This window comes from Silurus aristotelis (assembly GCF_946808225.1).
Source record: "Silurus aristotelis genome assembly, chromosome: 28".
In the NCBI taxonomy this organism is placed as follows: Eukaryota; Metazoa; Chordata; class Actinopteri; order Siluriformes; family Siluridae; genus Silurus; species Silurus aristotelis.
This window is the reverse complement of record NC_139601.1, coordinates 11093596-11215491: the sequence shown is the minus strand read 5'-3', so window position 1 is coordinate 11215491 and position 121896 is coordinate 11093596. Positions and strand designations below refer to the sequence as shown.

The 121896-nt window shown below is 40.0% G+C and overlaps 7 protein-coding genes and 1 long non-coding RNA gene across 12 annotated transcripts in view; 1 reads left to right on the top strand and 7 right to left on the bottom strand.

The window, feature by feature from the left end:
* Window positions 1–5729: 5729 nt before the first annotated feature.
* On the bottom strand, window positions 5730–72374 carry LOC310722276 (uncharacterized protein; the record flags this gene model as incomplete). Its single annotated transcript, XM_083534626.1, has 4 exons — window positions 5730–5776; window positions 5847–5952; window positions 70667–71292; window positions 72089–72374. The coding sequence occupies 4 exons, from the start codon at window positions 72372–72374 to the stop codon at window positions 5730–5732; spliced, it is 1065 nt and encodes a 354-aa protein (XP_083390752.1).
* LOC310722011 (SAP domain-containing ribonucleoprotein-like) lies at window positions 11109–65886 on the bottom strand. Of its 4 annotated transcripts, XM_083534305.1 has the most exons (9): window positions 65762–65806; window positions 55250–55327; window positions 33502–33601; window positions 32848–32891; window positions 31349–31461; window positions 30529–30580; window positions 24823–24891; window positions 22130–22216; window positions 11109–11250 (listed from the first exon to the last, which is right to left on the bottom strand). In XM_083534305.1, the coding sequence occupies exons 1-9, from the start codon at window positions 65789–65791 to the stop codon at window positions 11209–11211; spliced, it is 615 nt and encodes a 204-aa protein (XP_083390431.1). In that variant the 5' UTR covers window positions 65792–65806; the 3' UTR covers window positions 11109–11208. The 4 variants fall into 4 exon arrangements, with proteins under 4 accessions (XP_083390431.1, XP_083390432.1, XP_083390433.1 ...); XM_083534306.1 differs by lacking the exons at window positions 55250–55327; window positions 65762–65806 and adding an exon at window positions 35246–35330; XM_083534307.1 differs by lacking the exons at window positions 55250–55327; window positions 65762–65806 and adding an exon at window positions 35176–35281.
* On the top strand, window positions 14887–15672 carry LOC310722039. Its single transcript, XR_014532268.1, has 2 exons — window positions 14887–15461; window positions 15632–15672. It is a non-coding gene; the product is annotated as an uncharacterized lncRNA (long non-coding RNA).
* Window positions 50653–54622, bottom strand: LOC310721995 (uncharacterized protein). Its single transcript, XM_083534281.1, has 3 exons — window positions 54583–54622; window positions 54393–54493; window positions 50653–51514 (listed from the first exon to the last, which is right to left on the bottom strand). Exons 2-3 carry the CDS (start codon window positions 54465–54467, stop codon window positions 50759–50761), a joined length of 831 nt encoding a protein of 276 aa, XP_083390407.1. The 5' UTR covers window positions 54468–54493; window positions 54583–54622; the 3' UTR covers window positions 50653–50758.
* Window positions 72375–72819: 445 nt separating the features above from the next.
* On the bottom strand, window positions 72820–83195 carry LOC310721949 (little elongation complex subunit 1-like). Of its 2 annotated transcripts, XM_083534215.1 has the most exons (15): window positions 83095–83195; window positions 82536–82588; window positions 77609–77646; window positions 77389–77471; window positions 77230–77266; window positions 75954–76030; window positions 75801–75837; window positions 75660–75710; window positions 74858–75144; window positions 74374–74542; window positions 74065–74225; window positions 73677–73867; window positions 73355–73455; window positions 73162–73260; window positions 72820–73041 (listed from the first exon to the last, which is right to left on the bottom strand). In XM_083534215.1, exons 2-15 carry the CDS (start codon window positions 82541–82543, stop codon window positions 72863–72865), a joined length of 1518 nt encoding a protein of 505 aa, XP_083390341.1. In that variant the 5' UTR covers window positions 82544–82588; window positions 83095–83195; the 3' UTR covers window positions 72820–72862. The 2 variants fall into 2 exon arrangements, with proteins under 2 accessions (XP_083390341.1, XP_083390340.1); XM_083534214.1 differs by lacking the exons at window positions 82536–82588; window positions 83095–83195 and having other exon boundaries at window positions 77609–77720.
* Window positions 83196–97874: 14679 nt separating this feature from the next.
* Window positions 97875–107106, bottom strand: sarnp (SAP domain containing ribonucleoprotein). Its single transcript, XM_083534304.1, has 11 exons — window positions 107001–107106; window positions 105134–105233; window positions 104548–104591; window positions 104258–104310; window positions 103496–103547; window positions 103017–103090; window positions 102785–102819; window positions 102672–102697; window positions 100227–100295; window positions 99133–99219; window positions 97875–98161 (listed from the first exon to the last, which is right to left on the bottom strand). Exons 1-11 carry the CDS (start codon window positions 107031–107033, stop codon window positions 98120–98122), a joined length of 615 nt encoding a protein of 204 aa, XP_083390430.1. The 5' UTR covers window positions 107034–107106; the 3' UTR covers window positions 97875–98119.
* A 1672-nt stretch (window positions 107107–108778) lies between these two features.
* Window positions 108779–116449, bottom strand: cdk2 (cyclin dependent kinase 2). Its single transcript, XM_083534275.1, has 7 exons — window positions 115978–116449; window positions 114278–114355; window positions 113008–113128; window positions 112211–112381; window positions 111982–112083; window positions 111457–111660; window positions 108779–109337 (listed from the first exon to the last, which is right to left on the bottom strand). Exons 1-7 carry the CDS (start codon window positions 116100–116102, stop codon window positions 109233–109235), a joined length of 906 nt encoding a protein of 301 aa, XP_083390401.1. The 5' UTR covers window positions 116103–116449; the 3' UTR covers window positions 108779–109232.
* Window positions 116450–121327: 4878 nt separating this feature from the next.
* Window positions 121328–121896, bottom strand: part of pmela (premelanosome protein a) — an 8532-nt gene continuing 7963 nt past the window's right edge. The window contains exon 12 of the mRNA XM_083534127.1: window positions 121328–121896. This exon is cut by the window's right edge and continues 267 nt beyond it. The gene's annotated coding sequence lies outside the window, so the exon portion shown is untranslated.

Here is a 121896-nt window from a genome sequence, read left to right as displayed (position 1 = left end):
CGCAATTCTAAATACCTCCAATTTAGTTTTCCTCAATTTTCTCTCCAGATTACGTGTTGTTCTCTTGAGGGCATGCGTATGACTATTATACCAAGGTGCAGGTGCTTGTTCTCTAACCTTTTTTAACCGGATGGGGGCAACGGTGTCTAATGTGCTAGTGAGGATAAGGTTTATGTTGTTAGTTATTTTATCAAGATTATTATCAGTTATGGGTTTAGTGAGAAATTGAGATAAATCAGGCAGGTTATTTATGAATCTGTCCTTAGTGGTTGGAACAATAGTCCTACCAAGTCGATAACGTGGTGCAACATGGCTAATCTGCTCTACCGGTAGTGTGTACAGTATAAGGTAATGGTCTGTGATGTCATCACTCTGAGGTAAAATATCGATATCAGTGACGTCTGCTCCGTGGGATATTATTAAGTCTAGTGTGTGGTTAAAACGTTATGTTGGTCTGGTGACGTTTTGTTTAACCCCAAAAGAGTTTAATAAGTCAACAAATGATAATCCTAGAGCATCGTTTACATCCTCTACATGAATATTAAAATCTCCTACAAGCAGTACTTTATCAAAATTGATCAAGAGATCGGATAGAAAACAAGCAAACTCGAAGAAAATCAGCGTAGGGCCCTGGGGGTCTGTACACGGTTACCAGAGCGAGTTTTCTATGCATGTCTGAAAGTACAACTTAAAGAACGAGCACTTCAAATGATTTAAAGCTGAATCCTAATCTCTGACTAACATTAAGAGAGGCACTATAAATGGATAAATGGTTGCTACACCCCCCCCACGACCAGTCTGACGGGGCTCATGCTTATAAACATAACCTTACGGTGTCGACTCGTTTAGACCCATATAATCACCTGGTTTAATCCAGGTCTCAGTGAGACAGAGTGCATCGAGATTATTATCTGTGATCATCTCATTTACAATCAGTGCTTTGGGTGCAAGTGATCGAATGTTTAAAAGACCAAACTTTAGAACTTTTTGGTGTTTGCTTATCTGGCATTTTTCAGTTTTAACTGCAATAAGATTATTTCTGGATCTTGTGTATTTAATTCTTGGTTTTACTACATGAGGAATAGATACGGTTTCTATAAACTGGGCTGTGTGTGAACTTGTAACTATTTGGTCTGTAGTATGCGTGTTCTTATAGTTGAAGATTTCCTGATGTCTTACCAGTCAGATGGTGTGAAGTATCCTAGAGATGTTATCTGATAGCACTGCTGCTCCAACTCTGCTGGGGTGCAGGCCATCAGGGCGGAAGAACCTAGGACGCTCCCAGGAACAGTTCCAGTTATTAACAAAGAGAAGTTTATGTTCTCGAAACCATGACTTAAACCATTAATTTAGAGCTAAAAGTCTACTAAACTTCTCAGCCCCTCGCTGGTAAGTGGGAAGAGGCCCTGACATTATGATCCTCGTTGTGGGTGATGTGCTGCGTACTGTCTCTACAAGGATCATGAAGTCCCAGGTTCCATGTTGCACCTTTGCCGGAGTTATAGGTGCGCTGGGTCTGGGCAGAGAAACGCGCGGAGTTGAGGTGCTGGGAGCGTTAGGTTCAACCCGGGAATTTACCTGGGACGAGTGCGTGTCCGACCGGGATGTTTCCAGCGCCGCTTTCCGCTCTCGCAGCCGGGCATGCTTTACATGCAGCTCGCGAATCTGTTTCTCCAAAGCCTCCATCTCCAACGCCACCGTTTGCAAATCGAACGAGTCCTCACCTGTGCTCAAAGTCAGACACACAGCCGGCATAGTGCTCATAATCACGAACAGAGTTAATATACACAAATATGATAAAGTGAGAGACAATGAATATTGTGGTAGTCGAGTTTAACTGACTACAGGCACAAGTCAGAAAGACAAAAACAATTTAGGATTATTAAAAGAGAAAAACACAAACAAACAAATACAAACACGGAACTCGCGGCAAACAAGTCAAACACAGGAAGCTACGTCACTGGAAGTAGTGACTGGAGAGTGTCCCCTTCAAAAATTGCTCATGAGCAAATTTTGAAGGGGGACACAAATAATACAGTCAAATTGTACTTATAATGATATGTCCCCACAGTAAAAAACTTTGCTTTTATTATTGTAGCATGGAGACTGCGTCATTATGGTTATTTTAAGTTTAAGTTTTTCTTAGGTTCAATGACAAAGCAAAACAAGGAATTATAAAAGGTTTAAAATTGTATTTAAAATTATTTAAGACACTGAAGAACAGAATAGAAATTTCATTTCATCTTCTCCCACTTATCCGTAATTCGTGTCGCGGGGGCAGCAGTCTAAGCAAATTCCCCAGACACTTCTCTGTGTCCAGGGATCGGGCTGTCAAGGCCCCTGCCTTCGACTGCTGCCCAATCCTCTCAGCACCGGTCCCTTACGGTCCCTCCTGCAGGTGGTGAGCCCAAGGGAAGGTGGCCCCACGTCGCTCCGACGTCACGGTCCTTGGTTTATTTTTCTCGTAAGGGTCCCCTGGAGCATAGAGGGTTAAGAGCCTTGCTCAAGGGCCCAAGAGTGGCAGCTTGGCGATACCGGGGCTTAAACCCCCGACCTTCCGATCGGTAACCCAGTGCCTTAACCGCTGGAGCCACCACTCCCCCCAGAATATATTAACGTGCTTGAAATTTCTTTATGTACATGATGTGCATTAAATGAGAATGTACATGCACGTAATTTTGGAGGTTTTTTTACAAAACAGCGTTGCCGCGATTTGATTGATTGGTCATGCGGAGCGAGATAACCTGTAATGCGGATAAGGAGGCGGAAGCCGTAGTGAACGCAAACAAAGTTTATTGAGAATACTCAGGAGATAATCCACCAATACTTGTAGCGAAGCAGTAATATCCAGTATCCAGTGGTGCGCTTCGGGAGCGCGGTCCATGAAGTTCTGTGAAAGCAGAGACAGTTCATGTAGAGAATCCACAGATCCGCGCTATGGAAAGCTCAGCGCTGGGCAGCAACGGATAAACGTGGTGCAGACAGCGTGAACATGGAAAACAGCAGGATCGGGGTAATCCGGGGTGCCGTTGAGAGAATGCGGAGTCAGAGAAGAAGGGTACGTAGAGGGATACGTATACATGATTACACAGACCGACATGAATCAACACATACGCTCATGCACAAACAATAACGGACCGCGAGTGTGTGGAGGTGAGGGGCTTAAATAGGAGAAGGGATGAGTGAGTGAATGAGAGTCAGGTGTGTGTGATCAGCATGACTGCGAGGAGCGCATGGGAGAAGAACCAGGGTGCTTCGAGGAATGCCGCCGCCGAAGAGGGCGTGGCAGGGGAATTCCTGACATAACTGACATAAAGTGGCAAATTTGCCCTCCCTTGTGCTCAAGATATTACGGTTCGGCGACGTAATCGACATAACCGATTAGAAAAATGCTAAGACAAAGCGAGAATTTGGCGGTTCCTCTTCAAAAACGTCAAGATAAGTGGGTTCGACTGTAATTTAAGATTAATGAAATAAATTAGGATTTATTAAACTTTACAAAAAAAAAGTTGGATATTTATAAAATGCTTTTAAACTTTTAAAAGCCCTTGTAATCTACAGAACAGATATCATGTTACAGTCTAAGGGAGGATAGAATTAATAATAAAGTGTCGAAAGAAGTGAGGCCTGACTTGAGTGTGACCAAACTATGGAAAGATGAGGCCTCCACCTGAGGACAGACAGATTTCTGGTTCTCAGATGGTTTCTTGCATTTGATCTAATTGACTTCAGCATTTCAAGACTGTGGTGTTATAGATCCATTAACTTTTTTGTTCCTGCTTCTTTTAAACTATTTCAACACAACACCAGAAAAGGCTTAAGTTGTGGTTAAAATAAAACGACATTAATGAATATGTACTAATACACCTTGAACCAGTCCGTCGTTCCTACTGCACACTTTACTGCTGTCACACTGTTCTCATGTCCTGCACCACCCTCACATACTTCATTGACACACCTGACCTCCTCAAACAATACCACAACTCCTCTCTCCACCCTGTCATACACTTTCTGTAAATCCACAAACACACAATGCAACTCCTTCTGACCTTCTCTATACTTCTCATCAACATTCTCAAAGCAAATAATGCGTCTGTGGTGCTCTTCCTGGCATGAAACCATACTGTTGCTCACAGATGGTCACCTCTTTTCTCAGCTTGGCTTCCACTACTCTTTTCCATAACTTCAAGGTGTAACTGATCAACTCTTCATCGCTGCTCTCACTTCCTCCTTACTAATCCTATCCACTTCCTGCTTCACCATCTACACACAATCTAACCTTCTTGGTCTTATTTTCCTCATTCATCAGCTGCTCAATTGTTAGTGTTAGGATGGTTCTCACACTGGTTCACACACATTCCTTTGTTTGTTCAGTGTCTATAGAATATTTACGATATTAGTATGTAAGGTATACAGGAAGTCTTTATCTGGGCTCACACATCTCCGGCTAGTATGTCTTCTTATCCAAATAGGATATATATATTTGTCTGTTGCCTGCAATAAACCGAAGAAGAACATAAGCCATTCAGTGCGCTGTGTGATTTTTCCCTGATATTAGAAAGGCACCACGAGCTTCGTAGATCGCACGGAAAACCTCTCCAAGAATTAAGTTTTATTCGGGCATAATAAACATCTAACAGTTTTGATGTCAGAAGTTGTCAGGAAACCCCCTGCCACGCCCCCTTTGGCGGCTGTCAAACATCAGCATTCCCCGAAGCACCTCGCTCCTTCTCTCTGCGCTGCTCGCAATCGGGCTTCATGGAAAACACCTGAGGCTCATTTCACTAGCTCATCCCCAGCTCCTATATAAACTCCACATTTACCCACACTCGCGGTCCGTTATTGCACGTTCATGCCCGTTCACGTGTGTTCCTGTGTGTTCATGTTGGTGTGTGTTTGCGTATGCTTATCCCCGCTACGTACCGCTCGACTCGGTCTCTCTCTTTTTTCGCGTGGACCGCGCCTCTTTCCAGGCACGCCTTGGATCACTTTCCCGACTTGAGTTCCGACTCGGACATAGTCTACCGCATCTCTTTCCAGACGCACCTGGGATTATACCTTCCTTTTTCCCGAACTCCGTTATCTGGATTAGGCTCCGCCTTGGTTGTGTTTGTGTTCGAATAAAACTTTATTTGCTGCTACTTCGGCTTCCGCCTCCGTATCTGCATGACAGAAAAAAACTGACCCCTGAATAGGAATACAAGGACTGAAAAAGGTTCATCCAGCTTCGGTTTTGATGTCAGAAGTTGTCAGGAAACCCCCTGCCACGCCCCCTTTGGCGGCTGTCAAACATCAGCATTCCCCGAAGCACCTCGCTCCTTCTCTCTGCGCTGCTCGCAATCGGGCTTCATGGAAAACACCTGAGGCTCATTTCACTAGCTCATCCCCAGCTCCTATATAAACTCCACATTTACCCACACTCCCGGTCCGTTATTGCACGTTCATGCCCGTTCACGTGTGTTCCTGTGTGTTCATGTTGGTGTGTGTTTGCGTATGCTTATCCCCGCTACGTACCGCTCGACTCGGTCTCTCTCTTTTTTCGCGTGGACCGCGCCTCTTTCCAGGCACGCCTTGGATCACTTTCCCGACTTGAGTTCCGACTCGGACATAGTCTACCGCATCTCTTTCCAGACGCACCTGGGATTATACCTTCCTTTTTCCCGAACTCCGTTATCTGGATTAGGCTCCGCCTTGGTTGTGTTTGTGTTCGAATAAAACTTTATTTGCTACTATTTGCTTACTACTTTATCTGCTACTTCGGCCTCCGCCTCCGTATCTGCATGACAGAAAAAACGGACCCCTGAATAGGAATACAAGGACTGAAAAAGGTTCATCCAGCTTCTCACCAGGGAACTCGGGATACTCACGGCGGATATCCATCTCCTCTCGCCCGCCTCCGAGAGCGCCGTTTTGCATCAGAGTCTCCTGGAGCTCTCCGCCCTGCTTCAGGCCCTTCAGGAAAGCTCCGCTCCGCTTCAGGGTTTTTAAGGGATCTTCACCATGCTCCAGGCCATCCAGGATGGCTCCGCTCCGCCCCAGGAACTCCTGCAGATCTCCACCCTGCTCCAGGTCCTCCAGGGGAGAAATAAGTATTTGAACACCCTGCTATTCTGCAAGTTCTCCCACTTAGAAATCATGGAGGGGTCTGAAATTGTCATCGTAGGTGCATGTCCACTGTGAGAGACATAAATCCAGAAATCACAATGTATGATTTTTAAACTATTTATTTGTATGATACAGCTGCAAATAAGTATTTGAACACCTGAGAAAGACAATGTAAATATTTGGTACAGAAGCCTTTGTTTGCAATTACAGAGGTCAAACGTTTCCTGTAGATTTTCACCAGGTTTGCACACACTGCAGGAGGGATTTTGGCCCACTCCTCCACACAGATCTTCTCTAGATCAGTCAAACCTCTAGATCAGGTTTCTGGCCTGTCGCTGAGAAACACGGAGTTTGAGCTCCCTCCAAAGATTCTCTATTGGGTTTAGGTCTGGAGACTGGCTAGGCCACGCCAGAACCTTGATATGCTTCTTAAAGAGCCACTCCTTGGTTATTCTGGCTATGTGCTTCGGGTCATTGTCATGTTGGAAGACACAGCCTCGACCCATCTTCAATGCTCTAACTGAGGGAAGGAGGTTGTTCCCAAAATCTCGCAATAGATGGCCCCGGTCATCCTCTCCTTAATACAGTGCAGTCGCCCTGTCCCATGTGCAGAAAAACACCCCCAAAGCATGAGGCTACCACCCCCATGCTTCACAGTAGGGATGGTGTTCTTTGGATGGTACTCATCATTCTTCTTCCTCCAAACACGTTTAGTGGAATTATGACCCAAAAGTTCTATTTTGGTCTCATCTGACCACATGACTTTCTCCCATGACTCCTCTGGATCATCCAAATGGTCATTGGCAAACTTTAGACGTGCCTGGACATGTGCTGGTTTAAGCAGGGGAACCTTCCATGCCATGCATGATTTCAAACGATGACGTCTTGGTGTATTACCAACAGTAACCTTGGAAACGGTGGTCCCAGCTCTTTTCAGGTCATTGACCAGCTCCTCCCGTGTAGTTCTGGGCTGATTTCTCACCTTCCTTAGGATCATTGAGACCCCACGAGGTGAGATCCTGCATGGAGCCCCAGTCCCAGGGAGATTGACAGTCATGTTTAGCTTCTTCCATTTTCTAATGATTGCTCCAACAGTGGACCTTTTTTCACCAAGCTGCTTGGCAATTTTCCCGTAGCCCTTTCCAGCCTTGTGGAGGTGTACAATTTTGTCTCTAGTGTCTTTGGACAGCTCTTTGGTCTTGGCCATGTTAGTAGTTGGATTCTTACTGATTGTATGGGTTGGACAGGTGTCTTTATGCAGCTAACGACCTCAAACAGGTGCATCTAATTTAGGATAATAAATGTAGTGGAGGTGGACATTTTAAGGTTCTTCAAAGTACCTTTTGCTTGGATTACTGCTTTGCACACTCTTGGCATTCTCTTGATGAGCTTCAAGAGGTAGTCACCTGAAATGGTCTTTCAACAGTCTTGAAGGAGTTCCCAGAGATGCTTAGCACTTGTTGGCCCTTTTGCCTTCACTCTGCGGTCCAGCTCACCCCAAACCATCTTGAATGGGTTCAGGTCCGGTGACTGTGGAGGCCAGTTCATCTGGCGCAGCACCCCATCACTCTCCTTCTTGGTCAAATAGCCCTTACACAGCCTGGAGGTGTGTTTGGGGTCATTGTCCTGTTGAAAAATAAATGATGGTCCAACTAAACGCAAACAGGATGGAATAGCATGCCGCTGCAAGATGCTGTGGTAGCCATGCTGGTTCAGTATGCCTTCAATTTTGAATAAATCCCCAACTGTGTCACCAGCAAAGCACCCCCACACCATCAAACTTGGCTTCACGGTGGGAACCAGGCATGTAGAGTCCATCCGTTCACCTTTTCTGCGTCGCACAAAGACACGGTGGTTGGAACCAGAGATCTCAAATTTGGACTCGTCAGACCAAAGCACAGATTTCAAAGCACAGAAGTCTCTTCTGCTGTCTATGATGATCACAAATTGTTCTGTATTGTTGAAAGATTTATGACCAAACTCTTGATGTTACCCATATGAGGATGGGTTCCCCTTTGAGTCTGGTTCCTCTCAAGGTTTCTTCCTCATATCATCTAAGGGAGTTTTTAAGGCTTGCTCATCAGGGACAAACGCACACCATTCACCTTCACTGTTGTTTTCTGTAAAGCTGCTTTGAGACAATGTCTGTTGTGAAAAGCGCTATACAAATAAACTTGACTTGACTTGACTTGACTTGCTTGTTGCCTTTCTTTAGCAGTGGTTTCCTAGCAGATATTCTACCATGAAGGCCTGATCCACACAGTCTCCTCTTAACAGTTGTTGTAGAGATGTGTCTGCTGCTAGAACTCTGTGTGCCATTGACCTGGTCTCTAATCTGAGCTGCTGTTAACCTGCGATTTCTGAGGCTGGTGACTCGGATGAACTTATCCTCCGCAGCAGAGGTGACTCTTGGTCTTCCTTTCCTGGGGCGGTCCGCATGTGAGCCAGTTTCTTTGTAGCGCTTGATGGTTTTTGTGACTGCACTTGGGGACACTTTCAAAGTTTTCCCAATTTTTCGGACTGACTGACATTTCTTAAAGTAATGATGGCCACTCGTTTTTCTGTACTTAGCTGCTTTTTTCTTGCCATAATACAAATTCTAACAGTCTATTCAGTAGGACTAGCAGCTGTGTATCCACCTGACTTCTGCACAACACAACTGATGGTCCCAACCCCATTAATAAGGCAAGAAATCACACTTATTAAACCTGACAGGGCACACCTGTGAAGTGAAAAGCATTTCAGGCGACTACCTCTTGAAGCTCATCAAGAGAATGCCAAGTGTGCAAAGCAGTAATCAAAGCAAAAGGTGGCTACTTTGAAGAACCTAGAATATAACATATTTTCAGTTGTTTCACACTTTTTTGTTATATATAATTCCACGTGTTAATTCAAAGTTTTGATGCCTTCAGTGTAAATCTACAATTTTCATAGTCATGAAAAGAAAGAAAACTCTTTGAATGAGAAGGTGTGTCCAAACTTTTGGTCTGTACTGTATATATATATATATATATACTTCCAGTGGGCTCACCACCTGCAGGAGGGACCGTAAGGGACCGGTGCTGAGAGGATTTTGCAGCAGTCGAAGGCGGGGGCCTTGACAGCCCAATCCCTGGACACGGAGAAGTGTCTGGGGAATCTGCTTAGACTGCTGCCCCCGCGAATTATGGATAAGTGGGAGAAGATGATGATGATGATGAGATATATATATATATATATATATATATATATATATATATATATATATATATATATATTGGTAGAATGTCTGCAAGGAAACCACTGTTAAAGAAAGGCAACAAGCAGAAGAGACTTGTTTGGGCTAAAGAACACAAGGAATGGACATTAGACCAGTAGAAATCTGTGCTTTGGTCTGACGAGTCCAAATTTGAGATCTTTGGTTCCAACCAGCGTGTCTTTGTGCGACGCAGAAAAGGTGAACGGATGGACTCTACATGCCTGGTTCCCACCGTGGAGGATGGAGGAGGAGGTGTGATGGTGTGGGGGTGCTTTGCTGGTGACACTGTTGGGGATTTATTCAAAATTGAAGGCATACTGAACCAGCATGGCTACCACAGCATCTTGCAGCGGCATGCTATTCCATCCTGTTTGCGATTAGTTGGACCATCATTTATTTTTCAACAGGACAATGACCCCAAACACACCTCCAGGCTGTGTAAGGGCTATTTAACCAAGAAGGAGAGTGATGGGGTGCTGCGCCAGACGACCTGGCCTCCACAGTCACCGGACCTGAACCCAATCAAGATGGTTTGGGGTGAGCTGGACCGCAGAGTGAAGGCAAAAGGGCCAAGTGGTAAGCATCTCTGGGAACTCCTTCAAGACTGTTGGAAGACCATTTCAGGTGACTACCTCTTGAAGCTCATCAAGAGAATGCCAAGAGTGTGCAAAGCAGTAATCAAAGCAAAAGGTGGCTACTTTGAAGAACCTAGAATATGACATATTTTCAGTTGTTTAACACTTTTTTGTTATGTATATAATTCCACGTGTTAATTCATAGTTTTGATGCCTTCAGTGTGACTCTACAATTTCCTCTACAAGTCATGAAAATAAAGAAAACTCTTTGAATGAGAAGGTGTGTCCAAACTTTTGGTCTGTACTATCTATCTATCTATCTATCTATCTATCTATCTATCTATCTATCTATCTATATATATAAAAATTTATTATACTGTATTTTTCAGAAGAAAGTCATTGTTCACTTTCTTCCTACTTCCTTTCAGTAGTTTATCTTTTGGCAACGTTGTGCATTTAAAAATCACCATCGGTGAATCATTCTCCCGATGCCGTGCAGCTCAGAACACAGGTGAAGTGCGTTTTTTCATGCCTGGTTGTTTTCAGCATGACGAATGATTCGCATTTCCTGTAGACAGTCCGAGTGAGCGGCAGGTCAAATGTCAGAGGAACCTCATCCATATTTAGTGGGAGCATGTCTGATTTAATATAAAGAGTTTTAATTGGTTTCATGAAGCTTGTGAAACCGGGAAAAACCCAGGAAAAATCCATAAATTAGCCGCTTCGTTGTTTAAACCACGGGGTTCAAAGTGTTGGAAAATAGTAACGGCTTATAGTCCGGAAAATACGGTACATAGTCTTTTTGAGTGTTTATTTTAAATCAATCTGTTAGAGCAGGGGTTACCAAACTTTTTAAATCTAAGAGCCACTTCTTGGGTACCGATTAATGTGAAGGGCTACCAGTTTAATACACAATTCTGAAATAACATTTGAGCAATTTACCTTTAATTATGTTATTATTAATACTTAATAATATTCATCTATGTGAAGACACTGATCATATTAATGATTTCTCACAATAACTATCAACAATGATTTAACAATGTAGGAAGCAGATAGATGCAGCTCACTGGTAAGCGGCGCTATGGTGAGCTATTATAGAAAAGGCCCGCAGGCACCATGTTGGTGACCCGTGTTAGAGATTACAAATGCTAATTGCCCTGCAGATTAAAAACAAACTGAGCTGTGCAGAAATTTGGCAGGTGTTTATTGTATGAACTTGCAACACATTGAGTAACAAAAAAAAATAAAATATACAAAATACAAAAAGTAAAAAAAAGAAATTGTCAGTCACACATTTCCAAACCGCTCTACTCGCTTTCGCTTCTTTGCCTACGAACAAAAGGGCAACAAACCATATTTAAGCATTAAAGTAAAATTTAAGTATATAATTTAAGTATAAATTCTAGCTTCTTGTTCGAATGTAAAATAAAAAATAATAACAAAACCTCAGGCATGGTTATCTCTGAATAATAAGCTCCAACCGAGGCGGCACTGGTCACAGATCCAAATCTCTCCTTCCTCTTCTTCAGCTTTTCTTTTTCTAAAACCTGCACAAAGAACAGAAGACTTAATCAAATAAATGTGTTTGCCACTAATATGTATTTTTTTCAAAGTATTAGGCTCTTCCATTTTGTAAAAGAATGGCGCAATAACTGCGTTTATACTGCTGCTAGAATTAAAGACCTTAAATATGTGCTCAAGTGTATTAAAAAATATATATTTCTTGTATATGAATATACGATTCGTCACAATATAAAGCTCTCAAATCATGCAGATACAGGTGTCATGCATTAATAAAACAGCAGTAGAGGCTATTAATCTAAAATCAACCTTTAAAGCATCTGACAAGCCAAACAACTAATGTATCAAGTAACAAGTGGCACCATTAAAAAGCTCTTTAAAAAACATAGCATCAAAACCTCTATAAAACAAGCACCAGCCTGTTAACCTGGAAAAACAAAGATAGTGTGGAGCCCAAGAGTCATAATGTGCAATCTGAAAGTAGTAGGTTGTTTTATCATGACTACTTGTTCATGTTAACAAAAAGGAAAGTATTATATTTTATATATTATATCTGGTCTGATGTTTGTCTGCCTATAACTGTCTACTGAGAGGTGGTGTCAAAGTGATGATTGTGGACATAAATAAAAAAAATGTAAAATAAAAAAAAGCAGGGAATTAGTGCCACCTAGTGTTCAGTGACATGTGTTAAACATGTCAAGGTTGGCTGCCCTAACTTAGCCATCAGGTGTTAATAACAATTCCCTGAAAGGTGTTTCATCCAGAATTAAATTTTAAATATTTACTGTTTCATAACTTCATATGTCATAACATTTCACCAATAAACTATGGCCTACCTTCTTGTACACAGGGGGGACGCTCATACCAAATCGCTCCGCTCTTTTCCTAATTTTCTCGATGTAGACCTGAGGACCACAGAGGATGTAAATCATTACTTGTTAAGTAATCAATACGTTCTGCGCAAGTCCTAAGAGGCCATGCATTATAATATTTATCTTTCTTGTGATCTTGACAAACATTGTTTCCTCATGATCAGTACTTACAGGTTTTCGTGTATGCGGCATAAGAGCATTTTCTAGAGGCAGCATGATAATAACCAGAACCATGCTTTAGCGGGGGCGTGGAAAACAACTTATGTCATGTAAAGATCATAAGAACATTTCGTGTTGTGATCACACAAAACAAGAAAGAAAAAAAATATTATAATGCAATGACTCTTAGGACTTTTGTAAGATTCAGACTGTGTTGAAGTCAGTTAGGAGTACCTCAACCTCTAAACTTAGGGGTTATTAATATTTATAAATATTTATTTTTCAATGCTCAAGTTTAATTGTCCATGTTTATCAGGGATCCAATTTATACAAATTATTTTAGTAATGAATATGCTTTATATATATATATACACACACACACACACACACACACATACAGTATATACAGTGAGGAAAATAAGTATTTGAACACCCTGCTATTTAGCAAGTTCTTCCACTTAGAAATCATGGAGGGGTCTGAAATTGTCATCGTAGGTGCATGTCCACTGTGAGAGACATAATCTATAAAAAAAAAATCCAGAAATCACAATGTATGATTTTTTAACTATTTATTTGTATGATACAGCTGCAAATATCTATTTGAACACCTGAGAAAGTCAATGTTAATATTTGGTACAGTAGCCTTTGTTTGCAATTACAGAGGTCAAACGTTTCCTGTAGTTTTTCACCAGGTTTGCACACACTGCAGGAGGGATTTGGGCCCACTCCTCCACACAGATCTTCTCTAGATCAGTCAGGTTTCTGGCCTGTCGCTGAGAAACACGGAGTTTGAGCTCCCTCCAAAGATTCTCTATTGGGTTTAGGTCTGGAGACTGGCTAGGCCCCGCCAGAACCTTGATATGCTTCCAAGCCACTCCTTGGTTATCCTGGCTGTGTGCTTCGCGCCATTGTTATGTTGGAAGACCCAGCCTCGACCCATCTTCAATGCTCTAAATGAGGGAAGGAGGTTGTTCCCCAAAATCTCGCAATACATGGCCCCGCTCATCCTCTCCTTAATACAGTGCAGTTGCCCTGTCCCATGTGCAGAAAAATTCCCCCAAAGCATGATGCTACCACCCCCATGCTTCACAGTAGGGATGGTGTTCTTGGGATGGTACTCATCATTCTTCTTCCTCCAAACACGTCTAGTGGAATTATGACCCAAAAGTTCCATTTTGGTCTCATCTGACCACATGACTTTCTCCCATGACTCCTCTGGATCATCCAAATGGTCATTGGCAAACTTAAGACGTGCCTGGACATGTGCTGGTTTAAGCAGGGGAACCTTCCGTGCCATGCATGATTTCAAACCATGACGTCTTAGTGTATTACCAACAGTAACCTTGGAAACGGTGGTCCCAGCTCTTTTCAGGTCATTGACCAGCTCCTCCCGTGTAGTTCTGGGCTGATTTCTCACCTTCCTTAGGATCATTGAGACCCCACGAGGTCTTGCATGGACCCCCAGTCCGAGGGAGATTGACAGTCATGTTTAGCTTCTTCCATTTTCTAATGATTGCTCCAACAGTGGACCTTTTTTCACCAAGCTGCTTGGCAATTTCCCCGTAGCCCTTTCCAGCCTTGTGGAGGTGTACAATTTTGTCTCTAGTGTCTTTGGACAGCTCTTTGGTCTTGGCCATGTTAGTAGTTGGATTCTTACTGATTGTATGGGGTGGACAGGTGTCTTTATGCAGCTAACGACCTCAAACAGGTGCATCTAATTTAGTCAAGTCAAGTCAAGTCAAGTTTATTTGTATAGCGCTTTTCACAACAGACATTGTCTCAAAGCAGCTTTACAGAAAACAACAGTGAAGGTGAATGGTGTGCGTTTGTCCCTGATGAGCAGCCGTGGCGACAGTGGCAAGGAAAAACTCCCTTAGATGATATGAGGAAGAAACCTTGAGAGGAACCAGACTCAAAGGGGAACCCATCCTCATATGGGTGACATCAAAAGTTTGGTCATAAATCTTTCAACAATACAGAACAATTTGTGATCATCATAGATCCAGCATCAGCTTCTCCATGCCAGGGCCTTTAAACACTCGGCATCTACTTCTCCATGATCATCCATAGGTCCATAATCTTCACGACTTTAGGATAATAAATGTAGTGGAGGTGGATATTTTAAAGGCAGACTAACAGGTCTTTGAGGGTCAGAATTGTAGCTGATAGACAGGTGTTCAAATACTTATTTGCAGCTGTATCATACAAATAAATAGTTTAAAAATCATATATTGTGATTTCTGGATTTTTTTTTTTAGATTATGTCTTTCACAGTGGACATGCACCTACGATGACAATTTCAGACCCCTCCATGATTTCTAAGTGGGAGAACTTGCAAAATAGCAGGGTGTTCAAATAATTATTTTCCTCACTGTATGTGTATATATATATATATATATATATATATATATATACACACACAGTATTGTTCAAAATAATAGCAGTACAATGTGACTAACCAGAATAATCCAGGTTTTTAGTATATTTTTTTATTGCTACGTGGCAAACAAGTTACCAGTAGGTGCAGTAGATTCTCAGAAAACAAACAAGACCCAGCATTCATGATATGCACGCTCGTAAGGCTGTGCAATTGGGCAATTAGTTGAAAGGGGTGTGTTCAAAAAAATTGCAGTGTGGCATTCAATCACTGAGGTCATCAATTTTGTGAAAAAACAGGTGTGAATCAGGTGGCCCCTATTTAAGGATGAAGCCAGCACTTGTTGAACATGCATTTGAAAGCCTGAGGATAATGGGTCGTTCAAGACGTTGTTCAGAAGAACAGCGTACTTTAATTAAAAAGTTGATTGGAGAGGGGAAAACCTATAAAGAGGTGCAAAAAATTATAGGCTGTTATGATATAGCTAAAATGATCTCCAATGCCTTAAAATGGAGAGCAAAACCAGAGAGACGTGGAAGAAAATGGAAGACAACCATCGAAATGGATCGAAGAATAACCAGAATGGCAAAGGCTCAGCCAATGATCAGCTCGTGGATGATCAAAGACAGTCTGGAGTTACCTGTAAGTACTGAGACAGTTAGAAGACGTCTGTGTGAAGCTAATCTATTTTCAAGAATCCCCCGCAAAGTCCCTCTGTTAAAAAAAAAAAATGTGCAAAAGAGGTTACAATTTGCCAAAGAACACATCAACTGGCCTAAAGAGAAATGGAGGAACATTTTGTGGACTGATGAGAGTAAAATTGTTCTTTTTGGGTCCAAGGGCCACAGACAGTTTGTGAGACGACCCACAAACTCTGAATTTAAGACACAGTACACAGTGAAGACAGTGAAGCATGGTGGTGCAAGCATCATGATATGGGCATGTTTCTCCTACTATGGTGTTGGGCCTATTTATCGCATACCAGGGATCATGGATTAGTTTGCATATGTCAAAATACTTGGAGGTCATGTTGCCTTATGCTGAAGAGGACATGCCCTTGAAATGGTTGTTGCAGACAATGACCCCAAAAACACTAGTAAACGAGCAAAGTCTTGGTTCCAAACCAACAAAATTAATGTTATGGAGTGGCCAGCCCAATCCCCGGACCTTAATCCAATCAAGAACTTGTGGGGTGATATCAAAAATGATGTTTCTGAAGCAAAACCAAGAAATGTAAATGAATTGTGGAATGTTGTTAAAGAATCATGGAGTGGAATAACAGCTGGGAGGTGCCACAAGTTGGTTGACTCCATGCCACACAGATGTGAAGCAGTTTTAAAAAACTGTGGTCATACAACTAAATATTAGTTTAGTGATTCACAGGATTGCTAAATCCTTGAAACAAAAATGTTTGTACAAAATAGTTTTGAGTTTGTACAGTCAACGGCATACACTGCTATTTTTTTTGAACACACCCCTTTCAACTAATTGCCCAATTGCACAGCCTTAAGAGCGTGCATATCATGAATGCTGGGTCTTGTTTGTTTTCTGAGAATCTACTGCACTAACTGGTAACTTGTTTGCCACGTAGCAATAAAAAATATACTAAAAACCTGGATTATTCTGGTTAGTCACATTGTACTGCTATTATTTTGAACAATACTGTATAAAGCATATTAATTTCTAAAATAATGTATAAATTGGATCCCTGATATATATACACACACTCACCTGCCACTTTATTAGGTACATCTTACTTGTACCAGGTTGGAGCCCCTTTTGCCTTCAGAACTGCCTTAATCCTTTGTGGGATAGATTCAATAAGGTAGTGGAAACATTCCTCAGAGATTTTGGTCCATATTGACATGATAGCATCACGCAGGTGCGATTTGTCGACTGCACATCCATGATGCAAATTTCCCACCACATCCCAAAGGTGCTCTATTGGATTGAGATCTGGTGACTGTCGAGGCCATTTGAGTACAGTGAATTCATTGTCATGTTCAAGAAACCAGTCTGAAATGATTTGCGCTTTATGACATGGCGTGTTATCCTGCTGGAAGTAGCCATCAGAAGATGGGTACACTGTGGACATAAAGGGATGGACATGGTCAGCAACAATACTCAGGTAGGCTGTGGCATTGACACGATGCTCAATTGGTACTAATGGGCCCAAAGTGTGCCAAGAAAATATCCCCCACACCTTTACACCACCACCACCACCAGCCTGAACCGTTGAAAGCATGGATCCATCCTGCCTTGTATCATGTTGTTGACGCCAAATTCTGACCCTAACATCCGAATGTCGCAGCAGAAATCGAGACTGATCAGACCAGGCAACATTTTTCCAATCTTCTATTGTCCAATATTGGTGAGCCTGTCCGAATTGTAGCCTCAGTTTCCTGTTCTTAGCCGTCATGAGTGGCACCCGGTGTGGTCTTCTGCTGATGTAGCCCATCCTTCTTAAGGTTCGACGTGTTGTGCGTTCAGAGATGCTCTTCTGCATACCTCAGTTGCAACGGGTGGTTATTTGAGTTACTGTTGCCTTTCTATCAGCTCAAACCAGTGTGGCCATTCTCCTCTGACCTTTGGCATCAACAATGCATTTGCGCCCACAGAACTGCCGCTCACTGGATATTTTCTCTTTTTCGGACCATTCTCTGTAAACCCTAGAGATAGTTGTGCGTAAAAATCCCAGTAGATCAGCAGTTTCTAAAATACTCAGACCAGCCCGTCTGGCACCAACAACTATGCCATGTTCAAAGTCACTTAAATCACCTTTCTTCCCCATTCTGACGCTCGGTTTGAACTGCAGCAGATCGTCTTGACCATGTCTACATGCCTAAATGCATTGAGTTGCTGCCATGTGATTGGCTGATTAGAAATTTGCGTTAACAAGCAGCTGGACAGGTGTACATAATAAAGTGGCCGGTGAGTGTACATATATATTAAAAAAACTCTTTCGGCTTCTCCCGTTAGGGGTTCGCCACAGCAGATTCTCCGCATGTTTGATTTGGCACATGTTTTTACGCTGGATGCCCTTCCTAACGCAACCCTCCCCAATTTATCCGGGCTTGGGACCAGCACTGAAAGTGGCTGGGGTTGGTTCCCTGACCGGGGTTTGAACCCGGGCCACAGTGGTGAGAGCGCAGCATCCTAACCACTAGACCACCAGGGAACCTTCATATACACTGGCGATCAAAATTAGAGAACAATTTATAAACAATTGAACAATTCTGAAATAATGTCATCTTCACTGCTCAACAGTTGAAGGAGTTTTTGTCCTGTCTATACCATGCTACCAGAACACCTTTTCCACAAATTAACTAAGGCATTTCCAAAAAAAACATTTTGCAGAAAACACTGATCAAAATTAGAGAACAACAATGACTGTAGCATGAAAAAAGATTACAACAAAATTTTCTGAAGGTTACAACAGTCAGCAATTAGTAGGAAGTGTACAGGCCTCTGCTCTGAATGACTTCAGCACATCTGCGGCCACAGGACAGCACTGCTCTGGTGTGATTTTGGTCCACTCTTCATCCAGTCTCCTTCACAGTTCGGTGACTGTAGTGGGTTTCTTGGCCATAAATTTGTTGCCAAGGATTTTCCAGAGGTTCTCTATTGGGTTGAGATCAGGACTCTGGGCTGGTTATGTCATTATTTCAATGTTTTCAGTTTCAAGGAACTGCTTTACCTATTTTGCTGTGTGACATGGAGTGTTGTCCTGCATGAACACTGCGGGCTGATTGGGTGATAAACACAGGGAAGGAACCAAATGTTGTTGAAGAAGGTTCTGATAAACATTTGCATTCACTCTGCCATGTAGCTGTATAAGAGGCCCAACTCCTGCTACAGGAAACATGCCCCAAACCATGACACTTCCTCCTCCACTATTCACTGATTTCTTTACACACTTTGGGTTCAGTCTTTCTCCAGTTTGTCACCGAACATAATGTTTCCCATCAGACCCAAATAAATTAAACTTGCTTTCATCACTGAAGTGAACTTTGGACCAGTTCTCCTCCGTCCACACAACATGCTCCTCAGCAAAGCTTAGTCTAGCCTTTTGATTCTTTCTGCTAATGAGAGGTTTGGTCACTGCAAAGTGGGCTTTCAGTCCAAATGCTTTTAAACGTCGAAACACTGTATAACGAGACAGATCCTTTCCCTGTTCAGCGTTGAACTGGTGAGCACTTCCAGCTGCAGTGTGGAAACGATTGCCCATTGAGATCCTCCGCAGTATTCTGTCCTCTCTTGTATTTGTCTTCCGTGGAGGACCATCCAGGCGGACTTGAATGAGTTTGTGATGTAAAGATTCAATATTCTTGAAATCACAGATTTGGAACGACCAACTTGTCTTGCTATGGCTGATAGGGTCATCCCTTTGGCCTTCATCTGGACAACCTGCTGCCGGAGGCTTTGTCATTTTAGAACGGCCCACCATCTTGCAGAGTCAGTGAAACTGAAAGGTAGGCTGCCAGTAAAATAGGGGTTGACAGATAATCAAGGAAATTAGCACCAGGTACCAGATTAACACCAATAACTGGGAGGTATCTGAAAGTGTTCTGAAAGTGTGTTTTCTGTAAAATAATGATTTTTTTTTGGAAATGCCTTAGTTATTTTGTGGAAAAAGTGTTCTGGTAGCAAGGTATAGACCGGACAAAAATTCCCTCAACTGTTGAGCAGTGAAGATGACATTATTTCAGAATTGTTCAATTGTTTATAAATTGTTCTCTAATTTTGATCGCCAGTGTATATATATATATATAAACACACACCGTAATTTCCGGACTATAAAGCGGACTTATATAAGCCGCACCCACTGAATTTGACAAAGATTTTTATTTTTAACATTAATAAGCCGCACCTGTCTACACTGAAACTAATTAACTTTACACAGGCTTTAACGAAAGACACTAAATGCAATATGTTGCGCTTCTATTAGGAGCATAGCTGTATTTTGGGAATAGCCTGCCACTGCATTTTACCGGTATTACTGTGTGTGTGGAGACCAAGGATTATGTCCTTATTATTTTCTGATGCTCATTTCTAAGTTTCTTTGACTAACCCATAACGCTGTTGCCAAGAAAAATAAAAAAGCACGAGTTTTGGAAACCTGTCTGTGCTTATGTAATTTCTGTTGCAACTGGGGTTAGTGAGCTCTCCCTTGACCCAGACTCAACGCATTACAACGGCTTGTATCTAAACAGTAGCCTACCAAGTAAGTCATTGTTCACTGTCTTCCTTCTTCCTTTCACAACTACAACTACAGTGGTACCTTGAACCTACGAGTGCATTAATGTACGAGATAAGCAAAGAAGAAAAAGTAAAAATTTTAAAGTTTAGGGATACGTAGTGTAGAGGAATGATAGTAAAAAAACGAGTTTTCCCTCCGCCTCCACTTATCGCCTATACCCTCCCCTCCACACACACACACACACCCCACCGGCATTTTCGTTAACTTAAGTCTCCAAAATCTCCAAGGATAATACACTGAATAAAACCTTATTATATCTTTACATACTCTTTCTATTATGGTTTTATACAAGATTTGTTATTTAGAAATGTATTTTAATAACATGAAACATAACGGGGTGTTATTTTGAGGGTTGGAACGGATTAATGCCATTTTAAGTATTTTCAATATGGAAAACTGATTTAATGTGCGAGCAAATTGAGATACAAGCTCATCCACGGAACAATTTAAACTCGTAGGTCAAGGTACCACTGTATTTCTCTGGGGAGTTTATCTTTTGTCATCGTCGTGCGCCACCGTTGAAAGTTTTTCTCCTGATGCCGTGCAGCTCAGAACACAGGTGAGGTGCGTTTTTTCGTTTCCGTTCGGAAATTTCATTGGTCTAATTTTGTGTCGCTCAGTTTTTTGGCTTAAAGTTTGTGAAACCAGGAAAAATCCGGGAAAAAATCCATATATTAGCCGCTTGTTGTTTAAGCCGCAGGGATAAACATATATGTATAAAATATATATAATTTTTAAAATTTATTAATTTATTTATTTTCCTTTATTATTATTAATCTTTTACCCCCATAAAAATAAAGCGATGTTTGATGTTGTTATTAGCCTCCACCTGAAGCTAAAGAAATACACCTGTTTTATTTAATTTGTAGTACAGCCTAAAGGTGCTAAACTGAAAAATAATCTTGAAATTTTCTTATGGTGAAGTTTATGACCTTAAAATGCTTTTTGCACCAAATCTTTGCTGCTTTACTTTAGGTGACCACAGAAAATACACTGAGCCAAATAACCATAAGGTGTTTGTACTACCTGGTGAGCACAGTGAGGTTTCACCATAAATTTTGCATCAAGCAAGTCACATAGTGATGCACGATGCATTATCTGCTAAATACTGTTTAACATCAATACATCCTTAATATAATCATTTAGAATGACAGAAAGTCTGCCAGTTGTCTGGGATTAATAAAAGCAGAGTTGAAGGCAACTATTGTTTTCTATTTCAGCCCTTTAAACCACCAGGGCAGTGTGTAACCCCTAGATAATGTGTTCACATCACTAGGAAGAAAGATGTTATGCTTATATAATATTGAGTATAATGTTCATAATACATAATATGGAGTGCAATCCAAACCCAGTTGCTAGCTTCGAATGGCACACCTCAAAGTAAAGTCTGTGGTATAGAGTGGCATGGTGGGGGGGGGGGGGTCTGTCCAGATCTGTATATATTGAGTCCAACCCACACTGGGTGTGTGTGTGGGGGCTGGGAAATGGGCATACCTGGCTACCATCTGTTATAAATAACTTAGTGGGGCACGCACTGGGCACAGAAAGAAATGCTGACAGCTACAAGGGCACACGACTGATTCACAAAGTGGGGTTTATATGAACTTGGGCAGAAATCCTAGATTCATTCACACAAGAACCTACCATAGTTAAATGCAGAGCATGAATACTCAGAAGAGAAACTTGAGACTAATTGAGAACGTCTATGACTGAAGTATGACTGCAGTAATTATCGCCACTACAGCGTCATGCCTCCCTTGTTGGACGATCATGCATGATGTGTGCATATGCACACGGTGGTATCCAGGTGTTTAATGCTGCAGCTAATCATTCAGAAACGTGGAATTGAACAAATTCCAGACTAAAGTTTATTTTGTTAATTCTTCTATTTTCTTGATGTTTAAAGGGGGAGGGGCTAAGCTAATTAAAGTAAAGTAAAAGTATATAATTCAAATATAAATTCTAGCTTCGTGTTCCAATGTAAAAAAGAAATTATTATAAAACCTCAGGCATGGTTACCTCTAAATAATAAGCTCCAACCGAGGCGGCACTGGTCACAGTTCCAAATCTCTCCTTCCTCTTCTTCAGCTTTTCTTCTTCTGAAAACTGCACAAAGAACAGAAGACTCCATCAAGTAAATGTGTTTGCCACTAATATGTATTTTTTTCAAAGTTTCAGGCTCTTCCGTTTTGTAAAAGAATGCCGGAATAACTGCATTTATACTGCTGCTAGAAATAGAGACCTTAAATATGTGCTCAAGTGTATTCAAAAATATATATTTCTTGTATATAAATATTCTATTGATCACAATATAAAGCTCTCAAATCATGCAGATACAGGTGTCAGGACCCACAATGGGCACCCCTCCACCTCTCCCTCTCTCACACACACACACACACACACACACACACACACACACACACACACACACACACACACACACACACACACACACACACACACACACACACACACACACACACACACACACACACACACACACACACACACGATGCATTTTGATTCATGGGAGAGCCTGGCTCTGTCACGAGAAAATTACCTTATCAAAATGCCAAAGTTTTCACATTTCGACAAATCGCACACCCGTAGGCCCTCTGCCTCAGATCTCAATTCCCATCTTCACAATACAAAGGTACTTATCTTTATCTAGTAAAATCTAACACTGACACGGAGCTTCACTTTAAGAATTAAATATCAAGTTAACCATATGACTTGTAATGACATCATTAGAATTTTCAAAGGTAACAAGTGCTAGCAAGCTAAAATAAGCACTCTGACAGTATTTGACTTATGTATGGCACACATTAAACCACAATAAAAGCTAGATCTTTTGTGAGGTTTTTGTCAGTCAGCTTCATACACTAATGTCTTGTCAACTTATGATAGTATTTTGCTTTTCAGCTGTCAGAGAACAAAGGAATCACATCTAGATGCAGATTAATGCATTAATAAAACAGCAGTAGAGGCTATTAATGTAAATCAAACTTTAAAGCATCTGACAAGCCAAACAACTAATGTATCGAGTAACAAGTGGCACCATTAAAAAGTTCTTTATAAACATAGCATCAAAACTTTTATAAAACCAGCACCAGCCTGTTAACCTGGAAAAACAAAGACAGTGTGGAGCCCAAGATCATAATGTGCAATCTGAAAGTAGTAGGTTGCTTTATCATGACTACTTGTTCATGTTCACAAAAAGGGAGGTACAGTGGTAATATACAGTATTATTTATGTACCTGTATTAATACTGCTACATAAATAAAACTGTATATAATTGTTAAGCAGCATAATGAGCGGAGGCAAAGCCGGAGCACAGTTCGCTTTGGTTTAACGAAAACACGGAGAGTTTAACACAAAAACACACACACACACACACACACACACACACACACACACACACACACACACACACACACACACACACACGGCAGTCCATAGAATCCCGACAAATGAAAGAGAGATATCCGTGGTACGCCCTGAAGGTCGACGGAAGAACGCACGGTAGTAAAAAGTTAATCCGGGCCGTGGAGAGCGCATGGAGTCCGGAAAGGAAGAATATGTGTGACACCACAGACAAACATGCACCAAACACCTTCACATACCAACAATAACCAACAAAGAGTGTGGCTAAATGAGGGGTTTATATAGGAGCTGGGGATGAGTGAATAATGAGCCCCAGGTGTGCATTGTTGAAGCCGGGGGCTTCAGGGAAAGCGGAGGTTTTGACAGCTGCCGAAGGAGACAAGGCAGGTGGATTTCTGATAATAATACAGTAAAAAGTATAAATTAAAAACATTAGAAAAGTAAAAAAAATAAAATGCTCCACGTGGGTTGGGATACAAAAAGGTCGATAAGCAGGCATTTGGTCGTTCAGCGGGTGCAAATTTCGGTCGTAAAACTGTTCGCTAAGAGAAAAGTTTGATGTCTGAGCAGCTCGATAAGCGGGGTACCACTGTATTAGGGTCTGCTTGCTCATGAGCAATTAAGAAAAGAGCAAACAACATTATTTGGCAGCAATCAAGCATAAACATCAGATCCACAGAGAAGAAGAGAGCTAATAGATCTTGCTGTAAAACAAGTACCCAAATATAGGCCACACCCACTTAATTTTACAATTAATTTCTACAATTAAATATACATTCTAGCTGAAATTTGTTCAGATAGAAGCCTGTGTAAAGTTCATTAGTTTTAGTGTAGAGACCTGCGGCTTGTATCTAAACAGTAGCCTAAGTCATTGTTCACCGTCTTCCTCCTTCCTTTCAAAACAATTTCTCTTTAGAGAAATCCATAAATTAGCTGCTTCATTGTTTAAGCCGCAGGGTTGAAAGTGTGGGAAAAAAGTAGGGCTTATAGCTTGGAAAATGCGATACCTATGTTCTGTCTAAATGGACAGAGTGGCTGGGGTTTTTTTTCCACAAACAAACGTGTTACATGCACTTTTTCTCTGGTCTGATGTTTGTCTGCCTATGACTGCCTACTGAGAGGTGGTGTCAAAGTGATGATTGTGGACATGAATTAAAAAATGTTTAAATAAAAAAAGCAAGGAATTAGTGCCACCTAGTGTTTAGTGACGTGTTAAACATTACTAGGTTGGCTGCCCTAACTTAGCCATCAGGTCTTAATAACAATTCCCTAAAAGGTGTTTCATAACTTCATATGTCATAATGTTCCACCAATAAACTATAACCTACCTTCTTGTACACAGAGGAGACGCTCATACCAAATCGCTCCGCTCTTTTCCTCATTTTCTCGATGTAGACCTGAGGACCTCAGAGGATGTAAATCATTACTTGGAAAGTAATCAGTACGTTCTGCGCAAGTCCTAAAAGGCCATGCATTATAATATATTTCTCTTTCTTGTGATCTCGACAAACATTGTTTCCTCCTGATCAGTACTTACAGGTTTTTGTGTATGCGGCATAAGAGCATGTTCTAGAGGCAGCATGATGGATAATAACCAGAACCATGCTTCAGCGGGTGCGTGGAAAACAACTTATGTCATGTAAAGATCATAAGAACATTTCGTGTTGTGATCACGACAAAACAAGAAAGAAAAAAAATATTATAATACAATAACTCTTAGGACTTTCGTACGATTCAGACTGTGTTGAAGTCAGTTAGGAGTACCTCAACCTCTAAACTTGGGGGTTATTAATATTTATAATATTTAATAATAATATTTATTTTAAATTGTCAATGTTTATCAGGGATCCAATTTATACATTATTTCAGAAATGAATATGCTTATATATATATATATATTATTTTTATTTTTTTTTATTATTTACCTTTTTTCCCCCATAACAATAAAGCGAAGTCTGATGCTGTTATTAGACTCCACCTGGCTGAAGCTAAAGAAATACACCCGTTTTATTTCATTTCTAGTACAGCCTAAAGGTGCTAAAACAGAAAAATAATCTTGAAAAATGTTTTTTTGAATTCTCTTTTATGGTTTATATTTCAGAGTAAAGTACTATAAATTCAAAATTCTTTTCGCACTAAATCTTTGCTGCTTTACTTTAGGTGACCACAGAAAATAGGTTTTCTATTTCAGCCCTTTAAACCACCAGGGCAGTGTGTAACTCCTAGATAATGTGTTCACATCACTAGGAAGAAAGATGTTATGCTTATATAATAAGAATAATGTTTATAATACACAATATGGAGTGCAATCCAAACCCAGGTGCAAGCTTTGAACGGCACACCTCAAAGTAAAGTCTGTGTCAGGGTGCGAGCGCAACAGAAGGCGGAAGCCGGAGTACAGCTCGTTCGGGTTTTAATGACCAGTACGAGAGAGAGAGAGATACACACAAGCACACACACACACACACACACGCGCGAACACGCGCGCACACACACGCACACAGCAGTCCTTCGGTTGAGAGAGAGTCTGAGGTGCGCTTTGGGAAAAGCGTAGCTGACCTGAGATGCACGGGGAGAAGCGCAGCCGGTACGGGATTCTGGAGTCCGAATGGAACGAATGAGAGGAATCCTGTGTGACAACCGGAACGCGAAGTCCAACACATATAATAACGAACGGGGAGTGAATGTGAGTGAGGGGTTTATGTAGGAGCGGGGTGGAGTGATGATAAGCTTCAGGTGTGCATCTTTAAACCTGGAGCTTCAGAGAGAGCGGAGGCATGAGTGACAACGAGCTCCAGGTGTGCGTGGTTATGCCTGGAGCTCCAGGGAAAGCGGAGGCATAGAGGCACCAAAGGGGGCGTGGCAGGTGGATCCCTGACATTACCCCCCCCCCAGGGGGGGGCACCTGACGCCCCTAACCCACAGACGTTCGGAGGGCCAGGGCACTCGGAGGAGGATCCTGGTGTCCGTCCAGGGTCGAAAGGGACCTGGTCAGAACCGCCGCAGAACCGGAGAAGGCCGGGAAGGACCTGAGGCGGGTCGTGTCCAGGGGAGCTCGGGAGCAAGACGTCGCCTGCAAGGGAGCGAGACGTCGCCTTCAGGGTGGCCAAGAGCGAGACGTCGCCGACGAAGGCGCTCGGGGGTGAAACATCGCCATCGGAGGAGCTCAGAGGCGTGACGTCGTCATTGGAGGAGCTCAGAGGCGTGACGTCGTCATCGGAGGAGCTCAGAGGCGTGACGTCGCCCTCGGAGGAGCACAGAGGCGAGACGTCGCCGACGGAGAAGCTCGGGGGCGAGACGTCGCCAAAGAAGGAGCTCTAGGGCGAGACGTCACCAAAGGAGGAGCTCTGGGGCGAGACGTCGCCAACAGGGAAGCTCAGGAGAGAGACGTCGCCATCGGAGGAGCTGTGGGTTGCCATGCCACCGTCACAGGCGGACGGAGGTAATATGGCCTCCTTCTTGCGGCCGGGCGGCGGGACGACATTCCTGTTGCGGCCGGGCGGCGGCACGACGTCCCTTTCGCGGCCGGGCGGTGGCATGGATCCTTCTTGTGGCCAGGCGGCGGCACAACGTCCCTTTCGCGGCCTTGGGGCTGCGCTGAGTGCTCTGGGGAGCTCCAGGGCGGAACGGAGCTGTCCTGGAGATCCGGAAGCAGAACTGAGCTCGCCTGGAGACCTTGGAGCGAAGAGGAGCTCTCGGGGACGCTGTGGAGCGGAGAGGAGCTCTCGGGGACGCTGTGGAGCGGAGAGGAGCTCTCGGGGACGCTGTGGAGCGGAGAGGAGCTCTCGGGGACGCTGTGGAGCGGAGAGGAGCTCTCGGGGACGCTGTGGAGCGGAGAGGAGCTCTCGGGGACATGCTGGAGCGGAGAGGAGCTCTCGGGGACATGCTGGAGCTGAGAGGAGCTCTCCGGGACATGCTGGAGCTGAGAGGAGCTCTCCGGGACATGCTGGAGCTGAGAGGAGCTCTCCGGGACATGCTGGAGCTGAGAGGAGCTCTCCGGGACATGCTGGAGCTGAGAGGAGCTCTCCGGGACATGCTGGAGCTGAGAGGAGCTCTCCGGGACATGCTGGAGCTAAGAGGAGCTCTCCGGGACATGCTGGAGCTGAGAGGAGCTCTCCGGGACATGCTGGAGCTGAGAGGAGCTCTCCGGGACATGCTGGAGCTGAGAGGAGCTCTCCGGGACATGCTGGAGCTGAGAGGAGCTCTCGGAGACTCTGTGGAGCGGAGAGGAGCTCTCCGGGACATGCTGGAGCTGAGAGGAGCTCTGAGACGCTCTGTGACAGAGAGGTTTCTGTGGAGACCTGGAGCGGAAAGGAGCTCTCCTGGAGGTCCTGGAACGGAGAGGAGCTCGCCTGGAGGTCCTGGAGCGGAAACAGAGCTCTCTTCAGGACTCTGGAGCGGAAACAGAGCTCTCTTCAGGACTCTGGAGCGGAAACAGAGCTCTCGTCAGGACTCTGGAGCGGAAACAGAGCTCTCGTCAGGACTCTGGAGCGGAAACGGAGCTCTCGTCAGGACTCTGGAGCGGAAACGGAGCTCTCGTCAGGACTCTGGAGCGGAAACGGAGCTCTCGTCAGGACTCTGGAGCGGAAACGGAGCTCTCGTCAGGACTCTGGAGCGGAAACGGAGCTCTCGTCAGGACTCTGGAGCGGAAACGGAGCTCTCGTCAGGACTCTGGAGCGGAAACGGAGCTCTCGTCAGGACTCTGGAGCGGAAACGGAGCTCTCGTCAGGACTCTGGAGCGGAAACGGAGCTCTCGTCAGGACTCTGGAGCGGAAACGGAGCTCTCGTCAGGACTCTGGAGCGGAAACGGAGCTCTCGTCAGGACTCTGGAGCGGAAACGGAGCTCTCGTCAGGACTCTGGAGCGGAAACGGAGCTCTCGTCAGGACTCTGGAGCGGAAACGGAGCTCTCGTCAGGACTCTGGAGCGGAAACGGAGCTCTCGTCAGGACTCTGGAGCGGGATCGGAGCTCTCGTCAGGACTCTGGAGCGGGATCGGAGCTCTCGTCAGGACTCTGGAGCGGGATCGGAGCTCTCGTCAGGACTCTGGAGCGGGATCGGAGCTCTCGTCAGGACTCTGGAGCGGGATCGGAGCTCTCGTCAGGACTCTGGAGCGGGATCGGAGCTCTCGTCAGGACTCTGGAGCGGGATCGGAGCTCTCGTCAGGACTCTGGAGCGGGATCGGAGCTCTCGTCAGGACTCTGGAGCGGGATCGGAGCTCTCGTCAGGACTCTGGAGCGGGATCGGAGCTCTCGTCAGGACTCTGGAGCGGGATCGGAGCTCTCGTCAGGACTCTGGAGCGGGATCGGAGCTCTCGTCAGGACTCTGGAGCGGGATCGGAGCTCTCGTCAGGACTCTGGAGCGGGATCGGAGCTCTCGTCAGGACTCTGGAGCGGGATCGGAGCTCTCGTCAGGACTCTGGAGCGGGATCGGAGCTCTCGTCAGGACTCTGGAGCGGGATCGGAGCTCTCGTCAGGACTCTGGAGCGGGATCGGAGCTCTCGTCAGGACTCTGGAGCGGGATCGGAGCTCTCGTCAGGACTCTGGAGCGGGATCGGAGCTCTCGTCAGGACTCTGGAGCGGGATCGGAGCTCTCGTCAGGACTCTGGAGCGGATCGGAGCTCTCGTCAGGACTCTGGAGCGGATCGGAGCTCTCGTCAGGACTCTGGAGCGGATCGGAGCTCTCGTCAGGACTCTGGAGCGGATCGGAGCTCTCTTCAGGACTCTGGAGCGGAACGGAGCTCTCTTCAGGACTCTGGAGCGGAACGAAGCTCTCTTCAGGACTCTGGAGTGGAAAAATGTCCTCCTGGAAACCCTGGGGCGGAGTCTGCTCAGAATCGAGAGGGTTGCAACGCAGATACGCCAGATTCATCCCGAACATCCCCGTGAGAAGCTCAATGAAATGAGTACACGAGCAGAAATCCCCTCCGAATGCGCTCCACAGCTTACTGGCGAGAGAAGGGCATGGCGCGGCCGTGCTTGCACGTTCCCGAGCCGGCGAGGATGAATCGGCTGCGTGCTTCCGGGTGTTTCCAGAGGCGGAGCTTGGCCGTCGCTTCATCGTGGCACAGCGAATCCTCCATCACGCCCGGGATCACGCCGGGACCACGGCAGCAACCCGATCATTTCTTCTTTTTTCTTTTTTTTTTATCCTTTTTAGGAGGTTTGTTATTCTGTCAGGGTGCGAGCGCAACAGAAGGCGGAAGCCGGAGTACAGCTCGCTCGGATTTTAATGACCAGTACGAGAAAGAGAGAGATACACACAAGCACACACACACACACGCGAACACGCGCGCACACACACGCACACGGCAGTCCTTCGGTTGAGAGAAAGTCCGAGGTGCGCTTTGGGAAAAGCGTAGCTGACCCAAGATGCACGGGAGAAAGAAGCGCATCCGGTACGGGATTCTGGAGTCCGAATGGAACGAATGAAAGGAATCCTGTGTGACAACCGGAACGCAAAGTCCAACACATATAATAACGAACCGGGGAGTGAATGTGAGTGAGGGGTTTATGTAGGAGCGGGGTGGAGTGATGATAAGCTTCAGGTGTGCATCGTTAAACCTGGAGCTTCAGAGAGAGCGGAGGCATGAGTGACAACGAGCTCCAGGTGTGCGTGGTTATGCCTGGAGCTCCAGGGAGAGCGGAGGCATAGAGGCACCAAAGGGGGCGTGGCAGGTGGATCCCTGACAGTCTGTGGTATAAATATCCTTTAAACAAAGTGGGAATTTCTCATCATTGAATATAAAAGAATTAAGTTTTTTGACACAAGCTTAACACTTGAAGAAGTTTGATGAATAATTCAAGTATAGATTGATTATTTTTAGGCTTCTAGGGATATATGAATCTTTTCTTTATGCTACAATATAAATGTATACTTTTTGTAAATTAGCAAACTTACTAAAAATAACGAGTGCCTTGCCTGTAATGCTTAAGAAGGCTATTACAAATGAAGCTCTATTTTAAAAGCTTGGTAAAACAAATCCACTGGTTCAGTGTATTAAACTGCTCGCACTTAGTGATGTAAGAAAAAAATACCTCAGAAGCCGATTCCGAAAGGTTGATTTTTATAACTTTCTTCGTTGCCTCCCTGAACAAAGTAATAAACAGAAAGATTAGTACATTTAACATTAAACTACTCTTTTAGGCTTAAGAAGCTTAAAAATAAACATAATATCTAAAAGTCACTGATGCCATCTTTTGTTTATTGTTTAGTTCAGGGAACCTCAATCTTATCTACAAATGGCCAGTGTGGTTGCACATTTTCTTTCCAGAAAAACAGGGAGTTGCTGAATTTATTCTTCAAATGGCTTTGAGATGAGTCTTCTGTTTGGTTGGAATGTTGAACCCCAGATACACTGGCCATTTTTTTACGCACACAACTGTACACCCTTATTCTAGCATAGCTCAAAGGAGGCTACGCAATTTGGCTAGACAATATATTATAGTTACTAGGTTAGTTTGCTCACTGATTGTCACAGTGCCATAATAAAAATCATTACACACACTAAAGATACTGAAATGGGGTTCTATTAAAAATCATTAAGGAAAATGAAGAAAATTTTTTTTTACAGCTTTAAGAAATAATGAATAAATATCTCGTGTTTTAAGGTTGAATATTCAAAAATTACTTGTCACTTACATGCATTTAAAAAAATATTAAATGTATTATTATGCACATGTAATAAGTGCACAATACATGAAAATGAACCGTGCTTGTAACACTTCACGAAAATGCAGATACAGCACCACATGCTGGATAAAACTAAACTGTACAAACTTGGCATAAATTCGGAAAGAACTATAACGGGAATCGCAAAGGACGTGTTCTTGGTCTTGTTCAGGAAAATATACATACGTGTCAGGTGCAGGTAAATCTTTTGGAGCTTCTGCCTCAGGTGCAGGTGACTCTTCTGGAGCTTTTGCCTCCGGTGCCTCTTCTGGAGCTTTTGTCTCAGGTGCTGCTGCCTCCTAAACAAAATTGATTTGCCTTTAACAAAGCTTTACTCAAGGACTGTGCGTAATTTAACTGAATGCTGAAGTTAAAACTACTAAATCTCCTAATGGATTTTTTTTATGTTATAAACATTTCAGGATATGCTTTATGTGCTCCCTATATAAGTACAGTAATCCTATAGAAAAACTGTATTTTTGCATCATAAATACAAAGGTTTTGGTTAACCTGCTTAGATAACTTCAGTTTTAAAATGCTCACCCAGACAGTTTGTCAGGCTGATGACGCGGAAGCGAAAATAACTCAATCATGGTCTTTATTGAAACAGTTCAACCAAAAACACACATGTCGAGGAGAGAAACAAACAAAGATATCCGCTCGAAACGAGTAATCCAAAACGAAAGTAGAATCCGGAAACGAAAGTACAACTCCCAACGGCAAAGTGTAATCCACACAGAACGGAGTTCGGAGACAGAACCAGCGGGGAATGCTGGTGGTCGAGCAGCCACGGGAATCACCAGCATGACATTCAAGAACCGACAGCCTGTGACTCGAGAACGTGAGTTTATATTTTCTATTCCTTAACGAGTCACAACTGTCGGAGGCAGTGTGACTGCTACCGAGGGGGCGTGGCAGGGGGGATCCCTGACAGCCACCGAGGGGGCGTGGCAGGGGAAACCCTGACAGTCACTGAGGGGGCGTGGCAGGGGAAACCCTGACATGACCCCCTCCAGGGGCGACGTCCCCAGTGGAGACCAGAGGCCGAGCGACGTCCCCAAGCGGAGATCAGGAACATAATGGCACTTTCGGCGGGGCGTTGGGCCGTAGGGCGCTTATAAAGACCCTGGGGCGAAGCCGCACTCTCATTAAAACGCTAGAGCGGACCCGCACACTCATCAAAGCTCTGGAAAGGAGCCGCGTGCTCTGAATAACCTTGGGTCGGAGACGCGCACCTGGGGAACAGAGCTGTGCACTTGGGAATATCTTGGAACAGAGTCGCGTGCTCTGAAGAACCTTGGAACGGAGAAAAACCTTGGAACAGAGCTGCGCATCTTGGAGAATCCTGGAACTGAGCCGCGCACTCATGGAAGCTCTGGGATGGAGCTGCGCACCGGGGAGTGTCTGGGGACAGAGACACACGCACTGAAGAACTCATGACTGGAGCACCTTCATCCTTGAGTGGACTGTATTGGAGATCCGCCGCATTCATCCCAAACATCCCCATTAGAAGCCCGATGAAGTCGGTAAATCGCCCTTTTTGGCACTTCACAACATGCTGGCCGTTGAGAGAGCGTCACCAGACAGGAGGGAAATACAAAAGGCAATCTTGGCTCGTTCGGAGGGGAAACCCTGACATTGTTTGACTAAGATTTTTACATTTGCATTATTATTATATGACTTACCTCAGTAAACTCTTCTAAGACGTCTTCCTTATTGACAACAACATCTGAAAATGTAACATTTAATAGTTATATACTAAAAATGCTTTAAAAAATGCTTTAAAAAATGAAAATGAACCCACACGAGTGAATTTGAGGACAAAGATTTTTGCTTATTTGAATAATTTAAAACTTTTAAAGTTAAATAAAATGTATTTAAACTAAATCTTTGTGCTTGTATAGCCAACACTATCTTCATTCCTCTCACATGACAGAAAAAATCTAAAGAATCTTAGTGTTCGGTAATTTTAGTTTTACTTTGTTTTCATCAATATGCACAGAAATACAGCGTAATGTACCAAGCAAAACACTTTCAAACACATTTTATATACATTTTGCTGACAAGGCCACAGCTACAACATATAATATCAACTTTATTATCACCTTGTGTTTAGACACGCTATATGAAGTAGCCTTTTATTCTTATATAAGCATTATAAAATTCATTCACAGTTAATAAAATGACTTTCATTCAGCCAGTTGGTGTTTGAACTGGAGTGATAAAACTAAAAAGGCACAGGAGTTACTCCGCAACCAAACACAAACATCTCACAAAACCTCCCCGAATGTGAATTAAGATATCAAATAAGAGAAGCGGTTCCACACACACATACATACCATGTTCATCAATGTACGCCTGCAGCCGGGCAATTAGATCTCCTTTGTTTCCCTTAACTTCCAGTCCCCGGATAGCACACTCCTGCTTAAGCTCAGCTAACTACAAACATCACCACAAACACAAGAAAATATGTATTTCATCAAGCACAAATTTATGCAAAGCATCAGACAAATACTACATGTGCTCCCTACAGATATTCATTTGTTGTAATGATTAGTTTCATACAGAATTGCTGCATTCTGTATTTGCTGCAGGTTTAAAAACTCAGTAATGACACTGTAGCAAAAAAAAAAAAAAAAAGATATTTAAACAGGACCAAAACTATAAAAAACCCCACAAAAAATCAACAAGCATTAGATTTTTTATTTATTTATTTTGCAGCCTGTTAGGGTTTGGTATGAAAACAAACTTTTCTCAAATCTGAATAAACAATCAAATTCTTAATCTTTTTGTTCATTTGCCAGGAAAAATCCTACAAGAAGAAGCTCCTCCTCATTTTCTCTTTGTTCGCTTTCAGGGAGCGGAAGCGTTTCCCTGAACGCAACAAAGAAAAGAGTCCATTGTTGGGATGGCTGAGGTCCTTCACAATCTTCCTGGCTCTGGTCCTGCACCGCGTGCTGTGGATGTCCTGCAGGTCAGGGAGCGCAATGTGGATGGTATGTTCAGCTGAACGCACCATCCTCTGGAGGGCTCGCCTGTCCTGCATGGTGCTGTTTCCAAACCAGGAAGTGATGCTACCCGTCAGGACGCTCTCAATGGTGCAGGTGTAGAAAGTCTTAAGCACCTGAGAGGGTAGTTTAAAGTCCCTTAAGCGTCTAAGATGGTACAGACGCTGCCGGGCCTTCTGTTATTCTTGTACATATACAGCCATTTGACGTGACCTTTTGTAAGCACAGTTACAAACATTAACGCACCTTGTGCTACATACAAATAGATTTTCAGATTTGTGAAATTTTGAACACAGTTCAAAAAAATATGGACACAGTAATGTGCTGGTTTCACTACTGAGCAGAGAATCATGTAAAGATCAGGGTTAAAAAAAAATTGGTTTTACATAAGAAATATGGGATATATATTTTACATATTGGAAATCAGTCTGCTTACGTATAATGAAATACAAGCAAAGGGTCGCCATGATATAGTGCTTTTGGAGCAGATAGTGTTCAGTGCTTTGCACAGGGGGCAACAGTGGCAGCTTGGCGATGCTGGAGCTTGTACCCCTGACCTTATGATCAGTAAAAAGTACTTGATGATACAAGCATAAGGTACAATACAGTAGGAAAAAAGGCTTAGAAATGAACGTGCGCCTTAAATAGAAGACACTGCTTATCAGATAATGATGCTTTTAGGACCTTCTCTGATTCTCTGCCTTGAGTAAAGCTTATGGTTTTTAATGGCCAGTGAAATGCTTTTTAATGTGGTATGACTGCAATGCACTTGATTTACACTCTAGAAATTATTGTACATCTTATTTCACACCACACTGTTCTATATAGGTTACATGTCTGTATCATGTGCATGCGCAAAAAAACGTTAACACTGGCTTAAGTAATACGGCTAACTAAATACTTTCGTAACGTATTTCTTGATCAGGACTGATACCAATTACGTTTAATTAATAATCACTATAAAGAATCACTATGAAGAATCACTATAATCAGGGGGTAACACACTAGATTCATCTCTCATTTTGTTTTGCTGTGTCTCTTCTTGTTAACGTGAACGTTGTGTGGGGTATTTCACCTTATAATCTTTAAGCTGGAATAGGGAAGTTCTGCCACGTGGGCGCGGATACTCGCGGGAAGGTTGCTTTGACATTCTACTTCTCTGGTTGTGTAATGCTGAATGCATGCTACTGCTCAGAGTTCTGGTCTTGTATACTCTTGATGGAGGACGGGGCACTGTGACGTCATAGGCAACTTGTTATGCTTGGAAAACTGTCTGCCTCTAGTGGTGAAGCGTGGAAATACAACTGAATGGGAATCCTTTCTAACAGAAATGGTACACCCTGATGGCATGTTTTCAGCAGAATAGGAATGGTTTAAGAGACATTATCTGTAATTCAAAGTGCTGATTTGCCCTTTAAATTCTCCAAGTTTAAATCAAGCATTTGTCCAGTGAGCGACACAAACACATTATATTCATCAAGGTCCCACAATACATCAGTGTAAATAATGTAGTTAATGAAAGTTTTACTACCTGGAAACATACTGGCAAACAAAAAAACTATATTTTCCACTCGATTAAACATTATTAAAATCCAAGATTATCATCCAGCTCTCTGACAAGTGCAGGAAGTTACCCATAGAAATGGAAAGTGCTTTCTGTTATGCTCTGTTCATCCTGGAGTTAAATTAGATTCACATTAAATTAAATATTGTGCATCGAAATTTAAAATGAAAGATATATATTTGATTGTATAAATACATCAGGGATTTCCCCTCTATGTATAATTTTTTAAGAAAATAAAATAACAATTTCTTGGTTTTTATGGGTCTATGGTCAATCATTTTATTCCCAGTAGTGGGGCCAAGTACATCAATGACCTTAGAATAAGGTGTGCTCCTAAATGGCATTAGTATTACATGTGGAATTGTTCAACTCTCAATTTGAGTAAATCTAGACAGGTCATGAACCAGATTAAAATGAAAAAAGACATATCCAGCTTCATTTAAACTACTTTAGAGGACTTTTTGTTATGCATGTTACATTCATGAAGGTTACATGCACACAACACACTTATGTATTATACATAAGTGTACATCCTCATGAAAGACTCATGGATTACTATTCAAATATAATTCATATCTAATATTTCTTATTATAGGATTACAATAAAACAAATGTTTAATAATGACACCTATTTTAAGATATTGTACTTTTTTCAGGCTTAACATAACATTATTAAATATGCCTAGAGAGAATTTATATGGGAGTATATAAGATTTAATGATTTTAATGAATAAAAGCATTACAATCTTTTAAATCATATACAAATATTACATCAACATGCATATATTCAAGATATTTTTTTAAAAATCGAAAAACATTTCTTAGTCAATATGCTGAACCCAAATAAAAACAAGCACATCAGGGTATTTTTTTCATAACAAGATTATGTATAATTATCAAACAGGGATTAAAAACCTGCCTTAAAAGGCATAAAATCAACAATTACCACAAAAAATTCAGAACTATCAAAAGTGAGAATTTTTGGCAAACCAAAAATAAATATTCCTCTACTGGTTTAAAGATCACTTACTGGAATTTTAGCTTAAAAAAAAAAATATGCATCAGGGTCGGTTTTTACATATGGGTTGGTATTAGTCAAGTCAAGAAGCTTTTATTGTCATCTTAACCATATATAGCTGGAAGCTGGCGCTACTTAAAACAACATAGAGCTTCATCACACCGCACAACATTGAGCTGCATACAGAACACAGGGCTAAAGTTTTGAAGTTGTCCCAGCCATATTAAGTGCATCATGTGCAACCAAGTGTAAACAGTGCAGACAAAAGAGAATGCAAACAGACAACACAAGACAGTGTGCGTATGGTTTTCATTTACAGTTGTTTCATTTACAAATTATTGAGAATTTCTAGTGCTCTACACCACAAAGTCACAACCTACAATGAAAACATAACTTACTAATCAACACAACTGGTTTATTTAAGAAAATTGCAACTGAACATATTTTATCTGCATACAATTTGTGACAGAAGGATAAACCCTGGAGCAGCTGGAACAGGTAGCTCTGAAAATACATACAGACAAGGAAGACAAGGAACTACAGCAACACTACCAGGACAAAAACAGTGATGCAGAAGTGCTGACAAATTAGTCTATATTGAATCCTATGTCCAGTGAAAGTTTCAAGAGCTCCTGTAGTAATGTCCTTCAGCAATGATTACAATTTGTTTACTGATTTATTTCATGCAATTCCACCAAAAATGTGTGCATTTTGCAAATGTGTAGGTATACATCTAGACACTGTTCCTGAGGTAATGGAATAAACTTTCACCAGATGTCTGAACAACTGAGTCACAGCCTTTATATAATGATGGGTAAAAATCTACTTGTTTTGTTTATTTAAGAAAAAAGGCTATAATTTCTCTCAACAAAATTGGCTGATGGTATCCTAAGTCTGCAACATAGGGAACCGTTGTTGATTTATTCATTAATAGAGAGTGAAAGCACTTTTGTATGTCACTAAGGGCGTTTGCTAAATGCCGTAAATGTGAGTGGTTGAAGCAGGCAGATTTCGTTCCTAGCCTATTCAGAAGCATCTAACGTAACCTAAATCATAAAACACACGTAAAAAATAAACAATAATATACACCGACCAGGCATAACATTATTACATTATAACATTATGGCCAGTGAAGTGAATAACACTGATTATCTCTTCTTTATGACACCTGTTAGTTGGTGGGATGTATTAGGTAGAAAGTGCCCATTTTGTCCTCATAATTGAGGTGTTAGAAGCAGGAAAAATAGGCAAGCTTAAGAATTTGTGAGAGTTTGAAAATGGCCAAATTGTGACGGTTAGATGACTGGGTCAGAGCATCTCCAAAACTGCACCTCTTGTGGGAAGTTCCCAGTCTGCAGTGATCAGTATCTATTAAAAGTGTAAAAGTGATGAACCGGCGACAGAGTCACGGGCGCCAAGATTTACTGATGCACGTGGGGTACAAAGGTTTGTCCGTGTGGTGCGGTCAAAGAGACGAGCTCATGTAGCTCAAACTGCTGAAGTTAATGCTGTTAATGAGCGACAGGTCAGAACTCACACTTACCTTGACCAGAGGAAGTGAAATGCCAGTAACTCAGGACTAGTCTATACATTTCTTGAGGTCTTGGTGAAAAAACTCAAACACGAGATAAAGCTTACACTGCAAAAACTCTTCATCTAGTCAAGACTTACAACCTTATTTATAGCCATAAAATCATAATGATAATTATAAATAAAATACTAAATAATAAATGCACTTCCCGTGGGCTCACCACCTGCAGGAGGGACCGTAAGGGACGGTGCTGTGAGGATTGGGCAGCAGTCGAAGGCGGGGCCTGCTTAGACAGCTGCCCCCGTGACCCGAATTACGGATAAGCGGGAGAAAATGAATGAATGAATGAATAATAAATGCAAGAGCAAATTATGTAAGATTATTATAATTGTTTTGAGTATTTATCTTTATTTTCTTAATTAGTTAGTAAATCTTAAAGTTAGTGATCTTATCTGCAAAGTAAACAAATTTCCTGTCAGAGACACAATTCCAGGCCAGCCTTGTATGTTTTAAGATTTTATTTTAGCTATAATAACTTGTATTAAGGTTGCTCAGTAAAAATGCTCAATAATCACACTTGACTCTTGTTTTAAGGTTGCCCAGTAAAAAAAATGCTCAGTAATCACTTGACTTGTTCATTATTTATTTAAAATCTTGGTTTTGTGTCAACATCAATCATTTACAGTGCCTTGCGAAAGTATTCGGCCCCCTTGAACTTTGCGACCTTTTGCCACATTTCAGGCTTCAAACATAAAGATATGAAACTGTAATTTTTTGTAAAGAATCAACAACAAGTGGGACACAATCATGAAGTGGAACGAAATTTATTGGATATTTAAAACATTTTTAACAAATAAAAAACTAAAAAACTGAACAATAATAACACCAAGGTCTCTGACTGCTGTACACACTGAGAGAGAAACACCATCCAGAGATGCTACTTAATCGGAAAGTTTGCGAGAGTTGAGCAGAAGAAAGTTATCAAGCATCCACTGTCTAATGTCCTTTACACACTCAACATTGTTAATCTCTCTCATCTGGCTTTGCTGAAATATACAGCTGTGTATCATCAGCATAGCAACGGAATAAATATCCGTTAAAATTTCAAAATATCTTTTTGATTTCATTGCATCCTTTATTTTCCGTTGGCTCTGTCTCGTCTATTTTTGCTTTCGGAAAAGCACTTTTTTTCCCTGTTTAAGGGTTCGAAAGCAGTGCAAATAGCACTGCTTTCGAATGTGGAATGTGGGGACATTCCAACCAGAACTACAGAATTTCTCTGCTATGGCGAACCTCCAGTTCATTCAGTTTGTGAAGTGCGACATGTTTAGTTAGTCTTTCTCTGTTGTTAGCGATAATTTTATCTGTGAGAAGCGTAAGCTAGTTTGCTCTTTGACGGAGAAGATCTTAGCATTAGGGGAGCGCATCCAGAGTCTAGAGAGAAGTAGTGAGTGTGAGAGCAGTCCGGGTTCTGCAGGGGAAAGTCTGGATGCCCTAGGTGAATTTAGTATTCCCCCGACTCCGGCATTAGAGCCCTATCCCAATGCTCTGGCCCCATCCCAATGCGACGTGGCAATGTAGCCTACAGCAGGTTATGGTCGCTGAACTGCTGGATGTCCGAGTGGTGCACCAAAAACAATGTGGGCTTCATTAATAATTGGAGCATTTTTGAGGGCAAGGCTGGCCTGTTAGGGCGGGACGGTATCCATCCCACTCGGGAAGGTGCTGCTTTGATTTCTTGTTGTATAGGTCATAGTCTCAGAACAGCACTAGTTAACAAGTGAATGTCTAGAGCCAATTTTCCCATAGAATTAGCAGATTTCATCACAAATTTAGCTACTGCTTTAGACAAAGCATTAATTATTGGTGACTAATATTCATTTTGATAATCAGGAAGACTCCTTAAGAGCAGCAGTTGTGTCCATTCTAGATTCAGTTTGATTTAATCAGAATGTTATAGGACCCACTCATAGTGGTGGACACACTCTCGATTTGTTGTTACATTTGGATTAAAAAAAATACAAATTAGTCATAATTCCACAGTCTGAAGCTATTTCAGACTATTATCTCATCTCTTTTAAAATCTGCCTCAGTCATTGCATTACTACCTCACCACGTTATCGTGTTAAGCGTACTTTTACGTCAGCTACAGCAGCGCATTTTATCAATAATCTTCCAGAAATTACGATATTAAATAGATCTCTGTCTGACCCCGCAGAGTTTGACTGGGCCACTGAATACCTAGAATCAACATTACGTCATACTCTAGATCTGTCAAGAATCCCCCTGCCACGCCCCCTTCGGCGGCTGTCAACCTCGGTGCTTCGGAGAATGCCCTGCTCCTTCTCGTGTGCGCACCCCGCCCACAAGGAGCTTCTCTCCTTCGCACTAACAACACACACCTGACTTTCATCTACACGCTAATCTCACTGCCTATAAGAACACTCACTGCACACACACTCGCGGTCCTTTATTACCCGTTCATGTGTGTTCATATCGGTGATAGGTTGTGTGCTCGTGTATGTTCCTGCGTGTTCATGCCGGTGTGCGCGTACTCGCGTATGCCTTCCCGCTCCACACACCGTTCAACTCGGACACTCGCTCTCTCACTGCGCGTGGACCGCGCCGCTTTCCAAGCGCACCTTGGATTTAACTTTCCCGACTCGCGTTCCGACTCGGACCTTGCGGACCGCGTCTCTTTCCAGACGCACCGTAGATGTTACTTTCCTTTTTTCCCGGATTCCTTCGTTTGGGTCATTCCTCCAAACTCCGGACCTAGTGGGCTGCGTCTCTTTCCAGACGCACCTGGGATTGTCCTCTTTTCCCGGACTCGGTTATTTGGGTTATTCCGCAGACTCTGAACTGTTATGGGCCGCGCTGTGAGAAATATAAGAAGAACGCGGCACAGAAAAGTAAAGTCAATCCGAGCATGCGCACTCTGTCTGTAGAGGACGTTTTTGAAAAGGCAGGGATGTTTTCCAGTGATGGTGCCAAGGCAAAAGGGATAACACAAAAAATATGGAATTCATTGCCTTAGATCAGTGGTCTCCAGTGGCTCGACGGGTTGATCTTTGAAACATTCCCCGTGAATCCCGAAAATAATAATAATTATAATATAATATTATTTATTACACGGCTCTTCTTAATGCTGTAGATTAGAACGTTCCATTCACTTGAATGTGCTTCCAAATGTTCGGCGGCCAATTATTTTCGTTTAACAAACCGTTGCTAATAATAATTGACTGCTGCCTGTCTGTCAATACTATGAATGGTAACAAATAAATAAATAACAAATTTATAATAATAAATAAAACACTTTTGTAATTGATTTATTCTTTGACTTGCAATGCATTGATTTTAGTGAGGTTAGTACACACTCATAGCCATAAATGCAATGGTTCTAATAATTGACAATCTTTTCTTTCGGTGTTTCGGTTTTCGGTTTTGGCCTTGGTTTCCTCATTTTTGGTTTTTTGTTTCGGCCAAGAATTTTCATTTCGGTGTATCCCTAAAATATTATCATTGGTGTGGCCCTCTGACACAATTCAGGTTTCTCATGTGGCCCCTTCTAAAAATTAATTGCCCACCCCTGCTCTAGATGATGTAGCTCCCCTTAAGACCAAAATGATCAGGGAGAAAAAATTAGCACAGTGGTATAATGATCGTTCTCGTACCTTAAAACAGACCACTCGAAAATTAAAACGTAAATGGCGTCAAACAAAATTAAGTGTTTCAAATAGCATGGAAGGAGAGCCTCCTAAATTATAGAAATTCTCTTAGTGCTGCTAGATCACTATTTTTCTCCATCCTCATAGAAAATAACAAGCATAATCCTAGATTTATATACAGCATAGAACAATGGTCACTGGAGCCTCAGAAGCAAGTTTAACTCGACAGACAGAGAGAGAGAGAGAGAGAGAGAGAGAGAGAGAGAAGAGGGTGACAGGAGGAGAAGGATATGGATTATTAACTGTCCTTATTGTTGTATGAAAGTTAATGTCACTGTAAAGTTTGGACTCCGGCAAGACTCGCTATGGCAGCATAACTAAAAGGGAGAACCAGAAGGTAATACAGACATGAGGGATCTCTGGGATAAGAGACGACCCACCACACCACCGTCAACAAACCTGAGTAAACGTGTGAATGTGAGGGGACGACAGCATACCAGCATACAAATATCCCAGTTCACCAAACACTAACCTGTTTACAGCAGCGACGCATTGTAGGATTTGTGGATAAACCACTGTAAACAGGAAGACGACGCACTGTGGGCGTGTCTCCGTTTATTCAGGTCTGTGCGGCAGTAATGGCGAGTCGAGGCGAGAGCAAGACGAGTTTCTCAAAGTGGAAATAGGCTCAATATTTCACTTTAGTTGAGTATAAAGACTCAACTCTTTCTGGTTCGAAGCTCGTATCTACTGCGATAAACAACAACTCCAATCTGTCGAAGCTCCACCAGGAACTCCATGCTAGAAGCTAGAAGCTAACCCGGTGTTCTGTTCTACATTGTTGATAGTTTTCATACTTCAGCTGTGAAAGGAACATTGTTAAGAGCTCAACACAACAGCTTTTTTGATGCAGAAGCCACTTTAGTTTTTAATTCTGAATATATTATTCAGCTTGTTTTATTTATTTCAGAAATCCTTGTGACCAGTTTGTGCTGGTCTGACAAAGAAAATAGTGTTTAAAAATTACTATTTGGTGTAAGTAATCAACAAAGTAACTAAGTTACTTTTTGAATGAAGTAACGAGTAACTGTAACTAGTTACTATTTTTTAGTAACTAGCACAACACTGGTAATGACACTGTAGCCAAAAAAAAAAAAAAAAAGAAAAAAATCTAAACAGGACTATAACTACAAAAAACAAAATAAACAAGCATTACATTTTCTTTGGTTAATTTTGCAGTCTGTTATGGTTTGATAAGAAAAACTTTTATTTATCTGCAGTCAAATCTGAATAAACAACCAAATTCTTATTCTTTTTGTTCATTTGCCAGGAAAAATCCTAATCGCAACATAATCTTGTACATATACAGCCTTTTGATGTGACCTTTTGAAGGCACAGTTACGAACAGTAATGCACCTTGTGCTACATACAAATAGATTTTCAGATTTGATCACATTTCTGGCAAAGTAAAAAAAAAAAATGGACTTGGAAATGCTTATCAGATAATGATGCTTTTAGGGCCTTTTCTGATTCTCTGCCTTGAGTAAAGCTTATGGTTGTTACTGGGCAGTGAAATGCTTTTTAATGTGGCATGACTGCAATGCACTTGATTTACACTGAAGAAATGATTGTACATCTTATTTCACATCACTGTTCTATATAGGTTATTAATCTGTATCGTACGCATGCGCAAAAACGTTAACACTGGCTTAAATATAACGGCTAACTAAATACTTTCGTAACGTATTTAAAAATCAGGAATAATACAAATCACGTTTAATTAAAACAAGCAAAACCAGTTAAAATCTCTCTACAGTGTTTTGTTCACTTTCAAGCTACTTGACAATTCCTGACGTTATGATTCAATTGACATGCTTTTTTTTTTTAAACCATTATTGTTACTGCGATTAAGAAAAGTATTAAATTCTATATAATAAAAAAAAAAAAAAGTTTTTTTACTTTGCTAACTTGCAAAAATTCATCCCACAACTTCAGACACATTAGGGATATTTAAAGAACTTTTATATTTTTAAGACTATAACTAAAGACTTGAAACGTGCAGTGTGTTACCTTCAGTTTAAGTATTTTGAGTAGCTGGCTGGTATACCTGCTTTGGAGCTAGTGATGTCCGGTTCGTGAACGAATCGTTCATTTGAACTAGTTCTTTTTAGTGAACCGGTCGAACCAGTTCACCTACTGAGCATGCGCGACCTACCGAGCAGTACGCGTGCTGTCTAACATTAATACACACACACACACACACACACACTTTTTGGACTTTGAATCAGATGCGTTCGACATACTGTAAAGGCTGGTGCTGCGCTGAAAAGTAAGTTTATTTACTAACAACTTAAAACATCAACGTTTTGCACATCAGTGCCTGTATTGGGTGATTTAGTGCAAAACGTAAATGTAAGGAACATTTCTAAGATGATGATGATGATTTAATTTAAACAGATAAGCTAGACATGACTTCATTTAAATGTGTTTAGTGTGTATGTTCATCCGCCGAGATGATATTTGGATATGCATGACGTCATGACGTAAGGACGTAAAAGAACTGGTGAACCAACATTTTCATGTGGGCCCCATGTGGGTTTTTGATGGGCTGTCACTTGAGCCCTGCATGGGCAACCCAAATGGGGCCCAGATAAATTTGTCCATTGGCTCCACATGGGCCCCATGTGTGTTAGCCCAGAAGGGCGACTGATGGGTCCATGGTGGGCTCTAAGCAGGGCCCGTATAGCTGTTCTTTATATGGGCCCATTTGGGTCCCAAATAGGTGTTAAAAATGGGGCCAATGTGGGCTACATGTGGGCCCCTTATGGGACCACAGTGGGTGAGAATTGGGTCCCATTTATTAATGTCATCATTGATTTCTGTGAGTGAACTTAATGTGTACTTAATCTTACTATGGAAAATCCACTGTCAAACCATTTCAAACGTCAGTTACAATGTAAAACTGTGCCTGACCAACCAAATAACTAATGTTAGTTGATTTTATGTGCTGCTATATGTTTAAAATTACATAGTTGTGTATTTGAACTGTGAAAAATAAATGACTTCAACTCAGAATGTGTAAATCACATTTAATTTAAATTATTAATTCATTCATTCATTCATTTTCTCCCGCTTATCCGTAATTCGGGTCGCGAACCGTCCCTTACGGTCCCTCCTGCAGGTGGTGAGCCCACGGGAAGGCGGCCCGACGTCACGGACCTTGATATTTCCCTCGTAAGGGACCCCCGGAGCATAGAGGGTTAAGGGCCTTGCTCAAGGGCCCAAGAGTGGCAGCTTGGCGATACCGGGGTTTGAACCCCAGACCTTCCGATCGGCAACCCAGCGCCTTAACTGCTGGAGCCACCACATTTAATTTAAATTAATTCAAGTAAAAAAACAGGAAAAAAAGAAATAACAGAATTACTAATGTAGAATAGTTCACTGGTGGGTCTATGCAGATTCCTCAGCTGCACACCTACAAAACAGTAAAGAAAGAAAAGACAGAAAAGGCAATTTAGTACATTTTAAAATACTACCATTCACAGCAGCATCTAAAAAAACATGCATCAATATAATTAAGACATATCCTAGAATCTCATCAGTGAATTGTTCCCACCTCTGCCTCGCACAGTAATAACTTATGCCGGGGGACCAGTCATGGAATCCAAAACTTATGAATCTAACAATTAAAATATCAACTTTGGGTCTGAACTTGACTCAAACGAATATTTAGCTTTTGCCATAAGCCAGTGATTGAACAATGATTCTGATCAGCTGAAAGATGTAAGTCACACCTCGGATCATGGTGGCCCAGAAAGTTCAACGCACTGCAACTGAAGAAGACATGTGCAAATAGAAAAAACACCAGCAAATTAAGAAAACATCATTATCAGTTAAACAACACGTGCTGCAAATCCTCACAACACAACTAAATACAGAAACGTCCTGCAAATCCTCACAACACAACCAATTAATTTACACTGCAAATAGCACAGACCACAAAATAAATGTTTCATGGGGACCCCAACAAGTGACGACCCCGGGACTGCTTGTTCAGTGTCTATTGATCAGTGGTGTTGTTGATGATCTGAAAGGTGAGTTTTTTTGTTTATTCTAACATCCTGATCATGATTCCTTGGCTTTGCCAGTTAACATAATAACGTTTTACAGTTAATTGTGTATTTCATCAGATTATTTAGGATAATAATATCCAAAAGGCCAAGGAATCATAAATAAACAATGATAAAATAAACAAACAACTCACCTTTCAGGTTGAGTTGTTCAGCGCTGAGTTTTTCAGCGGTCTCGACTGACGCGCCCGCGCACTAACAAAGCATTCTGGGATTTGTAGTATTAGCGGTGTATGCGCTATATACTGGCGGGCCAGCTCAAATACACATTTGATATGATCTCGCGGGCCAAAAATAATTACTCCGCAGGCCAAATCTGAGTTTGACACCCCTGCTGTATAGGATGCCTTGAGGATAAGTAATTTGTAAAATATTTTTTCATCTCAGGGTGGAGTATTCCGTTAATTAAACAGAGGCAAAAACAGTGATCAGGATCAAATATTATTAAATGTGCAGCACTAGCTATAGGTTATATGACTTACACTCCCGGCTGTACTGCCCTCCGATCATGGCCCGCTGAGCTCTCAAAGCACAGTTGCCTTCTCTGTCTCTTGCATTTGTGAACCATTTACCAAGCGCTTTCTCCAGCTCTTTCTTACTGACAGTTTTCAGCAAACGGTTCTGCTTCAGGCTTCCTGTTAAGCAAAAAAATTTATATAAAGTAGAGCATGCTACTGCATCAACCAGGGCACAACCCATTATTTGTATGCATGCAAGTTACATGAGCATAAGACTATCAGTCAAAAAATAAAATAAAATAAAATAAAAAAAAGAATAAAAATCACACAAGGTGGTAAACACCTTGTAATTCAACATTTGCCCAAACTGTTAACTGATCTGAATGACTTTATGAACAGCGCAAAATAACGTTTATTATCTTTAACGTAATCATAACATATATTTTTTAGTAATGTTTAGAAATTATATAAATATAAACGTTTTTTATCACCTCTACCTATTTCACCTAAATCTCATTAAAATAATGTTAAGTATTGTCACAATCTCCTCAGAACTTTTCTCTGTGTATTGTGTATACACGTTATAAAGGTAGTGAAAGAGAAAGATTACTCCACAGTGCTTTTAATGCGTCACCCTCCTGTTATCATGAAGACACTATATGGAGAAAACACGGGTGAAAATGGTTTGAAAAGTTGTTATTTCCACATTTTAGTAGACAATGTCCTAGTTATCTGCTTATCGTTAAGAATGTTCAGTTTTCCACAGGTGATTATCTCTGAGGTAAACCAGTTCACTATCCACACTTAGCTTCTTTAAATCGTGTAACTTTAATTACCACACAATCTTTCAGAAATATACATTAAATGAAATTTCTTACCGTGAAAGAGACGTCAGGTTATCCAGGTCAGGTGATCAGTGGTAGTGAGTGATGACAGATCCAGTTTCTTCAGAATGAGAAGGCGGGAACACAGGAGCCAATATAGCTAAATATAGCCCAAATGTAGCCCATACAGGGCCCCCGAATAAACAAAATGGGTCACCTAACTGGGGCCCACAACCCTGAATAATCTGGGGCCCACATTCAGCCCATCAAAGTGCCCACTCTGACCCATTCCCACGTGATGCCCATATAACCCAGATAAAACCCATGTGGGGCCCACATGGACATGTTGGCTGGGATCGTCACTCTGATTATGCAGTCAGCTGAGCATTCTTAGCTCCCTGACCTGCAGGACATGTACAGCAAACGGTGCTGGACCAGGGCCGGAAAGATATTGGAGGACCTCAGCCATCCCAATAAAGAAGTCCTCTTTTCTGTGTTGCGTTCAGGAAAGCGCTTCCTTGAAGGCAAACAGAGGGAGAATGAGGAGGAGATTCTGCCCACAGGCCATTCGGAGTCTAAACCAGGAAAACACCTAACACATGAACACTTTAGTGACAATTGCACTGGGACACTTCAAATCTGGACTATTGTCAATATCTATCTATTATTTCTTTCTGACAAAATTGCAGCCAGTAAGTAGTTCCACAGATACCTCAGACACCTGTTTGGTGTCATATACATATACATATATAATATACATATACATATATAATATACATATACAAAGTATTTGAAATCTATCAGTCTGGAAAAGGTTATAAAGCCGTTTCTAAAGCTTTGGGAATCTCAAACCCTACTCTTTCCCATAACTTCATGGTGTGACTGATCAACTTAATTTCGCTGTAGTTATTGCAGGTCTGCATATCTCCCTTATTCTTAAAGTATCAATACCAGCACACTCCTTCTCCTTTCCTCAGGCATCCTCTCACCTTCCAAAATCCTGTTAAACAAACTTTTTAAAAACTCCACTGCATCTCTCCTAAACATCTCCATGCTTCTACCGGTATGTCATCTGGTCCAACCGACTTTCCACACTTCATCCTCTTAATCACTGCTCTCACTTCCTCCTTACTAATCCTATCCACTTCCTGCTTCACCATCTCCAGACCATCCAACCTTCTCTCTCGCTCACTTTCCTCATTCATCAGCTGCTCAAAATACTCCCTCCATCTTCTTAACACACTGTCCTTACTAGTCAACACATTTCCATCTCCATCCTTTATTGCTCTAACTTGCAGCACATCCTTCCCAGCTTGGTCACTCTGCCTGGCCAATCGGTACAAATCCTTTTCTCCTTCCTTAGTGTCCAACTTCTCCTACAGCTCCTCATGTGCCTTTTCCTTTGTCCTTCACCACATCCCTCTTTACCTGCTGCTGCATCTCCTTGTACTCCTGCCTACTTTTCTCATCACTCTGTCAATCCCAATTGTTTTGCCAACCTCTTTCTCCTTCTGCTCTCCTGCACTTCCTCATTCCACCACCACGTCTCTTTGTCTTTCTTTTTATTTCCAGATGTCACATCAAGTACCTTTCTAGCTGTCTCCCTTATCACTTCTGCAGTAGTTCCACAATCATCCAGCACCTCTTCACCACCGCCGAGCCCCTGTCTGACCTCTTTCCTGAATCTCACACTACAGTCTTCCTCCTTCAGTTTCCACCATATTATTCTTCTTCCAGTCCTCTCTCTCCTCCTTTTCTTCTACTTCACCTCCAAAACCAAGGGACATGACATGGGGTTACCAGCGTGACACTAAAACAGGTAGTAGTAATGACTACTTTTTACTTAATGTACTTAATGTCAGAGCACAAACCTCTTTACCTAAACTTGAGTAGAAAAATGTATAGTCAGTACTTTTACCTGAAGTATTTAAAACATGAGTATCTGTACTTCTACTGAGTGAAGGATGTGTGAACCTTTGCCACCGCTGGCTTTAATTATGAAATGTTTGCAAACATATTACAGTTATAATGTAGATAAATAGTACTAATAAACTATCCACTCTGTTCAATTTGTATAAGGTATTTCAGTGTGTAAACTAATCCTAATGTAATAGTGGAGCAAAAGTGTATTTATATATAAGTACATCTGTATTATTTAGTTTTTGCAACACTGAGCTGCACACATATTCAAACCTTTAATGTTTGCTTACACTATACATTTAAATGAACCATATTAACTTGGTCAAAAAGCACACTGCACCATTTTCTTTATATTTCCTTATATTTAAGTGGAAATTAGTTTTGTATTTGTATGCACGCGTAATTTTTGTATGCAGCATGTAGTGTAAATATCCATTAGATTTTAGTTATTTTGGTTATGAATTAACTTTTATTTCCATTTGGTGATGAAGCTCGGGTGTTCTTGTATTCAGAGCAGTGAGAACTGCATACAACTCTAGACTGAGACTCCTGAAGTTACTGAGTGTCACAGTTGGATTCTGGAAACACAGATTTTAATGCTCCCACATTAAAGTTGATTGTTTTCCATTTTATTCTTTCTGTATAATAGAATTTTGTTAATAACTGAAATTTAATTTAGTAAATAACAATGATTTGTTGATACTTCATAATCACCTATGATATAGAATCAAATCATTGTTTCTATCACCAGCATTTCTATTTTCTTCCTTTGAAAAAATAAAGTATAAGTTAACAAACAATAGCAAGAGAAAAATAAGTGAACTGTTCATGAAATAATCACAAAAAAATGCTCCTGAAGACGTTTTTAATGACACGGAGACTCATACAGTCCATTTAGAATAATCAACTTTTAACATTCACCTTAATCTCAAAGGTGTTCCGTGAAGTCGAGATTAGAGCTCTGTGCAGGCCAGTTCACAGTTCTTCCACACCAAACTCATCCAACCATGTCTTTATGAACCTCAGTTTGTGCACTGTGGCATGGTCATGCTGGATTAATAAAGGGCCGTCTCCAAACTATTCCCACAATATTAGAAGCATAGCATTGTCCAAAATGATTTGGTATGCTAAAGTAATTAACATTTTACTACACTTTAAGTCAAGGGCTGAGTCTTACCCCTAAAGTACAGCCCCATACCATTACCACTCCTCAACCAAACCCTGCAGTTGACTAATAAACTTATTTGAAGTTAGAGAAACACAATAAATGAACGTCGGTGCAAAATACCTAAAGGTTTATACATTTAACATTTTAGATTTAAAAAAGACTTGGGATGAGATTTGTCTGCACTTTAATAATTAAAAAATTAACATTACAATTTAAAGTTCCCCCGATATTAACAGTACAATTTCCCTTTACATCCCTTCAAATAAGAACTTTAAGATGATTTGTTTCACAAATTAACATCAGGAGTTTATGGTTGTATGTTAGAGCACTTGTGGCTCCTTAATGAGTTTTGATGAGCATAGCTCCGTCCACACTGTCCACAGAGGTACAGCTTCTGTCCTGTATGACTCTGCTTGTGGCTGAGGAGGGCACTCCGAGCACTAAAACTCTTCCCACACTGTTCACAGTGATACGGCTTCTCTCCTGTGTGGATACGCTGGTGCGATTCGAGAGTACTCTGTTGAGTAAAACTCTTCCCACACTGTTCACAGTGATAAGGCTTCTCTCCTGTGTGGATACGCTGGTGTAATCTGAGATGACCCTGCTGAGTAAAACTCTTCCCACACTGTTCACAGTGATACGGCTTCTCTCCTGTATGGATATGCTGGTGTCTTTTGACACTACTCTGACGATTAAAACTCTTGCCACAATGTTCACAGTGATACGGCTTCTCTCCTGTATGGATACGCTGGTGTAATCTGAGATGACCCTGCTGAGTAAAACTTATCCCACACTGTTTACAATGGTACGGCTTCTCTCCTGTGTGGATATGCTCGTGTCTAAGCAGATGACGCTGGTGAGTAAAACTCTTCTCACACTGTTCACACTGATATGGCTTCTCTTCTGTGTGGATACGCTGGTGTCTTTTGAGACTACTCTGATGAGTAAAACTCTTCTCACACTGATCACAGTGATACAGTTTCTCTCCTGTGTGGATACGTTGGTGTCTTTTCAGAACAGCAATCTTAGTAAAACTCTTTCCACAATCTGAGCAGTGGTGCATCTGGAAAACAATAAAAAAAATGATTCAATATACTGTAATAGTTTTAGATTTGGTCTTGCATGTTATCAAAAATGTCTGCTATAGTAATCTGATATGGTTTGAAACAAGTTAAATGAGAGGTATTTTGAGGCCTTTTAGAAAACCTTCAACTATTTAATACTTGAATAAAATCTTCCAAAATCCCCAATATTTATGTCTTCAAGGTGGAGGAGTTTTCCCAGTACCAGACCAGGCAGCATTATATCATCCTATTTTCAATTCCAGGAGACAGAGAAAAAGACTGTGGAACCTGTTGGGCTTCTGTGATAACATCAGAGCTTAACAGGATTCAGTCCACGATCACAAAGCTACCTGAAACTATGTTCAAGCAATGTTTGGGTGACTTTGGATTTAGCAAAATACATTTCTGATTCAGAACATTTGCTAATAGTAGCTCTCATTAGACAAAGCTCAAAATCTGGACTGGTGCAAACAATCAGTACCTACTGAGCTGATCTGCATGCTGTCTTCCAAATGATGTGTGAAAATCCCTGTGGTTGGGACAACAATACATTGATGACGACTGCAGGTTGCAATTATCTGTGGCTGTCAAAAGCAGCAACCTACTTCCTCCTAATGGCCTATGAGGGCATTTTCAATCAACTTGTTAGCATGTACCTCCGCTTTCAGACTCTCACCTGAAAATCACCTACCTAAATGTAAATGTGAACAGTTCCTGACCAAAGTGTTCTACATACACAATTAAGATACATTTGGAAAGAAGATACTCTGACCCAGCCATTAGTGTTGCACAAGTCAGTGCACTCTTAGTGCAGGTCGGTCGAGGCCCGGGTTACCAATGACCACCACAGGTATCGTTAGCCAACAGGGTACCGGTGGAAATTGGACTACGGTTGGCCGAAGGAGGAGAAGGAGAGGAGGAAGACGTCTACAAAGGCAGCCGAAAAAGAAGAAGTGAAGGACAGTGGAGATTCGGGTTGGTACTTTAAATTTTGGTACTATGACTGTTAAAGGGAGAGAGGGAGCTGATATGATGGAGAGGAGAAAGGTAGATATGTTGTGTGTTTAGGAGACCAAATGGAAAGGGAGTAAGACCAGGAACATTGGAGGTGTTTGAACTGTTCTATCATGGTGGGGATGGAATGAGAAATGGTGTAGGGGTGATTCTGAAGGAAGAGTACAGTAAGAGTGTAGTGGAGGTGAAGAGAGTTTCTGATAGGGTGATGAAGGTGAAGCTGGAAATTGAAGGGGAGATAATAAATATCATCAGTTCTTATGCTCCACAGGTGGGCTGTGAGATGGAGCAGAAGGAAAAATTCTGGAGTAAGTTAGATGAAGTGGTAGATGATGAACCTAGAAATTAATGATTGGTGATTGGGGCAGACTTTAAAGGGCTTGAGGTGAAGGGAACAGAGGTGATGAGGAGGTGATGGTAGGTATGGAATTAAGGAGAGGAATGTGGAAGGGCAGATGGTGGTAGATTTTTGCTAAAAATAAGAAAATGGCAGTGGTGAACACGTATTTTAAGAAAAAGGAGGATCGTAGAGTGACGTATAAGAGTGGATGGTGAGAAGATGCCTGAGAAATGGAGAAGGAGTGTGCTGGTACTGATCTTTAAGAATAAGGGAGATGTGCAGACTTGCAGTAACTACAGGGGAATTAAGTTGATCAGTCACACCATGAAGTTATGGGAATAAGTAGTGGAAGCCAGGCTGAGAGAAGAGGTGACCATCTGTGAGCAACAGTATGGTTTCATGGGCATGGGATATATTGGTAAGAGAATGCTGAGGATGGAAAAAGGCAGATGTTGAGGGCAGGGGGTATGGAGACAGATGATCCGCTGTGGCGACCCCTAATGGAAGAAGCCGAATGAAAAAGAAGAAGGAAATAAGTCACTCTGGGTTTTACTGTACATCTTTTTTAACGCAGGTCCTTTCCTCCCTCCCCCTGCTAGACTCCAGGGGCCACTCAGACTATTGTTATACATGTTTGGCTATTCATACAGACTGCATTCATATTAAATGTACAGCAATTCAGACTATTGTTATTCATACAGACTGCATTCATACCGCATGCATACTGATGGCCGGACATTTCAATGGACAGGAGGAGAATTCATGATCAGAAGCCATTAATCTCAAGTAGCAAGGAGCTGAACAGCTCTGCTAGTGCTAACGTTAATTCACCTATTTCTCCATTACCAGCAGCACTCCATTCTCCAACATCTATCTCCCCTACATGCCAGTGTACACACACATACATACATACAGCGGGTAAAATAAGTATTGAACATTTCAACATTTTTCTCAGTAAATATATTTAAAATGTGCTAGTGACGTGAAATCTTTATCAGATGTTGGTAACAACCCATGCAATCCACACATACAAAGGAATCAAACCATACATGTCCATAAATTAGGTTGTGTAATGTTGTGAAACAACACACACAAGAAACAGTATTGAACACAAAGACAGGGAGGTGCAAAAAGAAATGAAGCCAAGACAGCAGTAGATATCAATCAGTAATTAGAAAGCAATCCTGCCTATTGTCATTGTAAATTAATATCAGCTGCTTCAGTCCCAACTGATGGCCTGTATAAAAAGGTGTAACTGGTTGCATGTGTAAAAGCTGTTGGTATCAAACATTGTTTACTTTATTAACTGAGTAAAAAGCTGAAGAACAGATCAAATAGGCCAATTGATTAAAGATTTGGGGAGAAATTTCCTTGTGAAAGGATTTTTTAAATAAATAAAAAACAGTAGTTTATTGTGATACACTTAAAATTAGGGGTTTTTTATTTATTTAATTTTAAAATACATTATGATGTATCTTTGCCCTGCAAACCACACTGAAAGTTGAGACATGAATAAATTGTACCTTTGATCCAGCCGCAGCAGCAGCAGGAGTGTGTGGAGGTTCTCCTAAAGATCTCCGTCTGGACTCTGATTTCATGATCAGAGGTGTAAAGAAACAGGACACTGGAAGAAAAATGCAGAGGTTCATGACTCCAAAATGTCCACTAGCTGTTCCCCGAGCAGCTCAGCTGCTACATTTCACTGTATCTCACCTTTGGGTAAAAATCCGCAAAACCCGGGACAAAAACGAGGTTGAAGCTCGCGCGGGATAGATTTATAACAGCGACAGAAACGTCGATGTGCACGCGCGGAAAGTGGAGAAAAACTCACGCGGCCAACATTAACTTCCGAACGGAGCGCGTGAAAGAACTGTATAGGTACAAACACAGATCACAAAGCAGTGGGCGGGGCCAACGGACTCGAGTTCTAAATCTGCAAACATCATTGGCTCAAACATTGTCAAGAAGTGAAATCTGATTGGTAATCTCCCACTGTGCCTGATCTTTAGCGGTTGAGCTTCATGAGAGACATGACTTCATCATCTATCACTCTTCATTCTCTTCTATCATTATTCTTAATTTTTATTTGATCACAGATTTCGGTTTACAAATAAACGGAGATTCACACAAATTAATTCGATTCACAAATATAAATGGGGATTTAAATAGGAATGAATACTTAGATGTTCGCATCACTCAGGACCTGTGTTGGTCCTGTCACATCTTCTCTTCATCTTCTTCCTATTGATCTTTTCTCTTCCCTTGATTTGTTTGGGGATTTTATGGGTGATTTGTTTCTCAGTAATAATCATTATAATTATAATAAATGATAAATTTTGTGTTTTAAAGAAAATAAAATCCATAAAGCTCAGAAACTCACCGTTCCATGGGTCGTACAGTTCACTTCATCCCGGCAGAGGGTCTTCTTCCTCCACCTGGAACACGCCGTCTCTCGGAGCTACAGGAGGAAAATCCAAGTGATGCTGAGGAAGGAAAAGTCCAAACAAATAAAATCAAATAAATAATATAAAATATTTTATATAATAAAAATCAAAGTCATATTTCAGAGTTGAATCCCAGTGGAAACGCGACTGATCCGCAGCTGCTGCTTTTCAGCTGATACACACTATTTGGTCAAAAGTATTCGGACATGTGTCTTTTCAAACCAGATGTGGTTCATAAATTCACCTAAAATGCACTTAAATGCACCATACAGCCAGTTAACATGCAAACTGTTGAAACACTTAATAGAAAAGAAAAGAAAGCAAGTAAGAAAGAAAGCACATGCTTTTTATTAACATAAACAAATTCATTTTAATACGGAGTTGTTAGATTTTTATCATGCCCAAACGAAACTTAATTCTTGGAGAGGTTTTCCATACGACCTGCTATGCCCGTGGTGCCTTTCTGATATCAGGGAAGAAGAAATGCACAGCACACAGAATGCATGTTCTTCTTCTTCTGTTTATTGCAGACACAGAACATATATATATATATATATATATATATATATATATATATATATATATATATATATATATATATATATATATATATATATATATATATATATATATATACACATACAGAGAAAAGAAACCTGACCTGGTTGTTTCCTGTTTAGACAAGAGGATATACTAGCCAGAGATGTGTGAGCCCAGATAAGACTCCCTGTTTACCTTACAGACTAACATCGTAAATATTCTATAGACACTGAACAGACAAAGTGATGTGTGTGAGATAGTGTGAAAACCCTCTTAACACTAACAATGGCCACTTTAAATCATTTATGATTTAGCATCACACACCAAAACATAGGATGTTCATCCTAGGAACAGAATCGGTGACAAACTGCAAATGAAAAGATAAAGACAAACAAAAACATACAGATTGCATTTCATTATTTCCCAACACGCATATAATCACTACTCCAATCGAGGCCTTTATGGCCTGTCTTACCATCGTCATCAAACATGGCAACATCTTCTTCTTCTTCTTCTTCTTTCGGCTGCTCCCATTAGGGGTCGCCACAGCGGATCATCCGTCTCCATACCACCCTGTCCTCTATATCTGCCTCTTTTACACCAACTACCTGCATGTCTTCCCTCACCACATCCATGAACCTCCTCCTTGGCCTTCCTCTTTTCCTCCTACCTGGTGGCTCCATCTTCAGCATTTTTCTACCAATATAATTCATGTCCCTTCTCTGCACATGTCCAAACCATCTCAATCTCGCCTCCCTCACCTTGTCACCAAAACATCCTACATGGGCTGTCCCTCTAATAAACTCATTTCTAATCTTGTCCATCCTCGTCACTCCCAACGAAAACCTCAACATCTTCAGCTCTGCTACCTCCAGCTCCACCTCCTGTCTTTTACTCAATGCCACTATCTCTAATCCATACAACATTGCAGGTCTCACCACAGTCCTATAAACTTTCCCTTTCATTCTTGCAGATACTCTTCTATCACAAATCACTCCTGTCACTCTTCTCCACCCACTCCACCCTGCCTGCACTCTTTTCTTTACTTCCCTATCACACTCTCAATTACTTTGCACTGTTGACCCCAGGTACCTGAACTCCTCCACCTTCTCCACCTCTTCTCCCTGCAACCGCATCACTCCACTGCCCTCCCTCTCATTCACACACATGTACTCTGTCTTACTCCCACTGACTTTCATTCCCCTTCTCTCCAGCGCATATCTCCACCTCTCCAGGCTCTTCTCAACCTGCTTTCTACTCTCACCACAAATCACAATATCATCTGCAAACATCATAGTCCAGGGAGACTCCTGTCTGACCTCGTCCGTCAACCTGTCCATCACCACTGCAAACCGGAAAGGGCTCAGGGCCGATCCTTGATGCAATCCAACCTTCACCCTGAACCAGTCTGTCGTACCTACTGCACACTTTACTGCCGTCACACTGTCCTCATACATGTCCTGCACCACCCTCACATACTTCTCTGACACACCTGACTTCCTCATACAATACCACAACTTCTCTCTCGGCACCCTGTCGTACGCTTTCTCTAAATCCACAAATACACAATGCAGCTCCTTCTGTCCTTCTCTATACTTCTCCATCAACATCCTCAAAGCAAATAAGGCATCTGTGGTGCTCTTCCTCGGCATGAAACCATACTGTTGCTCACAGATGGTCACCTCTTCTCTCAGCCTGGCTTCCACTACTCTTTCCCATAACTTTATGGTGTGACTGATCAACTTAATTCCCCTGTAGTTACTGCAGGTCTGCACATCTCCCTTATGCTTAAAGATCGGTACCAGCACACTCCTTCTCCATTCCTCAGGCATCCTCTCCCCTTCCAGAATCCTGTTAAACAATCTGGTTAAAAACTCCACTGCCATCTCTCCTAAACATCTCCACGCTTCTACCGGTATGTCATCTGGTCCAACCGACTTTCCATTCTTCATCCTCTTAATCGCTGCTCTCACTTCCTCCTTACTAATCCTATCTACATCCTGCTTCACCAACTCCACATCCTCCAACCTTCTCTCTCTCTGATTTTCCTCATTCATCAGCTGCTCAAAATACTCCCTCCATCTTCTCAACACACTCTCCTCACTAGTCAACACATTTCCCTCTCCATCCTTTATTGCTCTAACTTGCAGTACATCCTTCCCAGCTCTGTCCCTCTGCTTGGCCAATCGGTATAAATCCTTTTCTCCTTCCTTAGTGTCCAACCTCTTATACAGTTCCTCATATGCCTTTTCCTTGGCTTTCGCCACATCCCTTTTAACCTGCTGCCGCATCTCCTTGTACTCCTGCCTACTTTTCTCATCACTCTGTCGATCCCACTTCTGTTTTGCCAACCTCTTTCCCCTAATGCTCTCCTGCACTTCCTAATTCCACCACCACGTCTCCTTGTCTTGCTTTCTATTTCCAGATGTCACACCAAGTACTTTTCTAGCTGCCTCCCTCATCACTCCTGCAGTAGTTGCCCAATCATCCGGCACCTGGACAGAGCATAGGCACTGATGACATTTATCATCATCCCTTCAACTTCCACCTTCACGATCATCACCCTATCAGAAACTCTCTTCACCTCCACTACACTCTTACTGTACTCTTCCTTCAGAATCACCCCTACACCATTTCTCTTCCCATCCACACCATGATAAAACAGTTTAAACCCACCTCCAATGTTCCTGGCCTTACTCCCTTTCCACTTGGTCTCCTGAACACACAACACATCTACCTTTCTCCTCTCCATCATATCAGCTATCTCTCTCCCTTTACCCGTCATAGTACCAACATTTAAAGTACCAACCCGAACCTCTACTCTCCTACACTGCTCCTTTTCCTGCCGTCTCTGTAGACGCCTTCCTCCTTTCCTTCTCCTCCTTTGGCCAACAGTAGCCCAATTTCCACCGGTACCCTGTCGGCTAACGATACCTGTGGCGGTCGTTGTTAACCCGGGCCTCGACCGATCCGGTATGAAATTCTCATTTGTGATCCGCATATTTGATTTGGCACATGTTTTACGCTGGATGCCCTTCCTAACGCAACCCTCCGCATTTACCCGGGCTTGGGACCGGCACTAAGAGTACACTGGCTTGTGCCCCCCTAATGGCTGGGTTCATCAAACATGGCAACATACAAAGTACAATTCCAACAATCAATACAAGAATCATTCCTAAAACAAAATAGTGTTTAACACTCGTAAACAAACTCTTAATCTTCTCAAACAAAATTTTTTTTCAGCAGTTGTTTCACGTTCTCCAAGACATCATGAGACATTTGTTTCTCAGTGCTTGTTCAGTATGTCTATTAGCAGTATTATAAGGTATACTGTATAACAGTCTACTCTCTGAATATTGTGTTCAAGAGAATAAGAAAAATTCGGAGTCTAGTTACAACTATGCACATATAGTTATAGAATTTAGACCTAGAGCAGGTATCAGGGTGAGCTAAACTAAACAGTCAAGTGAGTCAGATCTTCACCCCGGAGGTGGCCCCCTTTCTACTATAAAGAAAGGATCTTTCCGTGGGCTCTCAACTGTTTCAGCCCTGAATACTCACTTAGATAGACTTCTTAGGCCAACAGACCAATTAGTGCATAGAATAAGTGGGTGCTGTTTTGATCCTGCTTGCGTGTATTCACTGTGGCTGATGATCAGTCAGAACTCCAGTTCTGGTTACAGCTAGAACAGTCGCTGGACCCAGATACTTCGGCTCAACGACCTTGGTAGGCTTCAGACTTCTTATCAGGACCTGCTGATTAGGCACAAAAGGGTGTGTTGGCTTATCTGTGGGCAGAGGAAGAGTTAGTGAGACATCAGCACTGATATAATTTAATTTCTCAACCAGGGCAGAAACGTAGTTGTCCACCATCACTTCCAGGTTACCTAAGGAAGAAATGCCAGTGCATCCCCTGACCCATGGGGTCAAGAAAGGTTAGAACATAAAACTTTCAAAGGGTTAGTTTTGTTAAAGATGGGGTCATTTTCATTTCTGTAAGTACTACCGGGAGAACAACAGTCTAATTCCGGCCTGTTTCAATGCAGGCTTTAGTAACATGTTCCTTAATGGTTCTGTTTGTTCTCTCTACCACTCCAGCTGACTGTGGGTGATAGGGAATATTAAAATGCCAATCAATTGCTAAGCTATAAGCCAAAAGTTGTGTTACCTTCGAAGCAAAAGGTGTGCCGTTATCACTTTCAATCACACTAGGAATACCAAACCTAGAGATGATCTCTTTGGTTAATATTTTGACAACCGTTTTAGCATTCTCTGTCGCACATGCAAATGCTTCTGGCCACTTACTGAATCTGTCAACTATAACCAACAGATATCTCAAATTTCCTACAGGTGGCATATGTGTAACTATGGCCACTTTGGCAGGGAGTTGAACAGCTTTTAAAAAGTCGCCTATGAGATTAAAATGTGCTATGGGCTTTCCATCAGCTGTTTTAAAGTCTCTTTGTCTTCATGTTTCAGCAAAATCATGCACAACACCATAAGCATACTTAGAATCAGTGTATATAGTCACTACTTTACCTTCAGACAACTGACATGCTCTTGTCACCCCCTAATTAAGAAACCTGACCTTGACCCATGTCAGCTGTCCAACTACAGACCAATATCAAATCTCCCCTTCATAGCCAAAATTTTGGAAAAGGTTGTAGCACAGCAGTTATGCTCACACCTACTTATGAATAATATTTTTGAAATGTATCAGTCAGGATTTCGGCCTCATCATAGCACAGAGACGGCGCTAGTTAAGGTGGTAAATGACCTGTTATTGGCCTCTGATCAGGGTTTTGTCTCCTTACTTGTTTTGCTCGACCTTAGTGCAGCTTTTGACACCATTGATCACACTATACTACTTGCTAGACTTGAGAACGTTGTTGGAATAAAGGGAACAGCTCTCTCTTGGCTCAGGTCTTATTTGACTGATCGCTATCAGTTTGTTGATGTTAATGGTGAGTTCTCCACACTCTCTGAGGTAAAGTTTGGTGTTCCTCAAGGATCTGTCTTAGGCCCTCTGCTTTTCTCTTTATATATGCTGCCTCTTGGAGAAATTATTCATAAACATGGTATTAGATTCCATTGCTATGCTGATGATACACAGCTATATATTTCAGCAAAGCCAGATGAGAGAGATCAGCTTAACAATGTTAAAAAATGTGTAAAGGACATTAGACAGTGGATGCTCGATAACTTTCTTCTGCTAAACTCAGATAAGACGGAAGTACTTTTACTAGGACCACATGCAGCTAGAAGCAAACTTTCCGATTACCTAACATCTCTGGATGGTGTTTCTGTTTGAGCGTGTACGGCTGTCAAAGACCTTGGTGTGATTATTGACTCGAGTCTTTCCTTTGAGGCTCACGTGAATAATATCACCAGGATCGCCTTCTTTCACCTTAGAAATATTGCTAAAATTAGAAATATGATGTCGTTACAGGATGCAGAAAAACTAGTTCATGCTTTTGTTACTTCTAGATTAGACTACTGTAACGCTTTACTGTCTGGGTGTGCGAGTAGGTGCATAAATAAGCTTCAGTTAGTTCAGAATGCAGCAGCAAGAGTCCTCACTAGATCTAGGAAATATGACCACATCACCCCTGTATTAATCAGTCTACACTGGCTCCCAATCAAATCTCGCATTGATTATAAAATTTTACTACTGACGTATAAAGCACTTAATGGTTTTGCACCACCGTATCTGAGTGAACTTCTGTACCAGTATGATCCTCCACGCCTACTTAGATCAAAAGGTGCAGGCTATCTGTTGGTTCCTCCAATAATGAAGATTACAGCAGGGGGCAGATCTTTCTCTTATAAAGCCCCGCAGTTATGGAACAGCCTTCCTATCAGTGTTCGGGACTCAGACACAGTCTCAGTGTTCAAGTCGAGGTTGAAAACATATTTATTCAGTCAAGCCTTTAATCAGTAGATTTTTTCTCAGGTAAAGGCTCAGATCTGGAGGGAACATTGATATAGAGTGTTTGGTGAACTGGGATATTTGTACGCTGTCGTCCCCTCACATTCACGTGTTCACTCAGGTTTGTTGATGGTGGTGTGGTGGGCCGTCTCTTATCCCAGAGATCCCTCATGTCTGTGTTGCCTTCTGGTTCTCCCTTTTAGTTATGCTGCTATAGCGAGTCTTGCCGGAGTCCAAACTGCACAGTGACTTTAACTCTCATGCAACAATAGGTACACTTAATAATCCATATCGTTCTCTTCCTGTCACCCTCTTCTCTCTCTCTCTCTCTCTCTCTCTCTCTCTCTCTCTCTCTCTCGGTCGAGTTAAACATGCTCCTGAGGCTCCAGTGACCACTGTTCCTGCCCCTCTCCCCCCCGTGGATCTTCCCACTTCATCCAGGCCTGCCTGGATTGGATGTCAACAGTCTCCTACACTGATGTCAACAGTCTCCTACACTGACTCAGAAATACACTTCGCTTTTGATCATCATCACTGCACCCCGCAACATTGTATACCCGCCACAAATGGACATTCGGTGTAACCCAGATGAGGATGGGTTCCCTCTTGAGTCTGGTTCCTCTCAAGGTTTCTTCCTTATGCCATCTCGGGGAGTTTTTCCTTGCCACAGTCGCCAGTCGCCACCGGCTTGCTCATCAGGGACAAACTTACTCATAAAGAACATATTCATTTTTAATCACCGCATTATCTGTGTAAAGCTGCTTTGAGACAATGTTCATTGTTAAAAGCGCTATACAAATAAAAATGAATTGAAATTGAATTGAATTGAATTGTAAGTGCGACCAACTTTGCAGCTTATGCAACTATTACATCAGGTAATCTTACAACCGCATATCCACATAAATACACATCATCAGAATGTTTTGAACATGAACATCTACATATAGACAATCCCCCTCTTCCAGGGCCGTATCTAAAAGATCGGGCCTACAAGAGGTCTCTTGTTCAATGTGTTTAAGGCAATCATGTGTGTCATCAAAACCATCTAAGTCAATATCGTCTAGCAGATCACGCAAAGCTACTACAGCTGAACGAGGCTGAGAAGAGGCTTAATAGTTACGTTTTCCGTTGCCAAAAGTGTGGTTTCATAACCAGATCTACATTGTGCTGTCATATGTTGTGTAAAATAGCTGTTACCTGATGTGAGGTGTACAGTATCAAAGGATGTGACAGCACCATTTTCTCAGCATCCCGGACCATCAGAGCCGCAGCAGCCACTGCACGCAAGCACGAAGGCAACCATTGTGCTATGTTGTCTAAAGATTTGGAAAGATACACAACAGGGCGATATCTGTCACCGTGTTCCTGGGCTAGGATCCCCGCAGCCGTACCACGACGTTCGTGCACATAAAGGTGAAAAGGTTTAGTATAATTCGGAAGACCTAGAGCTGGAGCAGACTGTATAGCCTTCTTGAGGGCAGCAAAACTGTCAGTCATCTCATGAGTCCACAGAATAAGATGTGATGGAGGAGCTTTGTGGTCAATAGCACTACGCAAAACTTTATCATGCTGTGCGCTGTCAGGGATCCATGCTCGGCAGTAGTTCACCAGTCCCAAGAAGCTCTGCATCTGTTTCACAGTCTGAGGTCTTGAAAACCTAGTCACAAACTGTACTCGGTCCTGCGATATCTTACGTTGGCCTTCTGAAATCACATGACCCAGATATGAGACCTTTCTCTTCACCCACTGTAGTTTCTGGTGTGAAGCTTTAAATCCAGCCTGAGCCAGGACATTGCAGACGACCACTGATGCCGTGTGGCAGTCCTGCTCAGTCAGTCCTGTGACGAGAATGTCATCTGCGTATTGAAGGATGCAGGTTGTTTCTGGCAGGTGGATATCAGCCAAAGTTTTGTGCACTACAGCGGAGAATACGGCTGGCAAGTCAACAAAGCCCTGAGGAAGACAGGTCCAGGTGAAATGACGTCCCCAATAGGTAAATGTGAAAAGCGTCTGCGTCTCTGAGGCCGAAGGGACACTGAAAAAAGCAGAACAAAGATCAATCACAGTAAAAAATCTGTGAGTTGCTGGTATAGAGTTACCAATGGTAGCTACATCGGGCACCGAAGGAGCTAACGGAATAACTAATTTATTAAACTCACGTAAATCTTGTGTTAACCTCCAGCATTTCTTATCTGCCTTCAAGACGGGATTAATCTGTGTGTTTTACGGTGAATGTGTCTCGATCAAAACACCTTGTGACAATAAATTGTCAATAACTGGAGCAATGCCAACATTCTTCTCTTTCAACAATGGATATTGTTTAACAAAAATCGGATGGTGTGTTTTTAATGAGTGCATGATACGGTTTTACCTGGATTAAACCTGCCTCATCTTTGTGAGAGGCCCATAATTTAGGGTTAACTTCACCTAAATTTGGTTCATCAGGCAGGACCTCTGTGGCTCGGTTGAGAGCATGAGGACAGAAGAAAAAGAGAGTGAAACATTGGTTTCAAAAAACAGAATTTCCATTCCCATTTTGTGCATCATATCTCTTCCTAAAAGGTTTAAAGGTGAATTTGGAATTATTGTAAAGTTATAATAAAAATGTGTACCAGTCGGTGTCAACACAGGCAAAAGGTAAGTTACAGGACATGAAATTGGAAATCTATCTATTCCCTAAAAGATGAACTTCCCCTTTTTCCTAGGACCTCCTCCTTGAGTTTTGTGCTGAGGCTGGAATGCACCACTTCCTGTTGCAGTGCAGAGCATAACAGGTTAACAAAACCTGGAGCATAGTAAAAACCTCTAGCAGCATCTAAATCTCTAGGAAAAAGTATCTAGATGTGATACAATTTTACTTCAAAATGCCAAATGACAATACAAACTCAGACAATACACACAACAAATAACACTTAGACAATACAGCTGCGCTAGGCACCAGGGGGATCGCAGTCTTCAAACAAAAAAAGTAATCCAGTCTCTCCAATTGGATCACAAATTTTGTAAGTTAGGAGAAAAAAATAGACTATGAAGCCAAAACAAGATTGAAGTCTTTTAAAAAAATTTAAAGTCTTTTCAAAATGTCTGTTTTTCTTTAGTTCCTTTTCTCTTTTCTCTCACTTTTTTATTTATTTTTTAAACAATTAATTTTTCATTTATCTATTTTTTTCGGGCATATAAATTATCGTGGATTCTTTTGGATACTTCAGACAATATTGCCTATATTAGACAGACCGTAAAAAACGTCTTCTAATCTTGCATCTTACATCTAAGGTGAGGAAACCAATGTCGTGATGAAATCATCCCACCAAAGGAAATTATCATTAATTAAACAATTAATGCATAACCAAGACATGAACACATATGCAGCCCTATTGGCTGGCATACGGGACAATCCCCGCAAACAAGGAAGTATTTTAAAACTTACCTTGATGCGTGATTTCCCTTTTTGGATATTGCCGAAAGTATCTCGCTTCTGACACCAAAACTGTTAGATTTTTATCATGCCCAAACGAAACTTAATTCTTGGAGAGGTTTTCGAAACGACCTGCTATGCCCGTGGTGCCTTTCTGATATCAGGGAAGAAGAAATACATAGCACACAGAATGCATGTTCTTCTTCTTCTGTTTATTGCAGACACAGAACATATATATATACACATACAGAGAAAAGAAACCTGACCTGGTTGTTTCCTGTTTAGACAAGAGGATATACTAGCTGGAGATGTGTGAGCCCAGATAAGACTCCCTGTTTACCTTACAGACTAACATCGTAAATATTCTATAGACACTTAACAGACAAAGTGATGTGTGTGAGATTATGTGAAAACCCTCTTAACACTAACAGGAGTCTTTACAGAAAAATGAGTGCAGTCAATTGCGTTGATTACATTTGGAAAACTGAACATTGCTGCAAAGTGCATTTTAATTTCAGCCTGTTCTTGCACAGTGAAGGGAAACCTGATGTATTGACTACCCACCTTAATAATAACATCCAAAATGACAGGCATTATGACACTCAGGGGCAGATACCAGACCTATAGCATGAGATTTAATAGAATTATATTATATCCAAAGAAGGTCTTTGTAAGAAAGTCTTTCCCTGTCTGCCATTTCCCACTAGAAACAACCTGTTGTCATTAACCCCAGAGTGGTGAAAACCTGTATTTGGACGGGGATGGCATGGATCTGGCATGTTGCCCTCTGTAGTACTGTATCTATACTTCTACTTAAGTAATGAATGTGTGTACTTTTGCCACCTCTGGCCATTACTAACATTTCAGAATTTTAAGACAATTGTCCAATTTTATTTTTACAATTTTATAGAAGCCATTAGGGGTGGCACGGTTCACAAAACCCACAGTTCGGTTCGTATCATGGTTTTCGGGTCACGGTTTTCGGTTCTGTATGGTTCTTGTTGTTATTTTTTCTTTTAATCTTCAACACTCCAGAAATTTCCTTCAGCGTGTGATATATAGCTTATTAGCATAATTATACACAATTTAGGATACAGTATAACCATTTTTGTAATGTAATCATGCACTTACTGAATTTGACTTGACTTTAAGCACATTATTGGGACCATCTCTGAGTAAAAGCTAGGTGAGATTTTGATACAGCAAGAGAGAAGACATTGATGATGACATGCTTTTCGTTTATTTGGCAAAAAAAATAAAAATGTCGGTGAAAAGGAATATTAAACCGCGGCTCGAGTACATTCATCAGCTGACGAAATCCTTCACACTCATTCACGCTGCACAGTTGCATATCTTTTGCTATAAACATCCCCAATGCTTTAGTTATGGCTATTGCCCTGTCCAACTTATCACTGAGAGGCTGCTTAAATGCTGCAGACAGTAGAAGTTGTTTCCTAACCGGCTCTCTCCTGTTTGTGCTGTTTGTATCGACACAATGGCGTGATGTCTTCTCAAATGAAATGTCATATTAGAAATGTTGGCATTAGCATATTGAATGCATTTTGCAAAATGCTTGCACACAGTCGCAGTTCTATCCACTGATTTTTTTCCATTGTCATCGTAAGTAAGAAGAATTCCAAGATGTTTCCACACACCGGATTTGAACAACGCGGACACATCCGCCAACTCCGGGCAGCCTTCATCATCTCCTCCACTTGCCATTTCTGCAGCACTCCTTACTCAACTTTTACTGTCTATATTTATGTTCACGCGAAACTGTCTGAGGCGAAACTGAGCACAGAGCTACATTGCGCATGCGTCAAACCGTGCGAACCGAACCAAGACAAGCAAACCTAACGGTTCGGGTGTTTTTCCATGTACCGTGCCACCCCTAGAAGCCATTAGAAATGAGTTTTTAACAAAAATGAATGCATGTAAAACTAAAAATGTAAGGGATTTTTAAAGGTATTTTAAAAACATGAATATTACACTTTTGATATCACAAATTACATTATCATTTTACTAAATAATTTCATATAGTTTAATGCTATCAAATATTCTGCTATTTAAAAGCATTTAAAATATTTACAAATAATTAGAAATACTGAAATAGCTTTTTGAAATTAAAATTTTCACTAAAAGTAGTTATTTAAAAAAAAAAAAGAAACCTGTAAAGATATATGATAAATGTGTAATAAATTATACATTTAATTTAAAATAATATATTATTAGATTGTTATAAGATTGATTATGTAGATAAGATTGTTATTATAAATTATAACAAAAAGTTTAATTTATATAAATTAATGTTAGATTGTTCCCTGAACTGCTTTGTGATAATGTAGTGACCTCAGTATTTATTTTTCTCCAAGGTTGAGCTCTTTAAAACCGGGGTTACTCTGACTTATAAAGCTGCATATATCTCTACGCTTTAGAAATGATTTTAAACAATATTCCACACTTAAATTCATGTTCTCACCTGTGCATCCAGAGCTGCAATACAGAGATGATGTGTAACTAGTTTTATCTTCCTGTAAGCAGAAGTGTCAGTCAGTCAAACATCACGGATATGATGATATTACACTGTATATTAATCTTCAACTGAATAATTTGGCAAAATATTAAAACAATTAACACTGTGAAATTCGGCTGACATTTTCATAACGTTTTGACAAATAAATTGCGTTTTCTAGTCGAGAGAACTGCATTATAGAAGTAATGAAATGCAGTTCTGACAGTATTAAACTCGTCTCTCGCGTTATTAAAAGATAATGTTGAAGTTTTATGTGGAAATGCTCTGAATCCCGCTGGGCCTCAGACCCGCATGGCTGCACGAGCAGGCTGCTGTTTTCACGGTACTTCATAACTCGTGACTATTTCACATTAATGTTTTGGTGTCAGAAGTGGGATTTTCGTCTAGCAATATCCGAAGGGAAATCATGCATCAAGGTAAGTTTCAGAACACTTCCTTGCTTGCGGGAATTGTCCTATTTGCCAGCCAATAGGGCTGCATGTGTGTTTATGTCTTGGTTATTCATTAATTGTTTAATTAATGATAATTACCTTTGGTGGGATGAATCCGTCACAACAAAGTTTCCTCACCTTGACGTTAAGATACAATATTAGAAGACTTTTTTTACGGTCTGTCTTTTAAGGGAGATTTTGTCTGAAGCAGGGTTATGCTAGTTACTAAAAAATAGTAACTAGTTACAGATACTCGTTACTTCATTCAAAAAGTAACTAAGTTACTTTGTTGATTACTTACACCAAAAAGTAATGCATTACTGTTAAAAGTAACTTTTTAGTTACTTTTTTAAAGCACCTACTTTAATGTTCCCATTAATGCCCTTTTATGCGTTATGGTTTATACAAACACAAAACTGACTTAAACACAAAGTAATTTTTAAACACTAGTCAGACCAGCACAAACTGAATATATCACAAGGATTTCTGAAATAAATAACAAAACAAGCTGAATAATATATTCACCATTAAAAACTAAAGTGGCTTCTGCTGTTGTGTTGAGCTCTTAAAAATGTTCCTTTCACAGCTGAAGTATGAAAACTATCAACAATGTAGAACAGAACACCGGGTTAGCTTCTAGCTTCGTCGAGGCATGGAGTTTCTGGAGTTGCTGCTATCGCAGTAGATACGACTTTCGAACCAGAAAGACACAGCTTAAATTTGACTAAAAAGTTTGTCTTTATAATCAACTATAGTGAAATAATAAGCATATTTTCACTTTGAGAAACTCGTCTTGCTCTCGCCTCGACTCGCCATTACTGCCGCACAGACCTGAATAAACGGAGACATGCCCACAGTGCGTCTTCTTCGTGTTTACAGTGGTTCATCCACCAATCATACAGTGCATTTCAGTAAAAATTTTAAAAATACTTTTATTTTGTTTTGGCTTTATAGTCTATTTGTTTCCCCTAACTTACAAAATTGGTGATCCAATTGGAGACTGGATTATTTTTTTATTTTTTTTATTTTTTATTTTTTTGAAGACTACAATCCCCCTGGTGCCTAGCGCAGCTGTATTGCCTGATTGTTAAATGTTGTGTGTATTGTCTGAGTGTTAAGTGTTGCGTGTCTGTTCTTTGTTCTGTGTAAAGATCATAACATCTCTCGCTTACTGCCGGAAAAAACCTCAAATATTGGATGTATAGGAATAGTGCCGGTTATTGGACAAATCCTTAATTAGATCATTTGGCATGATGGAATGAAACTTTCACATCCAGATACGTTTTTCTAGAGATTTAGATGCTCCTAGAGGTTTCTGCTCTGCTCCATGTTTAGTTACCCCCCCATTATGCTCTTTACTGCAACAGGAATGGTGCATTCCATCCTCAGCACAAAACTCAAGGAGGAGGTACCACTAGAAAGGGGGAAGTTCATGTTTTTGGGAATAGATATACTGTAGTTCCAATTTCATGTCCTGTAACTCACCTTTTGCCTGTGGTGACACCGAACTGGTTCAAAGTTTTACCACAGCTTTAAAATAATTCCAAACTCGCCTTTAAACCTTTTAAGAAGAGATATGATGCAATCAATTGGAATGGAAATTCTGTTTCACTGTCTTTTCCTTCTGTTCTCATGCTCTCAACTGAGCCCCAGCCACATGCGGAAGATTTCTTCCGAAGTAGTAAAGAAGTCCTGCCTGATAAACAAAATTTAGATGAAGTTAACCCTAAATTATGGGCTTCTCACAAAGACGAGGCAGGTTTAATGCAGGTAAAACCGAATCATGCACTCATGAAAACACACTATCCAGTTTTTGTTAAACAATATCTAATGTCATAAGAGAAGAATCTTGGCATTGTTTCAGTTATTTACAATTTATTGTCACAAGGTGTTTTGAGCGAGACACACTCATCTAATAACACACCGATTAATCCCGTCTTGAAGGCAGATAAAAAATGCTGGAAGTTAATACAAGATTTACGAGAGATTAATCAAATAGTTATTCCTTTAGCTCCTTTGGTGCCTGATGTAGCTACCATTGTTAACTCTATACCAGTAACTCACAGATATTTTACTGTGATCGATCTTTGTTCTGCCTTTTTCAGTGTCCCGTATGTCATCTCTCTTTTGTCGGGGGAAACTCTCTCTCTCTAGAGTTATGGGACGCGAATAGAGGTGAGTTTAGCTCGTGCACCCGGTTCCTCCAGCTTCTCACCAGGGAACTCGGGATGGTCACGGCTGATCTCCATCTCCTTACCTCCGCCTCCGAGAGCACGGTTCCGCACCTGAGTCTCATAGAGATCTCAGCCCTGCTTCGAGACCTCCAGGAGAGCTCGGCTCCGCCTCAGGTTCTCCAGGGGATCTCCACCTTGCTCCAGGCCATCCGAGAAGGCTCCGTTCCGCTCCAGGACCTCCAGGACCTCCAGGAGCTCGCCACTCTGCTCCAGAACCTCCGAGAGAACTCAGCTCCAGGTTCCCGAGGAGAGCTCAGTTCCATCTCAGAACCTCCCGGAGAGCTCGGCTCCGCCCCAGGACCTCCCGGAAAGCTCGGCTCCGCCCCAGGACCTCCCGGAAAGCTTGGCTCCGCCCAAGGACCTCCCGGAAAGCTCCGCCCTGCTCCAGGACCTCCCGGAAAGCTCCGTCCTGCTCCAGGTTCTTCCGGAAAGCTCCGTCCTGCTCCAGGTTCTTCCAGAGAGCTCCGCCCAGCTTCAGGTTCCTCCGGAGAGCTTCACTCCGCCTCCGAGCGACCCCGTGAGTTCCTCTCCGCCTCCGAGCGACCCCGTGAGCTCCTCTCCGCCTCCGAGCGACCACGTGAGCTCCTCTCCGCCTCCGAGCGACCACGTGAGCTCCTCTCCGCTTCCGAGCGACCCTGTGAGCTCCGCTCCGCCTCCGGCGACCCCGTGAGCTCCGCTCCGCCCCCGAGCGACCACGTGAGCTCCTCTCCGCCTCCGAGCGACCCCGTGAGCTCCTCTCCGCCTCCGAGCGACCCCGTGAGCTCCTCTCCGCCCCCGAGCGACCACTTGAGCTCCTCTCCGCCTCCGAGCGACCCCGTGAGCTCCGCTCCGCCCCCGAGCGACCACGTGAGCTCCTCTCCGCCTCCGAGCGACACCAGCATAGTTCCGCTCGGGCTCCTGCACATGAGGCCCCTCCAGTGGTGGCTTCTGGGCAGAGGGTTCTCCCTCAGGGGAAACCCGCATCGCACTATCAAGGTCTCGCGGCGTGCCCTTCAAGCCTTGGATGTCTGGAAAGACCGGACGTTTCTGTCCCGTGGCCCAGTGTTGGGGGCTCCGTGTCTTCGTGTGACGTTAACGACGGACGCTTCCCTCACAGGGTGGGGAGCGGTCATGAGTGGCCACTCCGCCCAGGGTCTGTGGAGCGGCCCACGTCTCTCGTGGCACATAAATTGCCTGGAGATGATGGCAGTGTTTTTAGGGTTAAAACACTTTCTCCCGGACCTGAGAGATCGCCATGTGTTGGTCCGCACGGACAATATGGCGGTGGTCTTCTACATCAACCACCAGGGGGGTCTTCGATCTCGCCCCTTGTACAAGCTAGCACGGGCGGTCCTCTTGTGGTCTCAGGACAGGTTCCTGTCCCTGAGGGCCATTTACATCCCGGGTCGGTTGAATGTCAGAGCAGACGCCCTGTCGAGGCAGGGGCCGAGGCCTGGGGAATGGCGTCTCCACCCCGAGGTGGTGGAGCTCGTATGGCGGAGGTTTTACAGAGCCCAAGTGGATCTTTTTGCGACCCAGGAGACCTCGCACTGTCCCCACTGGTTCTCTCTCTCTCACCCAACCCGGTTAGGGCTGGATGCCATGGTGCAGTCGTGGCCGAGGCTACGCCTGTACGCCTTTTCCCCAATCGCTCTGCTCCCTGGAGTTCTGGAGAGAGTTCGCCGGGATGGAGTCCGTCTCCTCCTGGTAGCGCCTTCAATCTCCCATGGAAGGCCCTCGAGTAGGGACACCAGATCCGCAAACCACGGTTTGCTCGGCGGATCTGGTGTCCCTACTCGAGGGCCTTCCATGGGAGATTCCTCCCAGGGGGGATCTTTTCTCGCAGGCGGGCGGAACCCTGGTTCACCCCGCCCGGAGTTGTGGAAGCTGTGGCTGTGGCCCCTGATGACGTTATGTCCCAAACGCCTATTGGTCAGATTACACACGTGGTTCAGACCGCGGTCAGGCAGGGGCATTCCCATAGCGTTTTGACGCAGCATCTCGTTTCCTCAGGGAACTAGGGTTACGGTCGTAACCTAGAGATGTTATCGCTCGTAACTTTTTATAAAATTACAATATTAATTTAACTTTTTGATCATCCTGCAAAGAATTCATAAAGAATGTTACTTACATCAGTAAAACAAATGTTTAGTGATAAAAAAAGTATTTTTTGCTGGAATTTTTTCTATTTTTATATCTGAGCAAAAGTAAAGACGTAGTGAATAAATGTGTGTTGTTTTAAAGGATTTAAATTTTGCCTCTTTAATAATATTCATTCAGTTATATTTTTTATAAAAATGGAGAAACGTGCACTGCATTAATTGGGACTGAAAGCATAGGATTGGTTGTGAAATGCACTACCCCCCACTGTAAAGAGACAATCAATAACACTGTGCAGATCTTTAATGTATTTTATTTATTCAAGTACAAAAATATACACTGCTATAGAAAGTTATCTGTTAAAAATTATTTAATGTGATACAATTTTTTATTTTGTTTGAGAATAGAGTTGGCTGATCTGCTCAAGGCACTTGGTGACGGCTGGAGGAACGGGCTTTGTGAGATTTTGCTTCCATGATTCCAAAGCCTTCAAAGCAACTTTGGGGTTGCTGGGTGCCAGATCATGAGTGGCATAAACCATTGCGAGCTGCACCTCCCACGGCAAATCTGCACACAAAATCCATCATAAAAATTAGGACTTGCTAAAGCACTTTCTTGTTGATAGAGAACTAAAAATCTGAGGATAAAGATTGATAAAGGACTTGTTTTTTTATCATTTAGTGATACCTTTTGAGAGTTTTTGTTTCCTGAACTTGGTTATGCGTTTTGCCAGATTTTCGACAGATGCTGCCAGATTCTCCTTAAGGCCTTTTTGGCCAAGTTGCCCTGTTTGAGATGGCCAAAAAACATGAGTGAAAAACAGAAGAATCCAGAAATAATGTGAGATAATGCTATAAAACAGGATTTATAGTAAACTTACCAATTAGCCTGAAAATTGCTGCTACAGAGACGTTTTTGAACTGTGTTTCCTCTGTTTGTGTTTGCAACAGCCAAGTTTTCAAGTTGAGCCAAACACCCTTTCTAATAAATAGAAATTTTGACATATTAGTGTTATTGTGGCTGTAATAGAATGGCCAACATGCTTGTACCAATAATTGTAAGTTTATGCAACACGAATGGAAAATGTGCAGTATTTGAGACACACGCTGTCTCATATGAGTCTCACATTTGCCGGTATGAAATGTTTAAAAAAAATAGAAAGATGAGAATTAAACATGTTAAAGCAGTTTTACATTCAGTACCGTATAACATGGGTGATGGTCCAAACCCAGCCCAGTTGTGCACAGAGAAGATCAAGGCTAAACACGTAGTCCCAGGCAGCAGGACAGAGATCTTCACCATACCAACTGCTCTTCTGGAATGTCAGACTTGTGTCTTCCAGTAGAGCTTTCAGTGTGCTGGTAATGGTTCTGTAGATGTTTCCTGGAGGCTCCTGGCAGAAAATACATATTTTCTTTAAAAACCAGATCAATGAAACAATGTTTACAATAATATGATCATAAATGAAATGTCACAACCAATCACAAGTGCAGATGCTTTAAATACTGAGGTAGAGCTCTAACTGTGCATTCTGCTCTTTTTATAACCTCCATTTATTAACTCTTATTTACTCTTATGTCATCTACTTACCGTATCCCAGTGCAGATACTTGCTGAGCAAATGATAAACCTTTTTGTAGGCCTTCAGTTTGCTGACTATGTGAACGGCTCTGCATAAAGGGCTGTTATTGGAAAAAACACTTGGCCATGCTATCACCATGACCATGATCAGTTTTGGGGCTTCAGTAAAGTCTGCAAAGGAAACAAAATGATACCACAGACTTAAAATACACTGTATAGGAAGAAATAAAAAAACAAAAACAGAACACAATTGGGTTCTCTTTTTCATTCTCTGGATTATTTTTAGGATATAAGTATAGAAATTTCAATATTATCTCACCTTCTTTAAGAAATCTGTAGGCGAGGGCATGTGCTTTATGAAAGTCTCCTCTCTTTTCACACAAGCCCACATAAACCCTACAGAAAGACTGCAGGATTTCATGTCCCATAGACTCTTTCTCCGCCGTGATCTTGTCCAAAACCACTTTCAGAAATGTCTCCGTTAACAACTAAATAAGATGGAAGAAAAAGAGCGACTAACATTTAACTAAATAAATTATGTAATCAAGTAATGTATTTAAAAACAAAACAAGACTTGACTGTAGATTAGGTTTAGGAAAACTACTAGACTTGCATAAACCAAAACCTGGAGTAAACATTTGTACATGACAAATCATATATACTGTTTAATTTCAGAACATCAGGACCAGTGAACTATGGATTAACTATTAAAAATGAGATAACTCTAATCCAAAACTAAAGAATTGCATGTACACTAAATAAAGTGCAGCGGTTGAATTGAATGCACACTAAATAAAACTGACCTCATTTACACAAAACTTGGAAATGACAGATTTTTCTTCATCTGTCAGAGAAGGAAGTTCACAGTTTCCTTCAAGTAGTGCATCAATCGATATTTGAGATAAAACATCATAACAGGAATCCTGCAGTGTTTCTAATGCACTAGTGATGAGGGATTGTGTTGTGTGTTTGTGAGGTGCAGCATCAAGTCGAGGCTTTTTAGCAGCACTGGGTGGTGGCATGCCTGATGCAGCTCTCTTTGCTCTCAGGTTTGTCTGGGTTTGATTTCCTGGGAGGGGAGATTTGACATCTGACACACACACACACACACACACACACACACACACACACACACACACACACACACACACACACACAAATATTAATCATACTATTTTATACAACACAATGACCAGAATAAGTACTTCATTCTGTTGGATGAAGTAAAATTTTACCATATTAAGTTGATTATCATATTTGGAAGATAATTTTAACAAAGAAATCTTAAAATCTTTTCACATTCATGATATTTTCTCCATATTGTTAAATTCTGTAAAAAATACTTTTCCTTTACTTTCAGTATTTTATAACACAATACAAGAAACTGTCAGGTCTCTGTTTACCAGACTCAAACTCCTGACTGTTACACATTTAGGTTCATTAGGTTTACATTGGCGACTCTTTCTTCATTTAACAAACAAAACAAAAATCTGGCCTTTTGTTCCAATACTTTTGGAGAAGGATGTACATGCTAGCTTTAGCACATGCAAAGACCAAATTGTACATTTTCTAGAAAATAGTTTACAACATGTCCCATTTAAATACCGTTGTCAGCTTTCTGCTCATTCCCAGTCTGAGTGGAGGAACTCTTTTTCTCTGTAATGACAATAACCAGTTTATTACGAAGTCAAATCAAATACCTTATACATCAAAATATACAGAAACTTGGAGAGATTTCAGTATTACCCTTGTTCAACTCATTCTCCAGTTTGGAGAGTTTTTCCTGTTAAAGATCAAAAACAAACATCAACTAACAAATCCAACACAAGTGCATGTTTCATTTTGTTCCAGTTCTCACTGAAAGGTGAATTACGACTGCATTAAAATAAAAAAAAGGACCTTAATTGAACCGATGCTTTTCTCGAGGCTTCTGACTTTGAAATTCAGGTCTCGGAAATCCAGTCTGGTGTTAGCGTCTGTAAAAAATGGTACACAACAAAGTCAGTATACAAGGAAGTGCATATTGTGTGATTAAAATCAGCAGTAACGAAGCAGTAATGAGCACAACATATTTTCTCCTTGAAGGGAGAATTGTCAAGAGTAATGTTCAAAAGAACATACAACAAAGATTTGAAATTGTGGACGGGACAGAGGGTCATGAGGCAGCCATATGAGAATTATATACTATTTTATAGAAAACAGAGGTGGCAAAAGTACACACATAGTTCATTAAGTAGAAGTACAGATACTCATGATTTAAAATACTTTTGTAAAAGTTGAAGTACTGACTTTATTTTTTACTCAAGTAAAAGTAAAGAAGTTTGGGCTCTGACATGTACTTAAGTATAGGGTAGCTATTACTACTACCTGTTTTAGTGTCACCCTGGAAACTGGACCTTGCATCATATTAATATTAGGGCTGTCAATCAATTAAAATATTTAATCACGATTAAGCGAATGATTGTCATGAGTTAACTTACAATTAATCACAACTTAATTGCACATATTTATCTTTTCTAAACATACCTTAAATTAATACTTTTTAGGTTTTTAATACTCTAATCAACATGGGCATGGGCAAGTATTTATGCTTTATGCAAATGTATGTTTATTATTAGTGAAACCAAACTCAACATAGAGGACATAAAGACAAAAGATTCTTGTAGATGTTTAAAAGAAATGATGGTGTTTTTAATTAGGAAATCATCAGGACACAAAACGGAACCTTTGCTGTGTTTCCACACGGACGGATTTAATTTTCAGTTGCGCTGCAATATGCATCATAAACAAATGTTTAGTGATTAAAAATTATTTTCCGGTGGAGTTTACTCATTTATTTATTATATCTGAGTAAAGAAATACATGAATAAAGTGAATAAATATGTGTTGCTTTGAAGGTTTTAATTTTGCCCTTTTTTTATTATTTATTTATATTTTTTATAAAAAATAGTCACAGAAATGCATTATTCCTTTAAATTAAATTAATTTGTGTTAATGCGTTATTAATGTGTTAATTTTGATATTTAGATTTTTATATTTAATATAAAAACTTTACACACAGACACACAATCACACACACACACACACACACACACACACTGCTTCTCAGTCTGCCTGGAGAAACACTTTCCTCTGTAATCAAAATATACAAAAATTTTAAGGGATTCAGTATTACCTTTGTTCATCTCGCTCTCCAGTTTGAAGAGTTCTTCCTGTTAAGGTTCATAAACAAAGATCAACTGACAAATCCAACACAAGTGCATTTAGTTTTATTTTAATCACAATTCCCACTAACAGTTTAATGATGTCTGCATGTGAAATAAATAGAAAGTACCTTAATTAAGCTCATGCGATTCTTGGGGCTACTGACTTTGCTCTCCAGGCCTCGAATTTCCAGATTTTGTCTGGTGTCTGTTTCTGTAAAATAAATACCAAAATAAAATGGAAATGTGCTCAGATCCCACTAATTATATTGTGTAATAGAACTGTATAATGCAGTTATATGCTTGTACTGTTTTATACACTGAAGGCAGAAACATCAAAACCAAACTCACCTTTAAGTTCCAGAAGCTGGTTGTCAACACTGGCCCTTCTGTGGAAACGAAAAGGAAACATTTAGATAGAACTTTAACTCCAATACAATACAACTCCTTCTCCATACCACCCTGTCCTCTACATCTGCCTCTTTCACACCCACTACCTGCATGTCTTTCCTTTACCACATCCATGAACATCCTCCTTGGCCTTCCTCTTTTCCTCCTTCCTGGTGGCTCCATCCACAGCATTCTCCTACCAATATAACTCATGTCCCTCCTCTGCACATGTCCAAACCATCTTAATCTCGCCTCCCTCACCTTGTCTCTAAAACGTCCTACATGCGCTGTCCCTCTAATAAACTAATTTCCAATCTTGTCCATCCTGGTCACTCCCAACGAAAACCTCAACATCTTCAGCTCTGCTACCTCCAGCTCCACCTCCTGCCTTTTACTCAATGCCACTGTCTCTAATCCATACAACATTGCAGGTCTCACCACAGTCCTATAAACTTTACCTTTCATTCTTGCAGATACCCTACTATCACAAATCATTCCTGTCACGCTTCTCTACCCACCCCACCCTGCCTGCACTCTTTTCTTTACTTCTCTAACACCCTCTTCATTACTTTGCACTGTTGACCCCAGATACCTGAACTCCACCAACTTCTCCACCTCTTCTCCCTGCAAGTGCACCCCTCCACTGCCCTCCCTCTCATTTACGCACATGTACTCTGTCTTACTTCTACTGACTTTCATTCCCCCTCTCTCCAGAGTGTACCTCCACCTCTCCAGGCTCTTTTTAACCTGCTCACTGCTCTCACTACAAATCACAATATCATCCGCAAACATCATAGTCCAGGAAGACTCCTGTCTGACCTCGTCCGTCAACCTGTCCATCAACACTGCAAACAGGAATGGGCTCAGGGCCAATCCTTGATGCAATCCAACCTTCACCTTGAACCAGTCTGTCGTTCCTACTGCACACGTCACTGCTGTCACACTGTCCTCATACATGTCCTGTACCACCCTCACATACTTCTCTGACACACCTGACTTCCTCATACAATACCACTTTCTCTAAATCCACAAATACACAATGCAATTCCTTCTGTCCTTCTCTATACTTCTCTATCAACATTCTCAAAGCAAATAAGGCATCTGTTCCCTCGGCATGAAGCCATACTGCTGCTCACAGATGATCACCTCTTCTCTCAGCCTGGCTTCCACTACTCTTTCCCATAACTTCATGGTGTGACTGATCAACTTAATTCCCCTGTAGTTACTGCAGGTCTGTACATCTCCCTTATGCTTAAAGATCGGTACCAGCACACTCCTTCTCCATTCCTCAGGCATCCTCTCACCTTCCAGAATCTTGGAAAACAATCTGGTTAAAAACTCCACTGCCATCTCTCCTATACATCTCCATGCTTCTACCGGTATGTCATCTGGTCCAAACGACTTTCCACTCTTCATCCTCTTAATCGCTGCTCTCACTTCCTTCTTACTAATTCTATCCACTTCCTGCTTTACTAACTCCACATCATTCAACCTTCTCTCTCTCTCATTTTCCTCGTTCATCAGCTGCTCAAAATACTCCCTCCACCTTCTCAACACACTCTCCTCACTAGTCAACACATTTCCATTTCCATCCTTTATTGCTCTAACTTGCAACACATCCTTCCCAGCTCGGTCTCTCTGCCTGGCCAATCGGTACAAATCCTTTTCTCCTTCCTTAGTGTTCAACCTCTCATACAGCCTCTCATACAGCCTCTTATGCCTTTTCCTTGGCTTTCGCCACATCCCTCTTCACCTGCTGCCGCATCTCCTTGTACTCCTGCCTACTTTTCTCATCACTCTGTCGATCCCACTTCTGTTTTGTTAACCTCTTTCCCCAAATGCTTTCCTGCACTTCCTCATTCCACCACCATGTCTCTTTGTCTTCCTTTCTATTTCCAGATGTCACACAAAATACTTTTCTAGCTGCCTTCCTTATCACTCCTGCAGTAGTTACCCAATCATCCAGCACCTCTTCACCACCACCAAGCCTCTGTCTGACCTCTTCCCTGAACCTCACACTACACTCTTCCTACTTCAGTTTCCACCATCTTATTCTTCTGTCAGTCCTCACTCTCCTCCTCTTCTTCTTTGCCTCCAAAACCATCCTACAGACCACCATCCGATGCTGTCTAGCTACACTGTCCCCTCCCAACACTTTACAGTCTCCATTCTCCTTCAGGTTGCATCTCCTACACAGAAGATAATCCACCTGTGTGCACCTTCCTCCACTCTTATACGTCACCCTATGATCCTCCTTCTTCTTAAAATACATGTTCACCACTGCCATTTCCATCCTTTTAGCAAAATCTACCACCATCTGCCCTTCCACATTCCTCTCCTTTAGGCAATACCTACCCATAACCTCCTCATCACCTCTGCTCCCTTCACCTACATGCCCATTAAAGTCTGCCCCAATCACCAATCGTTCATTTCTAGGTACACCATCTACTACTTCATCTAATTCACTCCAGAATTTTTCCTTCTCCTCTATCTCACAGCCGACTTGTGGAGCATAGGCACTGATGACATTTATCATCATTCCTTTAACTTCCAGCTTCACCCTCATCACCCTATCAGAAACTCTTTTCACCTCCACTACACTCTTACTGTACTCTTCCTTTAGAATCAACACATTATATATATGTCCTCCCCCCATCCTCCCCCCATCCGAGGATTGTCCCCCCCAAAAAAATTATTAAAAAAATATCGCACTCTCTATTGTGAAAATATATGTATGTTTGACTCCATTAAGTAGGGTATTTCATTCACTTTGAATAAAGCGATTCTTTTTAATGTAGTAGATGCAGACTCATTCATAAATTAGTTGCGGCAAAAATGTTGATTAGCGATGTAATTTTCCATGAATCTGCTATATTAGCGATTAAAATATGACCTATCTAGTTAACGTTAGCTTGTTTACAATAGCTTGTTGCATAGTTCACTGCAACTAAGACACCAAAGCCGTTTCCCATGCATTGTTTTATTTGGGAGGACTTGGCATAATGTTAACTTAACATTAACGGTGAGAATTAGCATATTGTTTAGCTGTGCATTTACTAAATGAGCATTGTGCTACGTCCGAACTGACCCCACTGTATTTTTTTGTATAATCAATTTCTGTTCTGTTCTTCAGTGTCTTAATTAATTTTAAATACAATTTTAAACCTTTTTTTAATTCCTTGTTTTTATTGTTGTGATCATTTTTTTTTTTATGATGGTTTTACTTTCTTAATATAAAGCACTTTGAATTACCATTGTGTATGAAATGTGCTACAGTATAAATAAACTTGCCTTGCCTTGCCTTGCAGTGTCATAGACTAGATAAAATGACGGAGAAAAGGAAAATGGACATGGTACAATTTGACTGTATTATTTGTGTCCCCTTCAAAAATTTTTTTAATGAGAAATTTTATATTTATTGTCCCCACCCACTGATAAAAATGAAATTTACGTCCATGTATATGCATGCATAAATTGTGACATAATCCAAAACAATTGCAAATCTTGCATTACTGTTTGCTTAGTCGCAAGTGAACACAGTGACTGTCATATTTTAAATAGAAAAGTAACTGAATTGCAACTGTATTTCACATCTTATGAGTTATGACCATGTCACATGTAAATACAATATTAATTACCACGTTTGTGTTTTTACTTTTTCTGGGTCGCGTATGTTGCCTGGCAAAACTCAAATGGAAATACAATTCCTTTGCATTTGAATTTCCAAAGCTGTGCACTAAAAGTTCTCAAATTTTAGGGGTGGGACTATATTACTAGGCGTGTTTGTAATGGCAAGTGATGTCACTCACAGTCGATGGCCAAGAGAAGAAATGCCAATAATATACTTGATGGTTTAGGTTCTCTACTTACATATGAACAATTCAAAAACAAACATGAATTTCCTATTTTGTTTAGAGAATACAAATCAGTGATCAATGCTATCCCAAGTGGCTTGGTACAACTTTATAAATCTCATCTTGGTGTGTGTGATATAGTAACTATGTACAACAAACCAACCACAGGTGCCGTTTACCTGTAACAAGTAAACACATATGCCAAACAATTCATAACCTAAACAAGAACATTTAAAAAAGTTACCTTTTTTGGGTTTAAATAATTGATAACATAAACTGGATAAAAACGTGGCTCATTTCATACAAATATCCGATTCCAAACAAGGTTAACGTAGTTCAGTTTAAAATATCGCACTGTATTTATCCTGTTAATTCCATATCTGCGAAAAAATGTGGACATTGCGGTTCTGTACATTTTGCAACCAACAGAAAAAATTTATTCCTCATCTTTTTATTTTACTTGTGATGTGGTACTTGAAATTTACATTTATAATTTTATTTATAATTATTTTAATTTCATGTTAAAATGACCAAGTTCTCTATTCACAATTGTACATTTTCTAAATCACTTCCTAAAATATTCCCTATCCACTGTGAAATACGAAACCTTTCGAACAAGTTTGATCTAATAGAAAAACACAAATCTTCTGTTATTGTCTCGACACTCAGATCTAATCTATGATATATTGGTTTTTTTGGTTTTTTGGTTTTTTTAAGTGTTTTTTTTCTTAATTGATTTGTTTGTTTGTTGGTTTGTGTAGTGTTATTTAAATTACTTATATTTTGTTGTTTGCTTATACTGTATATCTTCTACTTCTTTTTTGTTCTGTTAACTGTGGATAGTTAATTATATAATTCAGTTTGTGTAACTGAATCTTGTACATTGTATTGTGGAATGTTTAAAACAGTGGAGGTAGTCTGTGAAATTGAGGGGGACATTATGATGCTCGCACAGCAAGTTGATGACAGTTCATACTACATGGTTTAAAGTAAATACAGTTTTCATAAACGAATGTATAAATGTGTGTATTTACTTTTGCATTTCTGTAGGTCTTTTCCTGTTTTTCCTTTTGGGAATTTGCTGAATCTGTGAAAAGAGAGAACAGCTTTGATTACAAATCATTCAATAATAATTTTTTTTATATATATTAACAATAAGTGTTTCCCCCTTTTTTCAGATTATGCTCAAGGTGATTATTGTCCTCTGGGCAGGAAAATAAAGATTATTTGTCTCCACGGTTCCGAAGGGGGCGTGGCTTTGTGGGCGTGGCGCACGCAGTTTAGCTCCTGTGTGATGTCAGGATTTTGCCTGTTCGGTCTTTATGCTCTTTTACTCACTGGACCGATCCTTTTACTTACAGCCACTAAAGGTAATTTTAATTAATAATGATCGTGTTTATTTGACGTTAATGTTTAGGAAGTTTACTGAAGCTAAACTACTTTCATGCTAGATAGAGCTTCCCGGATGTTCTGGGTGAGCACGTGACTAGCAATGAATCCGTGAACATTAATCAAATCAATTAAACTAAAGATCAGATTCGTGAACGTGTTTTATTGTAGGAATAGATCCAAAACGTGTTTTGGGGTAATTACCGATGGTGTGTTGACACGTTTGAAGTTGATGAAATTGATCGCGGTTAGTTGCGTGGTGGAGAAGTTTGACACTTAATAGCTGGTAGTCTGTGGGCTGCTGCTCCGCGTTCTGGGTTTTTAACAATACGGCTACGTCACAGAGACGCCAAAACTCATTGTGTCACTTGTGCTCTATGTGGAGGCAGATAGTCCACCCTGTAGAACAAATAGTACACAATGATAGAATGCGGTTGGGTGGCAGCTTTTACTAAGAGTATAACACTATGTACAGTAGGTATAGATTAGTATGTACAGTCACAGATCATTATGTACAACTCACCATACATTCACAGTGAAATTCCCTCTGGTATGAATATAGTTATATAACATTCACTCAGTATGTACAGTTACACATGCAGTATATTGTAACACTATGTACACTTGCATTAGCAGTATACTGTAACACTGAGTATGCACAGTTTGAAGAGCAGTAGACTATAGCACTTAGTATGTACAATTACATGAGCAGTAGATGTAGTATGGAGTATGTACAGTTAAACATGCAGTAGATTAAAACACTGAGTATGTAGAGTTAAATGAGCACTAGACTGTAACACTGAGTATGTGCAGTTCCATGCGCAGTGAGTAGATTGTAACACTAAATATGTACAGTTGTATTAGCAGTGGACTGTAACAATGAGAATGTAAAGTTCCTTGATCATCAGACTGTAATACTGAGTAGTACGTACAATTTGATATGCATTAGATCATAACACTGAGTATGTACAGTTTGATAAGCAGTAGACTGTAACACTGAGTATGTCCACATTAATTAGCAGTAGACTGTAACACTAAGTATTTACACTTGCATGTTTTTTTGTTTTTTGTTTTTTTTTTCCTGTTGCTCGTGTTCTTGATGTCGCTGCACAGGTACTTGATCCTGATAACGAACAAGGTATTCTGAGATGTTGCCCTCCATGCTGGAACGAACGACTTCATGCAAATGGAGATCCTATAGAGGGACTTTTCCTTATTCTGGTTGAGACAGTATTTAGCACATCACCCATGACGAGGATCATAGTCATGGACCGCTTCCCACATAACTGAGAGGAATTAAGCGGTTCAGTGGCCTTTTTGCTTTAAATGAATAGCTACAGTCATGGTGTAGAGAACACAAACTACCCTTTGTTGATAACTGGATTTTTTTCTGGGAGCGTCCCTGATTCTTTTTTGCTGATTCCCCAGCAGAATTATAGTGGGATTCCATTCAGACAACATCTTCAGGATGCTGAACTCCATCTGACTGGTAAGACATCAAGCAATTCACAATGATGATAGTTGTTGTTCAACAAACCAAATAGTTACAAGTACACATATAGGCAATTTTATAGAAACCTTATTTTAAGATCAAGGAATAAATACACTACAAGATCCCCATCAGACTGGTCACGGGGGTGGTCTAACAACTGTTTATAGCGCCCTTCTTCATGTTAGTCAAAGATTAGGATTCAGGTTTTAATCACTTAATGTGCTTATTCTTAATGCTGTACCTTTATACATAGATTAAAAACACCTACTATCTCTCGGTCTGGCCACTGTGTATACAGTAGACCCCCAGGGCTCCACATTGATTTTCTTTCACACCTTTTGGTCAATTTTGATAAAGTGCTGCTTGTAGAAAATTGTTATTTTCATGTAGATGATATAAATAATGCCCTCGGAATATCATTTACAGACTTACTAAACTTAAACTAATCTAGTTAAAGAACTAGACAGACTCATCGTTTTAATCACACGCTAGACTTAATAATATCCCACGGAGCAGACGTCACTGATATAGATATTTTCAGAGTGATGATATTACAGACCATTATCTCATACTGTATACACTACCGAGCAGTAGAGCAGATTAGCCGCATCTCACCACATTATCGACTTGGTAGGACTATTGTTCCGACCACTAAGGACAGATTCATAAGTAAACTGCCTGATCTATTTTAACATCTTACTAAACCCCTAAATGCTAAGGATCTTGACAAAATGGCTAACAACATAGGCACTAGCCTCACTAGCACATTAGACACAGTTGCCCCTTTTAGAAGGTATGGGATTAGCTCAGGTTAACTGAACGTGTTAAGACAGAGATTTTGTTTACTGGCCCAAAAGACTACACAGTACATAAAAGCTCCAGCATTTCAACTTGCATTTAGAAGGATGTATTGTAAATGCTAGTTCAACAGTAAAAGAACTGGGATTTATTTTAGACAGCAACTTGTGTTTTGAAAATTATATCACCCATATTACAAAAACAGGCTTCTTCCACCTTAGAAATATTGCTAAGCTAAGAAATATGTTGTCTATATCTAATGCAGAGAAGCTTCTCCATGCATTCATGACCTCCAGACTGGACAATTGTAATGCATTACTGGGTGGTTGTCCTGCATCATTAATAAAATAGCTACAGTTATTCCAGAATGCAGCAGCCAGAGTTCTCACACGGTTCTCACAACCCTGAATCTCATCATCACTACACTGGCTACCGGTTAAGTTTCTAATCAACTACAAATGATTGCCACTTACTTACATAAATGGTATGACTCCCATGTATCTATCCAGTCTTCTAACACACTACAATCCGTCCAATCTTTGAGATCTAAAAAGTCTGAACTTCTAGTAGTTTCTAGAATTGCAAAGTCCACTAAAGGCGGTAGTGCATTCTCACTTTTAGCTCCTAAACTTTGGAATAGTCTTCCAGACTGTGTTCAGGGCTCAGACACACTCTCATTCGTATCACAGATTAAAGACTTTTTAGCAAGTCCTACACATAACACACATCATAACCTTGTGCTTCAGTACATTTGACCACGCTACTCTAATTCCCCTCCACTGCTTCTCTCTCTCTACACATCCCAAGGCATCTTAAGGTTGCACAAGCTCCCGTTGTGTCCCACCTCATGAAGATTATGGACCTTTAAAAAAGTAGATGCCGAGCTCACAAACATCCCGAACCATCTAGATTCAACTTCATGTAGAGTTTGGATATTGGACCTCTTTGACTGTTTGAAAGCATGGAGAAGCTGGTGTTGGATCTATGATGATCTCAAATGTTGAGCTATTTTATGAGTTGCTCAGTAGCTCCTGGTTCCATAACCTTAACTGACTGTATAAGACTGTAAAAAGTAATTGCTCATAATCTTACATTCTGGTGCTCATGTTAGTTCTCCCTCCATGGTGTTTTGTAATGTTTTAATGATTTATAATCACACTTTTGATGTCACCCAAATGAGGATGGGTTTCTCTTTTGAGTCTGGTTCCTCTCAAGGATTTTTCCTCATAATATAAATTTTTTTTCTTTGCTACAGTCGCCCCAGGCTGGTCATCTGGAAATACACACCGTGTGTAACGTGTCTTTCGTTAATGCCTGTGTAAAGTACATTAGTGTAGACACCTGCGGCTTATAGACAGGTGGGGCTTATTTATGTTAAAAATAAAAATATTTGTCAAATTCAGTGGGGGTGGCTTATATAAGGGTGCGCTTTATAGTCCGGAAAATACGGTATATGTATTTATTTCTTTAAGAGGTAAACAATGCATTTTCTTTCTTTCTTTCGGCTTCTCCCGTTAGGGGTCGCCACAGTGGATCCTCCGCACATTTGATTTGGCATATGTTTTACGCTGGATGCCCTTCCTAACGCAACCCTCCCCAATTTATCCGGGCTTGGGACCAGCACTGAGAGTGGCTGGGGATGGTTCATAACAGAAAATACCTTCAAGGTCTTTTTTGGTAAACTTTAAATTACATTGGATTTTTTTTTATAGGGTCTTTACGATGTGAGTATGTAAGGCACTTGGAATGTCTTTGTCTGGGCTCACACATCTCTGGTTTCTATGTTTTCTAACCCAATTAGAAACAGTTTTAGCTTGGGTTATTTTCCAGTGTGTATATGTACATGTACCTCGACATACAAGTTTAAATCGTTCCGTAACCTTGCTCATATGTCAAATTGCTCGTATTTCAAAGCAAATTTCCCTATTGAAATTAATTGAAATGCCATGAATCCGTTCCAGCCCCCAAAATGCCACCCCAGTTGTTTTTGTTACGTGTTTTTTAATAAGAAATATGTATTTATAAATGACAAATATTGTATAAAAACATAATAAAAGAGAATGTAAAGATATAATAAGGTTTTATTCAGTGTATTTTCCTTGGAGATGAGACGACTTGAGCTAACGAAAATGCTGGTGGGGTGTGTGTGTGTGTGTTTGTGTGTGTGTGTAAGTGAGTGAGTGAGTGTGCAGAGTGTGTGTGTTGGGAGGGGGGCGGATATCACTCCTGCACACTACGTATCCCTAAACTTTAAAATTTTTACTTTTTCTTCTTTGCTTATCTAAATTTTCGTCACAATCTTTGCTTTCTGGCTTCGATTCGCCATCTAGCAGCGGCGTCTCGAGCTCGTATCTCAAGTTTTTGCTCGCGTATCAAAGCAAAAAATCGACCGAGTGACCGCTCGTATCTCAAAAAACTTGTATGTTAGGGCACTTGTATGTCGAGGTACCACTGTATATGTATATGTCTGTTATCTGCCATAAACAATAAAGGAAATGACACCACTGGCATAGTAGATTGTATGGAAAACCTCTACAAGAATTTTTTTTGTCATGGCATGATAAAAATCAATGATAAAAAAAATGACAATTATTATTAAAAGTATTTTCAGTATAAAGGACATTATATAGGTAAAACCCAAACAGTTTAAAACAGTTGTTAAGCCTTTTCATGAGCCATTTATACTTTTGCATCTTCTTTTCTGTAGAATCTGTACAAAAACACACAATTGACCTTAATTTCAAAACGCCAGGAAAACTGTAATGCAAAAAAGGAACAAGAATCTGTATGAGCTCTTTTATACTGCATGTATTTTATGCTGTATAATAACGATGGGTTCTACAGCTGTGGCATCATATTGATGTTATTAAGAGAGTGATTGGGTGTGGAATGCACCATCCGCTACTTTTTTGGCTTTATGTGAGAACAGAGGAAGGTGATCTGCTTTAGGCACTTGGTGACGGCTGGAGGAACGGGCTTAGTGAGGTTTTGCTTCCATGATTCCAAAGCCTTCAGAGCGACTTTGGGGTTGCTGGGTGCCAGATCATGAGTGGCATAAACCATTGCGAGCTGCACCTCCCACTGCAAATCTGCACACAAAATCCATCATAAAATTAGGACTTGCTGAAGCACTTTCCTGTTGATAGAGAACTAAAAATCAGAGAATAAAGATAAAGATTGATAAAGTATTAGTTCATTTGATCCTTTAGTGATACCTTTTTGATTCCCAAACTCAGTTATGCTTTTTCCCAGATCTTCGACTGATGCTGCCAGATTCTCCTTTAGGCCTTGTTGGCCAAGTCGCCCTGTTTGAGATGGCCAAAGAACATGCGTGAAAAACAGGAGAATCCAGAAATAATGAGATAATGCTCTAAAACAGGATTTACAAGAAACTTACCAAGTAGCCTGAAAATTGCTGCTACAGAGACGTTTTTGAACTGTGTTTCCTCTGGTTGTGTTTGCAACAGCCGAGTTTTCAGTGTTTTGTGGCAGTAATAGAATAGCCAATGTGCTTGTACCATCAATTGTATGTTTATGCAACAAGAATGGAAGATTTGCACTATTTGAGGCCCAACATTTGCAGGTTTGCCAGTATTAAATGTTTAAAAAAACTAGAAAGATGAGAATTAAACACGTTGAAGCAGTTTTACATTTTGTACCGTATAACATGGGAGACGGTCCAAATCCAGCCCAGTTGTGCACAGAGAAGATCCAGGCTGAACACGTAGTCCCAGACAGCAGGACAAAGATCAACACCATACCAACTGGAATGTCAGCCTTGTGTCTTCCAAAAGAGCTTTCAGTGTGCTGGTGATGGTTCTGTAAATGTTTCCTGGAGGCTTCTGGCAGAAAATACATCTTTTCTTTTAAAACCAGATCAATGAAATGATTTTTACAATAATATTATGAAAACTGAAAAGATGATGCTTGAAATGCTTGAAATACTGAGGTAGAGCTCTACCTGTGCATTCTGCTCTTTTTATAACCTCCATTTATTACACTTATGTAAGAAGGAGTCCTAGAAAATGACCTCCGAACGACTTCATGATTTTAAATACACATGCAAAATAGCACACGTTACTAAAGGGTTTATGTATCAGAAGGTAGCAGAGATAAATAATGCTCTGGAATAGTAGTAATTCTCTGGAGTATGTAATTTGAGGTTAGTTTGTTAGTTAGTTTGTTTTTTCAGTAGTGAGCACAGTGTCACATGGTTCTATATCACTTCCTTAATTAATATATTATGAAATACAGATTTATTCTTTTATTTTACTTTCTTATGTTTATTGCAGCATATTTTGTTGGACTGTACTGCTTATAATGACCACAGACGGTTGTTTTATGAGGCCAATTTGTTTAAAGAGCTATTTTACAAGGTTTCGTCAGAAAAAGTTTTAGAATTTCTGTCATGTATTAATGTAAAAAATTTCATTTAATTTGTCTATATTTATTTATTTGGGATTTTAGGATATTTTTGATCTTATAAACTGTTCTTGCCATGAAGATAGCCTCAGTAGCTGACATGGCAGTAAATTATAGTGTAACTTATGTTTATTGCACTGATCTGATCGTTTTTGTCATCAACAGTGTCATTAACGATGGAGTTAAGTGAAGAATGCAGTAAAAGACATGAAAAGTCCATGAAAATGTTTAATGACTGTTCTGATGACTGTTTTGATGAGAATCAGCTACTTACCGTATCCCAGTGCAGATATTTGCTGAGCAAGTAATAAACCTTTCCATATGCCTTCATTTTGCACATGATGTGAATGGCTCTGCATAAAGGGCTGTTACTGGAGAAAACACTTGGCCATGCTGTCACCATGACCATTATCAGTTTTGGGGCTTCAGAAATATCTGCAGAGGAAACAAAATGATACCACAGATTTAAAATACACTGTATAGGAAGAAATACCAAACCAAAAACATTACACAATGGGCATTCTTTGTATCATCGTCCATATTATTTTTAGGATATATGTAAAGAAATGTCAATATAATCTCACCTGCTTTAAGAAATCTGTAGGTGAGGGCATGTGCTTTATGAGAGTCTCCTCTCTTTTTACACAAGCCCACATAAACCCTACAGAGAGACTGCAGGAGTTCATGTCCCATAGACTCTTTCTCCGCCGTGATCTTGTCCAACACCACTTTCAGAAATGTCTCTGCTACAACTAAATGAGATGGAAGAAAAAGATCAACCAACATCCAACTAAAGCAAACATGTATTCAGGTCATGTATTTTTAAAACAAATATTAGGAAGTTAAGACTTGACTGTAGATTAGGTTTAGGAAAACTACTAGACTTTGCATAAACCAAAACCTGGAGTAAATATTTTACATGACAAATCAAATCCACTGTTCAATTTCAGAACATCAGGACCAGTGAATTATGGATTGATTTTTAAAGACTTAAATCCACAGCGAAATAATTGAATGCACACTAAATAAAACAGAAGATAATAACTGACCTTGTTTACACAAAACGTGGAAATGACAGATTTTTCTTTATCTGTCAGAGAAGAAAGTTCACATTTTCCTTCAAGTAGTGCATCAATCCAGTTTGGAGATAAAACATCATAGCAGGAATCCTGCAGTGTTTTTAATGCACTACTGATGAGGGATTGTTTTGTGTGTTTGTGAGGTGCAGCATCAAGTCGAGGCTTTTTAGCAGCACTGGGTGGTGGCCTGTCTGATGCAGCTCTCTTTGCTCTCAGGTTTGTCTGGGTTTGATTTCCGATGGGAGATTAGCTAACTAACACACAAGCATGCAATCACACACACAAGCATGCAATCACACACACACAGCACAGCACATTGCATTTCTCTAATGACAATAACCAGTTTATTAAAGTCGCACATCAAAATATAAAGAAACCTAAATAGATTTCAGTATTACCCTTGTTTAAGTCATTTTTTATTTTGGAGAGTTTTTCCTGTTGAGGGTCAAAATCAAAAACAAGTTTCATTTAGTCACAGTTCTCACTAAAAGTTCAATTACGTCTGCATTTGAAATGAAAAAAACCTTCATTGAGCCAATGATTTTATGAACCTACGGAAATCTTTGATGCTTTGCTCACGTGCGTCCAGTAGAAAATGAACGAATCACTTTTTGAGACTAATCGTTCTTCTGAGTCACATTAAGGAGTTGTTCATATTTGACTCATCACTTCTGCATCATCAATAATAAGCTCTGGGAGAAACTCCGTGTTCCAGGTGGAGGATGAAGACCCTCTGCCGGGATAGAGCAACTGTAAGACCCATGTAACGGTGACTTTCTAGGCTTTATGGGTTTTATTCTCTTTGCAACACCTAGTCCCACACTTTGAGAACTACTGAGCTAGGCTAACTGGCCGGCTAACTAATCTTAGCTTCAATAGGTTTCATCCTTAGGTTAAATATTCTACATTTAGTGAACTATAAATTTATTATAAATATCGTAATAAAGATTCATAAACTGCATTTGTCTTTTTGGTCAATTCTTAGTCAAATATTCTGAGATACTAGTTAATACAAAAACAGCACTAGCAAACCTGGCTAGCATGAGGCTAATGATGATGTCTCCTACGACATTTCTTTGTCAAATTTATCAGCTTTTTCCTGCAAGTACATAAATTTAATGTTAATGATCAGGATTAGACAATAAATGAGAAACAGATTGCTTTTCTCCTCTTCACTCCGGTACCGAAGGTCCTGATCGCCTTTCCACCTGTTTGAGGCTTTTATGGGTAATTTGTTTCTTAATAATAATAATAATTATTATTATAAATATTGCAACTAGCTCTTTTGGTAATCAATTAATTTAATGATTTTTTTCTTCAATTAATTGAATAAAAAAGTTTTATAATGAGATGTTTTGCTCATTTTAACTGTATAAAACGCTAATTCGGGGTATTTATGTATAAAAATGTACTTTAAACAAATGCAAAAGTCACATTATGAGTTTTACAATCTTCAATTTAGACATTTTAAAGCTTATAGTAGCTGCTTGTTTACGAGTGCATGTGGGATTTCACCTTGAACACATTCACTTATGCTGGATTTCTTCTTTCTGTAAAAAACACAAACAAATCATTTGAGTATGAAAGATGAAGCAATTTGTGTAAATCAACATATGTATTGTATTTTACAGATGGCAAGTTGAAAAATATACTTAAAATCAATATAAATTCTACAACATTTTTATGATATAAACATCTAGAATATATAATTAATAAAATTTTGTAGAATAATGAAATGATATATGCATAAATTAAATATACAAAAATTTAAAACAAGCATTTGAGCGCAGTAAAGCCGCAGTAAATCACATTTGAAAACAGATAAGTTACTGTTGTAGACAAATGCTATAAAAAGAGAATGAAACGGAGAAACGCAGCAAGTTAACAGACTTAATGAAAAAAAAAGGAAAAAATATGCATTGGTGTACAAATGCTGTTATTTGCTGCTTTTAGATTTAGTGTTTGTTCTCACTGTTTTAATTAAATCCATCACGATGTCCAATGCGACCGTCCCGAAGTTACAAACAAACAGTGTACTAGTAGAATATAGTAGACCCTTTAGACCAGGGGTGTCCAAACGTATTTTTTACTAAAGTCCTGTATTAGATCTGTTACATATGAATTGTGTGTTGACATGACGTTTTTCCTGAAGGTTGTCAGTTACAAGATGGAGACAAAAGGTTATAGACGGCAAACTTTTTAACAGCTATAAAGTGTAAGCTATTACTATAAAGGGTGGGTTTGGTCATATGAGGGGATTTCAGTCAGCATCAGGGGGTAAATTTGCTGGTGTTGGCATAAAGACTAACAGCAGTGTCTCTGTTGTCTTACAGCTTCATCAACACTTTAATCTCGTAAGGAGCGTAAGACTGAGAGGAACCACCAGATCCAGAGTCCACCCATATCCGGCTCAAGTTCCAGCTGTGGAGGAGAAACCAGCTGCAGCTCAAGTTCCAGCTGTGGAGGAGAAACCAGCACAAGTTTAAAATTCAGTTAAAGTTTCCAGATCTACAAAGATACACACACACACACACAACAATAATTATATTTAGTAGTTATATTTGGGGCTGCAGCTATCGATTAACGTAATTTCAGGACTATAAAGCGCATAAACCCATATATAAGCCGCACTGAATTTGACAAAGATTTTTATTTTAAACATAAATAAGCCACATCTGTCTATAAGTGTCTACACTGAAACTAATGAACTTTACACAGGATTTAAAGAAAGACAGTGTCTGTTACACGGTGTAACAGGTGAAATATGTTGCGCTTCCTTTAGGAGCATAGCGGTATTTTGGGAATAGCCTGGTGCCGCATTTTCCCGGTATTACTGCGTTTGGAGACCAAGGAATATGTCCTTATTATTTTCTGATGCTCATTTCTAAGTTTCTTTGACTAACCTGTAACGCTGTTGCCAAGAAAAATAAAAAAGGACAAGTTTTGGAAACCTGTCTGTGCTTATATGATTTTTGTTGCAACTGGAGTTTTAGTGAGTTCTCCCTTCACCCAGACTCAACGCGTTACAACGCTTGTTTTTCAACAGTAGCCGACCAAGTAAGTCATTGTTCACTGTCTTCCTCCTTCCTTTCACAACTATTTCTCTCGGGAGTTTATCTTTTGGCATCGTCGTGCGTTTAAAAAAAACTTTTTCTCCCAAAGCCGTGCAGCTCAGAACACAGGTGAAGTGCGTTTTTTTTTTTTTTTTTTCGTTCGGAAATTTCATTGGTCTAATGTTATGGGGTTCAATTTTTTTGGCTTGAAGTTTGTGAAACTGGGAAAAACCTAGAAAAATGCATAAATAAGCCGCTTCATTGTTTAAGCTGCGGGGGTTAAAACGTGGGAAAAAGTAGCGGCTTATAGTCCGAAAAATACAGTATTTTAGTAGTCTGTAAAAATTAAACTCATTTAGAGCATTTAATTGGCATATTACATTAAAATGCAAATATAAATAAAAAATCATAAATGAACTCTGACTTTATTTGTCGCAAACATCCAACATTTTTGGTGCCTCCACCAGTAACCATGTTGTGGGTCTGAAGTTTGAAGCTGTTGGTGTGTGAACGAGGCTCCTCTGCATCATCTGTCTTGTTCCGTCTCCTCCAGAGCTGATTGTTAGACAAAGTTTTTCCGGGGTTCTGAGGCTCAGTGTAATATCATGTGATTTTATTGATTGTAGCACATTTTATTTTCAGTGTGTGAAGCTTTCTGGCACTACAGAGGAGGTGATGCTGCCCGACTGCCTAAAAGAGTTGGAATTATGAGAAATAAACGTGGAATTGGGAACATTTTTAATGTGGCAGAAACGGAATTCCATATGAATCTTCTCCTTAACGCTCACAGTTTTCTCCTCTTTCCTCCATTTTTTCACTCTGCAGCATCTTTTGCATCTTTTGGCGGTAGAGGACAATGAGTGGACGTCTCTTCTGCGGCGGTAGAGGACGATGTGTGGACGTCTTGTCTGGGCGGGTTTAGCAACACTGGGGTTTGGCTCTGAAGCTGGAAACACACCTGCTCCCTGTCAGAAGAAATGGTTTGAACAAAAAACTAAAATTATATCTGGCTTTGAAATGAACAATGGCAACTTGAGGTTGTTCTAACTTTAGTAAAATATTTTTCCATTTTGTTCCTTGTACTAGTTCTTAAACCTAAAGAGAGATCTCAGTCAGGGGTGGCCAACCAGACCGAGAGCCACATTTTTTACTGTGTTACCGCAAAGAGCCACATCATACACATGGGCACACATGAACATCACCCATCCCTTCTTCTTACACACACACACACACACACACACACACACACACACACACACACACACACACACACACACGCACACCTCTGCTCAGCCAGATTTATTGTAAATGTCACACACCAACATAATGACAGAAATTGACTCCTACAGTTCTAAGACCACAGGACAGTCATTTTCAACAATTAACATTGTGTCTCAAACACACATCTCACTGCTGCCGCTACCCACTCACAGTGGACTTTGAGGCATTTGGATGGGATTGGATCATTGCTCCTAAACGCTACAAGGCTAACTACTGTTCAGGCCAGTGTGAGTACATGTTCATGCAGAAATACCCACACACCCATTTAGTGCAGCATGCAAATCCCAGAGGCTCAGCTGGACCCTGCTGTACGCCCACCAAAATGTCCCCCATAATTATGCTCTACTTTGATGACAAGCAGCAGATCATCCACGGAAAGATTCCCGGCATGGTGGTGGATCGCTGCGACTGCTATTAGACACAAATGGTCGCTCATTTGGTCTGCTCATGACTGTTCAAGTGTCTCCTGGTTTCCTCCTACGTCCTGGAAGAGCGACACAAAGATCAAAGAGGCCAAACTTAACTTGTTACTGTAGTCAGCTAATAACAGAATAATTTATGGTTAAAAAAAAAACCCTGAAACCGAGGGGCAGAGATTTCTGTGAACAATTTGGAAGTTTGCAGACGGGCTGGTGAGAGAAGAGTGAGACATTTATTAATTGCTTAACTGGGTTTTTTTTGTTTTTTATGTTTGTTGCTCCTGGTTTTGATTTTAGGTGTTTGCGTTTAACTGTTTAATAGCTGTAAGATAGATTATTTTTTTAATTGGCTCCAAAGTGTTTAAGCCAGTTTCTAAGCCTGTTCACTCTGTCTTACCAAAAAGGCAAAAACCCAACACTAAATAGGGATCATGCAATGCCCTCTGTAAATACTGTGACAGTGAAGTCAATGCTGTTTCTTGCTGTTAATTTCTACAAACGAGAATATTCACAGTTTCAACACATCTAAACGAAGTAAGTATGCGCTCATATTAAACTACAATGGCTGCCTAACCTTATTTTAAATATGCTTAATATTTATACTAAATAAATATAAAAAATTATATATTCAGTAATCCCCCGCTTTACCGCAGTTAGAATCTCGTGGAATTGCATTTGCCACATAAATAATTTTTTTTGCTGATTTTTCTCTCACGATAGACCTGAAATGTTATAAGAATTGTTTTATTGAGTTTTATGTTGAAATAATGACATTTATTAATAAAAATATAATTATTAATTATAAAATGAAGTAAAATGGTCCCCTGGTGGTCTAGTGGTTAGGATGCGGCGCTCTCACTGCTGATGCCCGGGTTCGATCAGTCAGGGAACCAACCCCAGCCACTCTTAGTGCCGGTCCCAGGCCTGGATAAATGGGGAGGGTTGCGTTAGGAAGGGCATCCAGCGTAAAAACGTGTCAAATCAAACATGCGGATGATCCGCTGTGGCGACCCCTAATGGGAGAAGCCGAAATAAAGTATAAAATGAAGTAAAATGTTAATACAGTACTGTATATATAGCATAGCGTCCATTTATTGCGGTTTTGGAACGTAACCACTGTGATAAACAGAGGATTACTGTGTGTGTGTGTGTGTGTGTGTGCGTGTGTATATATATATATATATATATGGGTGCAGGATAATAAAAACATTTCTGAATGTCTCTCTCTCTTTATGAGCATCTTAAGCTTATTTGAAATGTTGGATGGATTGCATTTTAACATTGACAATTGTCAAAACAATTATAACAAGATCAGCAAACTGTTCAAGACCAGCGGTTTGGAGTCGGCAAACTCTGTTTATGGATTGGATTCTGCCACGATGTAATCACGTTGGTTCAAATGTGATGTACAATTAATAAACGCAAGTAGATGCATGTGCAAATATATTAAGGTGTGTTTTCACTAAAGGAAATTTATTTCGTTGATTTGAAATTTTCTTAAATAAATGCAATATTGTGCGCTATGTGGCAGCAGACACTCGTTGTTGGAATAGTGAAATAAGCAGAATGCAGTACATGATGGGTCCTTTTTAATCTACAGATTAGCACACATGCAGCCATGATAAATTGACAGACTTCTCACCAAGCCTACATAGAGTTTGGGATATTACTGGAATTACCTTTTACTGAAATATATGTAAAGATCTGGCTACTCACATTTGGTCATTTGCTGTAAATGAACATTACTTCAGTATTGACAAGTTAAATACATAAAATGTGCTGAATAATACAATATTTCATTAATTTGTAGCATTGTTCTTTTGGATCATTATTCAAAATAGAAATTCTTCTCCAAAGAATCATTAACCCTTTCTATTCTGGGTTTTATTTTCATCAGCGTTTTCAATTCCTCTGGTTGTAGCAATAGTAGATGAGGCCGAAAATTGTGTACTTGACCTCCTCCAGTCATTAAGCCAAGACATGCTCCAAATCCAAATCCAGGATTTGTGCGAGACATTTCATTTTTGACTGAATTTTCTGTCATCATTTTCCATCATTTTATTGCCCATACAGGCACAATTTTTTTTTTTCAAAATTAAAATTTTAATCTGAGCAATTTATGAAGTAATGAAGCACACGGTCCCAACAAACCATGGATATTACCTTTACATCACATTAAGTTCCCTGTAAAGCTGCTTTGAGACAATGTCAGTTGTTAAAAGTGCTATGCAAATAAAAATGAATTGATTTTTTTGAGGAAAAAAAAAAAGATACAGCTGTATGATCAGAAACAAGTGTTATCCAAAGTGAAACGCAGTAGATCAACTGCTGCAATTCTGACGAATTAATATCTGGTCAGTGCCTCAAAGTGAATTAGTGCGAAGATGAAATCAAATTGCTATAATGAATAAAAAAAATAAATCCAGCAAGTAAAAACACATACATAAAAGCCTTTCTGGGTGTTTATTTTAAATCAATCTGTTAGAGTAAATGCTAAACAAAACAAATGCTACTGCTAATAATAATTGCCCTGCAGATTAAAAACAAACTGAGCTGTGCAGAAATTTGGCAGGTGTTTATTGTACAGAACTTGTGACACATTGAATAACTAAAATACATCATGTTCCAACAGCTGAAAGATAAAAAAAAATAATAAAAAATACAAAAAGTAAAAAAAAAAAAAAGTCACACATTTCCAAACCGCTCTGCTCGCTTTCGCTTCTTTGCCTAAGGAAAAAAGAGCAACAAACCACATTTAAGAATTAAAGTAAAATAAATGTACAGTGGAACCCAGTTATGTCGCCGGCGTAGGGGTGTGCCAAAAAAGCGTCGAGATAACCGATGATCGAGATAAATAAAAAAAAAACAATATGGTGGCAATATATTAACGTGCTTGAAATTTCTTTATGTACATGATGTGCGTTATTAAATGAGAATGTACATGCACGTGTTTTTGGAGGGTTTTTTTTACACAACAGTGTTGCCGCGATTTGTTTGATGAAGGCATGCTTTTTACCAGTATACAATACAAACCACCGTCGAGTCTCAAAACAAACCTTTATTATATTCTCCAATATTGCAAACACAAAGATCGCTCACAAAATAAAATAAAATCATGTGCAGGGTGTAGTTCGTTTTTACAAAAAGCTAACCAGTGTCAAAATTAAATTCTCGAGTCATTTCACTCTGACACACAGCTCTGAAATGTGTCCTACACCTGTAGCGCTTGATTTTTCCACCACTTCCGCAAGTTTTTCTGCGGCTGCACAGTGCCGTCTCACTACCGTATTTTCGCGTATATAAGATGCACCCTGGGTGAGGGGTATGTAAACCTTTCTATAAGACGCGTCTTATATACGCAAAAATACGGTAGTGAGATGGTGACGTGGCAAAAGCCGGCGATTGGTCATATCTCGATTGGGATCGGGATAACCGACGTTAAGTGGCAAATTTGCCCCCCTCCACGTGCTTAAGATATTAGGGTTCGCCGACATAAAATAATCGACATAAAAATCGATTAAAAAATGCTAAGACAAAACGAGAATTTGGCGGTCCCACTTCAAAAAAGTCGACTTAATAAGGTTGGCGAGTTAACTGAGGTCGAGATAAGTGGGTTCGACTGTATATAATTAAAATATAAATTCTAGCTTCTTGTTCCAATGTTAAATTAATTATAATAAAACCTCAGGCATGGTTACCTCTGAATCATCCGCTCCAACCGAGGCAGCACTGGTCAAAATTCCAAATCTCTCCTTTCTCTTCTTCAGCTTTTCATCTTCTTCAACCTGCACAAAGAACAGAAGACTCCATCAAGTAAATGTGTTTGCCACTAATATGTTTTTTTTTTTTTTTCAAAGTTTCAGGCTCTTCCATTTTGTAAAAGAATGCAGCAATAACTTTATATTAATTGACAGTATATTAACAGTATATTAAGTGTCAGATACAGGTGAAGAGTATTACATCTAACCAGAACAGGGGAAAAAAATATTTTTAAACTCGGCATGACAATAAGTTCAGTTTATTTTAATGGGTTTCCCATTTAACAGATCCAAATTTAATAGAGCAGCTTTGGGAAGGTTTTAGGAGATTTGCAGCATGAATGTGCAGCACTTACACTGTGATCAGAAGGATGTATTCAAAAAGGATATTGATTTGGCTCCTGCAAAAGCCTTCACAGATCAGTGAAGGTCTTCCTCTACATTTGGGAGCATGTCTGTGCACTGAATCTGAGCACTGATGTCTGACAAAATACCCTGCTGTGAGGTTGGTATTCTTATTAATCCCAAATGTGTTCAGCAGTTTTAAGTTTTTTTTTTTTTTTTAGAATTGTGTATCAAACTGGTAGCCCTTCACATTAGTCGGTACCCAAGAAGTAGCTCTCAGTGTCAAAAAGGTTGGTGACCCCTGTTATAGATCATGCAAATACCTATGTTCTGTCTAAATGAATAACTGGCTGGTTTTTTTTTTGTTTGTTTTTTTTTACAAACAAACCTGTTTTATGCACTTTTTCTCTGGTTTGATGTTTGTCTGCCTATAACTGCCTACTGAGAGGTGGTGTCAAAGTGATGATTGTGGACATGAATAAAAAATAAAAAATAAATAAAAAAGCAAGGCATCAGTGCCAACTAGTGTTCAGTGACGTGTTCAAAATTACAAAATTGGCTGCCCTAACTTAGCGATCAGGTCTTAATAACAATTCCCTGAAAGGTGTTTCATCCAGAATTCAATTGGAAATATTTACAGTTTCATAACTTCATACATCATGCCATTCCACCAGTAAACTATGGCCTACCTTCTTGCACACAGAGGAGACACTCATTCCAAATCGCTCCGCTCTTTTCTTCAAGGTCTCGACGTCAACCTGAGGACCACAGAGGACGTAAATCATATGCATCAAACTCAAACTTTTATGTGGCCCGCGAAAGCTGAAAAGGTCTAATTATCTTATAATAAATAAGTCAAAAGTGTGCATTGACCATAAACTTCATTTCCCATAACGCATGCCGTTCATGTTACCCGTGAAGTGACGGCATCCCACACGGAGCTTATTATGTCAAAGTGAGCCTCCAAAAAAAACCAAACAAACAAATGGAGCAAGATTTAAAAGGCAATTAGCATTTATGCAGACAAACGTTTACTGTAATCGAACCATCTCTCATTAGTTGTTTAATGTAAAGTGTAAAATGCTACACCTGTCACACATGTTCTTAGCAGCTCACAATTGTTGGTTGGACCGTTATTCTGCCCCTCTCAACGATGACAAAAAAGGTTTGAACAAAGTAATGTCATAACTTGTTATTTATCCTTATACATTTGGATAGTGTGATCATTGATTGAGTAATGTGGGTTTCATAAGCTGACAAATTAAACGGATTTATGTCATAGAGCAACAAGCAAACATTTATTTTTACGTTCATGCAAATATATATGTAATATTTGTAAGTTGAATAATAATCTAGCGTTATTTAACATTTAGGAGTAGTTGCATTTATTTTACAATACATTTAGTTACATTGAGCTACATTTGTTACAAGTTACATCTGGCCCTTTGAAGGAAACCATTATGCTGATATGACCCTCAGTGAAAATGAGTTTGACACCCCTGATGTAAATCATTACTTGGAAAGTAATCAGTATGTTCTGCGCAAGTCCTAAAAGGCCATGCATTATAATATATTTCTCTTTCTTGTGATCTTGACAAACATTGTTTCCTCGTGATCAGTATGTTTTAGTGTATGCAGCATAAGAGGGGAAGCATCATGGATATTACCCAGAACCGTGCTTTAGCGAGTGAGTGGAAAACAACTTGTCATGTCAAGATCATAAGAACATTTTGTGTCTTGATTAAACACCATATAATATGGAGAATAATGTTTATAATACATAATATGGAGTGCAATCCAAACCCAGTTACTAGCTTTGAATGGCACAACTCAAAGTAAAGTCTGTAGTATAGAGTGGCATGGGGGGTCCAAATCTGTATACAGTGAAACTCCGTTGTACGAGCAACCTATAGTACAAGCAAACGGAGATACGAGCAACCTTGCTCGCAAAATTTTACCCTGTTTCACGAGCAAATTTCGAAGGCACGAGCAAACTCACGCTGCCGGTTCCCCGTTTTCGGCGGAGGGTCGCATCAGTCGCTTAGTTGATGACGCTTAGTTCAAGTGATCGGAGGGTGCATTTAAGGAGGAGAGCGTGCGCGCGCGCGCCAGAAACGTGCTGCGTGGGTCCCGTATTCATACGCTCTCCCACAGTAACTTTTTTAGTTTTATATTTTTATTTCACTTGAAATCTTGAAAAATGTCTCCCAAGAAAATCAGTGATGGTGCTGTAAAAACGAAAGTAAATAGAATTACAATGGAAACCGAGGAGGTTACGGGCGTGGTGCGTCTCACACTCGCAATCAACCACTATTACATGAGTAAGTGTTAAATTATGTTTATATTATGGTAATTTGCGGTGTATTTGTTTTTAAAAATAGGCTACAAAGTGCAGAAATAAGCGATCAAATGACATCTCGGAACGGATTAAATCACTTTTACATTCATTCCTATGCGGAAAATTAGTTCGAACATATGAGCAAATGGACACACGAGCAATTTTCAAGAACGAATTATGCTCGTACAACGGGGTTCCACTGTATATTGAGTCCAACCCACACTGGGGGGTGGGCATATCTTACCTGGCTACCATCTGTTATTTATAACTGTGCACGCACTGGGCACAGAAGGAAATGCTGACGACTACAAGGTCACAATACTGATTCACAAAGTGGGGTTTATATGAACTTGGGCAGAAATCCTAGATTCAGTCACACAAGAACCTACCATAGTTAAATGCAGAGCATGAATACTCAAAAGGGAAACTTGAGACTAATTGAGAACGTCTATGACTGAAGTATGACTGCAGTAATTATCGCCACTACAGCGTCATGCCTCCCTTGTTGGACGATTATGCATGATGTGTGCATATGCACACGGTGGTATCCAGGTGTTTCATGCTGCAGCTAATCATTCAGAAACGTGGAATTGAGCAAATCCCAGACTAAAGTTTATTTAGTTAATTCTTCTATTTTCTTGATAATTCATGATGTTTAAAGAGGGAGGGGCATAACTTGTTAGAGAAAGCTTGCATTTTTCTTATTTTAACCTTATATCCTCTATATTATAATTAGTTCCCTTTCAATAAATAACATAGCATGGATTAAACACTGTATTTTTAACTTCATACTTACATCCGTTTTTGAAATGGCAGAGGTTCCTGTAAAACAGAAGCAGCAACAATTAAATAAATAATATCTTAAAATGTTTTTGCTGTCTTAGTTGTGTACATCAGGCTGAAACTCACCTTTGGAGGGTGCTGATGTTTCTGGCATTCCAAACCTGGCAGAAAACGTTACATTAAGCTAAACGTTAATATAACATCATGCAAACATTTGCAGTTATGGCATGGATGCGTCTCCATGGCAACACAGATAACATTATATTTAACTACATCAAACATCATGAAATTTATAAAAACTAGTGATTGCAGTTTAATCACAAATTACTATGGTATACATTCTAGACATCCTCATTACCTTGCAGCACGTGCAGCCTTCTTGCTCTCCGGGTTTGGAGGAAGATTAAAGCGTTCTGCTCTCTTCTGCAATCTCTGAAAATTTAAGACAGACGTCCAAAAATTTACCAGGACAATGACAAGAAACCAAGATTTATAATGACTTTAAAATTAAAGATATAAAAATTGGATTTTTGGATTTAAAATAAAGATCCTTTAAACAAAGTGTGAATTTTGTGACATGCTTAAAACTTGGAGAAGTTTGATGACTAATTCCACTTTAGATACAGATCATTATTAGGATTCTAGGGATTTATTAATCTTTTCTTTATGCTACAAATATAAATGTATATTTTTTGTAAATGAGCAAACTCAGTAAAAATACCGGTCATGCTTAAGAAGGCTATTACAAATGAAGCTGTATTTTAAAAGCTTGGTAAAACAAATCCCCCAGTTCACTGTATTAAACTGCTCGCACTTAGCGATGTAAGAAAAATATACCTCAGAAGCCGATTCCGAAAGGTTGATTTTTATAACTTTCTTTGCAGCGTCCCTGAACAAAGTAATAAACAGAAAGATTAGTACATGTAACAAACTACTCTTTTAGGCTTAAAAGTAAACATAATATCTAAAAGTCACTGATGCCAGCTTTTGTTTATTGTTTAGTGCAGGGAACCTCAATCTTATCTACAAATGGCCAGTGTGGTTGCACATTTTTTTCCCTTGTTTGGTTGGAATGTTGTACCCCAGATACACTGGCCATTTTTTTTTACGCACACAACTGTACACCCTTGGTCTAGCATAGCTCATAGGAGGCTACGCACTTTGGCTAGCCAATATATTAGTTACTAGGTGAGTTAGTTTCACTGCTTGTCACAGTACCATAATAAAAATCATTACACACATTAAAAATGCTAAAATTGGGTTCTATTAAAAATTACCAGAAAATAAAGAATTTTTTTTTTTTTTACACCTTAAAGAAATAATAAAAAAGAATCTCACATGCTTTAATGTTGAACAATCAAAAATTACTAATTATGCCACTTACATGCATTAAAAAAAAAAAAAAATTATGTATTATTATGCACATGTAATAAGTGCACAGTACATGATAATGAACCGTGTTTGTAACACTAAGAAAATGCAGATACAGCACCACCTGCTGGACAAAACTAGACTGTACAAACTTGGCATAAATACAGAAAGAACTATAACGGGAATCGCAAACGATGTTCTTGATCTTGTTCAGGGAAATATACATACGTGTCAGGTGCAGGTAACTCTTCAGGAGCTTCTGCCTCAGGTGCTGCTGCCTCCTAAACAAAATTTATTTGCCTTTAACAAAGCTTTACTCAAGGACTGTGCGTAATTCAACTTAATGCTGAATTTAAGATAATCTCCTGAAGGATTTTTTTTTAATGTTCTGAACATTTCAGGATATGCTTTATGTGCCTCCTATATAAGTACAGTAATCCTATAGAAACAGTATTTTTGCATCATAAATACAAATTTTATGGTTAACCTGCTTAGATAACTTCAGTTTTATGACTTACCTCAGTAAACTCTTCTAAGACTTCTTCCTCATTGACATCATCATCTGAAAATGTAACATTTAATAGTTATATACTAAAAATGCTTATTAAAAAAACATTACAAAATGACGTTTACAGCCAGTAAAATGAACCCACACAAGTGAATTTGAGGACAAACAAAAAATTTCAAAATATCTTCATTCCCTTCACGTGACAGAAAACATCTAAAAAATCCTAGTGTTCTGTAATTTTAGTATTACTCCATTTTCATCAATATGCACAGAAATAAAGCGTAATGTAGCAAGTAAAACACTTTGGAACACATTTTACATCAACTTTGCTTTGCCACAGCTACAACATAATATTAACTTTATTATCACCTCGTGTTTAGACACACAATACGAAGTAGCCTTTTGAATGATAACATTCATCCACAGTTAACAAAATGACTTTCATTCAGCCAGTTGGTGTTTAAAGTGATGAAACTAAAAAGGCACAGGAGTTACTCCGCAACCAAACACAACCATCTAACAAAGAAATAAACATCCCCTAATGTGATTTAAGATATAAAATAAGAGACGCGGTTCCACAACACACACATACATACCATGTTCGTCAATGTACGCCTGCAGCCGGGCAATCAGATCTCCTTTGTTGCCCTTAACCTCCAGTCCCCGGATAGCACACTCCTGCTTCAGCTCAGCTAACTACAAACACAACCACAAACACAAATTTATGCAACGTGTCACACAAATACTACATGTGCTTCCTACGGATATTCATTTGTTGCTATGATTAGTTCCATACCGAATTGCTACATTTGGTGCAATTCCAAAATTTTTTACATTTGTTTTGAAAACTCAGTAATGACACTGTAGCAAATTTTGCTATCTAGATATCTAAACAGGACCATAACTACAAAAAAACAAAATAAACAAGCATAAAAATTTTTTGGTTAATTTTGCAGTCTGTTATGGTTTGATAAGAAAAACTTTTATTTATCTGCAGTCAAATCTAAATAAACAACCAAATTCTTATTCTTTTTCTTCATTTGCCAGGAAAAATCCTAATCACAACATATCCTTACAAGGGAAATATCAAGGTCCGTGACGTCGGAGTGACGTGGGGTCGCCTTCACCACCTGCAGGAGGGACCGTAAGGGACGGTGCTGTGAGGATTGGGCAGCAGTCGAAGGCGGGGGCCTGCTTAGACTGCTGCCCCCACGACCCGAATTACGGATAAGCGGGAGAAAATGAATGAACAACATATCCTTGTACATATACAGCCTTTTGACGTGACCTTTTGTAAACACAGTTACGAACATTATCGCACCTTGTGCTACATACAAATAGATTTTATCACATTTCTGATTAAGTAAAAAAATATATGGAAACAATAATGTGCTGGTTTCACTACTGAGCTGAAAATCATGTAAAGATCAGGGTTAAAAAAAAATGGTTTTAACATAAATTTGGGATATATAATTTACATATTGGAAATCAGTCTCCTTACGTATAATGAAATACAAGCAAAGGTTCGCCATGATATAGTGCCCCTGGAGCAGAAAGTGTTCAGTGCTTTGCACAGGAGGCAACAGTGGCAGCTTGGCGATGCTGGAGCTTGTACCCCGGACCTTATGATCAGTAAGAAGTACTTGATGATACAAGCAAAAGGTACAATACAGTAGGAATTAAAAAGGCTTAGAAATGAAAGTGCCCCTTAAATAGAAGACACTGCTTATCAGATAATGATGCTTTAAGGACCTTTTCTGATTCTCTGCCTTGAGTAAAGCTTATGGTTGTTACTGGGCAGTGAAATGCTTTTTAAGGTGGCATGACTGAAATGCACTTGATTTACACTGAAGAAATTATTGTACATCTTATTTCACAACACTGTTCTATATAGGTTACGTGTCTGTATCGTGCGCATGCGCAAAAAGCGTTAACATTGGCTTAAACAATACGGTTAACTAAATACTTTCGTAACGTATTTTTAATCAGGACTAATGTCAATTACGTTTAATTAAAACAAGCAAAACCAGTTAAAATCTCAAAAAATAATTTTTTTACTAATGTTCGCTTTCAAACTCGGCAGTAAAAATGGACACCGTTAACTAGCTAAGCTACTCGACTAGCACGCTTCTTTTTTTTTTTTTTTAACTATTCCTGACGCCGTTACAATTTTATTTAGATGATATTTTATTAATAAAAAAACATTAATGTTACTGCGATTAAGTATTAAATTATATATATTTTTAAAAAAACGAGGGCGAATTGTCTCTCGTTAGCTATTTAGCAAGAAAGAGACCAGGTGTTAGCTGTTCTTTACTTTGCTAACTTGCTAAAATTCATCCCACAACTTCAGACACATTAGGGATTTAATACATTTAAAATGCGTTTATATTTTCAAGAATATAACTATAAACTAGAAACGTGCAGTGTTGTTTTTTTGGGTTTTCTTTTTTTTTTTGTTACCTTCAGTTTATGCAGTTCGATCAGTTCAGCCATTTTCACCAGCTTCCCACTTGTTTCCGGTTCTGGCTGGGATTTCCTGCTTTTGGAGCCTGCAGCACAAAATAAAATCCTGATATCGCCACCTAGAGGCCTCTGGGATTATATAATTTAATTTAAAATGGATGGTTGCTTCCTAACCACCCCTAACCACCCCCAAACACACACACACACACACACACACACACACACACACACACACACACAATGCTGCCCTGTCAGAATCTATCTAATCACAGAACTCTAAATGTATTTAGAAGCATATAAGATATTTACCACTCTGTTGGTCTATATACAGTTGTGAGTTGAAATAAAAATACTAGGGAATTACACAAAGAAAAAGACAGAAGGTGAACAATTAGTTCTCGAAGTTGATGTGTTGAAAGCAGGAGAAATAGGCTGGTGTGAGAATCTGAGCAACTTTGACAAGAGGCAAATTAAAATTGCAGAAAGACCAGGTCAGAGCATTGAACAGTGAGTCTTTTATGTATCTACCAAAAGTGGTCAAAGAAAGGTTAACTGATGAACTAGTGACAGGGTCTTGTGTGCACAAGGCTCACTGATGTGCACTGGAAGTGAATGCTACCCCAACAGTTCCAGTCTGAAGCACAAATTGCTGAAAAGTTATTGCTGGATATGATGTAGTATGGGAATAAAGCAAGCTTGCAGAGGTAGAGGGCTGCTCTGGGCAAAGCTCTGCTGGGAATGGTTTAAGAAACATTATCTGTAGTTCAAAGTGCTGATTTTGCCTTTAAATTCTTCAAGTTTTAATCAAGCATTCGTCCAGTGAGTGAAACAAACAAATCATATTCATCAAGGTCCCACAATACATCGGTGTACCTGCCAACACAGTCAGATATATACAGTTTTAGGCAGGTGATTTTAATATTATGGCTGATTTCCTTGCCAAAAAAAGTAATTACTGATTGAGCTATTTGTTAGCTAACTGTCATTGTATTTAAATGATGTAGTTAGTGAAAGGTAATAACTGGAAACATACTGGCAAACAAAGAAACAATATTTTCCACTCCAAAAAAATCCACTGACATTATTCAAACCCAAGATTATCATCTAGCTCTCTGACCAGTGCAGTAAGTTACTTATAGGAATGGAAAAGCACTTTCTGTTATGCTCTGTTCATTCTGGAGTTAAATTAGTTTCACATTAAATTAAATATTGTGCATCGAAATTTAAAATGAAAGGTATATATTTCATTGTATAAATACATCAGGGATTTCCCCTCTATGTATAATTTTTAGGGGAAAAAAATATATGGGCTATCTATTTATTCCCAGTAGTGGGGCCAAGTGAATAAATGACCTTAGAAAAAGGTGTGTTCCTAAATGGCATTAAAATTACAAGTGGAATTGTCCAACTCTTTTTGTTATGCATGTTACATTCATGAAGGTTACATGCACACAACACAATTATGTATTATACATGAATCCTCATGAAAGACTCGTGGATTAATATTCGAATATAATTAATATATTATATTTCTTATAAGATTACAATAAAACAAATGTTTAATTATGACACCTATTTTAAGATATTGTACTTTTTTCAGGCGTAACATTGTCAGTAAATAAGATTTAATATCGATTTCAATGAATACAAGCATTAAAAAACTTTTAAATCAAATACAAATATTACATCAACACGCACATATTTAAGATATTTTTGAAAAATTTAAAATCTTAGTCAATATGCTGAACACAAATAAAAACAAGCACTTCAGGGTCTTTTCATAACAAGTTTATGTATAATTATCAAACAGGGATAAAAACCTGCCTTTGAAGGCATAAAATCAACAATTACCAAAAAAAATTCAGAACTATCAAAAGTGTGAATTTTTGGCAAACCAAAAATAAATATTCCTCTGCTGGTGCATCAAAGATCTCTTAATGAAGAGATTTTTTTTTTAATAACATTCAGTAAGATTATTCCAGAATAAGCATTTCTTAAGGAATGTCACCTACCAAAAAGAACAGACTGCAGAAAAAAATCAAGCATGGTACAAAGTCTGAGCAGGTGAGTGACCTGTACATAGAAACTACAACCTTCTACACAATACCTCGACTTTAGATAAACTCTGGTATACAAAAGGCACCAAAGCAGTGTAACTGGCTAACAGTCTCTGGTTTTGAGGAAGAACGGCATCAGGAAGAAGAGATGCTGAACAGGACTTCTCGTGCCTCAAAACCGCAAATTAGGCATCGGCATCGTTACGTCACGGAAGAATCGATGAACGAGAGCGTTCTTGGCTGAGATTCTCTTGTTGGGGTCGTATTTCAGCATTTGCTGTTAGAAAACAGGAAGAGGAAAGAGGTTAAAAAGATGCTAAAAAGAGGTATATAGAATCTGTCAGCCATTAAGAATTCCCCTTGAAGAAGTTATATTCAAAGTCCTCTATGGAAGCAAAAAATAATGACAGATAATGGTTTGATAACTTCAAATACTGACAGAGCAGTTATATCTAGTAACATCTAATAACCATAAAATCATACCAGGATACCATAAAAACAAGTTCTACTATTTGATTATTAAAAGATTAGACCAAATTGAGATCAAGGATTAAAAAATATTAATTTCAGAATCAAATGTAACATTTGGTTGAATATGGAAGCTATGTAAGCCATCATTACAAATTAGCCAAAGAGTAAAGACTTATGTACAAACCAATATTGTGTAAAAACATTACTATAAAAATGGAAATTAATTTGCATGTTTTACACTATATGCTTTTCATATGACAGTAAAAAATCAAAACATTTTTGACCAAATCAAAAAACACTTACTGAAATTTTAGCTTTCTAAAATATGCATCAGGGTCAGTTTTTACATATGGGTTGGTATTATTCAAGTCAAGAAGCTTTTATTGTCATTTCAACCATATATAGCTGACCCTGGTGCTACTTGAAACAACATAGAGCTTCATCACACCGCACAACATTGAGCTGCATACAGAACACAGGGCTAAAGTTCTGAAGTTGTCCCGGCCACACTAAGTGCATCATGTGCAACCGAGTGTAAACAGTGCAGACAAAAAAGAGTGCAAACAGACAACACAAGACGTGTGCGTATGGGTTTCATTTACAGTTCAGTTCTGTGTGTTGAGGAACCTGATGGCTTAAGAGAAAAAAACTGTTGCACAGTTTGGATGTGAGCCCTGAAAGCTTCAGAACCTCTTTCATGATGGTAAGAGCGTGTGTGTGACGGGTGTGTGGGGTCGTCCACAATGCTTTGACTTTGTGATGTAGCATGTGGTGTAAATGTCTGTGATTGACGGGAGAGAGACTTCGATGATCTTCTCGGCCGTCCTCACTACACTCTGCAGGATCTTGCGGTGAAGTTCCTAAACCAGGCCATGCAGCTGCTCAGGATGCTCTCAATCGTCCCTCTGTAGAATGTGGTCAGGATGGGGGGAGGGGGATAAGTTTTCCTTAGCTTTCTCGGGAAGTAGAGACGCTGCTGGGCTTTCTTGATGATGAAGCTGGTGTTGAGTGACCAGGTGAACTTCTTTGCCAGATGAACACCAATGAATTTGGTGTGCTTGAAGATCTCCACAAATGATCCATAGATGATCAATGGAGAATGGCCCCTCTATAGTCAACAACAATCTCTTTGGTTTTGTCAATGTTCAGAGACAGGTTGTTGGCTCTACACCAGGCTGTTAACTGTTGCACTTCCTTTCTGTATGCTGACTTGTCGTTCTTAAAGATGAGACCCACCGCGGTCGTGTCATCGGCGAACTTGATGATGTGGTTCGAGCTGTGCATTGCTACACAGTCGTAAGTCAGCAGAGTGTACACCATTGGGCTGAGCACACAGCCCTGAGGGGCCCCAGTACTTAGTGTGGTGCAATGATATATTAGCAGTGTGCAAGAGATAATGCTTATTATATACAGAGAACACTGTAACTATACACAAGTAAAACAAAGGCTATTTTGCATATTTACAGAAGAGGCTTTTATAAAAAAAAAAAAAAAAAAATTAATAAATAAATATACCCATGAGAGTTGCGCAAAACAACCTGCAACAAACCAACAGAAATCATGTGATGTCCAAAGGGATTTAATTAAATCATAAATAAAGAATGACCTGAAGATTTTCTTTCAGATTAGAAATGACAAAGTAACTATATTATATTTTCAATTAAAAATGTTTGTTTCAAAATCTAACACAGAAATCATTCCAAATGATGGCTGTCACAGGACGTGGATTCTCCCAGTAGGTTAAATACTGGGAAACAGATTTAAAGTGAGAGAAAAATATAGTGCAGCGTAAATCAACCCCAAGAGCCCTCGCCAGTATTCAAAGTCTCAAGAGCACAAACGCTTTTGTCCTGTTGTAGCACTCAGGAGTTCTGCGAATTTCCACAAACTTAGCCAAACAGGTCTTGTAAATAAAAAGGTCTTACTGCGAGTAGGTCTCTGCCATCGTCATCCAGAGGAGGCACCACTTTAGACAGATCCTGCAGTGCCCACTTGGGGAAAGAAGGCTTGTAGTCAGGCATTGAGGTCACTCCGGGCCACACTGACTCATCAGGAGTGCCGAGGGTTCGGAATATTCGGAACAGCTGATCAATTTCCGAATCTCCAGGAAACAGTGCCCTCCGAGTAATCTGAAATATGAAACCCATCTTATTTTCTCTTGTATATTTAGTATTGCTCTTTAACAAAGAAAAAGTACTTCTTAATTGCTTAATTACATACTTAATTGATGGAATCACTGGTAGAATACTTGATTACTCAAATAATCGATAGCTGCAGTCCTAGATTAGTGTAGACTTATTATTTATTAAACTTTGTTTAATAAATAAGTTTTTCAAAAATAAAAAATTAAGAATTTGTAAAAAATAAAAATAGCCATAGGTGAAAAGGTTTGAAATTACTTGTGTGATATTCGGGACAATAACAATTTTTCATCATAAATGTGTTCTTACCATTTCAGCAAAAATGCAGCCCAAACTCCAGATGTCGACAGCTGTGGAATAATATTTACAGCCCAGGAGAATTTCTGGTGCTCTATACCACAAAGTCACAACCTACAATGAAAACATAAATAAACCAGTTGTGTTGGTTAGTAAGTTAAGAAAATTGTAACTGAACATATTTTATCTGCATACAATTTTTAGCTAGATACAAATAATCTGAAAATAAAAAGCAACTTACCTCGTGTGTGTATGTGCGTACTGGCACACCAAAAGCCCTGGCCAAGCCAAAGTCGGCTAGTTTGATTTCTCCTTGCGCGTTAATGAGCAGATTCTGAGGTTTCAGGTCTCGGTGTAAAACCCGGTGAGAGTGACAGAAGGACAAACCCTGGAGCAGCTGAAACAGGTAGCTCTGAAAATACATAAAACCCCAAACATAAGTAATTTGCACACTTAATCAAACTCCGAGCACACAAATTGGCAGATGTTTTTCTGATCTGACAGAGGAAATAAATCATTTTGATGGTAGAAGCAGGCAGCCTAGCCTATTCAAAAACATCTATCGTAACCTAAATCATAAAACACACAAAAAAAAACCTAAGATACACCGACCAGGCATAACATTATCACATTATGGCCGGTGAAGTGAATTACACTGATTATCTCTTCATCATGACACCTGTTAGTTGGTGGGATTTATTAGGCAGAAAGTGAACATTTTGTCCTCATAATTGAGGTGTTAGAAGCAGGATAAATGGGCAAGCATAAGGATTTGTGAGAGTTTGAAGAGGGCCAAATTGTGACTGTTAGATGACTGGGTCAGAGCATTTCCAAAACTGCAGCTCTTGTGGGATGTTTCCAGTCTGCAGTGCTCAGTATCTATTAAAAGTGCTCCAAGGAAGGAAAAGTGATGAACCAGAGACGGCCATTAGCGGCCAAGACTCACTAATGCACGTGGGGTCCAACAGACGAGCTCCTGTAGCTCCAACTGCTGAAGTTAATGCTGTTAATGAGCGACGGGTCAGAACTCACACTTACCTTGACCAAAGGAAGTGAAATGCCAGTAACTGAGGACGAGTCCATATATTTCTTGAGGTCTTGGTGAAGAAATTCAAACACGAGATAAAGCTTATTCTCTGTGTGGATGACATCAAGCAGCCTGAAACAAATTAAGAGACACTCTCATTAGAGTTTAAGGTCTAACTCTGTATATTCGCTTGCTGACACAAAATACTACTGTTCAACACTAATAAAGCACCAAAAATATGAATCACATGACAATAAGATAAATAGTCAATGACATCATGTGTCATGAGGACCAGACCTGAAAAAAAAAGAAAAATAAAGACTTGCATTTCACTGTAGACAGAATGGACAATGAAGCAGCCTAGTTGAAGTTTAAGACAAATATATTTGCCTGCACTGTATCTTTGGATTATTTAGGACAAAGTAACACTAGAATTTCAAATCTGCCTTTATGTCACTGACTCAAATGTGGGTAGAATACAAACTGTTCTGACAGTGATATTATTTTGCTTTAGTGCTAGCTCTCTTTTGAGTTGTATGTTGTTCTGGTTACATCCCAGATTCAACACTACCAGATAAACATAACCAGCATTTGTTGTACACACATAGTATCTAATACCCTGTATGATCTGTGCTTATCTACAGATTTTCTGAGATCCTTTAAAGTATAAATCTGCACTACAGTGGTAACTATCAGCTGAGTAGAAAAAAAAAATATATGGTTTTGTATATTTTGGCAACTTGTTCTGTAAAATGGTGTGTAAAATGACTGAATGAGTAAGGCAGACTCCTCTCAATCATACGGTAAAGAGTTTGACAAGGAGGAAGAGCCGTAGAGTCGAGTCGATGCCTTTTAGAACCGAGTGAAGTCAGTGAAGGTCGTTCAGATATCTAATGAGGGTGCTCTCGTGTCAGCCCCTGTAAAAATTCTATTGTACATGTTTCAGATTAGATCAATTGGGAATCTCAGTAACCACTGGACAGATTTTAGCTTACATATGACTTGGGAATTCCCCAGGAGAAGCTCTAATCTAGAGAGAGAACATCTATATAGGAACAGAAGTCTTGGCTGGCCTTCTCATCTTGCCACTGAGACCATCATGAAACTGAACAGATGATTTTCCTGGATGGCTATTTGACTTATATATATATATATATATATATATATATATGGCTTTAATCATTTATGTATTTATGTATCTATGTATATAGATTTGTAAACAGCACTATTGACAGCTTTGCTGAATGAATTGTACAACAGTGTTGTGTAATTTTATCATACTTGACAATATTGGGGTGATTGAGTTCCTTCAGCAGAGAGATTTCTCGAATAGCGGTACTCGGGACACCTTCAGTCTCCCTGCAAAAAAATCATCATCATTAACGACATCTGCTCTAATTAAAATTAACTTATTTGAAAACGATCAACCTGAACATCCTGTTTAATGTCCTATAATCCCACTATAATCCCAGCATTACCCAGATGAAGTACCAAAATGGAGAAGAAAGTCTGAAAGTGACGAATACATTTTGAGATTATTCAGACTCTTAGTGATGCTGGGATTACAGTGGAATTATAAAGCATTAAGCAGTATATACAATAATACCATATACAAAAATGTCTTGAAAAAAAACATCATTAAGGACATCTGCTCGTTAAAATGACTGTTATATGATATTCCTCTGGACGAGCATCTTAATGGTTAATCATCTCGTAATAATTCCAGCCTCACCCAGATCAAGAGTCTGACTCATCATTTATAGAGAGATTATTAACAATTAAGCAATAGACCCAGTATGACCATAAAGAAATTAATGTCCTGGAAAAAGACATCTGCTTCAGTTATACAGCATTTTTTTTCTTCCCCCCCCCATGGCCTTTGCTTCAATATTTTTAAATATCTGGACATACGGCATATTGTGGACTTTCGGAAATCTAACAGCAGGATACACTCCCCAGTCTATATCAATGGAACTAAGGTAGAGAGGGTCTCCAGCTTTAAGTTCTTGGAAGTTTAGGATCTGTCCTGGCACCAGAACACTTCAGCTCTGGTTAGGAAGGCAAAATAGCATCTGTATTTCTTGAGGAGTTTTAAGAAAGGTCATCTGTCCCCAGAGATTCTAACAACTTTTAACCGCTGCATCATCGAGAGTATCCTGACCAACTCAATCACTGTATGGTCTGGAGGCTCCACTGTGTGTGAACCTAAAACCCTGCAAAGGGTCGTCAAAAACCGCCTAATGCATCACTGGCACCCAACTACCCACCAATAAGCACCTTCACTACAGCAGATGTCTGTGCAGAGCACGCAACATGATCAAGGACTTTTCCCAGTCACAAACTGATACAGGATACAGGTACATATGCACCAGAACCAGCAGGTTCAGGGACAGCTTTTTTCCATCCACCATCACACTACTGAACTCAACACTACACCATTAGATCACTGTGTAAAACTTCTGTAAAGTTGTTCATACTGTACATTTATACACCCCTCTTTCTCTACACATATTACTTGTACATATACTTGTTTATCTGCACTTGTCAATTTGCACTTCTGGTAGATGCTAAACTGCATTTCGTAGCTGTGTACCTGTACTATGCAATGACCTCTCTCTCTCTCTCTCTCTCTCTCTCTCTCTCTCTCTCTCTCTCTCTCTCTCTGTGACGCATAGAGAGAGAGAGAAAAAGAGAGAGAGAGAGAGAGAGAGAGAGGGGTCTATCTATCTGCATTACCCAGATAAAGATTCAGATTCATAAGAAAATATCTTTTGCACTGTTAACTCTATTTTAAAACTGAAATTGCAGTGGGATTATAAACCTTTAAGCAGTGTATCCAGAAAGACCTATTAAGATCAGTGTCCTGGAGATAAAATACATCCGAATTATTTACATCTGCTGTAGTAGTGAATAATGAAAAAGTTATTAAAAGTTAACATGGTAAAAACAATACCCTAAACACATTGACAGAAGGCACTTACGTGTCCAATCTGATCTTCTTCAACGCCACGGTTTCCCCGGTGATTTTGTTTTTAGCTTTATAAACTACTCCATATGTCCCCTCTCCGATTTTCTCTACTTTCTGAAACGACTCCATGTCAAACATCAGGATATAAAACCCCTCTCACCCCTGCAAGTGTGAGTCCACACTAAAAACTTCACACCAAAATACACAAAATGGCTAAATGCTATTGTTAAGAGTGAAATGTAAGCATGAGGAAGAGAGAGTTGTGTTAAAATGAGGGATAAAGTAAATTATCCCTCAACTGGAGTTTTATAATAATAATAATAATAATGCTCAGGCGGCAAATAAGGTTTTACTACCAATACCCGCCAATTCCCGCGTTCAGTTATGTTCAATCCGAAATGCCTTTGCACAAAACATCCAGTGCACTTCGTAAGCGGCGAGACGCTATTGTGTGTCACTCCATGTAGTGCACCTACAGAACAAGTGATAAACGGTTGAAAACAAGACCTTAAATCCGCCCTTCAAACAAAGCTGTTCGTTGCTCCGCCCAATTTTCTTCTTCTTTTGGCGCTTTCAAAGGAACAAAAGATAAATGTTGACACCTAGCGGATGATGTTTTGTTTTCACGTTAATGTATTTTGCTGAAGATGGAGCCACCAGGTAGGAGGAAAAGAGGAAGGCCAAGGAGGAGGTTCATGGATGTGGTGAGGGAAGACATGCAGGTAGTTGGTGTAAAAGAGGCAGATATAGAGGACAGGGTGGTATGGAGACGGATGATCCGCTGTGGCGACCCCTAATGGGAGCAGCCGAAAGAAGAAGAAGAAGAAGAAGTATTTTGATACGTTTTCTTTTGTTTTCTTTTGAATAATTCTTTTTTTTTTTTTATTATATTTTTTATTTAAAAAAATTATCTGGATAGATAGATAGATAGATAGATAGATAGATAGATAGATAGATAGATAGATAGATAGATAGATAGATAGATAGATAGATAGATAGATAGCAGGCCAAGCCCAAAATTTTAAGCTTTATTTTATAAACAACAAATAACCCAGCCATTAGGGTTGCACAAGCCAGTGCACGCAGCAGGTAAAAATGGATGTGGCAAAAGCCAGGGAAAAGGCATATGAGGTGCTGTATGAGAGGTTGGACACTAGAGAAGGAGAAAAGGATTTATACCGATTGGCCAGGCAGAGGGACCGAGCTGGGAAGGATGTGGTGCAGGTTAGAGCAATAAAGGATGGAGAGGGAAATGTGTTGACTAGTGAGGAGAGTGTGTTGAGAAGATGGAGGGAATATTTTAAACATCTGATGAACGAGGAAAATGGGAAAATGAGAGAGAGAGAAAGAGAGAGAGAGAGAGAGAGAGAGAGAGAGAGAGAGAGAGAGAGAGAAGGTTGGATGGTGTGGAGTTGGTGAAGCAGGAAGTGGATATGATTAGTAAGGAGGAAGTGAGAGCAGCGATTAAGAGGATGAAGAGTGGACCAGACGACATGCCGGTAGAAGCATGGAGATGTTTAGGAGAGATGCAGTGGAGGTTTTAACCAGATTGTTTAACAAGATTTTGTAAGGTGAGAGGATGCCTAAGGAATGAAGAAGGAGTGTGCTGGTGCCGATTTTTAAAAATAAAGGAGATGTGCAGACCTGCAGTCATGGGCGTAAATTTAATTTAACAGTAGGGGGGACAATAAATATAAAATTTCTCATGAGAAATTTTTGAAGGGGACAAATAATAAAGTCAAATTGTACTTATAAAGACACAGTGTACCGACAGTGGAAAACTTTGCTTTTATCATTATTATTGTAGCATGGAGACTGCGTCATTATGGTTATTTTCAAAGTTTTTCTCAGGTTAAATGACAAAGCAAAACAAGGAATTAAAAAAAGGTTTACAATTTTATTTAAAATTATTTAAGACACTGAAGAACAGAATAGAAATTTATTATACAAAAAAATACAGTGGGGTCAGTTAGGATGTAGCACAGTGCTCATTTAGTAAATGCACAGCTAAACAATATGCTAATTGTGTGTTAATGTTAAATTAACATTATGTCAAGTCGTCCCAAATAAAACACTGCATGGGAAACGGCTTTGGCGTGTTAGTTGCAGTGAACTATGCTACAAGCTATTGTAAACAAGCTAACGTTAACTAGATAATTCATATTTTAATCGCTAATATAGCAGATTCATGGGAAATTACATCGCTTATCAGCATTTTTGCCGCAACTAATTTATGAATGAGTCTGCATCTACTACATTATGTGTGTGTTTAGTAGGTGAGATGAACTGGGAACGCAGGCAGTGGGTCAAACCACTGTGAGGAAAGGGAGGGGAACTCAACTGTTTCTAAATGTATTTTTTGCAGAGTTTTTTTTTTCTACTTACATAATTATTTAGGTATACATACATATATTTTTCACAATAGAGAGTGCGATATTTTTTAAATACATTTTTTTGGGGGGACAATCCTCAGATGGGGGGACAACCCTCGGATGGGGGGGACAACCCTCGGATGGGGGGGACATGTCCCCTCCGCCCCCCCCACCCCGGGATTTACCCCCATGCCTGCAGTAACTACAGGGGAATAAAGTTGATCAGTCACACCATGAAGTTATGGGAAAGAGTAGTGGAAGCCAGGCTGAGAGAAGAGGTGACCATCTGTGAGCAACAGTATGGTTTCATGCTGAGGAAGAGCACCATTGACGCATTATTTGCTTTGAGAATGTTGATGGAGAAGTATATAGAAGGTCAGAAGGAGTTGCATTGTGTGTTTGTGGATTTAGAGAAAGCCTCTGACAGGGTGCTGAGAGAGGAGTTGTGGTATTGTATGAGGAAGTCAGGTGGGTTAGAGTAGTGTGTGAGGGTGGTGCAGGACATGTATGAGGATTAGAAACGAGTTTATTAGAGAGACAGCACATGTAGGACGTTTTGGAGACAAGGTGAGGGAGGTCAGATTGAGATGGTTTGGATATGTGCAGAGGAGGGACATGGGGTATATCGGTAGGCGAATGCTGAGGATGAAGCCACTATGAGGGAGGAAAAGAGGAAGGCCAAGGAGGAGGTTTATGGATGTAGTAAAGGTAGACATGTAGGTAGTTGGGTTGAAAGAGGCAGATGTGGAGGACAGGGGGGGTATGGAGACGGATGATCCGCTGTGGCCACCCCTAATGGGAGAAGCCAAAAAAAGAAGATTTTATAAACAACAAATCATTGTTAAATAAATTACCACAAACAAAGTCAGGCCTTTATGTTCCCCGTTATCTCTTTTTGTTAATTAATTAATTAATTAATTAATTAATTTTCAAAATAAATTTTCTTTAGCAAAGTTTTTAAAGACAATTTTCAAAAAATTCGCTTTTATAATATCTAGGGTTTTTTTAATAGACAAAGGTAGAATTATTTGTCAATACATGGGTTCACAAAACTACTCAACACTGAACAACATCCATTCTTTCTGTAAAAAGCAGTCTATACATTAGCCATAATACTTAAACATTAAAAAAAATTTCTTGCTCATTTCCTGACCAATGATTTGACTATTAAAATCCTAATATTTTAACATTTAGTTGTTGCCATTTTTTGCCTAAGAATGTACACTAAATTAAACATGATTCATTTAAATGTTTTAAACCAGTGAAGCTTCATAACACACACACACACATGCGGGCTTTCCCCAAACTGTAGCTACAAATGGTATAGGATGTTTTTGTCATTTTTCTTGGACCAAATGAACTCAAACCTATTCCAGCATGACAATTGTGAAAGCAAGGTCCACGAAGACATGATTTACCTATATTAAAGTAAAAAAAAAAAAAAAAATTCAAGTGGCATGGACCAAGCCATGACCTACACCCCAGTGAACACCTTTGTGATAAACTGAAATGCTGACTACGTAACAGGCTTCATCATCCGAAATAATTCGCTTGTGGCTAAAAGCAAAAATCCCCACAGGCACACTCCAAAATTAAGTGGAAATCCCAGAATAGTGTCATTAAAATAACAGCAAATGAATAACAATATCTGGAACAGTTAAGAACATATCAATTTGAGGGTCATGTGTTCACATTCTATTGACCTTAAATTCTATATATTCAATGTCATTTAATTAATTTTTATTTGTATATTAGTGCTTTTAACAATGAACATTTTCTCAAAGCAGCTTTACACATATAATGTGGTGATAAAAATGAACAAGATTGTTCTTTATAAGTGTAAGTTTGTCCTTGATGAGCAAGCTGGTGGCGACGGTGGCGAGTATACACAGTATACGTATATAGACAATATATAGACAATATATAGACTGTATATGTAATAGATATTTACAGTGGGTGGAATGTGTATTTGATCTCCTGCTGATTTTGAGAGTTTACCCCCTTACAAAGAAATGAAAATCTATTAAAAACCTTAAAGAAAAGCTATACATTTAATTTGAATTTGATCAAGTGAAATAAGTATTTGATTCCATACCAAATTAGTAGGATTCTGACTCCCACACACCCAAACAAGTCTTGTGCCTTTAAGAAAGAACTCCTAATATCAATTCATTAAGTGTATAAAAGACACCAGTCACACAATCAACCTCTTCCATTCAAGCCTCTGCACCACCATGGGTAAGACCAAATAGCTGTTAAAGGACGTCAGGAAAAAGATTGTAGACCTGCACAAGGCTGGAACAGTCATAACCAATGATATCATGGCACCACTGACTAACATTTGGCAGTTTCATAGCCTGAATTTGGTAGAATGAAAGGTTTGCACAGTAGAAAGAGCTTTGAGTTACGGCTGAATGAGATCCCTTTGGTAAATAATTGATAGCTAGCAGATATTATTATCATTTTACAGTCATGTAAGTATAAGTAGCTAATGTGAGGTATCAACTGAAAATATACAGATAAACTGCATTCAGCAGTTACACTCAACACAACATATTTTTAATCCAAAGAAAAAGAAAAATGGCTGCTACTGATCAATGCAACTGTCACATCCCAGTAACTTCATCTAACACATTAAAACACAACCCCCCCAAAAACTCCATAAACACTATATTAAATGTGAAATATTTAAATAAAATCTAAATAATTTAATTGAAAATATAACAGTTTTGTAATTTGCGCAGCGCTAGAAAGCTTTGTTGGTTGTTTGTTGGATTAGCTCATTTTGCCTTAGCTGTACTTGAGCAACATCCACCACTTCTTCAAACATAGCATGCTCATAGGAAATGGAAAGCCTGCATGCTCACTTTCACTTTGCCTTTTTCACATACATTTTCCAAACCATTCCTCTAATTATGCATTGTCTAGTTTAGTATTTCAATGGCTGCAATCAAAATTGTAAAAAAAAACCTGTACCATAATGAAGGAATGTATAGCACAAAAATTTCTTTATTTCAGGATAACAAGTCAGTAATAGGTAAAAGCAAAGCACCTCAAACTTAACAGATATGAACTACGTCCTTTTTATCGGCTAGGATTTGTAATACTCATAAATGATCAGCATGCATTTATTAGCAAAACCATAAAGCAAAACAGTTATTGAAGAAGGCCAGTTTTAAGTAACACTGATCAAGATACTGGACATGGTTTTCTTTCATTAATTTTAAGTCAATGTAAATATATTTATTCAAAGAAATCCATCTAATCTACCTCTATGAACATGTAATAGTTCTGCATAGTAGTACATAAAGCTTTAGTCAAATTATTGTGTGCGTGTGTGTGTGTGTGTGTGTTTAGTCTGGTGTGTGTATTAGGCATGCAGTTATTATCAGTTTAGCCATACATTTTCCATATTTAAAACATTAACATAATTCCCTTGCATTACGTTTATTTCTTATGCTCAATACACGGTCAGGCTGATATAGAACCCAACATTAAAACATTCTTTCTCACCTGGGACAAACCAAGTGCTACATTCTTAACAATGTAATGTCATTTTA

Coding starts and splice junctions, on each gene's coding strand:
- LOC310722011 (XM_083534305.1), bottom strand. CDS start 65,791: ATGCCTGTCATTTTGGATGTTATTATTAAG. Junction 33,602..55,249: donor ACTGTACGACCCATGGAACG/GTGAGTTTCTGA, acceptor TGATGTTTGTAG/TTAGCTGAGCTTAAGCAGGA. Junction 22,217..24,822: donor TCTCCTCTGTGTACAAGAAG/GTAGGTTATAGT, acceptor TTCTTTGTGCAG/TTTTCAGAAGAAGAAAAGCT.
- cdk2 (XM_083534275.1), bottom strand. CDS start 116,102: ATGTTTGACATGGAGTCGTTTCAGAAAGTAGAGAAAATCGGAGAGGGG. Junction 112,382..113,007: donor TTTCACTTCCTTTGGTCAAG/GTAAGTGTGAGT, acceptor ATGTATTTTCAG/AGCTACCTGTTTCAGCTGCT. Junction 111,661..111,981: donor GCTGCATTTTTGCTGAAATG/GTAAGAACACAT, acceptor TTCATATTTCAG/ATTACTCGGAGGGCACTGTT.
- LOC310721949 (XM_083534214.1), bottom strand. CDS start 77,669: ATGTTTCCTTTTCGTTTCCACAGAAGGGCCAGTGTTGACAACCAGCTT. Junction 75,838..75,953: donor AAAGCATCGGTTCAATTAAG/GTCCTTTTTTTT, acceptor GATCTTTAACAG/GAAAAACTCTCCAAACTGGA. Junction 73,456..73,676: donor ACCATCACCCATGTTATACG/GTACTGAATGTA, acceptor TCTATTTATTAG/AAAGGGTGTTTGGCTCAACT.
- sarnp (XM_083534304.1), bottom strand. CDS start 107,033: ATGGCTGAACTGATCGAACTGCATAAACTGAAG. Junction 104,311..104,547: donor TCTTAGAAGAGTTTACTGAG/GTAAGTCATAAA, acceptor AATTTTGTTTAG/GAGGCAGCAGCACCTGAGGC. Junction 99,220..100,226: donor TCTCCTCTGTGTGCAAGAAG/GTAGGCCATAGT, acceptor TTCTTTGTGCAG/GTTGAAGAAGATGAAAAGCT.
- LOC310721995 (XM_083534281.1), bottom strand. CDS start 54,467: ATGAAATCAGAGTCCAGACGGAGATCTTTAGGAGAACCTCCACACACT. Junction 51,515..54,392: donor CTGCTGCGGCTGGATCAAAG/GTACAATTTATT, acceptor ATTGTTTTCCAG/ATGCACCACTGCTCAGATTG.